The 144,179-nt window shown below is 43.0% G+C and overlaps 2 protein-coding genes across 6 annotated transcripts in view; one reads left to right on the plus strand and one right to left on the minus strand.

The window, feature by feature from the left end:
• Positions 1-8,155: 8,155 nt before the first annotated feature.
• SLC7A1 (solute carrier family 7 member 1) lies at positions 8,156-59,073 on the plus strand. 3 transcript variants are annotated; one of them, XM_044441353.1, is made up of 12 exons: positions 8,156-8,657; positions 26,387-26,772; positions 33,118-33,276; positions 34,631-34,781; positions 38,439-38,557; positions 40,716-40,938; positions 42,209-42,348; positions 44,526-44,628; positions 46,427-46,638; positions 48,722-48,888; positions 51,373-51,481; positions 51,959-59,073. In XM_044441353.1, the coding sequence occupies exons 2-12, from the start codon at positions 26,403-26,405 to the stop codon at positions 52,066-52,068; spliced, it is 1,863 nt and encodes a 620-aa protein (XP_044297288.1). In that variant the 5' UTR covers positions 8,156-8,657; positions 26,387-26,402; the 3' UTR covers positions 52,069-59,073. The 3 variants fall into 3 exon arrangements, with proteins under 3 accessions (XP_044297288.1, XP_044297287.1, XP_044297289.1); XM_044441352.1 differs by lacking the exon at positions 8,156-8,657 and adding an exon at positions 18,652-24,928; XM_044441354.1 differs by lacking the exon at positions 8,156-8,657 and adding an exon at positions 24,985-26,237.
• A 6,668-nt stretch (positions 59,074-65,741) lies between these two features.
• Positions 65,742-144,179, minus strand: part of MTUS2 (microtubule associated scaffold protein 2) — a 225,935-nt gene continuing 147,497 nt past the window's right edge. For 2 of the 3 annotated variants that reach the window (XM_044442748.1, XM_044442747.1), the window contains 10 exons: positions 135,223-135,321; positions 123,446-123,657; positions 91,160-91,226; positions 83,208-83,422; positions 80,722-80,827; positions 75,478-75,551; positions 73,357-73,455; positions 72,816-72,935; positions 71,848-71,945; positions 65,742-66,173 (listed from right to left, as the gene is read on the minus strand). In XM_044442748.1, the coding sequence (XP_044298683.1) occupies positions 65,957-66,173; positions 71,848-71,945; positions 72,816-72,935; positions 73,357-73,455; positions 75,478-75,551; positions 80,722-80,827; positions 83,208-83,422; positions 91,160-91,226; positions 123,446-123,657; positions 135,223-135,321 (1,307 nt within the window). In that variant the 3' untranslated portion in view covers positions 65,742-65,956. Of the gene's footprint in view, positions 66,174-71,847; positions 71,946-72,815; positions 72,936-73,356; positions 73,456-75,477; positions 75,552-80,721; positions 80,828-83,207; positions 83,423-91,159; positions 91,227-101,218; positions 101,342-123,445; positions 123,658-135,222; positions 135,322-144,179 lie in introns of those variants that run through there. The other variant, XM_044442749.1, reaches the window with a different exon arrangement.

Consider the following 144,179-nt stretch of genomic DNA (forward strand, 5'->3'; position numbering starts at 1 on the left):
TGTGAAAAGAATCTGCCAAACGAATTTCCTGCTCCCTTGCAGTGCAAGGTTGAATATGGAGCTTGGATCCTCAGGGGCTGCTGGCCCTTCCACCTTGTGGTTGCTGCTTATGGAATGGGATCTGCTTGTTCTTGGACCACACTGCTTGCCTCTGACTCCACTAGAATGACAACCAACTGCTGAGGTGGTAAGAGGTGTGCCAAATTATGCAAAGCGTGGCAAAAGGGAATACTCCCTTTCTCTCACTCTCTAGAACTGTTCAGTGGAGCTGAACAGTGGGACATTCGAGGCAGATAAAAGTGAATACTTCATGTGCTGAAGAAAAAGAAAACAAAAAGGGATAGTCAAATGGCTATGAATGGGAAAAAATAAACTAGCAATGGAAGAAAGCTGTGATAAAACATTGCTTCATCATATATTGGCACATGCAATTTTCTTTTGGTTTGACAGTGCACTGACAGTAGTTGGAGATTTGGATCAAAGATTGCAGTTGATGGCATCCCTGAAGGCCAATTCCACAAACATCTTTTAAAATTAAATTTAATTAAAATACAGATGCATTTATTGTAGCACAACAACAGACTGAAAAAATACATGGATGTAACACATGTGAAAGAAGGTATAGTCCCTAGAGCTTGTAATTTAAATTTATAATTTAAACTAGAATTAATATAATTATTATATATTAATATAAAGGGGTAAGCAACTTCTTGTGCCACACACACATTTGGCAATTTGAGAAACCACCACAAAATGGCTGCAATGGGAGGTGTGATTAATTACAAAGGACATTCAATCTATGCAAAAGGCTTAGTGGGTGAGGTGGGTTCTGATTGAGAACACTTTGCTGCTTTGCCCCACTGTTCTCTGCAGCCCCCAACTGCTGCTTACTGGCCAGAAATTCCCACCAACATCTCTTGGTGGCTGCAGATTGTGCCATGACCGCCCACCATCCCCCTTTCCTAAGAAAGCCTCAGAGCTCCACATGGACTCAGAGAAGGCAGCTGCAGGTCTTCACTCTGTTTTGGAGTGATCCTGGGAGCATGCAAGAGAATTTGTCAATTAGAAGAAAGAAGGGGGGTTAGAATACGTGAGCCCTTCCCAACTGGCTCAAAGAAACTTGATCTGGGTCATATAGGTGTCCGTGGGCACCACATATTCTGCCGCTCTTCAGGTAAGTGCATTTTCCAAAAAGGATAATGAAGAACAAATCACTGACACTCCTTTGTTGATGCAGATTTCCTAGAAACTATGTTTTAAAACAGTATTTTTGAGCCATGGCATGATGTACATGCATAATCATGTTCTTGGAAGCACATCACATCTATTATCTAGGACAATCTATGTTCCATCTGCAGAGCAGGGCCACTTGCAGCAGAGGACCTGTTTCTAGTAGCAGAGAGGCCAAAGTTCCAAAATTTCCAGAAGTTTTGCATAAAGCTTTTATTGACGTGGTAAGAGGTGGGTGGACAGCTGGCTCAGCCATCTGAGTCTAACCGCTGAGCTTAGAGAACCTTGGGGTTTGCACACCTAAGATTCCTGTGACACCAACACAGGATGGCAGAGCACCATAGGATCACAACCTTGAACACCTTGCATAGCTGCTTTTCAGAGCCTTTCCCCATAGTGATGTGCTTTCTTTATTCTTTTAGGTATGAATGCCTTTCTAGAATGAAGGCTAAGCAGTAAGTAGTCTCTGAATTTTTGCCTTGCTATTAATATATAATTAAAATGGGAATCCATTTTCCAGAAGTAAATATTTTTTTAATTACACCTCTGGATAATTTGTTTTCTGAATCAAGTTATCAGCCAATTGACCAAACCCATCAAAACCATCTGTTGAGTGTGTGTCCTGCTGTTGTTTTCCAGCTCTTTGCAATTTCCATCTTGGTAGCTCCTAGCAATAGTCTGATAAGGCCTTTGTGATGAATACTGTCTAATCTAGATGGAAAGAATGGACAGTAATGCCAACCGGAGATTCCCTACTGGTTGATCACTCCAAACATTCTGCACAGTGGCAACCTGGCTCTCCTGCTTTTTACAGGCCAGGGTCAAGATCACATGTAGGAAGGATGTTGGAAAAGGGAAAATACATAGAACATTACAGGCTGTAATTGATTACTTTCTTTGTTGAGGCGCAGGTGTAGTAATTAGAAAAAGGCATTGTGTACCGCAAAGAGGCATACAAGTGAAGGGAAATAGCATTTGATTCACTATTTGGATCTGATTTTGTTTAGCATAGATCTAAAAGTGAGGAAATCCAAATGCAATCAGTTACAAAGGAACCATTAAAGTGACCTTTAAAGCAACAACAAAGACAGCATTAAAACTGTGGACCACCTGAACGACATGATCATGAGTTGTACAAATTCAACTTTAGTGGATAGAGAGACCAAAAAAGGCAAAAAGAATCAAATATGAAAGTTATACTTGGCAGCTTTCAATCTTGTGCCATCATTTGACACTTCATCTCTAAAAGATAATAACTGTGATGGAGGAATGGTTCTATTTTTGTGGAGTGGGAAGATGTGGTGGTGTAGGTGTTGCTTTATTTCTCCATCTTGCTACACTGAAATTTTGCTGTATGCCTGATTCAATAATATAGTCCCTCAGACGAAAGCCATGGCTTCCAAAATGTTAAAGGCACAATCCTATCCAAGGATAGACAGTGCTTATGTAGGAAAAAAGGCCCATGTCTGCTGGAAGTTGTGCCCTTTTCACTGCCTGAACAGGCGTAGGATTGCACCTTTAAGCTCCGTCTAGTTCCTGATTTGGACTGTACCAGCCACATTGATTTCAGATTGTACAGTCCCCAATGCAGCTTGAGTGTCAGGTGCTCCAATTCCCATTGCCCACCACTAGGTGTGCCCTTTATGTCAGGGATAGGAAACCTCCACAGAAAGAGTCAAACGGGGCCTCCCGGGCCATCTAGTCTGACCCCTGGCTCCAGCCAGTTCTGCTCAAGACATGCCTAGCGTGTGCGTGTCCAGCCTACCCCTGAACACCCTCACCAATGGGGCTCCAACCACATCCTGTGGAAGCCCATTCTTTACCCAGACAACTAGCCTGCAGACTTTCCTCCTTTCTGCCCCTTGAGTAGTCAAGAGATGGCTTTTTCCCAGGCTAATTGTGGTGCAGTGTGCAACTGAGGAAGAGGGAAGGGCTGGTGGCTAGGGAGGGAATTGCTAACTCCCCCTCCCCATGCATTTCAACTCCAAATCGCCCTCCACGCTTGCTAGTTAGACTTTTAAAAAGCCTTCCATTGGCTTGCAATTCCTTAAAGCCAAAATGCTTTGTGAGCATTGCGCTGCTTTCTCACTGCTCAGCTCACAGTTCTGCTTCTTGAGCTACATTTGCTCAGCTCACCTTTCTTTTGACCTTGCCCACTTTTTGTTCTGGCCTCACCAGTTCTGGCCAGCAACCCCAGAAAGGAATATGGCCCTTGGCCAAAAAGATTTCCCATGCCTGCTATATGGTACATTATCTATTTTGTGATGTACTTACTGAAATTATCTGCAAAGTTATATTCTACTGTAATCTATCCTTCAGCCAGCTTAGACTCTGAATAGTAAGGTGAATTTTAATATCTTATGAAAGAGAAATTCCAAGCCAACAATAGTCTAGTGGACCGGTAGTAGTTTTCCTTGCAGCCTGATCTTGTACTTGTCAAGCCTGTCTCTTCTCCTTCTCACCTCCAGAACACACCCAAAATGCCACCTTCAAGGTCGTTCTTGTGACCTTGTAACTGCAGCTGGTATGGATTTTTCCATGCAGCTGTAAGGGCAGAGGAAGGACATTCTGAGTTCTGCATGCCAGCTCCAACTGTGAAGTGAATTTTCAAGATTGGAGCTTAGCATCTGAATTCTTCTCTATCCATCCAGCCAGAGTTCAGGGGCCATAGGGTAAGTAAGTAAGTAACCTAAATAATATATATCAAAGAGGAAAATAGAACAATCCTTATTTCATTGTATTTTCTGAATTGTTTTGAACTTGCCAGAGAGTGTTGGCTATTGGGCAATATAGAAATGAAATGAATGATGATTAAAACAGCAGAATTTAGAATTCATAGAAATATGATACTTTAAAATCTTTCACTATGCTGGCTGGGCATGACGGAAGCTACAGCCTAACATTTCTGAAAGGCACCAGGATGGGGAAGGCTGTGGAACAGAGACCTAACATAAGGAATCATGGTCTTGTGTGTCCCTTGCTCATGGGGTTTACTGAACTGACTGTACAATCATCTTGAAAGATGTCCAGGCTTAGCTTTGGCAGTCTCTGCAAAACTACCTGAACAATCCTTGCATTCAGAAATCAATACTCCATAGGTGCTGCAAGTGTACAAGGCAGCCACGCTAAGTACCCTTTTCTTGGAGTAAGCCCCACAGAAAATGAGGGGGGGTGTTGGAGATAACAAGTAGGATTGCACGGCATGATCACTTGCACAGCCCAGGTGCTAATGTCTGATGGTGCTAGCTAATTCTGGTTCTATAGTTCTGCTCCAACTTGCGTAGTGGTTTTCCTTTCTCAAAAGCAATGAAAAGAACTTCCTTCTAATTTCCTGTGTCTGCATAAACCAAACACAAAAGCCCACAGCAAATGCAGGAGCACATGCAATTTAATGCATCTCCCGTCAGCTTTCTATCTGGCATTAAAATATTCCAAAGCAATGTTCTGGAAACCAGGTCTAAAACTCTGTGCATATTTGCACAGAGGAGCAATGCCCCGTGTGACTACTTTTCAGTAAACATGCATCGGATCAGACTCTATGGATAAAATTCTAAACACAGCCACTAAGAGAAAGACACAAACTTAGTAGGACTTTCAACTTAGTTTGCTCTGAAATCCCATACATCATTTCCCCTGGCACTTATGAGACAGACCCCCCCTTTTTTTAAAGAAGCAAGTTTCCCAACGAGCATCCTTCATATGTGCCAGGCTACACTCCCATTATGAGACTTGCAGCCTAACATTGCCTTTAAGCTCATTGAAAGCAAGGGTGGACCACTTCAGGGTCACTAGAGAACCAGCCTGGCATAGCAGTTGAAGAGATGAACTGGGACTCAGGAGGTCTGTGCTCTAATTCCTGCCCCCACCCCCCAAAGTTCACTGGGGTAAGTTTGGCTACCTCACAAAACAGAGATGAGGAGGAAGATTATGTAAGTTGCCTTGGATCCCTTGCAAGAAAATGTTGGTTATAAATATAATAAACATCGAACAAACAAATAAATGCAATTTCTCATGCACACCTCCAGCCTCTTGAGGGATCTAAGGCTGCTGCAAACTTGATCTGGCATTTGGCAGTGACCAAACAATCAGTGGTTTGCCACTGAAATTTGATGGTGCACTGAAATTTGATGGAAGTTTAAGAGGCAACACCTAGCAAGCCAAAAGCATGTCCCTTGTCTGAAATTTGATCTTTCTCGGCCAGCATTGTCATTTGCTACCAAAATATGGCAGCAAACTGCAGATGGTTTTGCTGCTGCCGGGACAAATCCACAATGGTGGGAACTGCAGTGGATGCCAGCCCCTCCTCATACATGGGCTATGGTCTTCATGGTGCTCACCCTGATCTAAAGGATAGATAAATGTACAAAAGGAGACAAAAGGCATGGGTCCAAAGGTCCATCTCTTTCAGCATTGTTTCCCACAGCATCTGAGAGGCTAATCAGATGCCTCCATCATCAGTGATTGAAAGCAATAACCCTCAGCCAATGCTGCTCCCCACCACCTCATATTCAACAGCATAGCTCATCATAAGAGCTTGCCACCATGTCAAAAAGCCAGTCATGTAGGAAAACCAGGGCTTGCAGGGCTGATGAAGGAGGGCTGCTAAGACTTCCCTATTTCCTTTGAATGTCACTGCAATCTTCACAGTAGCCAAAGGGAAAATTCATTTTCATAGCAAGAATTTATTGTACTTTGTTATAATGCAGAGTAGTTTGCTTAGTCCTGCTTAGGACTAAGTTCTGATTAGGCAATGAAGTCCCACTGTGTGTGTTGCTTGCTTTCATATTGTCTTGGATTTATGGCAATCCAAAATATCCTCTTTTAGCTCTCATGAACCCAAGGATGCGCCTTCCTTTATGAAATCCATCTATATTGGCTCTTCTGCTGCCTCCACCACCTTTCATTTTCTGTGGCATTACTGACTTCCCATAATGTGAGTCAGTCTCAATTTCACCATGGTTGCTTTCAGGAAAAGCCCTGGCTTGATTTGATCTTTGTCTTTTGTCTTTTTGTCAGTTCAGGGAACTGAGAGCTGTCTTTTTGTCAGTTCAGGGAACTGAGAGCTGTCTTTTTGTCAGTTCAGGGAACTGAGAGCTGAAGCTCTGTGGGTCGTCTGCCAGAGAATCTCCTGCAGCTGCTCTCTCTCCAGCCAATGTATGAGGCCAGCTTGGTTTCCCCATTGACATGGTGGCCAATAGATGAGGGCAGTCCCAAGGAACTGACAGTACCAGTCCCCTGGTGCAGAGACAGGCTACATACGTGAGAGGATTCACATATTCACACTTGAATTCTTCAGAACATCTCAAGTGGATGAGTCTGAACCTGGTAACTTGTCAATCTTTAATTTATCGATTAAAGAACATCATCTCTTGTCTATTCACCACTTTTTGATATATCAAAAATGAATGGTATTTTCTTTCTTAAATGTACTGGAAAATAGTAACATTTTTTTTGAGAGAGCATGAACTACCATACAATTTAGAAAGGAGAGGGATGCATCCGTGGATTCCTATCAAACATAGACTATGTTTTTAAGCTTCTAGAATTGTTGTTCCTTATTGTCCAATACGTGGATGGTAGAATTAAACCAGCAAAACTATCTTTAGTCCCAGTTTATTTATGCAGGTTGACATCATTTATCTCATGTCACACCATTACATCTGCCTTAAGTTCCTTTAGATTTCAGTGGGCTTACTCTAAGTATGACTAAGCTGGGTCTCATCTGTGTGTATTTTTATTATTTTATCTTGAAACAATATTTTCAGTGGTGTTTACAAACATGCAAGCAAGCAGCGTGGAGCAATAGCTATAGCATTAGTTCAGTTGGCATTAACCCAATGAATAATCTTTATGAAGCACACCATTTAGAACTGGAGATTAAGTATATATTTATATCCTATCACTTTTTCTGCAAGCAACCCAAACGTGGCTTACATAATCCTTTCCCTCTGTGAGGTAGAGTTGGGTCCAAAGTCACTGAATGAATGTTATACCAATTCAACACTCTAACCACCGAGTATAACAATTTTAAACTTTTGTTAAAAAGGGGGATTGTTCCTGCGAAGTCTCAAGTAACTTTAACACTAATTAATTTCAATCTGAATATTAAGTGTGTGTTTTGTTGGAATAATAAGTCTTCAAAAGCCCTCAGTTTTCTCATGGCTTAGTTGTAAGTTGTAAACTACTTTACAGGCGTTAGCATGTCAGGATAAAACGTGGCTATTCACACAGGCATTTAAAACTAGAGATAATGCCTTAGACATTCCTCTGGCATACTTACCTGGGAGTAAATTCACACTGGAGAATGAATTTACTGCACTGTTAACAGTTTCTGTGCTTTTTATGGTGTTTCCATTATTGCTCAATTATATTCTCATTTCCGTATGATCAACTTTATCCTGAACATTGAGGTCACAATTCTATGCCCGTTAGCCAGAAAAAAAATTCTACAGCTCCCAGCATTCCCTAGCTCTCGAATTGAGCCAAGAATTGATGTTGAATGCGGAAAGTTATAGGTGTTTTTGCTCTCTAAACATGCCCAGGATTGCTCCCTGCTGTACTTCTCCACCTCCGTTTCGGGGTACAGGGCATGCTAAGCATTCCACGTACACGGCTCCGCTTCGTCAGCGAGCGACTAAGCAGGGGCAAGGCTCGAGCAAAACTGGCGCACGCCGCGGATCCGGACTGAGCCCCGGCCCCTGCCGTCAACAGGCGACTTCCGCCCCATGGCGCGTCGGTGCCCATCTGTCGCCCGGCGCTGCAGTAGGGCGTCTCTCCACTCTGTCCCTATCAGCAGCAGTGACGCTCGAGCACAACAAAGCTACGCGCTCGCCTTCGCGCCGCAACTGCCTCTGCCCTGCGCTCCGCAGCACCTTTCGGTGGGAAGGTCGCCGGCGGGGAAGCACGAGGGAGGGAGGCCATTTATTCCGCCACTTCAAATGACACTAGCGTATTGCTTTACGCGCGCGTCAGAAGGGCGGGCTTTCTAACGAGCGAACCCAGCAGGTGCCAGAAACGGTAGGAGCACCGGGCCCCGAGCGGAGCCTCATGCAGCGACTCGCCACGCACGCCCCCCATCCTCGCCCTCGCTGCAATAAACCTAACGGAGGTGGAGCCCAGGGAAGAGGATGGGTCGCTGCTTGAGTGACTGCTCGGAGCAGCCATTCTCGCCGCTCCGCCTCCATCGTGCCCGGGGTTGATTTTCATTCACTACAGAGCGCTGAGGGAGGAGCCCCGAAACGAGGTCGTGTGTAGCCCGGGTACTTCTAGCTAGCAGCATTTGCCACATCTCCGCCGCCTCGAGCTCGCGACAGCCGGAAGGCACCCCTTTCCCTTGCTTGGACCATCGTCGCACCGCCTTTCTCTCTCAACCTTTCTGCTGCGCCGCTGTCCCCACTTTCCTCGGAACTTCTCCGGCTTCGGGCAGGGTAAGTAGCTGACTGGGAACAGGCAGGCGGAGCCGTCGCTTTCCGGCTCTGCCCTTTCTTTCTCCTCTGGCCTCCACAGAGTGTGGCGGCTATTAACCTTGCTAGGGTGCTTCGAGCCGGGAGAGCGAAAAGCTTTTTCTGCCCTGGCGAGGGGCCTGAGGAGAAGATGCGGAGGGAGCCACGCGGGCCCGCCTCGCCGGTCCCTTTCCTGGCGCTTTTTCTCCATAACCCAGAGGATGCGCGCGGATTGGGGTGCGGGGTGGGCAAGGGGGAAAGTTCGGCCCGGCCGATTTCTCGAAACGGGGACGCCGGTAGCTCAGCCACATTTCAAAGCCAGGCATCCATTTTGCAGGCGGCGTGCTACATGATGCAATATTTATAGTGGCTGGCATGATGTGGAGGAAGAGAGAGATCAGATGGGGGAACAGGGACGGGATCCGCCGCCCACCTTCCCGAAATCTCCCAAGTGCGAGCCACTGCCGCTTATCTAATTCGACCGTACGGATGGAAGACGTCACTTAAATGGTGCGTTTTCAGTCCACGCGGCGGGTTGGCTTTGTACAGTGAGTCATCACTAAACGCATCAGGCTGTGCCTCCTTTTTCCCCTGCGGTCTCGATTGCTTCACGTTGCTGTTACCCTCAGCCCGACAGTGTCCGTTTTGATAGACGGTGCTTTCGCTTTGGAGGAGGCGCTGGTTTGGGGTATCCGTCTGATGTAGTTGACCTACTACTGGTTAAATCTGAAGCCACGAGCTAGCTATTTATGGTATACTTCTCGTGGTGTCAGCGGATCAAGGGCACAGGGTTTTTTTTTAAACAGATGCTTAGCTCTTCTCTTTATAGGTGTCAGATTCTTTTAATTATTATTATTCGAATGGTGTAACCATACGGACCTTTCTTCTGGCTACTTCCTTTACAATATAAAGAACCGAGCCAGAACACAAGCAGTTGCTATGAAATCCAAGCAAAGGCAGATTTTGTTTGTTTAGTATTTAAAGTTATAAACCTGGTTTCTGTGACCTTCCCCCATCTCATACTTCTAAAGTGCGTGGAAATTTTGAGTGTGCCTGGAATATACAAATCTAATTTGATGCTTAACTTGGAAAGAGAAACTGTTCATGTTTGGACCAGGAAAGAATGGTTATTAAGATATTATTAATCACTCTTGATTGTCTGCATTTTAATTAGCTGTTGTCAATAATACGACCTGCTATTAGCAGAATGAAAAGCTTGCTTCCTTCCTTCCTTCCTTCCTTCCTTCCTTCCTTCCTTCCTAGAAGTTATATATTGTACCTTCAACAATGATGCTTCTGTAACTAAATGATAGGAAAAATAATTCCACAAAATACAACAAACATTCATCTGTTCACCTCCTCTTTTTCCCCAAAAGTGGCTGGTTTGCACTATTGTGTGCTTAGTTTGCACTGAAGTGCTATTGTGAAGTTGGTAGGTGATACACAGTGCTACTCTAGCTTGGAGCGTTGAACTGAAATTCTGAAGTCTTGCTTCTGTCCCATAGCACTCTGCTTCCTAGACCTTCTGTGTCATTAGAGCAACACTAAATCGTGTACCGTAAGTGACATTTAAGTACGTCGACCACTTTCTGTTGGATGATGTTCTTGGCTTCTGAGAAATGGGTTATAAGAGTATCAACTGTGGCTTTACACTAACTCTATAGTGGTCTGTAATGGTCCACCTGACTCATGATTGTGCACATGGAGTAGTCATGGCTCTTTGGGCAAAGGCCTTGGCTAGTCTTGCTGTTCTCTCTCAGTTCTGGCCAGGTCCATTATGCAGCCTATGGTGACCCCATAGTGGCAGCACAAGTTGGGGACTGAGAGGAGCAGCAACTCTTTCTATTGCTGCCAAGTGCATTTCTGTGTCTCTGGACTTTTGTGCCTCTCTTTGCACAGGGAAATGCAAAATGGGAGGGGAGGGGATGAGGTGACAACGACAACACACCCACCAATGGCATCTGCCCCTTGCAGTGCTTGGTGGGAGCAATCCCTCCTCACAGTTGTTTCACCTCTGACTTAAGTGTTCTTGTGCCAGTTCTTAGCACATCAAATTAGAGAGGTGACAAAACTCAGCCAGTGTCTTTCAGAGACAATAACCCAGTTCAGGTGCAAAAAGAAACTATAGTTGGCTGTCACATAAATTACCAAGCTTGACTTTTGGCCTGCTTCCTGTCAAGTGCAGGTGATAAATTTTAAAGCATTGTTCCTGTTCCTGATTAGCAATGAACTTGTGGTTTTGTTTGTCCTCTGTATCCCAACTCTGCAAATGGTGATTTGCTCAAAACATGGTGCAGTTTGCTATCCTGGTGTGTTAGCAGCCAGCCAGACATGGCCAAGGCTGAGGCATGTAGCAACAAACCATAGTGCCAACAATATGAGATGGCATCAGAATTTTGCAATGCCTTGGGTGGTGTCTGTTGAGACAGGAAGAAAGAAGAAACAGACGATGCTGAGGAAGTAGATAAAAGCAGTAAAATTATGATGAATGCGTGAACCAGATCAAATTAATGGAGGCGTTAACTCTGCTTTATTACTTTTGCAATTATATTATTTTTATGATTTATAATTATGGTGTAATTATCTGAAGAGAAGCTCCCTGTTTTATTTGCACTTTTCTTTTGAAGCCTTTTGCCTATTGTCACAGTCTTAGGGTTAATTGCATAGGGCATATAGCAGATGAACCTGTAGGCTATTGAGATTACAGCAGCATCTACATGAGTGGACTCACTTGTGAATAAGCCATGCTGGTTTACTGAACAGCCTATGGTACACTCTATCAGATGATTGGGCTACTGTGGGTTGTTGTCCCTCTTTTTCCTTAGTTCTACAGTCAGCTCTGCTTAGTATCCCAGTGTCCTTTACAGCTCCAGTTGTTACCCCTTTTTGTTTGCCAGCATTTTAAATTTTATTTTTCAGAGCCTTAAAAAAGTGCAAGGGAGGTGATTTTTCGTGAGCCCTGAAAATTTTGTAATTTATTTTTTGTAAGTCCTTTGAATGTGCCCACGTGTGCACTTATGACTCTTTGATAAGTCTAGTTTTGTCTCATGAATTTCCTTGCCTATGTCAGCTGTTGAAGGGAGTGGCGGCATAATCAAGCCACAGTGCATGTAGGTTAATTTATGCGCTGTTGCCTAACTGTAAGTTGAAAAGCACTGGAAATCCGGTATACCAAAAGTAGAGGGAAACACTAGCACACTCCTGGTAAAAACCCTTTCCTTTTTATGCACTGTATTCCTTGAACGTGGTCTAATATATTGCAAGTGGTAATAATGCTCTGGTATTTTGTACTTCTGTGCTGATGAGTAGAAAACTGCCTCTATCATGTGCTGACCTGGCTACCCCTATTGCTGTGCTACTGCATATGGTGGAAGCATATACATTAATTAATGTATACCAGATAACCTAAAATTAATATAGTACAAAATAAAAATACCTTAGCAAGAAAATCAACCAAGCAACAAAACCAACAGCATTTAAAGCATTTATTTTGACTTTGAATTTAGCATAGAATTGGGTCAAGGCTACAGAGGCTATGGGGACATAATTCTCTTTTGGTAATAATAGGACAACAGCCCTTCTGATACTAGAAGACAGGGAACAGCACCTTATCTCTTTTGTGGAGATGGCAGCTGGTTCGCCGTTAACAACGATGCTTTTTGTGTTGAAAGTGATCAAGACAGTAAATGTAGCATATATAGTATGGTTCTGAGCAAAACAGCACTAAGCCATAGCGAGTGTGCATATGTTCTATATTGTAGGAGGAAGAGCAATTGGTCACTGATTTGATGCATATGCTACATTTCTGGATCTCTTGGTCATTTTGGAGAGATGGTACTGCTCTCTTTTTCAACCTGTGGCTTACAAATTCTTTCACAGCAGATGTTTAACTAACTACTTTTGCCAACATCAACAGTTCAATTCAATCTCCACTGACAATTTCAGTAGGTTGTGAGCTTGCCCAAGCTCCATTTCCTTGACCACACTATAAAACTTACATGGGCTAAAATGCTAAAGCATACAATTTCCTGGAAAGGAATAAATATGGAAACCAGTCATATAACTTTATATACAGGTGAGGGCAAAACATATGCTTTGCATGCAAAAGATCCAGGGTTAATCCTGACACTTCTAGCAAGGGTTGGGAAAGACTTCTGTCCGAAATGCTTTCTTATATGCAATCAGGAGCACCCTTCAGCTTGCTCTCTTTTCTTCTGGCTCACTCAGATCTCAGCACAAACTATGGCTTCTGAACTGAACACTAACTAGACGTTAAAACAGTTTAAAAGCCATTTGTATCCATGGTCTTAAACTCTAGATAAGATTAGAATCGGTCTTTTTCAACTAAGTGTAGACAGGGCACTAACTGAGGCTGTTGCTGGAAAGCTAAGTGGGATAAAATTTAGAGTTGGCATTAATGAGTCAAAAATAGCCTATTTCATTAGTGGGGTTTTTTTTTTTGAGCAACCAGGCATGTGATATACTTGTTAAGAGAATTGTACATATAGCAGAAACTCTGTAAGAATCCAGAATAACGCTACCTTTTTGGCATTTTGTGGTTTATATCCTGCCAGTGTGGAAAGGCAGAAACTGTACCAGTTCTTCACTGTTCTGAGAGTTGATCTGGGGTGAGATGATGGGAAGAGGTTTGGGTCCTGCTTTGAGAATTGCTGGATTATTCGGAACATAGGAAGCTGTCTTGTGCCGAGTCAGACCACTGGGTCCACACCTGGCTTGCTACTGTTGACACAATTGGCAATGGCTCTCCATTTTGCTCTGGGAACACAAACCAACCCTAAATGGCGCCAGCCACCTCTATGGTTTAAGATGGACAGATATAACATTTTTATGCCGCCCCATTTGCCGAAGCCTCGGGGCGGCTTACAACAATAAATTAAATAATAATCATCATAAATTAAAAATATAAACATTAGGATAAAATACAAACATACAATATAAAATAAGCCGCCCTGGCCAGATAAAATTCAATAATATTAACATTTAAAATGCCGCTTAAATAAAAAGGTCTTCGCCTGGCGCCGAAAAACAAATAACTTGGGGTGGGGATGGGGAGATGGCTGAGATCTTGGTTGCCACCCAACGTGGAGTTCACGATCCAAGTCAAAATTTTAATGAAATGTTTGTTCATGACCCAATTTGTAATTGAACCAAGGCATTTGTGAGCCGAGATACCACAAATGCCTTGGTTCACAAACAAATCGGGTCATGAACAAAAATTGGATTACAGTGTCATCTCCCACCGGCTTGCACAAAACCCTGTTTCATACAATTGCTTTCTGGCTTGGTATCTTCTGGCTCTAGGTAGCTTTCAATCCTGTGTCTCTCTGAAGTTGGTGAAGGTGTGGTTGCTTCATACTTCCTTCCTGAGCCCTGTCCAGAGTTTTATTTATAATTCTTAAAATCTTGTAATTCAAGAAAGGCAGAATCTCTTGAGTACCACAGGCTGCAATAAAAAAAGAGAAGCTGCCATTTACATAGGAGCCTTTTTGACTTGCGGAGGGGAAGGAGTTTAATAGTACAGCATCTGCTGCACCTGCAGGAGGTTCTGGGGTCAATCTTTGACATTTCCGAGTAGGGCTGAGGAAGATACTTATCTGAGAACTTGGAGAGCAATTGTGAGTCCTACTGGGCCAATGATCCATCTAACTCGTTACAAAAATTATTGGCATGTATGAAAAGAATGTTCACAGCACATTTTGTAGCACGTTTTGCAAGCTTTAACAAGTTGGTCACTTTGTAGGCCAGGGTGACTGAACCTCTTTCAGCCTGAGGGCCAGAGTCAGTTTTAGAGAAACTTAGCGGGATGCATTCCAGTGGTGGATGTAACTGAAGCCAAAAACACCAGGAACACATATTTTAGCATAACCATCTTAATTCTAGAAACTTAATCTTAGGAAAGGCAGTCTGAAAAACTCCCAAAGATCAGCAGTTGCAGTAGAGGGCATGGGGCAAGGAAAGGAGGTGTGGCAGTCCTGGGCAGCTTAAATCTGCTTTGTTGATAACAAATTTCCCATTAGCTAGTAAAGCCAGCCAGACTTAGCATACACCCATATTAAAGAACCTGTTCCTAAATCCACATGGTAATAGCAGGCATCCATCCATAGGATGATCATCATATCCAGCTTAACACACATCAGACAGAAGAAACCGTCCCCTGTTTCTTCCCCTTTTCAGCTCAGGGCTGAAAGAGCACAGTATAAAGGCACAGTGCTGTCTCTGCCTGGATTCCTGAAGGCGGCATCAAACGACTCCTCTTTGGCATTGAGGCAATCCATAGACCTTTGCCTCCAGTGCCAAACTGGAGTTAGGAGGCAGTGGCTTATCACAGCTGTGCACATGCACCCAGCCTGTGCAGAGTCAAAACCTTCCTGGGCTTCAGCCAGGTGCTGGGGTTGGGTGTGGTATGGTTCATCCCCCTCTTTTGTTCTGTGTTTGGAGAAAACCTCAGGCTCATCTTGCATACCAGAGCTGGTTCCCAGCATGCCATGGCAGGAGCAGTGTGCTAGAATGTTGACCCTGTTCTAATATTATAGCATGTATATAGCACTTCTGGGGGTTTGGTCTTTGGTTTTGGAATAAAGGTCCTTCCGTTGGCTTTGTCAGAGTGTTTGTGTGACCAGCCCATTTGACTACATTTCAAAGAGTTTTGTAACCTGCTTTTTAAAACAGTTCCCTGGTATTTATCCTCTTTTTTTAAAAAAAGATTGTTATGCAGACTGTCGTCCATCTATGAAGTGTGGTATACTCCTTTCTTTTGTAATCATATTGCCTGGTTGATTCTGCCAGTTAAGTCACATTGCAAGAGATGCTTGTGGAACTGGCATTCTTGTTTCCATGGTGATCAGCATGGCCCAATTTTTCAGGCTGCCTACCCCTCTGCTAGAACTTCAGACCGTGACATAATCTTCATTGAGGTGGCAAAACTTTTCAGACGTCAGGCAGGGTTCATGATTGAATATTACCCTATACGAAGCCCTTCCACATAGAAAATTATGCTGGGGAGCCATTTTAGCTTCCTTAGCATTTTTCTTGCCATACTGTTTTTCTATGTTTGGGAAACTTTCGGGAAACATTCATTCAATCTTTCTAGCACTGCCTGCAGTGTGAAATGGTACAAGTTGGACTTAGGTTTACCTGCACTGCAAGAACTGGGCCTCAGTCACAGTGTCTTTGGATATTGCTGTATTGGAACAGGTAAGTGTTGATTATTGCCCCAATTTTACAGAACTGGGGTTATAGTCTATAGAATTTTCTTCAGGGTTCTTCCATTTGGATCACCATGACTTGTGTGTGGTTGCCCTCAGCAAGTGCAGTGAGCCCCATTCTCCCTCTTGACGCCAAAACTCTATGTAAGTTTGTGTATCTGAATCTGAATGCAACGTTCACACAATTACGTGCTACTCCAGAAGGCCTTGAAAAAGCCCAGAGGAACTCTGCAGACAATCCTCACCCCATTCCCAGATCCAGGATAGGGAGAAATGCTGAGGGTTCGGTCATGGTTTCTGAGGGGTGTGGAGCACCTTGGAGGTGAAAAGTTAAACCAGCGTGCTCACTCTAGTGATGTGAATTTTCGAGAAATTTTTGAAGCTAGGGCATTTTTTCCCTAAATCCCTCTCCCAATGTTTTGTCAAAAATTAACTATATACAATACATGTTTTTTCATCAACCTTACACTTGTGTTACTGCTTTAATAACATAAAATGTATCATTCATAAATTAGTTTTATTTACTGTTAAGTGTACTTACCTTGTTTTTTGTCATCTGAGAAGCAGGAAAAAATAACCATTGAAAACTGAAATCGTAAACAAAAGAAAGGGTATTATTTGAGCAGAATAAGTCACATGGAGTTAATTAAGGATTCACAGCCTATTTGGATATCAAATTTGAACTTTATAGCAACATTGTGCTTTTTAATGTGTTGGCATGATATATTCATTATAGCATAATAAATGGATAAAATTAGTTACTTTCAAACAATAAACATATCCTTAAATCCTAGCATCACATGTTTCTAATCAGAGAAAGTTTCTAAAATATTATTTTGGATTTATGCATAAAAATCTTTATGTGAATTATTTTAAGTAAACAAAACCTTTATTTAAAAAGCAATATACTCAATCTGGGAAATAATGTGTTTCATACGAATTTCTCCCAAATTTTCAGTTTTTCTATTGATAAAATGGGGGGTGAATGTTATCAGTGGTGGGGGGAATGAACCTTCCCTTTAAGCGTTCCTGCTCATTCTCCTCCAGTCTTTATTTCAACCTGAAGTGGGGAAAAGGGTTGTTTCTGACCTTGCATTGCACTGTAGGAGCATGCGTTGTAGGTTTGGGGGCAAAACCCTGCCCTTTGGCAGTGTTGGGGTATCAGAGTTCTAGTGACCATAAATCTGCTTATACTAGCCACCTAGCCCCCCCCCCCCCCCCCCTCTCAAACAGTACAGTTGAAAATGAACCATATTCATTTGAATATTTTCCCCCACTTTACAAAAGTTCTTCCTCACCTCTTTTTGGACAGGAACTGAAGCATGCCTATGACACACATGTGCATATGCCCTTTGCCAGCATTATTTATTTTCCCTCTTTTGAATGTACAATGTAAGTTCTTTGTAGGTCTCTGGTCTTTTTGTGGGGAGTTGTTATGAAATTGCCAAATTCCATATATGTTTGATAGTTCTGTATAAATACAAGAGAAGATGGTGAAAAAAGAAAGAGTGGGATAGGTGGGGGAGAGAGAAGTCTTGCTGTGCCAGAGTTCTAAGAAAGAATTTGAAAATTGGTGGGGTGTGGGATCTTTGTTTTGAATCCCTTTCTCTGTCAAGTGTGCGGATATATATTCTTACTATATCAAGGAAACAGGCTGTACAGGAGCTCCTGTTGCTAGAAAATCTGAACATTTTATTTTGCCTGAAAATTCTTTCCATTTCGACCAAGCTCTTTGAATCAATTGCGCAGATTGTGCCTTTCCTTTTTTTGTTTTTAAATGGCACTTAAGTAAAGTGAAACCACCTCTGAAGCTTTACAGACAACAGCCTTATTCAACTGCACAATTTTGGCTAAGCATCATCTGTTCTGTGTACTGAATGTGGCAGGGACCTTATTGAGATTCTACTCTCCTGCGATGGTGTAAAGAACATATTCTGAAAAAGGGTTACACCAGAGCTGCTCAGCCAATCTTACCTGTGGGCTCTTGTTTGGGCTGTCCACCAGAATGGTTTTCCACAGAAATGTTACAAATTAGTGGCCTCAGATTATATCTCCTCCAGGATAAAATCTAGTCAAGAGTGTGGAAAATAACAGGCAAACATTAAGGTAGTTGCAAAAGAATTTATATTCTGAGACAACATCAGTTGGACAAGAATAAGAAGCATCGAGTTGTCATATGACATGATAGTACATGGTGGAACTCTGCAGGGACATGATGACTGTGATGGTGAAGATCAACAGATCAAAATACTAATATAGCAAAGGAAATACACAGAATTATCTTGGGAATGGTAAAAGTGTTGTGACTTGTGTTGATGGCAAAGGAAGGCTAAGTTGCAAAAGTAAAATTAAAAAGTGCACCCATAGAAGCAGAGATACTGTGTGTCAAGAGGCTTATTTTTCTGCCATCTCCTATACAAATTGAGGATCTACGCATACATTGAGCTGGTGACTACAAATTTTAGTGTTTTTATACTGTTCTGATTGTTATCTCAACTGAAATTTACTTTTCCAATTTTTAAAAGTTCAACCTCAACCTTATTTTTACTGCACTAGTGGTCGCAACATCAATTGAACTAGAATAAGAAGCACTGGATTGTTCACATGACATGATAGTACATGGTAGTAAATAGCCGTCTTTATTTTCCTTTTGGCGTCAGGCAAAGACATACCTTTTTAGGATTTTTTAAACACTTAGCCCTGAATACTGTGGCCCTTTTTATATTGCTTTTATAGATGTTTTAATAAGTTTTTAAAGGTGTTTTATTTTGTTTTAATATGTTTGTGTACTGTGAGCCGCATAGGAAGGCCTTGGCAGTTATAGACAGCCTATAAATACACATATAAATAAATATTTCAGAATAGGTAGTGTGAAAATAATACCCTCTGTTGCTTATGAATCAGTTTATTTTGTATCTGCTTTCCTGATAGTTACCAGTACATTTTCTGCCTATGTGAGAATTAAAACTTGTTTTGCCTTGCCATGCCTTCCCTTTAATTATTTGATAGCAGATAATATTCTTTCCAAGTATAGCATTTGAAAAACTTTTGATCCTTTTGTATAGGAAGTGGAAATGCCATTTTTTGCAGGAGTATATGCAATCCTCTGCAAGAGCCTTTGAAACCAGGGTATGTAGCATCTTCAAGAGATTCATGCTTGTTTTTGTTATTTTACTGCATAAATATTGCATATGTAGTTGCAACTGACAGGTGCGATTCTTTGCAGAAAAGAATGATAAATGAGCTATTGCCATGAAAATTTGTGAAACTGTTATTATTTTTCACTTGGTTATTGTAGGATTCCCCCCCCCACCTGTTTAATTATTTTGCTGGGAAAATAGCTGTTAGGCTAGTGGTATTAAGTATATCGCATTTTCATTAGTGGCAGGTGCTGGCGCATTGCACAGGTCAGAGTTCTTATTAAAATACATGGTAACTGGAGGAGCTCAGTATGTACCTTGAAAGAAAACTGCTGATATTTCTTAGTGATGTGCAGGTGGTTAAGTGTGTGGGTGCTGCTACCATGGCAATGCTTTCTATTGCCAAAGTGTTGATATTCTTGCTTACTGGAAACTGTTAAAAGGCGAGGTACTCAAGACATGCAATCTCTTCTTGTCTGGCAGCACTGAAGGAAATAAACCTTCTGTTTAAGTGATGATGCAATTGGAGTGGTTTGTTGCAAGTTCTGCGGAGCTGGGAGGTATTTGGAGAAGAATGCGGTTAGAAACTGTAGGCTTAACTCCACAGTGGGAAAAATGAATGCTGGGCCTTCTGGCTGGGCAGAGTAGCAGAGGCAAACATACCCATTGGCTTAGAACACAATAGCATCACTTGTAGTGTCTTTGAACATGGTGAAAGTATTTCAAGGAATGTCAAAAGGTATGTTGCGTGTGTGTAGCCTGCAAGGATCAAATCTGCAAGTGCTGTTAAATAAGCAGCACACTGCAGAGAGATCTCACATCGGTTGGCTTCTAGGTTTCTTAAAATCACTTTTCTGACTCACAAGTTTTAGGAAGGCTAAATTGATGTAAATTAAACAAGAAAAAGACCTATAGAAACAGCAGTGGAACAGCTAGGAGAATAGAAAGAACTTTTTAAAAGAACAGAGTAGTGCATAAGGTTTAATCCTGGTCTATAAATGGTGGTTTAATCCTGGTCTATAAATGGCAGTTAAGACTATACATATAGGTTAATCCTATACATACTTACCTGGGAGTAGGTCTGATTAAACTCAGTGGTGCTTATTTCTGAGTAAAAATGTATGGTATTTTCAATGTGAATGTTTAGTATGCCAGTATTAGAGATGTGAAAGCCTGGGAAAAAACTGAAAAATTGGGAAAAAACATTTTAACTTAATTTTTATGAAAAACAAAACAACTTATTTTGGGGAGAGGGAATGGAAACAGTTTCTCAGTTCTTGTTCCCATCTTCCTGAGCCTTCACATCTCTAGCCAGAATTGAAGTGCTGAAGCTCATATGCAAGGGAAGAAGGGAATGGGAAGGATAAAGTGTGTGTGGGAGGATTCTCAGCTTGTCTTCAGACCAATGGAAGTTATTATTTGTTTATTATTTGAAATATTTATATACCACCATTAACTAAATTAAGTCCAGAACAGTTTACAAGATTGTATGATAAACAAAATAAAAGTGAAAGAAAATGCAGTCAGCAGATACAAGTAAATCAGTTAGTGAGATTTTAAAATGCATACATATCGGTTTATTGGCCATGGTCACTGAACTGCTCTGCCACCCTGACCATGTCTCCTCAGAAGAAAGCCCTATTGAGTTCAATGGGGCTTGCTCTCAGGGAAGCTGGTGCAGGATTACACCTTTAAGCAACATGTATTTGCTTTTTTGCTGCATCCATTGCCTGCAATCTAATTCTATGACCTCTTTTCTCTAGCATTCTTATTCAGGCCTGGGCAACATAAGGCTGGAGGACAGATTTTGGCTCTCTCTCTGATTATTCACACTCCCTGCTGAAATACCAGATACCTTTTGTTTGCAAACATTCTTAAAATACGAAGCAGAACTTCCTGTTGGCAGAAGACATGCTGATTCTTACTTGAAAGGGCTGTTCATCTGTGTCCAATGAAGCTTTGAATCATGCTTTCCACCAATTTACCTGAAGCAGAAGTTATTTCCTCTGTCTCCTTTTTAAAAAGAATGGAGATACAGTGGCCATGTTGCAATCCTCCAGAAGATAAGCACTACCATTCTCTTACTACTGATTTAGGGGTGGATCTGCAACTGACATTGAGCAATTTGCTGACACCCATCTAGACTTTTAAATCCAAACTAGGAATGTGGCAACTCACAGAGGCTGCATTTGGTGGTGTCATGTGAATGAGCATGGTTGAGGTTCCAGCTTTCATGATCCTCTTTCCTTCTGCATGGCTGAGAGGAACTTGGAAGTTTCTGCTTTGTTTTCACTTATACCATCTGGTTTGTATTATACCAACTTGAAAGCATGGTTTCAAGTTGGCTTGTTTCAAAGTTGGTTGGTTCAGATAATGACAAACGGCAGTTAATCAAAGCAGAACTGTCCAAGCTCCTCTCAGTCACATGGAAAGGGGAGAGAGTGAATGGACCTGCATGAATTTAGCATGATATCCAAACATGTCCATGCTTATCCACTGCCCAACATCGGCATCTATATCTGGCTTACAGGGACCAGTTGAGGTTGTTCAGTTCACATGGGCAGCCTCCTGGGAGGAATGCATTTATTTATCTAAATTATTGTTTATTGTATTTTCTTAAGATATTTGAAGGTTTACTTTTTTAGGGAGTAACATTCACAAGACAGCATACACAATCGAACTAGGAAACACTGAGAAACATTCATTATAAAGTCCCAAAAATACTGAGCAGCTGATTAGAAAGTCTTCAGGACACATTTGAAGACAGCTGCAGTTCCAGGTGATGTGCTTGGGAATGAAAGTGTTTGTAAAAGGATGCGTTAACTGCGCCTTCCGAAGACCAGCCAGGTCAGGGCAGGAGGGGTATGTGTGTATGTTTTTGTACATTTTTCTTTTCCAGTTTTTCCCTGGATTTCCGGGAGGGGGGTATTTATGCCATATTCAGGTTGTGTGTGTATGTAGGTGACCCTGAGGCAAACAAAGGAGCCATTTCCAGGGCTAAGGCAATCTTTGCCTGTCAGTGGCATATTTCCACCTGCTGCTCATTCTGCAGACATATAAAGGGTTTCCCCCTCCCTCCTACAGAGTTCTTCCCCATTGAGGGGGGTACCACGTGTCCTAACCCCTCGAAACCAGGGGCTCTTGGCGTTAGGTAATCTGTCCGTCTCTGTCTCTCCCCACCCCACCCCATTCCATTTTTAAACCTCAAATTGCAAACAGTACCAAAACACTAATTAGGGAAAAGGAGCCTGGAATAGGTAAGTCTGAACAGTAGGGGCCATGGATAATTTAGTTGTTAGGGTGAGTGGAGATTTCATAAGTGGGGAGTTGCCACCAAGAAGTCCTCGTTCGTAGATCCTGCCTGTCTAATTAACCTTCCCCTATGAACAATCAAGCAGGTGCCCTGTGGCTGGTCTTAACATGGGGGCAAGTTCTTGTGGGTCAAGGCAACCCTTTAGATAGTCTGGCTTCATTAAATATGATAGAACAGGTTGAGCTTATACTCATCTTCTTGGGAACATGTGAAACAGTCAAGCCATTATGCCTTCAGGATTCAACTAAGAGGCATGCTTACAAAGAAAAGATATCAAACATGTGTGAGGGAAATAGCTGATCCCCCTTTATGCAGAAACAATTTGTTTACAACAAGCACTTTTCAAAGAAACCAAGTTTTTGTTCTAGATTCATGTGATCATCAGGGAAAGAAGCCACAGTGGTTTTCTCCTCACCCCCATAGCAGTCATATGATTTGCCTATTACTTCCACAGTGCATGGGTTGCCACGTTCCCAAACCTAGCAAGATGTGCAGCAGGAGCGGCTTGCTGTTGCAGGAGTGGCTTCCAAGCCACCACGGAATGCTTGGTTGGAAGCCACCCCAGTGCATACCTTGCCAGGTTTAGATGACAAGGGAAGCTGTATCCCACTAGGGTCACTAGGCAGATGGTGCAGTGCTGTGGGGGAAGCAGTGAGACGCCACCATGACTTCTTTTCCACTGTGATCATGGGAACCTGTCAATTTTTTGCCCTCACTCGCTCCCTTCTGACAATTGAAAATGGAGGAAGCTAATGTGGAGGAAGGTTAGCAACCAGTGCTTTCATCCTATTTGAGAAATCTACATCCAGCAAAAGGATTTATTTTTAGTGAAGGTCAGATTCCTTCCCCATCTCATCTGCTGTTGCTGGAATAGAAGCTGAAAAAATAGGAGTTTGTGTTCATTGATTTGGATTTAGCAGTACTGTGCAGTTTTAATCCACAAGCTTAAACTGTGTTACCTAAGAAAGAATTCAGGCTAGGAACTGAAAGTTTCCGGTGGCCTTTCCTGATATTTCTATTTGATATCTGTAAAGAAGAAGTGCAAATGTAATTTAGATCTTGCAAGATGAAAAATGGAATTATGAATTAAATTTTTGCATACTTATATATTTAATATCTTTTGACTATGCATGGGGAGGGTAGAAAGGCTATGTCAGACACTGTATCATCACCTTGCCCTCTATAAATCCTTTTCAGCATCTCCTCCTCCTTTGCCCTCACTTCTGAGATTTTGCATAGGTTGGAAAGGCAATTTAGAAATTTTTGAATAGTATTATAATTTTCTCATAAATTCAGTTAGAGTTTTGGATTCGGATTCAGGAAATCCAGGTTCTAGTCCACACTCAGCTGTGAAGTTCACTGGGTGACTTTGGATCAGTCACTGCCTCTTAGCCCAACTTATTTTATAAGATTGTCAGAATAAAATGGAGAGGAGGAGAGAAAAAAAATTAGAAACATAGATTTGACTGTATCTATTATACATAAACTTCATCAAAAACAGGCCAAATATCCATATATGTGTCCATTTGAGAGTGGTGTCTGTATACCACCTTTTCGAAAGTTAAAAGTGCTTTTGGGTCCTCAATCCATTGCATTGTAGGAGCTTGCAGTGTTGTAATATTAATTTTTTAGCTTTCAAAAGTGCACGGGAAATCCATTGATGTTGATCATGCATTAACTTCCAAGAAGCTGGTAGATTTTATCTTTTCCCTTTTTATGGTTTTGTCTTGCAGACATGTTTAATAAAAATAAATTAAAAATGGAGAGGAGGAGGGTGATGTATAACACCTTGGGATCCTTACAAGAGGCAGGCAGGACATAAAATAGGAGTTGCTGTTAAGAAAGCAAGCTGAGCTTCTGATGAATCTGAATCGTGTGCCAAAAATGAAACATTAAAGCATGTGCAGCACAGTCTGATTGCTGCAAGCACACAGTGTACTTTTAATTGGCTTAGGGGTGCTGTGTGCACTCCTCTGCTCCAGGTTGTAGCTTCTTGCAGGACGTATGTTTGTTACTGAACATCACAAGTTGTTTGACCCCGACGTAGATCACTTACTGAAAGACAAGGATCTCCGTTCTTTATGGATTTAGGTGCCACGTTGTAGGCAAGCTGCCCAGGACTTTCCAGAAGTATGGCTGGTAATTACTTGGCCAAAAGCATGTTTCTCCATGTAATGGAAACTAAAAGATCAGTGCTGTTTTGTTGATAGTTATAAATACTCATAATTTCTCGTTATAGTAGTTGCATGGCTTATTGTTCTGTATTTATAATTCTTGAGAAGTAAGAAGTACATTTTCCCTGTTTCCAAACACCCTTACACAGAAAAATAAGCTTAGACTGGAATGATAAGCACATTTATCTGGGAGAAAGTCCTGCTGAATTTGATGGGGCTGGCTGCTGAATATAAATACATAGGGGTTTGCACTGCATTTGTAAGCATATCATGAATCCTGTTTTGGTGTAAAGAGTCTGCAATTGGTGCAAAGAGTCTGCCCCAGCTTGATGCACTCCAGAGGTGTTGAAGAGCAATTTCCAGCATCCTCTAGCCGGGCTGCAACATGTGTGGAAGGTTCCAGGTAGGGGAAGACTGAAGCATAATTTAAATTAATCTGTATTACATTCAAATTTCACTTTTAACCAGATTATTTTTTAGCAATGCTTAAATCTAACTGTTTAAAAAAAACAGTGGGCAGAGCAATACTGTTGTCTCTAGGCAGGGGCGTTTGGGGTGCTGCTGTCACCAATTCCAGGGCTCAGCTGGGCTTGTGCCATCCAGGACAGATGGTGTACGGGATGGGGTGGGTGAGGGAGGGAACTGCTTCTCATCTCTTCTGCTGTTTCTTTTGGCCTTGGTTGTCCTTTTCAAAATGTCAGTAAGTTTCAGTGAGAGGGAAAATCAGACTCCCAGCTCTAAGGCTTCATTCCGTCTTCTCTGCCCCACCTTACCACTGTTGGAGCACCAGTGGTGGAAGAGGTACGACAGTAACATTGCTGCTGCTGCAATGCACAGTCTTCTGAGAGTGGTCGTTCTCCACCCTCTCCAACCCTCGCTCTTCCTTTCTTTATGGGGAGTGGCCTATAGCTCATACCAGCACCTTTTGTACCTGCTGTTCATGCAAAGGGGCCCAGGTTCTTTCCACAGTTTTTCCAGATGGGGCTAAGAATGAATCTTGCCTGGAGCATCACTGCTGAATCAGTGTCAACATTAGTGGGCTAGGTGGACCAGGAGTCTAACTATGCAAGGCAATTTCTATGATGCAGCATGTTTCAGTGATAGAGAGGGAAGCCTGTGCCATCCTAAGATTCCTGAGACATCCTCCCAGGAAATCGAGCCCTTATGCATACATTTAAAAAAATAATCCTGTTGTTAAAATTAAATTTACTTCCATTTCTTCTAGTCACTTTACCTTGGATGGCTTCATGCTATTTCTATGAGCAGACAGAGCTGGAAGCTTGGGAAGTTGACCTGTTACTGGGGGAATATAGGTCATTTATTTCTGTAGAGTTCTCTGGAGGTCTTCAGGTTTGGAATATAGAAATGGCATTGATTCTCTACTCTTCCTTTAAAGTACAAATTACACTGCACTGATTTGAATTAAACTAGATTGTCACCAACCAGTTGTTCAGCTGTGTATGTGTGTTATTTACATATAAGGAAGTGCAAATCTTTTGAATTATGAAGCTTCTTTATTGGCTTTCAGGAACCTGTACTTGAAATGAACTGTAGTGTACTTAAATATTATAATCAATCAGAAATATTGCTACATATAGTACTTGAGATTTTATAGAAACATTAGAAGTGCCATTATGGATCAGACAAGAGTCTGTCTGGGCCAGCATTCTGTTCACACGATGACCAACCATCTGTCCATGGCAACAGCACAGGTAGGATCCAAGTGCAACTGCACCATTCCACCAAGTTCCCCAGCAACTGGTGTGCAAAGGCATACTGATACCCAGGCTGGAGGTTGCTTATAGCCCTCAGAACTAATAGCCATTGCTAGCCTACTGATTCACTCCCTTTATCTTTTCAGAGGTTTCATTGAGAAGATGGCTTGCAAGGGACTTGCCAGTTTTGGACAGCAATTGTTACGTCGGAAAGTGGTAGACTGTACAAGAGAAGACAGCCGGCTTTCACGGTGCCTCAACACATTTGACTTGGTTGCTCTTGGTGTAGGCAGCACACTTGGGGCAGGAGTTTATGTTCTTGCTGGGGCTGTGGCCCGAGACAACGCAGGACCAGCCATTGTGATCTCCTTCCTGATAGCTGCTCTTGCCTCTGTGCTAGCTGGACTTTGCTATGGAGAATTTGGTGCTAGAGTTCCAAAGACTGGGTCTGCTTATCTCTACAGTTATGTGACTGTCGGTGAACTTTGGGCCTTCATCACTGGCTGGAATCTAATTCTTTCCTATGTCATCGGTGGGTATTTTTTGTGCCTTTGTGCCATTTAGTCCAAAATGCACATGTGGATGTGTGGAACATCTGTATTATGCCAGGTTTTTTAGCAGCAGTTTCCTTTTGATAGTTCAAAGCCCATTGTTATTATGTTGTAATAGACATAGGAAATGTGCAATATATTTGGATAAGGAAGACTGGTTAACAGACTCAGACTTGGCTAGCGAATGATGGAGTGCTTCTACTAGAAAATGAACAAGGCTTCACTTCAAAATTGTGCTTAGAGCCTCTGAGAACGAGAGATTCGAGGGTCCCAGGTTCTGTGCTGAATTTGTGGCCTAGGTTTCATTCTTGGTTTTGGGACTAGTCTGTACATGGGTTGCTTTTGCTTTATTTTGAATTCCTTGAGAGTGTCAGTAAGCACATAGCTAGGACTGATCCAGTAGACATTGCTTTCTTGAATTTCCAGAAGACCTTTGATGAAATCCTTCAAAGATTCCTGAGAAAACGTATCCTATCTATCTATCTATCTATCTATGTATGTTATGACACATGTATGCTGCCCCATAGCCCAAGGGCTCTCTGGGCAGCTCACAAAAAACAATGGCATAGAGAATAAAATCAGTAAATTTAAAACTAATAATCCAAACATTATAAAAACAAATAAATACAGTGGGAGCAGGAGGCAAATGCACATACAAATTAAAGCAACCAGTGAAAAAGTCATAATAAGAAACCATGTACAAAATAAAAAATGTTTTCACCTTAGCAGATACGGAGTAAGAAGGAGTCATCCTCTTATGGATTAGTAACTGGCTAAGAAATAGAAAACAGAGAGATGAAATTAAATGGTAATTTCTGCCAATGGAGGGATGTAAACAATGTGGTTCTGTATTAGGACTGATGATTTTCAACCTGCCCTTGAATGATCTGGAATTTGGAGCAAGAAATTGCCATTGGAATGACCAAATTCACTGATGATACCAAACAATTCAGAGTGGTTAAAACTAAAAGGGATTGTGAGGAACTCCAATGGGATCTCTCCAGGCTGGGAGAATGGGCATCAACTGGCAAATGCTGTTCAGTGTAAGCAAGTGTAACGTAATGCATGTAGGGGCAACAAATTCTAATTTCAAGTATAGGCTGGTGGGATCTGAGCTTGCAGTGATTGATCAAGAGAGGGATCTTGAGAAGGTGGTAGACAGCTCCATGAAAATGTTGATCATTGCGCAGCTGCTGTGAAAAAGGCAAACTCCATGTTAGGCATAATTAGGAAAGGGATTGAAAATAAAACTACTGTGTACTTCCCATATACAAATCTTTGGTGCAGCCACGCTTAGAATGTTGTGTACAGTTCTGATCAGTGTGGCTGAAAAAGGACATTGAGTTGTAAAATGTGCAGAGAAGGGCAACTAAAACAATGAAGGGGTTGGAGCAGTTTCCCTCTGAGGAACAGTTACAAGAACTGGGATTGTTTAGCTTAGAAAAAAGGAAAGTAAAGAGAGAGATGCAAAAAATAGAGAGGGAGACCTTTTTTCTATTTCTCTCATAATACCAGAACCTGGGGTCATTCCATGAAGCTGATTGGTGGAAGATTTGGGACAGATAAAAAGGAAGTTCACACAGTGCATAGTTGAACTATGGAATTCATTGCCGCAGGAAGTAGTGATGGTCACCCATTTGGGTGACTTTAAAGGGGAGTGGACAAATCCATGATGGAGTGGCTATCAGTGGCTACTAGCCTCAATGGCTATTCACTGCTTCCATTATCAGAAGCAGTATGGTTGCATACAGTAGTTGCTGAGTTGCTCGAGGAGGCAGAACTCTTGCACCCATCCTGTTTGAGCAATCCCGTGGCCTGCTGGTTTCTCAAGATGTGAACTGAGTACTGAACTGGATGGACCACAGGTTTCATCCAGCATGGCTTTTCCTACGCTTCTTGTGCTCTAATGTTCTTATTTGTCATTGTGCACCCAAGTGCGGCTGTGCATTTGCAGTCCTTTGTTGGATTGGCTCTGTAGCCAAGGTCCCTTTTTGTCTTCAAATCCTGTTTGAAAGGAGGCAAGGAGACCAAATCCGACCCCCCTCCTTTTCCCCCACTTAGCTAGGTAGTCAGCGTGGGCAGAATTATCATAATATCCTTCTGTTTGAGGGATAGAGCATGTGTAAGCCAGTGCACATGTTTCTGTATCACTTATTTATTTTAAATATATATGTTTGCTTTTTTGAAATTCACCCCACCCCCAGTGTAATTCTAATTTAAAGTAATAAATACAAACAAAAAATAAACCAAGCAACAGTATCTAACTGTCTGCAGTGGTGCCCCAGAAGGACATGGAGAAAATGTAACCTTCCTAAAAGCAAGTAAAGAAATGGAGTTTTAAATTTCAAGGGGGAAAGGGTTCTGTTATTATGCAGAAGTACAATGTTTACTTCATATATTCTTGGAATGCAAAACAGAGTCTGATAAGATCTATGCATCAGGGTGTGGCATGTTGTGGGTGTGGGTGTGTTTCTTTTTTTTAATCAAAGATGTAACATGCAAAAGAGAACATAACATGATGCAGTTGCAGAGTTTAGACTCATAAGTTATACAGTATCTTTAGATGATCATATCCTACCTAATTAAGTTGAGATATCTGTGCAGCCCCTTCACTTCTCCCCTTTTCACATGCTGTGATTTAACTAGGAGCCCTGAACTTAATCATAGTCCCATTTTGTCCAAGTAGAATTATAAATGTTGGAATAACCCAGGATATTGAACAAAGGTTTAGTTTAAATTTAGTTTAAGGTCCTGGTTTCTGGTAACCATGGTTTCCTGGCTCAGATGAAACAGGAGACTGTAATACATTAGGCTAATTATTATAGGCTTCCTGGATTAATCACAGCTTGAGCAAAGGGGTTCTTTATATGAGGAAAAAGCTCGTGCTTATCTTCACTTAATGAGATTAGAAATGATTGATTGTCTAAAGTAGCTCATACTTAAATATTAATATTATTAGGAGGGTTAAAGGCAACTTTCTGTAGAAAGTTAATAGGACATAGAATTAGTAAAATGAATAAAATATTTGGGAAATGGTATGCTTGAGTGTGTTCATTTTCTTTAAGTGGAAAATGAACATGGTCAATTGAGAACTGTGGTAAGGTAGAGCCTTTTCCTTGATGGGCTTGGTTTGTTTGTTTGTTTTATAATGCAAAATGCTTTTACTTGGGTGGAGGGGGCATGTAAAGTATGAGTTTCTGCATTATGAAATGCCATAGTCTCTACTAGACAATATCACATAATGATGCATAGTCTTGATCTAATACATGCATGAAACTTGTTTGATTTTATTAAACCAAATATCTGTGTGGTGCATGCATTTTGCTACATTTTATGTTGTTGAATATTGAGAAATTGGTTTCCCTTCTAGTAAATTAATGTCCCTCTAAGGAAATACATATTAGCTTGTGTTAATGTAATTTTTTTTCTATTTGAATGTCCAGACAGGAAGCCTAATTTAGTATGTTGACATTGCATCACCTAACCAGGAACACCCTTAGGGAATTCTGCATCATTATAGCAACTATGGTTTAAAATCTAGGTGAGGCAGGTTTTTCCCTGGCAGTTACTGGAATGCAGCTGAACAATGTTGCTCAGTCATGACATCTGAACTATTCAGAATGTCTTCTGTGGGAGGTTCTTGTCCAAAGGCAGGTCATTTAGCTCATGTTAATTTTATAAATTGGAGTAGAGAGGAATGTTCTTGCTTTAAAAAAAAAAAACTTACAGAAGCACAGCATGAACCCATTTATGAAGAGGATTTGTTCACAAAAAGAAATAGGAGTGGTGATGTAGGAAGGGCGTGGAGGTAACATACATCAGACTTCAAAAGCTTCTTATTTATTTACGTATGCTGGGTGTTCAGACACATTATTTTTGGAATTTCCTCGCTTTGTAGGCTTTTAGAGATGTTGGAAAACACAACCCCAATTGATCAGAGAATGGCCCCCTGCAAGTCATTTTATGTTGTTTTCCTGCAGAGCCCCCCCCCCCCCAACATTAGGCTGGGGCTCAAAGTACAAAGTTGAAAAACTGGCTTTGTAGTAGCGAAGTTCTGCAAGTGCTTGGAGCATATTCACATAGGCTGAAGAGTACAGTATGTGAATTTATGAATTGCACTAAACAGTATCATAATCTTAGTTCAGAACACTCAACTGTTCATAACTGGTCTTGACAAATGAAACTGTTTTGACTCCAAACCAGGAAATAGGTTGCTTTCTTCTGAGCCCAACAATGCGTTGTAACACTATTACATGGCTGGCATGGGTAGCATTGGGGATTGACATCGTGGGGCACCTGCTGGGGCCCTGTGCTGAACCCCACAGTCCCTTAGAACTGTTCCCTGTGTGCCTGCATTTGGTGAGTATGCATATGGTACACTATATGAGAACCAGTGTGGTAAAGTGTTTAAGAGCGTGGGTCCAGGACTGGGTTCTAGTCCCTGCTCAGCCATGGAGCCAACTGGGTGACTTCGGGCCAGTCACAGATTCTCAGCCCAGTCTATTTCACAAGTTTTTTTGTTGTGGGGTTAGGTTGAGAGTGATAGGAGGAGAATGATGTAACCCATTTTGAGCTTGTTGTAAGAATAAAGTGGGATATAAATCAAATAAATATAGTAACAAAATTAAGGTGGTGGAACAAGCATCCATCACTTGCTTAGCCTTCTGCCTGGGCCATTGTCTGGAATGGGGCTACAGTAGTTTTCTGGGGCTGCTATGGAAGTGAAAGGTGCTTCTCTTTTTCTATCTTATAGCCATGTGTGTGAAAGGGCACTGAGGGATTTTTTTCCCCTCTGGTTTTAATTAAAAATGGAGTTTGAGAAGAACTTGGGGTCGTACTGTCTTAATCTGTATTTACAGCATGCAATCTGAGCTAAGTTTCTGGTTGCAACATTTACATCTTTCAAAATAATTGGCATTTTAAAAGTTTAGGATAACAAGCCTCCTGAGTTCTTGTTTCTGCACTCCTGATGCAAACGGCTTCTCTGGCTGAGCCAGTTCATCCACAGTCCTGTTCATTTATGAGAGTAAATGTGGCACTCACATGACTATCAGTGGCCTGAAGCCAGTAATGTAGGCAGCAGTAAGGACAGGGTGATACACATTTCAGAAGAGAAGGGTCACCCTTGCTTTGTATCCACTTGCAACCTGTTTTTCTTGCTTTTCCTTTCTCCTGTAATGAAACAGTGACTTCCAGGACCTGAGGCCATTTTCTGTTGTACCAGCCTGAAGCTAAAGCTGTTCTATAATCAGCAGCATAATGGTGCTGGGGTCGCAGTTTCCACACTTCTTGATGAGCAGGAACACTGATGCCATTGTCCACCCCTTCCGAATTCCTTGTTATTTCTGAAACCCTCACAGTGAATGATTTCTTCAGCAGCTCTGTATAGTTTGTTTATTTATTAGATTCATATCCTGCCTTTTTTCTTACAAAGAACTCAAAATGGCTTACACCATTCTTTTCTTCCTGTTCTCAATCTTATCTCCACAACATCAACCCTGCGAGGTAGATTGGGCTGAGAATCTGGCCCAAAGTCTCCCATTTGGCTCCATGGCTAAGCAGGGACTAGAACCCAGATCACCTGGGTCCCAGTCCCATGCTCTTAATGGCTACACCACACCGGAATTGCTGCTCTTATTCCTTTTCCAATGTAACTGCTGTTCTTTTTCTAATGCAAAATATTTAGCCTTGACTTGAATGAGCAATTAAGATATATTATGTTTAGGAAAGACCTGTTCCCAGAGGAGATGGAAACAGGTAGAACTGTTTTGCTTTGCTTTAAATCTGTATCTACGGAGCCTTCTCCCTTTTGGGCCTTCCCTTGAGGGCACTGCTATAGGGACAGTTATGATGAGCACCTGGACTTCTAAGTCTATGATTACACCACTGACCACAGCAAAAGATGGACTTTTCCCATTGCAAGTTCCCCCTGTTTGAAGTGGATGCTTCCCTGGGCCAGCTCCCACTATGCTCCTGCAACTTTCTAATAGGGGAGACTGCACTGGGGGATGTGTGGTGATGGAACCTCCTCAGTGAAGGACTTAAGCTGCCCTTTGATGCAAGGACTTGCATTTCTTATTTCAGCGCTTCTCTGGGCTACACATCTAGGTGTCATCAGGCTCTGTATACTGTCCAGCTCCTGGTGGCGGCTACCTGAGAAGACTATTTCTTGGGCAAGGTCTTTGCCCACAGTGTCTTACTTTATGTGGTACTATGAATCATCTGGAAATATGGTACTATGAATGGTATGGTAGTACCACCTGACAAAGGGTGGTAGACAATAAAATAAACAAACAAACAGTTTTCAATGCCTGTTCTCTTGACAGGAACATCAAGTGTGGCCAGAGCATGGAGTGCGACATTTGACGAGCTCATAGGCAAGCACATTGAGATGTTCTTTCGACAGTATATGTCCATGAATGCTCCTGGTGTGCTAGGAGAATACCCGGATGTCTTTTCTGTTTTCATTATTGTCATCTTAACAGGTAAGAGAAAGCAGCAGAGAAAAAGCTGCTTTGGAAAGATTTTCTGGGCTATGAGTTTGTTGCCCTACTGTAGTTTCGTTGTTGAGTTTTGCAGGAAGGGCAAACAGTGTCATTTATTTTGGGCTTGTTTTTCAAGCTTTCTTGTTTGCCGCAAACATATGTGAAATATCAATTTTTGAAGGGGTGGAGGTGCAAGCTGGAAATATTTGCGAACTGGAGGATTTGGATTAGCTTCTCCAAACTCTTGCCTTTGTAACCCACCAATTTATAGAGTGTTTCAGCCAGGAAGATGTTAGGGACAAGGATAGAACTGCCATCATATGCGTCAATGGCTGTTTAGAAGACTCCGAACATGACAAAAATTGACTTCTGTAAGGGTAGAATTTATAAAAGAAAAGAACACCCAACCTTGAAGTTGCATGTCAAATGTGCTGAAGAGTCAATTGAAAAAAAATATGAAGTTAACATAAACTAATATTTTACTGATGTATTTTGGTACTGGTTGGACTGATCTTGTGAATGGTCCCAGGGCATGTCAAAATGACAGCTCTGCTGAAGGCAGATTTTACAGGTCACGGCTAGAAAGTCCTTTTTACATCTTACTTCTGCACCGATTGCAACAGATCCTCCATCTTCATTGGGAATTGCTTTTGAAAATGCCCTCAAGTTTCAAAATTAGTCTGTCAAGCCTGTGGATAGGTACTATTTTCAAATTTATTAAAATTAATTAAAATGTGTTTGTGAGTTTAAAGCTTCCAGTCACATCGCTAGTCACTAAAAGTGGAAAAATTTTCTGTCCATTGCTTAAATTTGTAGTTGATACTGTTTGATGCCAGGGGGGATTAATTGGAGGGACAGAGCTCTATGGATGCCTTTTACTGCTGCTGTAGGAAAATCTTCCCCTCAGTGGAATGGAGTGGATAGACCACTCCTTTGTGGGGTCCATATATGGGGCCATGCCTAGGTGTGCCAGAAGATGTGGCTTCATGCAGACGAAGTATGTCCAAGTCTGACAGCTGCTTAACTTTGAACATTTTGTTATATCAAACCCATGTCAAACCAGATCTTTTTGCTTTTGCTTGAGTCAGATACAAGATACATGCAATGGTTGGTGAAAACCCCTATTCACACAAGCAGTTAGTGATGCTTGAAACATGAAACAGAAACTGGGCTGGAGGCAGGGGCTTACTTGCTTAGTGAATTCTTGGTGTGAAACTGCAGGTTTATCTAGCAGCATTGAAAATTACACCAATGGAAATGTGTTGATGCAACTCTTTCTAGAAGTAAAATACTTTTCTAGTTGTTCTCACTGATAGTGTTATATATATTTAATTATGCACTGTATATTTTCTAGGACTTCTAACTTTTGGTGTGAAAGAATCAGCAATGGTTAACAAAGTCTTCACCTGCATCAATGTTCTCGTCTTGGGCTTTGTGATGGTGTCAGGTTTTGTGAAGGGATCGATAAAAAACTGGCAGATCCCAGAAAACTTCACAGTTGTCAAGTATGTGCCTGGTTTATTTTACCTAAAAAATGTGTGGGTGGATGTGTACAGGTGCACCTAATATGCTGTACTGGGTATGGAGCAGTTCAAATATGACTCTCCTCTCCTCAATTTCCAGGCTGTGCATGGTTTGTGTGTACCAGTGCCCCTGCTTGCACGGTTTTCTGTGATAGTGACAATGTTATTTGAGCATCCCCCACTGTAGGGCTCAGGGCAGCAAAGACTGCATCCCACACATAGAGATGTCATTTTCCATGGCTACCACCTCTGGTTCAGTCCAGTGCAGTGGGGAACCCAGCAGCAGACCCTGGGGTGATCATGCAGAGGCATGGCACACAAGTTGGCACACAAGCTCCACTGCAGTTTTGTAGGCTTCATTTGGTCCATGTCCGGTCCAAGGTTGCACTTTCAGAAGAGAAGATTATGCAAACCTTGCAGATCTGAGGAACAGTGGAATAGGAGACTTGGTCAAAGCCGGCAAACACCACTGCTTTCCTTCAGGGAAGTTAAGAAAAAAAATCCTTCAGAAATGTCATTGCTGAGTCTGTCCCAATGTTTCCAGTAAGAGAGGGCTCTGTCCTTACCTCTTGCCAAGCAGGGTTCCTTGCAGCCCTGCTAGGCCACACAGAGAGCCTTTTGTCTGTCCTGACTCAGGACATTGGCGGCTGCTAGGATCACAGCTTCTCTGGAATTTGATTGACTGGGATAGGGCCTGATTGCAAGAGATAGACGATATAACTTCTCCCTTTCTTTGTCTGCTGCCTTCATTTATCTCTGCCCTTCTCCTGGAAGAGTACAGACTTGGTTAATGTCACCTTTGCTTTAAGGAATAGTGTTGGCAGTAGCATTTTGCGATTTATTTGCAGCTGACTCAGTAGCTCCTTCCAAGTATACCTCTCAGCCACCATGGGCCAACTATTTGTAAATGGATATAGGAGCTACTACTAGATTTATGTAATAATGCCTCTTAGTTGTTCTTTAGCATATCATATGACACTGGAATAAAATCATGCCTCTGTTAATTGGATGAATTATGAGTCTTAGAAAAGAAATTGATCCATATAGGAATATAATGTTTCTCAGTGTGGGTCTAGGAAGTAAGAGAGAGCCCCTCTGAAGTACTCATTGAGGGTGGGCAACTTTTTGTTGTTGAGGGCTGCCTTCTCTTGGGGCTTCATGTTGGCAGGGGGTGAGGCTGAAGCCAGTGGGGGGCATGGCCACTCCTTCACTCTTTTTTTACTTTTCTATTTTGCCTTTCCTTCAGGGAGCTGAAGGCTACCGGCACGATCCTTCTCCAGTTTATTGTTACAACAGCCCTCTGAGGTCGCTAAGGCTGAGCGTCAGTGAGCTTCTTGGCCAGCTGGGGAGTAGAATCTGGGGCTGCTGAGTCCCAGCCCAGAACTTTTAACTGTTCTGCCACACTGGCATTTGTTTCTCTCCCTCCATTTCACCGCTCAGCAGTCTCCTGAGGAAGAAACAAATTGCTTTTCACAGAATCAAAGAATGATAGACTAGTAGAGTTGGAAGGGGCCACGAAGGCCATCAGGACCAACCGCCTTGCTAGAGTTCTAAACTGACAGCTTTCAGAGGGCTTTTGAAATTAGTCTGAGGTCTACTGGTTGCCCAGGCTGGGCTTAATTGGTGCTCTTACTGTGGCTGTAGTGAGGCCACTTTAAACTACGTGAAGTGCGGGGTATTCCTGTGGGACAGGTTGTTGTGGTTGGGTCATGCTGCTGGTCTTGTGTCTCTAGTGATGGCACGACTGAAGTGGGCTAATTGCTTGGGGTGAACTTTTGCTATAGGAATGGTTAATTAATGGTTAGGTTATGTAAGAATTATTGAACATACATTTAACCTATAGAGTCTGAGGAACATCGAATCATGCACTGTGGCAAATCAAGTGTTAATTCTGTTGACCATTGTTATGTGCAAATAACTCCTGTATTTGCTAAAAAGGATAGGGGGAATCCATAGGGCAAATGTTCTATTTTAGTCTGCGGTAGTGAAAGCAACAGCTGTGTAACATTTCAGTCATCCTGTTAGTCTTTTAGGTGTCACAAACTATTTGGTCTTTTTTGTAGTACAGAATGGTTAAAATGAACGAAGTGTCTCTAGCGTCTTTTATGCAGCATCGAGTCAAGGTGCTTTATTCTGACCTTGTTATTTGCTGTCAAGTTGCCTCTGACCTGTGGCAACCCAATGAATGAGACCCCCTCCAAAACACACTGTCCGTGGCAGCCCAGTTGAATACAACTGTAAACTCAGAGCTGTGGTTTCCTTTATGGAATCCATTTGTCCTGGTTCTGCTTCATCAATAGGGTTTGCAAGATAAGAAATATTCACAAGTAATTTCCCATTGCCCTCTTCTGGGCAGTACTAACAAGACTTAGCTTGAGTGTCACCACCATTGACTGTGCAAGATCCCTTGCCAGGTGTGTGCTGCAACTACCACTGCTGCCCAATAGTGCAACAGCTGCAGTTCAGGACTTTCTCTGTCCTCATCAGCATTAGAGAGAGCCATTTGCTTCTGCTGATGTGACTCCTCCTCCTGAAGAGGGTGGATGCTTCTTAGTCTGGTGTCTCAGCTTTGTCCATTTTGCTTTGGGTGACTCTGCTAGGAGACCAGCCTAGTGAGAAAGGTGGCGTTGCTTTTGGTTTCTCTGACTCTCAGAACCTCTTGCCACAGTAGGACCTGCATTTAAGAGAGGTGGACACACTGAATGCACAAAGAAAAATGATAAAACCTTGAGCCTACTTGAAACAAAATGTACTGCCAACACATTTTACAGTGGGTGAAGTGGGTACAGTGATCTACTAAGCTAAAACTTCCTAAAACATAATGTTGTCCTTTTGTTTTCACATTCTCCTAGGTACAAATTTTAAGTTGGGTTGTAAGAACTTGGCAAATCTTGGCTGATACCTCTTTTGAAGAAGTGGGAAGTAGTTAAGAGGCTTAGGATTTTCTTACTGATTTAAAAAGCCATGCTTCATCTAATAATGGAGGAGCAATAAAAATCTTCCAACCCTTTCCTAAATAAAGCTGTAAGATTTTTGAAGGAAATACAGCCCTCTTTGGAAATGAATAAAATGTGTTGCCCAACCAGTCCCATGTCTACTCAGAAGTACATTGCACTGAGCTCAGTAAGATTTCCTATGTAAGCTTGGGATGTTTTGTGGTTTGTAATCTGAAACATGTTGTATAGAGTACAGTGGTAGAACTCCAAATGTTTGGACATGCCTAAATGATTTGGGGTGCAATCCTGTGCATGTTTAGGCTGAAAAAATGCTGTATGCCTTAGAGCTTCCAAAAAGGCTGGCTAGAGCTTTTGTTTTTTGTTTTTGTTTTGCCTAAACATGCATATAGGCATTGTATCCTTAGACTTGTTTAACAGACCAACCCTCACCCCAGGCAGTTCTGGGAACTGTAATTTGGTACAGTTATCAGCAATTCCAAGATCTTCACCAAACCGCAGTTCTCAGGATTTTTCGAGGGCTGCCATGATGGATAAACTGGCCTAAAACCATTGTACATTTCTAACACAGATAGGTCTGGCCTGTATCAGCCATGTGTTTAGGTGGATTGAATTCCCTGTGTTACAAGATATCCTTGGAATTGGCTAGATTGGTTAAGCTCTGCTTTCTTTTTGCTGTTTTTAGTGTCACGGATGTTAAACTTGGCAGTGGTGGATTTACACCCTTTGGTTTCTCGGGTGTCCTCTCAGGGGCAGCAACCTGCTTTTATGCATTTGTAGGATTCGACTGCATTGCCACCACAGGTAAGGTTCCAGTGAGCAGGCACTGCTCTTCCATTATGAGATTGGGGGATGGGGTTTACAGGAAATCATGCTTCTTAACACTGCAACGTCTGAACACCTGTCAGTGAGGGCAGACCTGCATAAAGGTAACCAGAGGACGTTCGGTTAATCATTTGGCTTCTGACCAGTTGCTCTCCTTCACTAAATGTGTATAAATTTACGTGCTACAGCAAGTTATTAAATGAGCCCTTTAAGGATTCTGAACAAAGGTGACAGCATCTTTTAATGAAACTATTTAAAGGAATAACCACTTCTTCAACCACTTCTTGTTTTGGGAAAGAAAAACCACCTCTATTTTTGTTAAATTTTTGGAGTAGGCAGAGGTTTCACAAAAGCAAACTTGTTTTGATTCTCTTTTCTGAACTGACTGGCTTTCTCTAGTCATAGTTTCAGATAGTTGCAGTGGGTTGTTTGTAGTGGCAAAACAAGAGCATATCTTGTTCATGATACACGCAGAGCTGAAACCATTTCTCAAAGCATGGATCTGGCCAAGTTGCATGCTCGTTTTGATCAAGAGAAGGTACTATGTGGTAGGTACAAGGAATCCCTTTCCACAAAGCCGACGAATTGACTGATTATAATTGACATACTTTTCAAATCTCTTGAGAACATTTTCAAGTTAATGTAATTGTACTGATTACATTATGCAGCTCTAATAATAGCCCATGTAATCCATGGTAAGGTAGCTCAGTGGCAGAGCACCTGCTCTGCATGCAGATGGGCCCCCAGTCCTGGTCATCTCCTGGTCAGGCTGGGAAAGAATCTTGCCTGGAACCTTGGAGAACTGCTTCCAGTTGGTGTAGTCCATACTGTGCTAGATGGAAACAGTCTTGCTTGGTATAAAGCAATTTTGTGTTCCTAAATGTTTATTATCTATATATTTCTACGCTGCTGTTCAAGACCCAGCATCTCACAGTAGAACAAATTACTAAAATACAACTTTAAAATGATAAAAACAAAAACAATAACTATCATATCAGCAAAGTAAAAAAGGATCAAAAGAATTCAGAACTGCAAGTGGCTCATGAGCCCGTTTGGCCACCCCGGCATGTACAGTAGCTATTAACATGATATGCAAATGTTATTGCAAAATGGTTATGCAAATGGCTTGTCTGTGGCTCACTGCTTATCTGAATATTGTTTATAATTACCTTACTGGCTCAAACGAGCTTTTAGTTAATTTAATTTGTTTAACTTATATTTTGTTATTGAGTATTTATTTACTTCTTGGCTGTTAACTTATTGGTTGTGTTTACCATGCTGTGTGTGGTTTTATAATTTCTTTTGTGAGATGGTTGTAACCCATTAATTTTACTGGTTTTATTTGTTTATATTCTGTTTTCAGCATTGCAAGCCTTTCAGAGAACCTTTGGGTTATGGGGTGGCATAGAAGTGGAATGAAATAAATAAATATTTATAGGGCATTTTTCTTGGCTTTTCTAAAAATAATGGTGTTTAGGGCACAATCCTATGCATGTTTTGACAGAAGACAAGTCCTACAACTCCCAGAAATCCCAGTACTTCTATCTATCTATAGAAACATAGAAACAGAGCAAGCAATGGTCTCCCAGGTCATCTAGTCTGACCCCCAGCTCCAGCCAGCTCCGCTCATGACATGCCTACCATGTGCATGTCCTATATATAGGGTTGCATTCTAAGGGATCTGAATTTCCTTTGCTGGGAATATATGTTCCACTTACCAGTTGGATTCTATTTCCATGATAAATTTTGCAGGTTTTAGTTTTTAAATAAGTCTAAATAAAAGGCATGATCTGTGAGGCCAAGAGCACCTTGGCTGTTCCTTCTGCTCTGCATTGGAAGGTTGTCAGCCCCTGAGTTCAGAGGCTGGTGATTGCCTTGATGAGATTGTACCATAGTGAAATAATGGAAAACATTTGGGAAATTTGAAAGAGAACTTTTAGCAAATGCCCACATTTAAATTCAGTATATTTGGATGTTCTTGACAGCTATTGAGTCAATAAAGGAGAAACATTCCTATTTTACAGAGAAGTGGAGGGAATAATTTCCAATTAGCATTTTTTTGTTAAAGGGAAAGAATGAATCCATTCAGTGCTTGAATTGTGTAATAACTTTTTCTGTGTTTGTGGCTTTTTTGTAGGTGAGGAAGTAAAAAAACCCCAGAAAGCAATTCCAATAGGGATTGTAGCATCGCTTCTAATATGCTTTGTCGCATACTTCGGCGTGTCAGCTGCTCTCACCTTAATGATGCCTTACTACCTGTTAGATAAAAATAGCCCACTACCAGTTGCTTTTAAGTATGTGGGATGGGAAGGCGCAAACTATGCCGTGGCTGTTGGTTCACTCTGCGCCCTTTCTACAAGGTAAGGAGCTCTGGCTTCCTTTCTACTGGCACAGTGAGCGCTTATGCTTCACCTGTCCCGTTTTAAAGTATGGATGCTCAAAATGCAAGGAGTACCTCACAAGGTTGTTTCTGTCTGCCTTGTTAGGTTTCATGCTGCTGTCATTCAGATGTAGAATTGGAGGACATAGATGGTGGCTTTAAAAATATTTCTACAATAAGGGAAGCAGTGTGGCTTAGTAATAGAGTCCAAGCTTTGTGTGGAAGAGGGCCTGGGTTTAAAGCCTGCTATTTTGCAGCAGCGTTGGGAAAGGCCCCTGCCTCAAAATCCTGGAGACCTGCTGCCAGCCAGCATTGACCTGTGACTTGGGACCCCCAGGTACCTCAGTCCATCTCAGAGACAGCCTAGGATCCCGTGAGTGGAGCTTAACCTCCAAGAGGCATCTGGATACTGTGTGAAACCCAGCATTCTGCCCATGTGGAAAAGGGTGGCTTACACTTCAAGACATTGACGGAGCCCAAGCACATGGGTCCTACATGGGAACATTGGTTCTGTGCAAAGCCTTGGACCCATGCAAAGAAGAGCAGCTGCTGTTCTCCATGTCAGCAGAATTTCTTTCTCCTTGCCTCTTTCAGCATGGAAAAAAACTAAAATAAGTACAGCCAGTTGATTGTAGCTGAAAGTACACCCATTAGTCATTCAGTCTGGGAAAGATTTGGTGGGGACAGTCCGGAAGAAAGTCCTTCATCCTTGGCTCAGTCAAGACCAAGTTAGGTAGCGTGTCAGCAGGCCTGCTGGAAGAAGCAGCTGCCTGTGTTCTATGGCAGACAAAGCCTGGCCCTCCACACCAGGTATCAACTTCTCTGTTGTAAAAAGAAATGATCTGTTTGTATTCTGAAGTTTAAATGCCGAGTTCAGTTAGTTGATCACACATGGTTGGTTATCTTAATGAGACAGGATACCAGAGGGCTTCTAAAACTGTTTTTTTGCAGCCCATGGAGTTCTCAATTCCAGCTCTAATTGAAGAGAAGAAAAACCCTCTAGGCCTTACAGCTGTAAGATGGCAGAGCATCTCTGTTTTCTCCCCATTTAATTACTCTTCTTTTAGGTGCTGTAATTGGCAAGTATCTTCATTCCCCCAAGCAGCTTTCCCTAACTTGGTTCCCTGCTTTCCTTAAGCTAAGCTTAAGATGGTACTTCTGGAAGCTTCAGAATGGCTTTTGTCTTATGCAAGAGTTTTGGCTTACAAGTTGCGTGTTTAACAGGAGGTTATGCTCTTGTCCATTTTTAGTCTGCTTGGATCCATGTTCCCAATGCCTCGAGTTATTTATGCTATGGCAGAAGATGGGCTACTGTTCAAGTGTTTGGCTCGTGTTAATGAAAGAACAAAGACTCCAGTGATTGCTACATTAGTATCAGGAGCTGTTGCAGGTAGGATTCTGTGATCCTTTAGGACTGAACTGAGTGGATGTTACGCATTAAAAATGAGTGGACTCAGCGACTGTTGACAACTGAGCTGCTGGTGATAGCATGAGATGACGGTGTTATCACCAGTTATTGCAGCTGTGAGTGAGCCCTGTTTCCTTTGGGAACATTTACTTTTAGCTTTTCATTAACATTCAACCTGCATTTATATTTCCCCCCTCCCCCCTCTGTGTGCGTGTGTGTATATGTGTGTGCGTCTGTGCCTCTGTTTGCTAACTGAGGATAAGAACCATCCAGTGAATGCATCTCTTCATTAAGCATCTGACAAACCTGGATGGGTTGGAGAGGGAGCTAGAATTGCTGTTAGTCCTGATGAACATATTTTACTGCTAGCATGAGAGTCAGCATGCCCCTGAATGCCAGTTCCTAGGGAATGTAAGCAGGAGGGCGCTATTTATTTATTTGATTTATATCCCACCTTTGCTTGGATGTTTGGAATGACTAGTTAATATAATGATTCGGAATAACATGTATAATGTACCACTTGTATATAATTGCAAAATCATCACATACGTACTTAATTAAGGAGTTTTGTGATTTTATATAATTTTGCATTATTTAATGCAAGTCTTGTCTAGTACATATACTAAGAGATTGGGCCAGGATTAAAACAAAGATACGTGCACATAGCCAGATGCTGTTCTTGCTGGTTTTTTTCATTGCTTCTGTTGCAAAAAAGAAGAGCTATAGCTCAGTTTACAAAAGTCTTCTGTAGGCTGCTGCAATGTACACCGCAAGACAAGCTCTCCCGGTGTAGGCAGTGTGGACCAAGTGTACACCTTTTTTAAGATACTGCATTAGTCTTTTTATTCATTTTTCTTGGGCTTCTCCCTTCTCTCACAAGAGACCAGACTGTTCTAGGGCTGACTGGAACAGAGGGTGAACAAAGACTGAACTGTCAGGGTTAAATAGGCTTGTATATGCAGTGATATATTTATTTATTTATTTATTTAAAACATTTCTATGCCGCCCCATCGCAACAAAGCCTCAGGGCGGCTCCATCTTGGCTATATATATATTAAAATCTATAAATACAATAATAATAAATTAATAACTTTTAAATAAAAAGGTCTTTGCCTGGCGTCAAAAAGCAAATAATGATGGCGCCAGGCGGACCTCTCTGGGGAGCGCATTCCATAGGTAGGGCGCCACCGCAGAGAAGGCCCTTCTCCGGATACTCACCCTCCTAATATCATTCACGGAGGGTTCCCAGAGAAGAGCATCCGCTGCCAATCGTAGGGGGAGGGAGGGCATATATGGATGCAGACGTTCCTTTAGGTAACCAGGACCCAAGCCGTTTAGGGCTTTATAAGTCATAACCAACACCTTGAATTGGACCCGGACTTCAGTAGGGAGCCAGTGAAGCTGACGGAGAACTGGGGTTATACGAGAACAACGCCCAGTCCCTGTCAGCAACCTGGCAGCTCTATTTTGCACCAGTTGAACTGTCTGGATCGTCTTCAAGGGTAGCCCCACGTAGAGCGTGTTACAGAAGTCTAGTCGGGAAGTTACCAATGTGTGTGTCACTGTCACTAGGCAGTTGTTCTCCAGGAAGGGACGCAGCTGATGGATCAGCCGAAGCTGAAGGAAGGTGCTCCTTGCCACCGCCATACCTGAGCTTCCAGTGACAGCTCAGGGTCGAGGAGCACTCCCAAGCTGCGAACCCTGTCCCTCAGAGGGAGTGCAACCTCATTTAGGACAAGGCCCAAGTTCCCCACCCCGAAGCCCAAGCCACCCACCAACAGGACCTCCGTCTTGTCTGGATTGAGCTTCATTTTATTGGCCCTCATCCAGCGCATTACCTTGGCCAGGCACCGGTTCAGCACAGCCACTGCCTCACCTGGATTGGTGGAAAACGAGAGCGTACTGATGATTCCTCAGCCCACACCTCCTGATGACCTCTCCCAGTGGTTTCATGTAGATGTTAAACAGCAAAGGGGACAAAATGGACCCCTGCGGTACTCCATGGCATAGCTGCCATGGCGCAGAGCCATAGTCCCCCAGCACCACCTTCTGGAATCGGCCATTGAGATAGGAGCAGAACCTCCGCAAAGCGGTGCCTCCAACTCCCAATTCCGCTCGCCATATATCCTACCACTCTGTCTGTGTCTCCCTCCCACCAGCTGTGATGGCCTTTCTCTTGGACCTGAAGGATCTCGTCGACCTTATGTCCATTGGGACACTCCTGGCCTACTCCTTGGTGGCTGCCTGTGTATTGGTACTAAGGTATGGAAAAATCTCTCTGTATTATACTTCAGAAGGAAGCAAGAGTCCAGCATCCATAGTTGGGCAATATATATGGCTGTTAGGATCAACTGAAAGTGTGCAAGTTTCCAGTTTTTCACAACTCTTCCTCCAACTATGTAGTACAAAAAGCAGGGGTTGTAGAAAGAAATGAATTCTGAAAATTTGGCCATGCATTGTGGCTCTGAAGGCTACAGTTTAGGTATATTCAGCCTCAAAATGGAGATTTTTGGTCTTAATGAATGAGGTCTGCACCCTGGTAGTGTTGCAGTTACCAGATGATACCTAGCAGTGCATTTGGTTGATCTCTGTTCCTGAAAACAGCTTTTGAATCCTGCAGAAGTTCTTGTGAATTGTATTAAAGGCATGAGGGATACTGGTAGGAACTCAGCTTCCAAATGAAGGCAGATGTTCATCTAAAGAGAAAAGCTGTCTGGGGAGCAGGTTTCACTGTCTTCAACCACTGCAACTATGTCTTCTAAGGTGCTGGGCTTAGGGGTCTCTTCTGCCCAGATGCCTCTGGTGTGTCCCCATCAGCCTGACAACTGGAGTACAGCTGGTTGGACAAGTGTACTTATCTTTATTTGCTTTGGCATGTTGCATCACATAATATCTTCCATGCATTGCCTCCAGTCACAAGGCTGTGCAGCCTCATCCCACCTGCTTCCATCTTTTTCTGAGCTAATCGTGTTTGTTGATTTATTTGGTAAATCAGAGGAACTTGCGGTCAGTTTCCCTATAAGGCAGGTCCTTATTTTTTTTTTTTTAATAGAGATTAAGATTAGAAAGGGAAAAGAACAGCCGTAGAACCTGCCTCTGGAAATACCACTAAGATAATATAGCTTGCCTTTTTTTTTCTTTTAGAAGAAGCCGCTTTTGCATTTTTAGCTGACTGTTGATGGATTTTGAGTTTCCTGGTGGTGCATGATTGACAGGGTTCCCTAATTCTTTTTCTCCTCTGCAAGCAATTTCTTTTCTCCATGGTTTTTGTCTTTATTTTAATAATGTATATTCTGCTTTCTCTATCAGTGGTAGCCCAAAGCAGCTTACACACTTTGAAAAAATGGGCACATCACAAACATAATACAAACCCTTAATAACCATAGTTTTATGTGCTGTAACAGCATGCGACACCAGTGGTCACAAAACAAAATCAATTTAGATCTTAGCAGTATTTATGCAGTCTGACATTACCATATCAGGCTGCGCCAAATATTGACAGAGATCTCCATTGATTCTTTGTGTTTTTTAATGTCAGACTGGGTGGACTAGAGTCAGGTTTTGGTCTGACTCCTGTAAGAATCCAGTGTTGGCGCCTGGCTGACCTGTCTGGGAGGCGTATTCCGCAGAGCTGATGCCACTATGGCGAAGAACCAACTTCATGCATCGGCACACACAAAACAGCCTTAGATCTTGAACTGAGTGCATGTGGGGGGTATACCAAAAGGGGCAATGCTATAGAGAAGAGCAGAGTGCTTTTAATGCAAATTTTGGCCTGCTTTTTTTAGTTGTGTTATGATTTTTATCTCATTGTGGGGACTTTAGTAGGAACACCTGAAGTAAAATTTGTGCAGCTTGAATGGACATGAATGGAATTGCAGCATTTCACATTCTGCGTAGCCATTGGCCCAAATATTTAGATAATGCTTAGCCATCCCTCTTCTTGGGCTTCATTGCTGCTGCTGCCTGGGTGAGGGATGGGGGAAATTAGGCCAGTCCTCCACAAAAGGTTACAGGTGTTAAGAAGGCATTGAACATACCCAATTTCCTTTTCTCTTAGGTACCAACCCAAGCAGCCTAACCTGGCATACCAGATGGCTAGTACAACTGATGAACTGGACAACAATGAATCTGTGAGCACCAGTGACTCGCAGACTGGGTTTCTACCCAAGGAGGAGGACAAATGCTCCCTAAAAGAGATTTTCTTCCCCTCAAATACTGATCCATCCAAACGTTCTGGATTTGTAGTGAATGTCACCTCCTGCATCATAGGTAAGAGTTTCAGCCTGGCTGGCTGATTCCAGGGTGCTAGAGACTGTTCCGATGAGCTTTCCTGGTACATATAATAACAGAGATGTGTGCAGTATTCATTTTTGTAACCGGGTTATCTTAGGACAGCTAACAGTTATGTCCTGTCAGTGTATTCTTGGCATGAAGCAGATGTGGGCAACTTGTTGCCCCTCCAGAAGTTTCATCTAAGCTGATAGGAGTCTCAGTCCAGCAGTATTTCTAGTTGTATGCAGCTTGTCTGGTGCAGCAGCTAGTTGTCCCTGAAAGGCACACAGCCCAATCTGCTTTGAAGAACATAACAATACAAAAATGAATGAGCACCTGGTAGAAATTGACCAGTGCCTTGGTGGACTAAAAGGGCTGAGCCGAAGCTGGTCTAACTGTTAACCAATTCGTAAATGAAACGCACTAGAAATGGAGTACAGATGTCTCAGAGTACGTAGATTCTGAGCACAGAAGACTGTGCTAAAAGCATAGGCAAAACAGGGAGCATGGTGACAGAAATCCTGCGGTAACTCTGTGTCTGCCTTTATGACTAGAGTATATTGATCTTCCTCATCCCTTTTGTTCCCACGTCTCCATCCTCTTTTGCTTGATGCAGAATGTGCCTGCCTGCTTAACCAGCCTTTTCTCCATTTCGTTCCCCAAAGACCTTTTTGGAGGTCTTTTTTAAAGTTGCACAATAGTCTCTGTATGTGGGGTATAAGATCTTTGCCCATTAATAGATTTTCATGCATAGAAGGCCTACAGCTCAATATACAGGACTCCTTCCCTCCTACCCCATGGGTCAGCTTCAAAGAGTCTTGGATGCATTAACAGTGGATAAGTTAACCCAGCAAATGACCACTTAGCAGCAAGACAGGAACCTACTGGTTTTATACAACACTGGACTAGATGGACCTTGGATAGGTGTAGCACAACTAACTTCTTACATTCTCACAGAAGACTGTAGCCAGTACTTTGCTGGAAACTGAGCCTGTGATATGTGACAAGCCAAAAAAAGTACAAAACTCTTATGTGTTTGAACTGCCTCGGAATATTTTGCATTCTGTGTTTATGCAAATTCAGCCCTAGTAGGTTGGATCCAGGCATAGTCATGCCCAGAGTAGACCACCCTTCTCCATGTTGGCTGGGGATGATGGGGATTGTACTCTCAACACACCTGGAGGGTGCCAAATTGGGGAAGTCTGGACTGATGAAAATAATACAACCCCACCTTTTTGTACAGTGTTCAACACTCAAAACATTCCACATTTTTTAATATTAGCAGTCATTCAAAAAACAGAACAAGATCCTGTGAACAAGATGGAGCTTCTGTTTGCATGACAGGATTTCTGGATCCTGTGATGTGCTCCAGAGGAACTATTCTTCCAGCAGTTCCTCTCCACTGTCAGAAGGCCACAATTGGGTACTGTTCCAATGTTTTTTTTCCCTCCCATCACAGAAGAGATTCTGAGGCTTGGTTATCTTGGCTCAGCCCAAGTGGGCCCAGAGGACTTTTTTGCAACAGTGGCCAGCCATGTGCTTTTGGTAAGCTCACATCAGGTTATGAAGGCAACAGTACCCTTCCCTCTGCTGTTTGCTTCTTCAGACAGCTGACTTAGGAATGCTGCTTCTGAAGGAGATTCCTTAGGTACCTGATGAATTCATGGCTGAGACTGCAGTTGAACCAAAGGTTGGTGATAAGTTAAACCAGCTCATCTTTCCTTGCACTTTGGACTATTGCTTCTAAAACCAGCATGGAGATCAAATGAGAATTGAGAAGAAAACCATCATGTGCGGAATGTTTGCCCATTCCGTGTGGTTAGTTGTTGATGGCAGGGGCATGGGAACTCTAATAGAGGGCTTTCTGCTCAGCAGTTTCCAGGCGTCAGTGACCAAACAGCTGCTTGCTGTTACCAATGCACAAAGAAGCCTTAAAATGTGTGGGATCCAGAGTTACACAGCTGCATCTGCCACGGACATCTGCTGACTTGGCTTTAAAATGGCAGCTGTTTGCCTTGTGGATCTATATTCCTCCCACATGGTATCAGTGCAACAAACATTTTATGTATGTTGTTCTCAGGTGTTCTTATCGTCGCCTTCTGTGGCCTGACCGTCCTTGGCAAAGACGGTCGGATAAATGGGTCCCCGTTGGTTATCACCCTGCTTGTTGTGGTCAGCGTGCTGTGCTTCATTTGCACCGTGATTATTTGGAGACAACCCGAAAGCAACACCAAGCTCTCGTTTAAGGCAAGTAGTCCACTGGGGCATAGTTTGGGGGTGGGTTCAGCCTGCGGGGAGGAAGCAGTTTGTAGCTTTGCAGCCTCTACACGCAAGAGAGATTAGTGAAGAGTTAGCCTGCTTTTTTTGCCAGAAAGGCAGGATTTAGTTGGTAGGGAGAGGGAGCGAGGGATATGGAACAAATTGTCCCACACAGGCTGGCAAAATGCACCTCAGGTCTAGCCTTCAGTAATCCTGATACTACTAATTCTTTGCCTCTTATCTGGCAATCTCTCTATCTCTACGTAATACGAGTCAGTGAGAGCGTATGCGAGGCTGACTTTCCCTTTTGGCACTCCCAACAAAAGTCTCCAAAAACACACCAACACATCATGTTGTGATGCCACTCCCAGAAAGGAATTTTTATTATTTCCTCTAATGGAGCAGTTGAAAAAAAGCCACATCAAATCTACGTTAGCCGTTTAACACTTAAGGGAATCTCATATCCTGTGCTTTTAAAAATAATTATAAAGATGCAAAGAATAACCAGAAAATCCAAACCCTGCATCTGTTATTAAAATTCACTTTTCTGTTGTGGTTTTTTAAATGCACACAGCAGCATACAATAAAATTATAAAATGATGAAATGAAAATAATAACTTTGTCTGCGGTTCTGCACTCATTTATCTGGATCTACTTCTGTGCAAATATGCATAGAATTCCACTATAAGTATCCTCTAAACAAAAGCTTCTCATGAACTGCAGCACAAAGCATGGCTAGAATAATCGTAGTGCATAGTACAAATGTCCTGTGCAAAGCCTGTTCAGCTAGGGAAAGAATTTTGCAACTTTGGAACGGCAGCTGAGAAGCCCTTGTTTGGGGCACCGGAGAAACAATCTTTCCATGAGGAAGGCATAGTCAGATCTGACCAGGTTGGCAAACCCCTCTACTATTAAATCATTGAACTTCATATATGTCTCACTTTTCCTTCCCTTATATGGCTCTACAACTGTTTTTTGCAGCGGTCTTGTAAGGCAGTTTAATGTGAGAAATGCTGACTGTGGCTCAAAATGAACTTTATGACTGGGTGGGGATTGGAACCAGGGTTTTCCCAGTCTTAATAAAACATTCTAATCAATGTTTAATTTTGCATTGAAAAACCCATTTGAAGAGTTAGGAAGCATTGACTATGTATCTGTTATGTCCTGGACTGAAAGGGGCATTGTAAGTTTGCCAGCCCTTTCTTATGTCCTTCCCAAAGCCATATCTTCCGTCCCTGCCAACAAAAGGCAGTGTGTCATCACAGAAGTCCTTCCTTTCATCCAGTGCCAAACTCTCTCTGCAGCTCTCTCTTATGCCCACACGGAGAGTACATGCAACAGAACTTAAATGAAAATATGCATAAGGGGCAGTGTGTCAGATGGTTAGACTGGAACTCCGGAGATCTGGTTTCCAGCTCACTGTGTGCCTTTGGGCTGATCACTGTCTCCTAGCCTAACCTCCCTTGCAGGTTTGCTGTAAAGACAAAATGGAGAGGAGTAAGACCATGTAAGCTGCCTTGGGTTTCTAGGAAGAGGGAAAAAGGTGGGATATAAAACTAACAAAATATCTGAGCTAATGGTCAATACTGTAACAAAGCAGTTGCATATACTTTACTTGGCCTGCAGCTGTACTGTTTAAATAGCAGGCTCCCATGCTGAAATTCAGGTTCTGCTTATATGGACATCAGGAAGGGTTCACCAGCTAAATTGCTCTGTGTTGTGTCTGCTGTTGTTGGGGACATAGCTATAAGGATGATGAAAAGAATAACAACTTCGTACAAGATACAAGGAGAAAAAGCACATGGTCAGCCTTCATGTCCATTCACAAATGGATTTCATATTTCTGAATTTGGAGTGGCTTGTTGGCACTTGTGGGCTATTTTTAGAAAGGTTAGAGAGACAGGACAGTGTATGCAAAGACATGTGGAGGTCAGAAAGTTACAATTGGATGCTTGGAAGCTTACCAGCTACTACCAGAAAATGTCTCTCTCTTCTATTTTTTCTTGTGAAGGAGGCTTTTCATAGCAACAGAGCAAAGCCAGAAATGCCTCTCTCAGCTTTCAGGCACTCAGCAGGCAGCAGCATGGGAAAGCCCCAAGGGAGGAAATCCTGACAAAGTCCTGCAGGTGGCTTTCCAAAATGACAGCAAGGACAGAATGGTGGGTGGTTGGGGAGGGTGGGTAGGAAAAGGAAGCGTGTGCACAGACCCTGTAGCCTAAGCACAGGGGAATTTCCACAAAATTCTCAACATCCCGAAAAAACGACAGCAAAGCAACTCCTCTTTTGCAGAGAAATGAAGAGGTTGTGAAGAGGCTGGTGGGGTTTTGGTTCCACACTAGTCATCACAGGCAGAACTGCTCTCCTTTGATGTGTGTGTGTTCACATGAGGATGCAGCTGGTGGGAATGAGTTCTATGCCTGCTGCTCCTAAGCTTGATTCACAGGAACAACTTATTTTTGTGCATGTTTTCAGGTCCCTTTTCTTCCCATCCTTCCAATCCTGAGCATCTTTGTGAATGTTTATCTCATGATGCAGCTGGATGGTGGCACCTGGATACGGTTTGCAATCTGGATGTTTATAGGTGAGTTGGCAACTGGGTTTTTGACCTTGCAAAACGATGCATTGGTGGTGAGGCAAAATAGAGCTCTGGAAATACTGAGGCACCCATTCCTGCCTTTATGTATGGCCCTCGATTGTGGTGCTGCTAGACGCTCCTGTTCATCCTCCTGCTGGTAAGGCAGGTCCTCCTTCTTGAACCATTCGTAGCAATCCTCCCTAGCCTCAGCCCTCCACACTCCTCATAATTCCCAGTCAGCACTGCTTTTGGCCACTGGGTCCAGGAGTATTCCAAAAGTTCCCCTCAGTCACAGACACGTTCATCCTTGCCAAATGATGGTCATTCCCTGCTAGGCTCACCTCCGTATCATTTGACTTCTTAGAGTTTTCATGTGAGCTGTGCATTCCCTGCAGCTACTGGTTCTTATGTTTGAGGTACCCGAGTATGGTCTGCATGCTGTCACTTACCTCATGCTCCCTCCATTTTTCCCCATTTCATCAGGTTTAGTCATTTATTTTGCCTACGGGATGTGGCACAGCGTGGAGGCATCTTACTCAGCACCAACAGACGCAGAAAGAAGTATGGACAACAACGTGGATAGCTGCAAATGATTGATAGCCTTGTTTACACTGAAGGACAGCTGAGCTTTCCACTGCAGAGAAGGATGCTTTTCTCTCTGGGACCCTGAAGTATTTTATTTTGTGGAACATTAAGAGGACCCCCATGTCTCGCCACTGCCCCTTGCAGCTTGCTTTTACCTCTGTGGTGCAGCCATTAAGAATCACAAGGAGCAAGGCCGGCTTCTGGAGCATCCTCAACTATATCATTCCTCACTGCTGGAAGCCCTTTCCCCCCCAGCCGTCTTATCATAAGTATATGGAAAGAAAATGGCTTCTCTGCTTCCAATGCTGCTATAAGACCAGATTTTTCAGAGGGTCTGCAAATTAACTCATTAGGTACTGTACTTGGATTTAAATGGAACGAACTCAGCTTTGTCCATCTCCAAGTCACCCATGTGGCATGACCAAGAATAATGCCTTGCCTACAATACAAACAAGTCTTCTTGGGTGGCATTAAAAAGTGCTAGGACCAATTTGTTTTAAGAAAAGAACTGGTCAGCATTGTTGATTTGTACTATTTAAAGTTTCTGTGCATCAGAATTTCTGTGCTTTGAAATGAAACATTGCAGTGGTCTTCTTTAGGGTGCTTTAGCTTGCTGGCTGAATTCTTGCTCTTCTTTAAGAAAACAGCAGATCCTGCTGCTCATGAGAGAAGCTTTTGTATAACACTGTGTAGAAAACATGATTCCTTGTTCAACTCCTAGTAGGTCAGCTCTGCAAAGTTGAGAAAAGCTCTTTTTGACTGCATGGTTCGAAGTGTTGGTTACATCTGAGCTGGGGTACTACTGGTCACAGTTAGTGCTTTACAATCCTTGTATTGCTCATTTTCACCGTAACCTTATGAGATAACTCACTGATTTTCCTTGAAACAGTTGTAGTCAAACATCCAATGAATTCTTTGTATGGATGTTAACCTAAATCTGCTGCATCCACCTCCCAGTACCAGTTATGTTTTAAAAGTAATTTATTTAAAGTTCATAATTATCAGGGTAAGAAGCTGCATCAGGCTTAGCTTTTTTTAGTCCATTCCTTTATCTATCTACCTGGGAGTAAGTTTCATTTCATTGATTTCACAGAACTCACTTCTGAGTAAACATGCATAGAATTTGACCATTCACGTTCAGCTAGAATTGGGTGAAGTGCATGATAAGTGAACTACATTTGTTGCAGCTTGTTACATATCCTGCAGTGGCTCACTTTGTGAAGTTAAGAGCAGGAGGTGTGCAAATACTAGAAGCAAAAAGAGTGAGAACTTGCTATGCACAGTAGACAAGTTCCTGCAAATGCATTGATATAGCAGTTTTCCATCGTTTAGTAAAGTGCTATTCTTACCTGGTAAACACTTGAGAGTCCAGCTTAGCTGTGCTGAACTCCAAATAGGATGTTGCGCTCTTGGTTCACACACATATTTGAGTGAAAGCAATACATCCTAATAAACAGCGGAGGCTGGCATATCTACTGGTGAATTCCAAAGCCTTCTCTTAATTTCCTGTGGGGTGTGGGGCAGGAATCATAGATTTTATATGTATCTAAAGTGGACAGAGGTTCACTTCTTTGTAAAAATCTGAGGTAACAAAGGAAAACACTAATCCATAGAGATATTTGCTGTAAAAACAAAACTTCTGATAAATATTGTAACTTTTAATTCCTATTATTATTTTTCTCTTCCATTGCCAGTTTTCTTGCAAAACAGGTTTTATTATTATTATTATTATTATTATTATTGATGTTGTTGTTGTTACTATTGTTCAGTATTTATGTCCAGCTGCTTTATATATTGCATTTGAGACAAATTATGTGGAAAACAGTGGCACTTAAAGGGAAATCTTTATTTTGTAAGCAGGTTATTTTTATGTGAGAGCAATGTTTTTGTGTGGCAACCTCAACTGGTGTTGGGGAAGGGCTGCCTGCTCAATGACAGACCACCTGTTTTGGGTGTAGAAGCTCATCCCAGCTTGTGTCTCTGGCCAGGTAGGCCTGGCAAAGGCTTTTGCCTGAGAGCCAGGAGAGTCCCTGGCAGTGTAAGCACTGCAAGTAATGGCTGTGACTCAGTACAAGGCAGCTTCCCATGTTCCCATCCTTATCTGGCACTATCCTAAAGCATTGCTTTTGCAGCAGTCATCTCATAACAGCAATTGGAGAGCAACCGGAAAAAGGCATTAAAAGAACAGTTTTTTTGTTCTTTAAAGAATGAGTTAGGCTTTGGTTTATTGACCAGCTTCCTCTTGTGCCACAGCAAACCCTTCATTGAAGGAACACAGAGATCAAGTCAGGGTGTCATACCTGACAGGAAGGGATAGGTCTGGCTTGCAGTGCGTTGGCTGCATTTGTGGTTTGATCAGTTCTTTCCTGTGCCATTTTATGAGACCTTCTTATACCAAACATCCATTTCATCTCAGTAGGACCAATGTGGTCTCATCGGACAGACTCCATTGATGACTTTGGAGTTAGAGCCAATGTCTCCCCTATTCTGGGGCCATACGGGCTCTGAAGGTTGTTTCACACATGAACAAATTCCTCTACTGAAATGACACCCATTTAGAAATGTGTCATTCCTTTGTGTAGAATTGCAGGCGACCCATCCTCTTGCTCTCTGAACTTTGAATTTAAAGTTCGTGGAATGTGTGCTAATATAAAACTGTCACAGAAACAGCTCAAACTGTCACTTTCACAAAATGCTGTGTGAACGAAGCAGTTTGAAGACTGGGTTACTATGGGCTACAGCTCAGTTAGCTGGACTTGCTGCCTGTTATATTTCCAAGTCAAATTAAGGAACTGGTCAATATTTCGAGACACTGAGACTTTGTGGGCCAAGTTTGCCTTTGGAAGTGTCTTCACCCTCATGAATGCCCAGTCTCATTAAGCAGGCCAGGCATTGCTTCACATTCCACTTGCGCAAGCAGTGGAACCGAAAATTGGCCGAGTAGGTCCCTAACTCTGTCACTTTGTTCACAAAAGAGAACAGCTCAGGGTAACACACTCATGCTAATTCTGTTCTAGCAAGCATTTAAGACTGAACTCTCCAGATCCTGTGTGGTCATAGTGGTAAAATAAGAAACTATTGCAAATTTCACAACCTTTTTCATGTATTTTTTCAACTAGGAGGGAAAACCAGTGTACAAATCTTATAAATAGAGCAGAATGTTTAGGTTCTGTGTCCTTGCTGTTTGCAAACTTACAATTGGCGTTCTCTAAGAAACGTCTGTTTCTTTTCAAATGTGGCATTTATGCAGTGTTCTCCTTGGAAATGCCTCTTGGTAAGCATGTTGTCATGTGCAAAGGAGCCCTGTTTGCATCCTTTCTACTGTGGAAGGTCGCATTCTATTAAAAATAGTCTAAGATAGCATCTCTCTGGCCTCATCTTCAGCTGACCTCATCACAGGTGCAGGGCCTCCTTCTCAACCAGCAGTCTCCAACCTGGTGCCCTCCTGAGATAGCTCCAATCATCTCCACCTAGCATGGCCACTGTCCATTAAATTTTAGTCCAACATATTTGGAGGGCATCAAGCTGGGAAAGATTTTTTAAGCAGTGCAGATACTCGAGTCAGATATGCAGGAGCACATCGATTCCGGTGTTCAGGGAAGGTGATCTGACTACCCTCTGCAATCATAGGTGTCCTGCAAAGCTAAGAGGAGAGGTAGCACCTGGGCAGGGCCTCAGGGAGAATAACCTCACCAAGCCCTACTTTTGGAGAGAGCGAGAGATTTTACTGGTACCAGCAGCTACTGCCTCTCTGCTGCAGTGACCTGTACTGGCGGGTGGCAATCTCCTTGCACTGGTGAAACCTCTGTTCCCCCTTCCTTAGCAGTGAAACCCTGGAACAAAGATCAGGTAGCCTCTGCCTCTCTATGTACAAACAGGTGTCCTTTGAGGTTATGGGTGAAACCTCAAAGGTGCTGCTGCAGGCTTGCTGTCGTGAGGAACTGACCAACATTTATTGGAGCTTGTATTTGTAAATAGCTGGGTGACTTATTATGCTGTTTTAACAAGATTGTTTTGTATAGCTGCTGGGGGACTGCAGTATAGAAGGCTGTCTTCTGAAGTGTGGCTTCCTTTGTAATGCTTGTGGTAAAAACAAAAGAGGTCTCCTCCACCAGAATTGGAGGGTTTTGTAGAAGCTGTGACTTCTTCCAGGAACTGCAGTCCTTTTCATTCTTATGAGGGTTTCCCCCCTTGCTTAGGTACATGTCATCAAAGTGTGCACATCCAGTAGGGAGAGTGTATGGGGGGTGTGCACACACAAACCTCATGATCACTGTGTGCTGCATTTGTGGTTCTTTATCTAAGAAGGGGAAATGTGCACCGCAAAGCACGCGAGGGGGACTAACTTGTTTTTGTTCAAAACCTCATCCCAGTTTTGCATCTTTAGTAATTAAGGTTCCTGTGTAACTTGACACATGACCCCTTCAGCCTGTGGCAGTTAGCGAATCCATAATTATGGCTAGGATGGGTCTGGAAGCCAAAGCTTATAGGACGATTTTCATAAATGTGTAATAAATGGTTGCCCAGAAGTTTATGAGCAGGCAGCTACTAACCAGTTAGGCAATTGATGCTAACTCAGAATTTGATTATCACTTCAGTAAGAATAGATTCCGTTTCAAAACCTTTCTGTATCACAGGATGTGTTACTGTACCGTCAGAGTGGAGGAAACCATGTCTGAATGTAGCTCTGTTAAACAGCAGTCATGTTTGCAGTTTTAATAGGAGGCAATGGTGGTGGGAGGAGCAGTGGAATTCTACCTTAATTTCACTGCCAAACAGTGGATCATCATTATCGACAATTTCAGTTTTCTAACTTGTAGATTTTGAAAGTGTTGGTGCTCCCCATGTCCATCCCTGTGGGCACATACTCAGCAGGAGGGGTCCAAAATTGCTGGTGGTTGTGCTGATCTATATCAACAAACTAATTTTTGCAGTTCTGAAAGACTCTGAACTGCCCATTCAAGCCCAAGCCACCCCAAAACACATTGCATTGGAACAGGGAAATTCTGTTGCTGGGAAGTATTCCTAGGAAGGCCATACAAAAGGAGATCCCATATTGTTCTTTCTGTATTAACCCATGCTCAAAGGACTTCTGTACAGCTGCTCTCTCTGCATTAAAACATCTTTCAGAGTTTTTTCCCATGTGACTCTGACTTCTGTAGAGCTAAATATGGATGTCATGCAGGGTTTCCCTGGAAGGAAGGTAATGTGATATTCTATTATTTCATCTCCCTTGAAATTGAAGATAATGAGACAAGGTTATTTAAGTTGATACAACAGCTGCTGCTTGAACAATTAAGGGCACAGTCCTATATATGCTAAGACAGCCAAAAGGACTAAAATTCCCAACATGCTGGGTATTATAGGTCTTTTTGTTGTCTCAACATGTGTAGGATTATTGTTTAAGGCTGCAATCCTAAATACACTTTCTAGAGGGTAACCTCTGTTGAAGACAGTGGGCTATGCTTAAGAGTAAACATTTGTAGGTTTGCACTGTAAATTTAAATAAATTTGCACACTACCAAAACTTGAACACGGGTGCCTTTTTGAGACAGTTCAATAAAAACCTTTTTACTTACTAAATTGAAAATTGTTCTCCCACATCTCTTATTGCCTGCCATATTAGCTCCAAAATAGCCTAAAATGAACTCTGTCAAACTCCATCACTTGAAATGCACACGCATTGATTAGAAGGAGCTTTTATGTGGCCCTAACTGTAATGAATTTTTCCTGACAGGGATGGGAAATCCCAGTATCGATTTATCTGGAGGTAAATCCTATTGAATATAATAGGACTTGCTTTTGAGTATCTAGAAACAGGATTGTTCTGTACATAATTCTGATTTTTATCAGGCTGCGGTTTGTTAACATGTGTTCAGTGGGGCAAATCTGGAATCCTGTCCCCCTTTCATGTACCTAAGCGCTGATTTAACATCTTGAGTGTGTGGCAGTGCGAGGCAGAGCAACATCGTGCCCCATCTCTGTTAGAATGCATTTGTTCATGAGTCGAGTGTGAGTATGTGATGTAGACAGATACTGGCACTTCCCCCCCTTCATTGAGATTTCAGCACCATCCTTTAGGTGTCTGTAAAAATCTCTGATTTTTTCCATTGTAAAAAGGCCAGGGACTTATTACATAGAGTCAACATAATAACCATCCTGTGATACTCCCTTTACTGTCTTGTTACTTAGGACTTGGTGCTGTTAGAGCGGAGCCAGAGCGTTATGGGAAGAGTGTCTGCTTTTGCTTTATATCCAAAGCCAGATTGTCTCAGGGTTTATTTCCTCCGTGATGTTAAACAGCAAAGGGTCTTGTAGTTCCTTGATGACTAACAGTTGGCTGTTGGAATAAGCTTTCTTGGATGTGGTCTGCTTCCTGTCCCAAGAAAAAAAAATGCTTTGCTAAGATAATGAAGAGCGTAGGCAGTGAAATTGAAAACGGCACTGTCTTTCCCCCCAATTATGGAAGGGTCATAATGTGTGTGTTTGATGAAATGGAGAATTTCCTGTTATTACGTTGTGCCTTTTGATATATGTTTGTCTGGTCTCAGGAGCACAAAGAATGCGTTTCCCACCATTTGGGATTGTATGTTACAATTCTATAGGAATGTGTGAGGTTTCTTCAGGAATACATCTCTAACTAACCAAGAAGCCATGAAAGAACTTGTGCATATTTTTATTGAGTAAAATGTATATACTTCGTTGACTGTTCTATTTTTCTAATGATTTCTTCAGAATTTCTTAATGTTATAGAATTATTCTCCTTCTCCTGCTGACAGCAGTTCTCATTTCAGTGGAATTTCTTATTCTTTGGATCCTCCTTGCTTTAAATAAAAGCCTTGTTTTCACTTTTTTAATGTGAAATTTACCTGGAACCTCTACTTCATAAAGATATTTCTGTCAAATGACACTGTAAATATGTGCCCTTCATAAACAGTATGTTTTTCTTGACTTCAAAAAGATCAATGTGTAAATATGTGATATGACATTAAAATGATTCTCTGAAATTTAAATTATGCTAGTTTCACCATTCTTTCTTCATTTTAATTCGTTTCACCATAGCTTACTGATGGACATAATTGTGCTTTGTATGGAAGAATCCAGCTTCTGAGAACGTTTGCTTTTAATGCAGTACTGTCTCTCATTTGCACAATCTAAGCAGCTGCATGACTCAAGTTGCTGTGGTGCACAGCTTCTTGTGCTCTTAATGGGATTTTTAAATTGTAAATTAATTCATCAAGGCTGCAGTCCTATGGCCTCCTCACAGCTGGTGTGGAAAGAACCATGCTGAGCCCCACAGGGAGAGGGGAAAGGGGTGTGGTGGGGATGTCTACCTGTGTCTTTTCTATCAGTCCTCAAGCATCCTTCCTTCCTCCTTCCTGAAGTTTATCTAGATGGCTGAAAACAGCCAACCAGATGAAAAGCAGGGTGTGAAGTGCAGCAGCAGCAGAGAGCACAGCACTGTGCTTTACAAGTATTGCACAGCTGGCGTGAGCCTCTGAGGTCAAAGACCAATGTGCACCTGCCATGGGGGCTATTGCCTTGCAGCTAATTCATGGTATCATTCTATTTCTCCCCCATCTAATAGCACATGCTCTGTGTGGACAGTCAAATGGGAGTTCTAGGATGGAAACTGATGCTATTATCAGCATGGTTAGAAAAGGCCAGCCCTGTCTTCAGTTTCTCAACTCTTGCCTAGTGCTTGGGCACCCAGGACCACAGGAACTGGCGGGAAGAGGTGGTTTTTGCAGTGTGCCAAAGTGCAGTGAATCAGGCAGTTGGTATGTAGTGCTCTCGCCCTGCAGCACTATTCTTCTAGGAGCCAAATGAATACCAGGGGCTTTCAGGAGTCCTTTCCTTCCTGGATGGGGAAGTTAGGTGCACAAATGTGCACCTACATGTACAATTTCTCTGCACAGTCAGTTTTCATTATGCCAAACTAGAATGGGAGCTCAATGGTGTGATTCCAACTCGTGTATGAGGGTTGCACATCTGCACACCTGGATTGCAACCACTGTCTTTAAATGGATGATACTGAATAAAATTCAACATTTTAAAGAAATTTAAAGAAAGTGATTTAGTATTCATAAGTGTTCAGTTTTAAGTTTATTTGTGAAAATCCAATCTCTCTCTCTCTCTCTCTCGTTTGCATGCACATGCGCACGTGCACACACCCACACCCACACACACCCATGTTAGAATCAAACCTGTACATTTATAAAAAGAATAATGATACCAGCTAGAGACTAATGCTGGAGCATGTATTTATTATCATGAATATATATTACACACAACTGTACACTGTAACTGAAATAATACAAACTTTTTTCTGTAATTTAAATAGCCATGTATTAAGTCAGGACACAAACTGCTACTGCATTGGGTTGGGGTTTGGGTTGGGGGGACTTATATAAGGATCCAACATGTGTCCACAGGACACAAATGCAATCAGTGCAGAGACATAAAATACCTGATTTGGGTTATTCATATTTAATCCAAAAGAGATCTTTGCCATCAAATACCTGCTGATTCATTAGTGAGAAATGTGACTTATGCAAACATCTCTTCAGAGTTCTGCATAATGCTTCAAACGTTATCAAAGCAAGCACGATTTTTTCTGTTAGAGAATGGATTTGCAGGTCCCCTGGGATTCTTACAGGAGCAGAAACCTGCTGATGGATGTCTCAGGAAGACATTTTGAAGACTTCTGGGAAAGACAAAATACTGGGTGACTCCTGGAGGTCTTAGAGTGGAAGTCCAATCTGTACATTATTTCATGTAAGTTTCTCAGCCTGTCTGAAACCAGAGATGCATGGTGCATCTTCCGTGCAAACTTCCACACTGGGATCCACTACGAAGTGAATAAGCATTCTTCATGTCTGGTTTTGACCAAGACATGAAAGCATGGTGAGATGAACTGCAGGTGACGCATGTGTCCAACTCTATGTCACATCCCAAGCCATCCTCATTTTATTGTAAGGGTTTTTCTCGATCAACATCTCTTTTGGACCAGGAGTGCAACTCTGGGCAGTTTTTAAACTGAATGTCTTATTACTCTAACGTGTGAGAATGCAGCAGGGGTGCCCATGAGCATGGACCTGACCCATTTGACTCTTCAATTAATTGGTGTTACCCTTCATTTACTTTTCAAGGTAAGTGCTGATTTTGTTGTTCGGAAATGCCAGAGAAGTAGAGAAAGGAATACGCACCCCTTTCCCATAGGGAGGGAGTTGTGGGTTGCATGTTCACCTAGAGCATGTACACCTATTACGTTGAACAATTTATAGGAAATGTGAAGAGGAACAGCATAAGTTGCTCTCAGTTTCTTTCCAGTTTTTTTGTGTAACATCTGAAGCTCTTGGATGTATTTAAGCAATTCATGGAAGGAATGAAAAGCCGGGGTTTTCCTGGGCTGGAAAGTTCTGGACTTGGCAGCTTCTGAAATTCTCCCTTCCCTTTTCTTAATCCTATCCCCGAATCCTTATGATTCTTCCTCTAAAACCCAACACACAAAGCAGTGGATCTTACTGAATGGATTCCTATAGAAAGTATTTTTCTCTTACCTATCACTGCAATTTCAACAGAGGATAAGAGGCCAAAAGAATGTCTTGCAGCCTCAATTGCTACTTAAGTGAAAATGTTGGGGCAGAATAATACACCTTCCCTGAGCTGGCTTTCTTCCTGCTCTTTGTGCCCAGGGTGCAGGAAATCTTAAGTTATTATAGTCAAAACAGGATGCACACCTGAAATTTGGATATTCAGTATCCAATCCAGCCTACCAGAAGAGAGGGCTTGAATAGCTGCATTTAAAGGAATAGTTTGCTTGTGGGTTACTAGTACGGTGAGATTTTAATAACGTGGTTCAAGCTGCATGAAATTGCTCAAAAGATTTTCAGATTGCTTTCCCCTTGTCTCTTTAAGCCAGATCTGCCCAGTTGATTGTTTTGTATTATCACATCGTAAAATTAGTGTGAATGTCATTTCCCAGAATTCCAGTCATACAATCCTCTTTGGAGAATAAACTTTATGGCTTCCTATACAAAAGTATTTTAAATAAACCAAACCTATTTTGGAACAAAAATGTCCCAGTCTAGGAAGAAACTATGCCAGCTGTCAAAGTGAGTAGCTACATATTTCTTACTCCATCAGGGTGATGGTGTTCAGTACTGGTACTTATGATGGTGTTCAGTACTGGTACCTTGGAAGTGGGCTTCACCTGACCCTAGAATTTAGATAGGATGGCCCCTGAAGAAGACATTCCATTTATTACTTCACTGGCATCCTTGAGAATGTATTCTCTATTTTGCATTGTCTCTTTCTGGTGCCTCCTCTTCCTCCAGTTTCCATCTACAAGTGACAGGATGCCGCAGGAAGATGGCAATGGCTACTTCACAATGGATGGACACATATTACAGTGGCCTTGGCACCTGCAAAGTCTTTTCCTACTGCCTGTTTCTGCAAACAGAAAAGGGAAGGCATTCTAGCTCTGCACAAAATCTCATGTTTGCTTACAACACTAGAACTCTTGGTTGGTTGTGCTCTCCCCAAATGTTGTGGGTTCCGTCACTATTTTGCTGTGATTAAAGGAAAACTGATTAGATGGACAAGATCCCAAGTGCTACTTTAGGTGAACCAAAGGGCTCTGGAATGTTAATTTAGGTAGTTGCTTCCCCCACCCACTTGAACTGCAGAACTTCACAACAGGATGGGCTTTAAAAAGTTAAAGGAAGAGCTTTAAAAGCCACTTGGTTTCAGAAGTGGCTTGTCATGGGATGTGCTGCTGAGAAATACAGGACCAAACATTAGACGTAATTGTTTGGGGGAATATTGGCTGAGTCAGTCTAACTGGCTCACAAAGGGATTTTCTCCAGTATAAATTACCTGGGCTGAATAAGTGGCCAGTTTCCATTCTGTGCTGTTCAGAACAATGGGAAGTTTTATAAAAGGGAAAGTGACTCTAGGCTGTCTTTTTGGGAGCAAGGAAGAACAACTGGTGCTAAATTAAGGGCATGGGGTCTCCATTGTCTGCTCACACCACAGTAGATCAGCCTATCCTAACCTGATGGCCTCTAAAGGTGTCAGACTGGCACTCCCATAACTCTCCACCAAACTTGGTAGGACTAATGGGAATCACAGTCCCCCCCATCTGGAAGCCACCACAATGGGGAAAGCTGCAGTCGGGGACAGAGATCTGCATGCCATTTCCTGCTCCCAAAGCCCCATTCTCAGCTTGGACGCATTCATTGCATAGAGGAACAGATGAGGGATGTACATTAACACAGAAGCTGATGGTCGCCCAGTCCCACCCACTCACCACTCGGTTCCGCTTGCCTGTGATTGGCGAGTGATACAGGGCTTGCAGAGCAGTGATGTGGTTGTATCAAACTTGTGGGAATATTGCTGACATGAGCCAAGCTTGTACGAGGTCGTAACACAACAATGAACAATGCTTATTGCAGTGTCGTCTGTGCCTTTTGCGATTGCACTGTGGAAAGTGGCTAAAAGTATGCCAGTGAGTGTCACAGCTACCCTACTCTTGGGCCGTACTCACCCTTATGCAAAATCTAGTGCCACAGTCTGTGAGGATTATGAACGTGGCATGAGCTAATCTAACAGGATGTACTCAGTAGCACAGTTTCATGCAAGGCAGCTACAAAAATAAATTTCCCTAAAAAACAACCTCCCCCCCAAACTTTGTTACTTTGTACATCATAGATTTTGGAGCACAAACCTGCGGTGATCAAGCAATGCTGGCTCTCTCTTCAGTCTCAGTGGGAGTCTTAGGGCTTGCATCACAGCCAAACCTCATGCACAAATCCTAAGACTCCCTGGGCTAAGTGCTTGTGTGGACTCCAGATATGTGTTTGCACAGCTTACTGAGGCCTACCCCGAGTCCCACTCTGCTCCCCAGCGTGCTTATGGCACTTTGGAAACCTGTGATTTTACTTCCCAGATGGCTCAAGCCCAGCCCAGTGACTGAGAACCAAATTATCCAGTGGACATCTAAAAGCAGTTTTCTTTTTCTTAGAACCACCTTCCCCAACCTGATGCACTCCAAATGCTCCCCCAATGGCCATGCTGGCCAGGGCTAATGGCCGTTGTGGTCCAAAACATCTGAACGTCCCTGGGATGGGGAAAGCTCATTTAGATGATTCATGCTCCACAACTGCCCAATGCTACATTCAATGCTTTCACAGTCTAACCCTATTCTATCTCACACACATGCTGGATCCCACCATCTATCACACTGAAGACCATAAGGGATATTTCCTCTATCCCTTTTGTCTGTCTAGTTCATGTTGAAGAATCTCTCGAGGTCTAACACTATACTGACTGCTATGCTACTGTCTAGGGAACCAGACTACATCCTAGCAGCCCTGACCTAGGTGCTGCTGTTACTAAATAGAAACTGGATAGCAGTACTGAGTTCATTGCAAAGAAGGCAGTGCTATGTCCATTGGTACCAAATGGGATCAAAAACGATGCATTAGTGCTGACTAAATGGAAGGATGTAACATCGATGGCTATTCTATGAGCATAGACAGCCCAACTTAATTTTGCTTCTTGATCTGAGAGCAGCAGCCCGGGCAGTGTTGCACAAGGGCCCAGCCAGGTGTGCAACCTCAACCCTTTTGTCAACGCCGCAGTGCCTTCAGAGCACGCCTTTCAGACGGCAACAGTGGCACTGGTGCCTCTAGAAATACTGCTTCCTTGGGTTGGTTGTACAGTTGGGTTATCCCTGCCTTTCACAAAGAATCCTGTTATCGATAGACCTAGGCTTTGTTATATGTGTAGGAAGACAGAATATGGGTGAAGAACATCCGAGATACCTTATATTTTGAGGCCAATAAAGGAATATGGCAAGTAGAGTTTCACCCTTTTAGCCTGTGTTTCATGATCACTGCATTAAAAATTGTCATGTGGTGTGGGGACTTTGTCTTATAAGTTTACATCTACATACATATTGCCTTGCTATTAATCCCGAGAACGTCAAACATGTGACTTAAACAAAACTACAGGTGGACTTAAAAGGAGTCATCTTGAAAACTAAAACATGAGGCGATCACCTTTCTATGCCTCCTTGACTAGTTTCTCCTTACAAGGGTAATAAGGGTTCTATTTTTGAATTGGGTGATGTGTGACCATGTTTGACATTGATTAAAAAAGCAAATTTCTGAAGGCAGTAACAATTGAAGAATTTTAAAGTCGCTGGTGTTTTGCTTTAGAAAAATACCACTTGGTGGTCATTTGGAAGGTGCTTCTACTTTTGTGTAACTTCTTTCTAGTTTCAGTAGAAATTTTCCTGGGAAGCTTTGACCAAAACAAAAGTGGAATTTCATTTCAGTTTAACTCTTAGGCACATGTTACAAAACTGCTGTTCTGAAAATATATCAGCACTTTTTGTAGAATCAATTCATATAAAAATGTAGTTCAGAAGAGCTTCAGCTACATATACAGAAGTGTGTGTGTGTGTGTGTTCCCTACATGTGCCCCACACTACGTGCATGGATTCCAGTACCATCCATACCTTATTAGAGCTACGCACACACGTTATTCAGAACTCGAACTTGCAACAAATGTGAAATACTGCAGCAATTAAAGTTCATTTGGATTGAATGTTAAGTCGTAATGAGAGTCTTCCCTTGCCTTATCAAGCCAGAATTGTTTCCACACATCAGACTACACTAGATTACGTTATTTTATGGTGCTGCTAGAGCTTCTGATGCTGAAACCACAAGAGCAGACTGCCTAGTCATATGCAGTAGAGAACATGTTGGTCTATTATCAGTTCCCAGGTACCTACTTTTACTGTGATTAATACTTTCTTGCATGAAAACATTCAGTTGATTGGGATATTGTCAGGGACAATTCCTCTGAAACTGCTGGATTTGGTTGTCATCTTGGCACGATGCTGACTTTTGCAGGGGTTGGAGGTCCTGAGGAAGAGCGGTAGATGTGTGTAGGAGAAGTTGGAGACAATTTAACGGGGCTCATGGGTTCTGATGTCTGAAGTTTCCACAGCAGCTCTTCATTAGTCCTGCTCAGCCTCTTTTTCTCCTTGCTTTCCTTCTCAACATATTCTTGGAGATTGGCATTTTCTTCGGACAACTGCCTAGAGAGGCAAAAAAGGCAAGATCAGCTCATAACTGTGCCTGCCTTTCATCGTTACTGCATGCCTCATCTGGAGCACGGGATCATTGCATCTGTTTTGTAAACAGTTCTCAGGATTCCCTCAAAACCTGTTTTACCTTCAGGTTTTGGATTCGGCCCGGTCTGTTCCCTTCCCCAGTGGCAGCTCCAGGTCCCCGCAAACCCCTGAGACAAGGCATCACCGTGGGCCTCTCCTGCAGCGAGCCGACCTTCTCACTGTGCCATCATCACCAGCTGTGATTGCACCCCATCCTCTTTCTCTCCATTGCTACCACTCACTGACAGGCAGAGAGCCAGTGAGCAGGCTGGCCATGGCAACTGCCGTTCCTCCTCCTCACCGCCTGTTCCTCCTCCTTACCTTCTGCTCACAATAGATGGCTTTCATGGCCTAATGTAAACTAGGTGGGGGATTCAGGAGCTCTCTTCTCAAGATGGAAGGCCCCTGGTCAAGGAAGGTATCCTCACCCAATTTGGAGGGATCCCTCCTTCCCCCACCACACCAGCTCAATCTATCCAGCTGGATCTTCCGATTCTCTGTGTAGCATTTTCAAGGACTGGAGGGGCTGCCGCTCGGAAGAGGGGGCAGGAAGACCACCTCTGCCTACCCAGCTGCAAGTGCCTCAACCTGGCCCCAGCCCCAGACTTCCTGTAATGAAACCGTCCTCATTCGTTCTTGCGCATGGGGCTGGTTCCCCGGTGCATGCTCACCACTGGAGTGCTCCAGCACAGAGCAGTGGCTTGCATGTATAAACAAGTCGCTCTAACTATACAACTACGACCAACAGGGTCATCACACCAACATTATCTCAAGCACAAGGTTGTTCTTTTTGCAGAAGCATCACGTCACACATTCCGCTTCCAGTCGTCAGCTGCGCGTGCAGAGGAACTGAGCCACAGGCATGCATGGGTGAACCAGCCCTGAGCCACTGTAGAAAGCGTCAGAAGCAAATGTGCTTGGCAGCAGGATCGTTTGAGGGTTCTTAACGGGGTGCCATAGCCCAGTGGGAAAGCACATGCTTTGCATGCAAAAGGTCCCGGGTTCAACCCCTTGCGCCTCTGCTGAAAGGTTCCCTGGGAGGAAGACTGGGAAAGTGCTTGGAAAGTGCAGTCAGAGTAGACTTGCTAAGCCCATGAATGGTCCTAGGTTTGGTAATTAATGGTCCTACTTCTAGGCCAGGTCAATTAGGGGCTGACTCTGCAAAAAGCATCATCATATGCATATAACCATTAGAAGAAAAAAAAATCAGGGACACAGAACTGTTTACAGGTGGAGGCCAGAGAGCCCCCTCTATCAAGACCCCCATGAGCTGAATGAGTCAGGAGCCGTGGCTCCAAACCCCATCGCTTTCCCCCCTTCCTGTTTCTCTTCATGCTGGAAGGTTGTAGAGAATTGTGCCTCCTCCCAGCAGGCTGCCCCCCATTCCTATTGCCCACATCAGAGACAGCGGAAGGCATGAGGGGCATGGGGAGTCACCTTTGCCAGGCAAAGTGGCTCCACTGTGGGCAGGTCTCGATGCAGACCGCCCTTCCTCCCCGGAGACAGATGCAGAGGGATGCCCTCTGGTGGCGGGGCAGGAAGCCCCAGAGGCAGTGCAGGGTGGATGGGAAGCATTGTTTGAGTTGGATTAGTCTCACAGCTAGTTGTTCTGCACTCCCTTAGAAATAAGGGATTTTAAGCGCAGGACTTTATCTTCAGTACCAGGAATGAACACATCCTCTTCTGGTTGCCTCAAATGTTCTTCATTTCACAGTATAATGGAGGCTTGGTCATTTTGTTCCTGCTGTTATGAATTAAGAGGAGTCAGAAATCACCCAGAGATTACCGTTAGATTCTAGTTTGCCACCCTAATATAGGATCTAAGATTTTTTACATCCAATACTCTTTTTTTTTTTACATTTTTGAGGGGGGCACTTCATGTTTCATGGCTAGATTGTCCCTTAGACTAAGCCTGGTGGGCTGGATACAATGAAGGGGGCAGGCCCACCCCAAGCCCCACCCCAAGCCCCACCCCTTTCTGTGATGTCATTGGCACCAGGATGACCACTTTTCTTTTTTCTGCAAGCGAGCTGAGCAGGGCCCCAGGCTTTTCTCTTCATAGAAAGCGACCTGGCTGGCTGTTAAGGGCACTGGCCAAGCTCAGCTGCTCTGTCCACAGTCATCACATGCTGACGGGGGCAGGATGGCAGGTGCACTTAGGGGCTTGGATGGGGCTGGCAGGCTTCCTACAAGTTCTGGCCAACTGGGCTCAGAGAATTCCCAGCTTCTCTCTGATGCTCGGTCTGGGGTAATACAGGGGCGTGTGGTTGTACAGCAGGGGGTAGAACCTCTAGAGGTGCTCCAATGCCTGCTGGCCAGCTTGGGCCCCAGAATGGGCTAGAAGGAAGACTGAAGGGAGCCTTCACCTGCAATACAGTACATAAGCAACGCAAAGGGAAGCTGCACAGTACAGAAGCCAGCCGTGACTGGCGGCCCCTGCTCTGCTGTGACAATAAATCAACGATCTCTTTGCTGGAGGATGAAGTGAAGCTGCAGACTATCCCCAAGCGGCTCTCCAGGCAGGATGTATCTTTGTGGACAAGAGTGTGTGCATGAGGATTTTGCTTGTCTTGTTTTCCCACACTACCAGCATGTGCCCAAAGATAATTTCTTCTGGTGAGCAGGAAGAAAATAAGAGCCCTCCCGTTGTGGCTCTGCCTCTCTCCTGCATAGTTTTTGCCTCGCTCATCTAATGCTGACAGCAGCAAAAGACGTGAAGGGTCAGGTAAAGACGGGAAAGGATGGGCATGGAGTGCTGTGCACACGTTGGAAGGAAGCCAGGAGATCTCCGTCAGCTCAGCCACAGGCCTGGCTCTTTGGAGAAGAGTTCCTGCTGAGACAGACAGAACATCAGTTGGAGGCAGGCACTAAGGATCCTCAGATATCACTGAGTTCAGCGGCTGTGGCACGATGGGGGAAAGCAGAACGCGAGACCGTAGTGCAGCAAAGTGCTGCTTTCTGTCGGAGGGCTTGCGTCTCTGAGGCATGTGCTCAGCTTTGCCTGATATGCACAAGGCATGCGACAGTCACATTACAGGCACCTGCGTCCCCGCTGGGTTAGTATGTCCGCTAATTAGAGCATCTGATAAAGTGGGCATTAGGTTATAAAATCTCATACCTCAATCAAGGTGTGACTCTTTATTTTTGTCTTTGTAGCCACAGACCACCCTTCTGCATTTGTGTCTCGCTAAAATCATGTGTAAAGCTCTCCGGGGATGCCTGGGAGAGCATCTCGGGGACTGTGGGAGCATGGCAGATTCCCTCCCGCAATCCCGGGGCTGCAGAATCTGCAACGACTTTGGGAAGGGGAACCTGAGATTGGACGGTTCCCCCACCCGACCCCTGCCATAGAAAGCAGCACACGGGCTGCTCTTTCAGGGCTGTAATGGCAGCCTCAGCCTTGTTGGGTGAGCAAAGGAGGCAGGATGGGAAAGGAGGAAGGGGCCACTGGAGCACAAAGCCTCCCCCACACCAGTAGGGATGCATCAGGAATTCGTTTCAATTTGTAGGCCACTCAAGAGTGTCTTGTCTGCAACCCCTAACATTCCCCTGCAGGAGCACATTCCCCAGAAATCCCTGCAAATCCCCACTCTCAGGTTTGTGCTCACCAGGCATGCACTTGGAAATGGGCTACCTGTGAATGATGCAGAACTTTCCCTATTCCAATGAACAGAAAAAGAGATTGCAAATGAGAACAGGAGCCAGGCTGAGCTTTGCAGAACGTTAGGAGAATTTCAGGGAGCTTGGGTGTCTCCCCTCCATAGTCCCCAGTACACACAGTACACGGCAAGGCAGCTAGGCAAGCTGAGAAGCTAAAGGTATAAATGGGGGAAGGATGGAGAGGGGGTTTCACCAGTGTTGTCCTCCCGGTCCCACAGGGCACTGCACGGACAGAGGGTTCTGACCTTAGGATGGCGCTCTAACCACAAAGAGTGATGCAAGTTCACATGCTGTATGCCACAATGAAACAACAATTCTGCATTAACATGCTGCAGGTTTGCACAAGGAAAAAGCAAAATTGGCAAAAGTACCCATAAAACTGATGCAGCAGGGCTATAGATAAGCAAGAAGACCGAGAACACAAGGAGAGCCCTGCTGGATCGGATTAAAGGGCCACCGAGTCCAGCATTCTGTTCATTCAGTGGCCAACCAGCCGCCTGTGGAAGCCCCCAAGAGAAGCCAAGAGAAGCCCCCATACTCATAATGGCCTTACATGTGGCATTCTTGTGCCCATACATGGTGTATTGTGATCATGTTTTGCAGGGAAAACCATCTCTCTGCAAAGTGGATTAATTTGAAACATACAGAGATTCAGGTAGTGTCTACCCCAATACCCAGGTGTTTTCAGCATAGACGTTGAAGATCAACTGCTTGCAGAATAAACTTCAAGTCAGCACTGATCCACAGTATAAGCGAACTGTTGGCAATTCCTGAGGAGGAAAGCTTTGTTTATGGAGTCTCTGCGTTAATGGAGCAGATGGTTAATGATAACACACGACAGCACTATGTATGTTTACTCAGAAGCAAGTCCCACTGAGTTCAGTGGACTTCACTCCCAGGAAAATGCGCACAGGGTTGCATCTGTGGTCTATCTGGTGAACTTCATGTATATTTCCTTAGGAATTCTAACAACTCTGTAGAGGAAACCACTCCTCTTACCAATGGGGCTCCAGTCTGAGAAACTGACAGCTCTAAGAGAAGCCAGTATATTCTGATATAAGCTGTTGTGACACTGCCCATATGCACCCGATGAACTGGACCATGTGTATGAGAGCGTATATCTTTCAGGAAAAGTTCCTGCAACTTGCAGTGTTCCCCATTCAGCATGGATGTGGGAGACGGGAAGTTGCAAGACCTTTTTCTGTGTAAACGTGCATAGGATTGTTTTTAACCACCCTGCGGAAAATGAGAAATCCAGGTTTAGCTGAAGCCAAGGAAGAACTCAACCAGTGCAAGGCCACTGTGATTTCAACGAGACCCTCCCTGGCTCAGAGCTCATGTTCTACTAGAACATTTCATTTCAGCAACTTTACACTTTATGGATTAACACACTGATAAGAGCAGAGCATCCCCTTTGATTGCACACTTCTTCACATTTTGTGATGTAGTGCTCAGCTCAAAAATGAGTGCAAAAATGCGCACCCATTTTTTAGGGGGAAATACATACAAAATGCTTATTGTAGGGGAAATTCTATAGAATTTAAGTTGGAATGTTCAGACCTTTTAAAAAGGAGCAACACAGAAAATGGGGCAGGACAAGTAATATAGAATGATCTATCCATTCATTCTTGAAAAGAAGCTCAGTTGAGGATGGATCACTTTCTCCCACATCTGGAATTTTAAAATGTCATTCCTTTCATTCCCAATTTGAAGCAAAATGCAAATGCTGGTAAATTCTTACTAAAAATAAAAGCACTGAACTGAAATTCTTGACCATTTCCTCCTCCCAAGTGTAGGGCTGCACCTGTAGCTGCTCTGAGACTTGAATTTTCAATAAGCTAAAGGAACATTATGTGCTGCTAATGTGATCATGACACTCTATAGGGCAATGGTATTTCTATTTGCCATTTTAAACTGCAGAGCAAATGCTTAGACAGACCTGGTCACCACAGTGTTCTGATCAATCCTGACTCTGAGGTCTTCATTTTGCTGTTGAAGCACCTGGATTTTTTCTTCCAGTATTAAGTTCTTTTCGGCCTGCAGTGACAGAAGAGACAGCCACAGTGTGAGCATTCAGGGCAGGCGAGCTCCCCAAAAGGACTACGCCACCAATTCTTTCCAGCAGAAGCGTCCACCCAGATCCGATGGTGTTGGCTCAGTGTAAACATACGAGAGCTCACATACACCATCCTTGGTTTAACAGATGAAGATGTTAGGTTTGCTTTGTCTCAACGCAAGCAGTATCCTCTATGCCACAGGGGAGAGGAGAACAATTTTTGTGGGAGGAGTGGTGCCAGCTGCTCACCTTCCTCAGTTAGTTCCAGATCAGATTTTGTCACTTGAAGGAACTGGATATGTTCAGCCAGGAGAAGAGCAGATGAGACAGAACGCGAGAGCTCTCTTCAGATGCTTGAAGGGCTCTCAGAGTTGGGCAAAGGCTTGCCTGGTGCTGCCTCAGAGGGATTAACTTAGTGGGTGCAGGTTGCAGGAGAGTAGATCTTGCCTGAGCATTGGCAGAGACTTCTTGGGTGGGGAACATGTGGCCCTCCAAATGTTGCTGGATTACAGCCCCCACCAGCTCTAGCCACTACAATCAATGGTCAGAGATGATGGGAGCTGCAATTCAACAATATCCAGAGGGCTGCATGTTTCCCTTGCCTGCCTTAAATGACAGGAGAAGTTTGGCAAGAGAACCGATTATTTGGGGCTGACTCCGGCTCTTCCTCAAGTTTGTTGGCTGAGGATGATGGGACCTCTAGTTTAACACACATGGAGAGCACCATCTTGTGGAAGGCTGCTGTGTGTCATAGCTTGTGCCACAAATACACAAAAGCTCTTGTGCCTTTCCTTCATCTTCCCTGTCCCCAGATGGGAATAAGACAAAAAAGCACACACGAGGGAGCTCACCAGTCTTTCTAGCTCCATGATCCTCTTTTCCTGCTGATGGATGAGCTGATTCTTCATCTCCAAAACCTGCTTCAGGCTTCTCATGTCTTCCTCTAAATGCTGGTACGGAGCCAGTGCGACCTAGAAGGAAGAAGGAGAGCAATGGAAAACAGAAATCATAGTCCAACACATTTTATTTTTGTTTTCACAAGTTTAATTAAATTATTTATATGCAGAGATGTATGAGGATTTTAGTTCACTTTGCAAATCCTTTGAAAATGACTCATTTGCAGCTCCAGACACAAAGGCAAATCAGTGCTTCCATTCTCCAGAAATGTTCACAAATTTGTTCTCCTTCACAAAATGCATAACTTTGAAAAATGCACAATTATGAAAAATGTGCAATATTCAGTCAAATGAACCCAAAACTGTTGCAATTGAGAATGGGAATGAGCTGAACTATGAAGTAAATTTTGGAGATTTTAGGGAGCTCAAACAACCCTGGTTCTCCCAACCAAGCAAGTGTGTGAGTGTGCATGTGTACACACTCCCTTTCAGTTACCTCCAGTTGTTCTTCAGTGTTTTTCTTTAATGCCTCTTCAAATCGTTTTGCCTTGTCCTTCAGAGACTGGCTTTGGAAAGTGAGGGTATCTACCTGGTCCTGTAGCAACATCAAACACAAACACACGTTGCCTTGGATGCTTTCACTTGCCACGAGCGAAATGAGCTGGGCAGTAGCCCTGATGCAGAGAAAGCCAGGCAGCCTTAACTCCTGCTGAGTCCACGAAAGAAAATGAAGAGTCAAACAGATGTGATTGAGAGATGTGGGGTTACTTGCACTTTTACTGAATAACACTGAAAAGGACTTAAGCTTGGTTAACATTCATTTGATGCAATCTGTAGCTAACAATTATTAGCCCCCCCCCACCCTTTTTTTTTTTTACTCTAGCAATACAGTCCTGTTGATCTGGACTGGGACTCTAGCATGGAGGAGAGCTTTCACTTTCTCCACCACTGTGGCCCAGTCAAGATTGTCCTGCTTCTTTCATCTGCAAAATTGTGCTCCACTTATGGAATGCGCTCCCCAGAGAGGTCCACCTGGCACCATCGTTATTTGTTTTTCGGCGCCAGGCCAAGACCTTTTTATTTAAACAATATTTTAATAACTGTTAATATTATTTATTGGTTTTAATTTCTACAGCCAGGGTGAATCTGGATTTTAATATGTATTATCTTTTATGCTTGTTTATTTATTGTGTTGGAAGCTGTCCCGAGGCTCATGCGAATGGGACGGCATACAAAACCTCCAAATAAATAAATAAATAAATAAATAAATAAATAAATAAATAAATCTGCTAGCTAGCTACTAAAGGACTCCCCATTTTGGCCTTCAGGACAGGAACCAGCAGTTCTTTCTAGAACAGAATAGAGTGTGTGTGATGCGAGGCGTCATTTCCTATGACGCTTATTTCTTTTCCTCCAGTTTCTGAAGTGCTTCGGCTGTACCATGAATAGAGAGGAAAGTGGGATGAGCGCACACAAGAAAGGGAATGATACCTCTAATGTGGCACCTTTACCTCCTTGAGGCACGTTATCACCTGGGAGTTCAGGGGCTACCCAATACCCTGTGGAATTCAAGGAGATGTCACTTTTATTCTTCAGTACTTGTGTTTAGTTAAATAATTTTGACCTGCTACTTGCTCATGTATTGTTGAATATGCAAACATGCAACAAACAACCCGTTGTTTGTTAACTTCCATGGGTTGTTTGGGGGCATGTGGGCATGAGTGTTCATGCTGCCTCCTGGCTGCCCACCCATTTCCAGTTCGCTAAACAATCCTGGGATGACGTCTCTGCCATGTGAACCTGGAACTCTGAGTTGTTGAGGGAGACATAACCCAGCATTTTCACTCAAGAACAAGCCAACGTAACCTATGTTTGTTTCTCTCTCAACATAACCCAAAGCTAAGGGTTCACAAGTCATAGAGAACAACCCAGGGGGCATTGTTATGTTGTTTAGCGCACCAGAAGCAGGCAAAGGGGTTGGAAAAAAGCCTTCTTGCCCATCCTTTCCACCCCAAACCACGGGTTCTTTTGTTGTGTATTAACTGGAAAACAATGGAAAGAGGAGGCACTTGTATATCACAGAAATAAAGGAGAGAAAAAATTCTCAGGTGCCTGGTAGTAAAATTTCAATATAGAAGAGATATTGGAGGGGTTCTTTTCTCAATATATCTGGCAAAAGACAAGGGGTCTCTGATAAAGGAAAAAAGATTGTTTCCAAAAGGCATGGGCAAAATAATTGCTCTTTCCAGGCACATGAGCAATTTTCTCTTGTTTTTGAGCATGTGAATTGAGTCAATGCTGCAACATAATAGCTAAAAGACTGAGCTGAGACTCAGGAAGTTGCTGATTCAAACCTTGCTTCTGCGAAGAATGCACTAGTGAGAGCAGAGCAGATTTCAGGCATCTGGGCTGCACTGCGCTTTTTCAGCTGACTTGTGGAGTCCACAGACTGGAGCTGGGAGCACAGTGGGGCGCAGGTGGGGATGGGTGGGGAGCTGATATACACTTTGAAATATGAAACAGGGACCCTCTGAGCGCACAGGGACCCTTGATGTGTGTTGCAACAAGCAGAGCTTTGTGAAAAACACGGAGGTTTACATGTCGTGAAAGTACTAACCTGGAGTGACAAACGCAACTTCTCAAAGCTCTCTTCAAGTTCTCTCTTTTCCAACTCATGCATAGTCTTCAGTTCTAGAGAGAAAAAAATAATAAGAACAGCAACAGAACAGGGTGGTGTGAAAATGCTATGTTGCGTATCCATCACTCACCACCCCTGGGCCTTAGCTCTTAGGGCTCGATACTGCTGGATCTTGGCTGTCACACATCTCACACTGCCATTTATGATGTCCAGCTAAGTGGTGCCCAACCACAAGTCTTATGGTGGGTCAGTCTAGACTGAACACTAATGCTTCAGCATGGCTTTGCTTCTACTGTACTAAGTCCAGGGGTAGAAAGACACACCTGGCAGGAAAATCAGTGGCACTTGGAACAAATGATTATACTAAGCTTCCCTGGGCAGTGGATATCTTTACTCAGATGAATTTCAGCAAGATTCCACACACAGGGAAAGTTCCTTGTCCAACGGGAGGAGAGAATACTTTGCTTAGTGACCAAGAAGCTACCTCATCTATTTGGTTCTGCATATGATGCTGAAATCTTCTGTAGGTCACATTGCAGAGTGACTAAAAGTGTCATTCCGCCTTCCTCCACCCTATATCCTCCACAAGTGCTAGGCTAGAACTCCTGATAGTCCATGTTGGACGGTACAGACTGGCACAGCTGAAGAGCAGCTGGTTGCTTGGCTGTGATGTGTAAAATCCCTGTTTGAAATCTGAATGTAATAAACCCAATTAGGCAAGCCAGCATTCTTTCAGCCTCGATTCCCCTTGTCTCAATTTGCAGTATGAGGATAATCCTATGTCTGGCCTACCTTGCCAAGTTGTTGTAAGAATGTCTGAGAACCTGAATGTGAAACACAGTGAACCTTCTAAAGAGCCATCAACCAGGAATATAAGAAGTCACCTTTCGGCATGCCAGACTATTTGTCAGACTAACCCAGCACTATCTACTGTAACGATGCCTCTCCAAGGATTCAGGAAAAGGCCCTTCCCTGGTCCCAGCTATCTCTGAAGCTCTTCAGGGACTGAAGATGGCATCTTCTGTATGCAAAGCAGGTGTCCCAACACTGAGGGCTGGTTCAGTCCCTGTCACAGCTTCACGATCCACACTGTGCTCTGTACACAGAGTCCTTTGTAAACAAATCTCTCCTCCGCAGGCAGCTGTCAACACAGCTTGTTGATGTGACCAGTGCTACTGACCCAAAGTTTATTTTGTAAGCCGTCGATCTTCAGCTGTGATGTAGTCAACATCTGGGTACTGGGCTGGATACGACAGACACTTGTCTCATTAGCCAGGGCCTGCCTGTGCAAGTGATGCTGGTCGCTAAATATCAATTCCTCTGCGCACCCACCTGCCATTCCCTAGGGATTTAGTTTGACAGAGGAACCCTTGGCTGCAGAGGCCTGAGGATTAGTCAGTCCTTCTGCAAATTAGGGGCAAAGTCCTAATTCTTTGTATGAGCTCAAACTTAATTAATGCTAAGGGTACAAAAGAGCATATGGCAGCTTTCCTTAATCGGATGCCTTCCAGATGTGTTGGGACTGTGCCTCCAATAATTCCCACCAGCACTGCCAGTGGCGTCAGGTTGAGGAAAGGAAGTTAGGGGTTTAAATGCTCTGGGAAAAGAACATTTTTGAGGCTAGGCATATATACCAAAGAAACAAGTACACAAAGAAACACACTCACATAAAACAGACACTCCTCACCTCATCTTTCAGCCCTGCTATGAGGCCACAAGGTTATCAATAGTCTGGGGGCAGGGAGCTATGGGTGTGCAGGCCCAATTTGGCTGCCAGGCAGGCCCAGCTGGAAGAGGGAGTGGCGCACTAAGCGGAATGGAATTCCCAATCTTATCTCCAATTGCTGATCAGAGATAAGAGCAGGGATTCCTCCACCCACCAGTTTTACCCTCCCTGCATCTTCCCGGCAGAGGGAATTGGATGCACAGCAAGCCGGGCTCCCTGGCCAAACCAGCAGCTGCAGGAATTCCACCTAGGGCTTGAAGTGGCAACCAAATGACGCCAGGAACCATGGCCTTGTGTTCATCCTTCGACCTGTGAAGGGCTGGGTAGGGTTGATGGCCATCCCCTTGTCCAAAATTAGTTCTCCACCTTTAGAGTAACAGATGGAATGCCAGAGCAATGAAGTCATAGGTTAATACCTTATTCAGGAGGTGTGCTGGGTACCAAAAAGATTCAGGCTTGAGGTCCATAGGAAATAAAAACCACGTATTTGCAAATGACAATTTACATAATTTATATTTTTAAAGTCTCTTTGCACTTTTAAAGTCTCTCTCCCTCCTCTCTCTTAGGAGGGCCCTGCCTCCTAAGAATACCCTGACTGTAAAAAGGGATATATGGATGGGTAAGAAGGGAGTATTAAATTTCAGGGTGAGACAGAAGCAGAAGATGATGCCCATGCGGGCAAAAAGCAGCTAATGCAACAGAGATAATCTTGTATTTCAGCAAGTGTGCATGAACAGCAAGGTGATGAGGCAGAGCGCCACCCAGAGATGCAAATGATCCAGCCCTGTAACTTCATCTCGGATCCTACTGTGCCTATGCACAAGTAAGGACAACCATTCAAGCAATGGGGCTTTTCCATGTCTAGAAATAACCCCCAAAGAAATGGAAATGCTTGTTTCAGGAACAGGTCAGATCTATCAAAAAAGATCTATCATTCATGCAAAAAAGAAGCACGACTGAACTGTTCTGACCTGGAAGCAAGCATTTGTGCTTGTTTCCAGGGTAAATTTTAGGGCTGCACAAGTCACTACCATGAATGCAGCAGAGGTAAAGCAACCCCCTTGGATGCTATTCAATCAAAATTCAATGTTTTCAGTCAAAAATACAATATTTTTGCCCTCTCTTCAGTGCTGCAACTTTAGAGAACACTCTTACCACTGGGGGTGAGGAGACTCAAAACTGGAGGAACCACCCTACCCACAGTCCAGCAGGATGCGTGCCAGCAGAGCTCCAGTGCTGGAGAAGCACCAGCTGCAGCCCATTCTGCTGGGTTATGGAACAGAACTGTGGGGTCAGGCTTGCCTCTTTACTCTCAGAGGCATTCCATTCCCTCTGCCCCCAAGTACCTGGGCATCCTCCCAAGAGCCATCAAGTTGCAACCTTAATGCATTTTTAATGAAAATTGTAATAGCTAAGTTACCTATTACCTATAGCTATTGACTGAATATCTATTGATAACTATGAATTTAGGAGTCATTCCAGCTTTTTTCTTGTTTTAAAGGCTATACGATGTACACTAAATGTGGATGTTTTTCATAATTTGAAATTTGACCTTGAATAAGTCTGTGTTTTAATAACCCACATAATGTTTAAGGTGAGTTTGTTTAAAATTATTGACCTGCCTAATGACGACAAGCAGGAACTCCATAAACTTATTCCCAGAACAGTGCCCAATTCAACCACAAGGGGGCACCCAAAGCCTGCACAGAACACTCAGTCTGAGAGGGTGAGGAGAGGTTTGCGCATTGAAACGCCAACATGAAACTATCTTAGAAAAAACATGTGTGCATAAAGATAATAGCATTTATCCAAAATAAGAAAGATTGACAGTAAGATTCATATAGATTAAAGTGGGCGACTCCGGACATCATGACTTTGATGCCAGATTACTGGGAATTTTAACCGCTATTTAATCAAGGGGAATCAGTTTCCAGCACAGATATGTGTATTGTGAATGTCAGTAGAGCTTCCAGTATTAATTCCCACCTTAAAAGTATTTCTGCAAAGTTATCTCTGGTGCACCATTTGTGATAGATTAATCTTCCCTGTCCTTTCTTTGGTTTTCCTTTAGTGGGTCAGTTTTGTTGCCTTTAACTCTGTCATGCCCCTAACGCTTTCCTGCCTGATATGGATGGGCCACCCTGTTGAATGGATGGGGCAGCCCTGCAGTTTCAGTCCTTTCATCACTCTTTTAAAAGGATCTCAGCAGAAAACCTCACCTGAACCCCTAGAACCAGACTAAGACAGACCAGTGGTCAGACTGAGTATAAGGCATTCATGCATTTATTTAATTTAATAACCTGCATCCAGCATTCTCCTATGTATCTAATATGTATTCCACTTGGGTGGCCACTTAACGAGTCATCCTAAGTAGGAATAGAAAAGGACAGTTTTTTGCATAAAGTTTGCATATGCTAACTTATATAAAGAAATTGAAATTTATAAATAATAATTAGAATTAAGATGGGAATTCAAGAGGCATCACCATAGTGTGGGAGACAGAGACCTTGCTAATGCCTGCTCCCTGGTGATGGAACTGTCTTACAGTTCTTTATCTTTCAGCTGGAATTGGAGTATCTTTCAGCTGCCCTCTGGATTACAGAGGCTTCAAATAAAGGGCACTTTTCTGGCAGCCCTTCAAGCAGTGGACTGCCCTTTGCAAAAGAGGACATTTCCACCCTGGTATCAAGCATTTCACATATGCTACCTGACAAGCACCTTGCTCTAACGCAGTGGCCCAACTATCTAACTGAAAGGCTTGTCAAAACAGGGTTCTTTTTACCTGGTGCCCAGGGCAATGCTGCTGCTAGTTTAACTTCAAGGGGGAGCAGCATTCCCCAGTTGGGACTGAAGAAGTCCCTCTTACAGGTTGCAGGAATCTGAAATGAGTCAGAGGAAGGTTTAAACAAAAGGCCTTCCCAGAGGCTCTTGATTCATGGGCAGAGTGGAACCGAGAGCTATCAAAGATAACCCAAAGCAATGTGCAAAGATAGGATTTAAACACAGAAATAAGGCACTGACTTTAAGTGCTCTTGACCTGTTGTTTTATTTATTGGCATCCTTTGGTATCACTTAGTTATGTGATGCTAATGTGGTGTCTCCTGTGTCCGATGCAGTCCTTATTTCTAAGTAGACATGCATCAGATAGGGTTTTGTACCATGCTGTGCCTCATTGTTGCTGATAAATAGACATGCAGAGGGATGTTTTGTGATAGATATGTAAGGCAGCAGATGTGAATGTCCTTAGAGCTTGCTGCCAAGATCTTAAGACTACTCTTCCCTGTGACTCTGGCAATACCACCACCACCACCATCACCAGGGTCATTGTTCTCTGTTCCTGCTTTGCAGTCATGATCTTAGAGTGCATGTGCTTCAGTTTCACTTACTGTGGCATGGCCTGCTCAAAATTTAAAAGATGCTCTGTCTTTACTGACCCTGCCCTCTAGATGTCCACCATGCCACCAGTGACTCCATATTTTCCAATGCTATGAAATTACCTTGGACTTTGCACTCATATTCATCCTGAAGCACCGAGAGAGCAATGGTGTGATTATTTTCCATCTCTAACACTGTCGCTTCCTGAGTTGCTGCAATGTCGTCTACCTGTTCAAATAAAGCAGTACAGGAAAGAGAAAACTGATTTAGATGGCTTGATAAGGGGATCAGGCAAATTGATGGAGGATAAGGCTACTGATGATGACACGTCATACTGGCTTCATGCTACCCATAGTTTCAGAAACACATGCCGGTGAATTCCATCTGCAGGACAGCAGCAGCAGGAGAGAGCTGCTGCCTTCATGCAAAGGTGAGGTTCTTCTCAGGGACATCTGGTTGGCCATTGTGGCGATCACCATGCTGGACAACACAAGCCTGACCCAGCAGGAGCAGCCTTACTTTCTTGAATCCCAATTTTCAGTGAGTTCTCATAATTGACAAGAAGTGAATCTGTGGCTCCAGACAGCATGCTAATCCACACTCAACCCTTGTTTGTTGTGCTGTCTGAACCCCAATGAGATAACAAACCCCAGTGAACAAACTACAGTATGCAAGCCAACAACAAATCATGGTTTACTAGTGGTGAAGAAGCCATGCCTTGTTAGCACAGCTGGGTTCATGCAATGTAATCGTCCACATTTAATAATAACGTATCACAGTTCAACAGCAACCCACACCCAACAATTAAGTGTGGGTTATTGTATTGTCTAAAACCAATCAATGGCTCAAGGAGCAAGAAAATCTCACAAACCCAATTTGGTACTTTTTATGTATAAATGCCAAAATGCAAGGGGGGCATCTTCACCTGAACTGTTTCAAGGGCATCTGTGGTGCTTCCTCTGTGGAGTCTACCTCCTGGCACTTTAGATCACTGGTCCTTCCAGGGCCAGACAACCTCCACCAATCCAGGGCCAATTCCCAACCCCTTCCAGCCTGGGCACTGCTGATTTTGCTGAGAGGCAGTTTTTGGAGGCATGATCTTGCTTCTCTCCCAAGGCACCACACTTTAAAGGAAAATCACTTCTTTGCACCACCGAAAATTCATGGAGTGGGGTGGGCACCAGAAAACAGTTTGGAGCTGCATGTGGACCATGTGTTTCCCTTCCCTGCTTTCAGGGTCCTTTCCAGCCCCCGGCAGGAGATGTCAGGGCTTGACCACGGGCCTCTTAGCATGCAATACTCGGGCCCAACCACTGAGCTACAGCCAATTTTCCAAGGCCTGCCTGGTCTAATTTATGGGCCACTTCTCCACAGCCAACCCTGCCCAAAGCAGCTCTCTGTAAACACCGATTAGAAAAAGGCAGCCTCCCAAATGCCATTCTGCTGCCCTCTCCCCACACTCCAGCCTGTGCTCCCGCTCTGTTTTCCCCAGAGTGGAGGGAATTGAAACACTCCTCAGACTGACTTAGGGCTGGTGTCTATCAGGGGTGGTGCTAGGTGCCAAAAGGCCCAGCACTCAGGCTCGCAGCACAAACGCAGAGCACAAATCTGAGATGCAGCTTCATGCACACTCCAATTTCTTGTGTTGTTAAAGGATTCTTTCTTTGTAAGGACACCCCTGTTTGTAAAAAGAGTTGCATGGATGGGAGAGGAGGGTGTTTGCAGAAAGATGCGAGGTGATGCAGGGGCAGCAGGAGGGGAGGCACATCTGGGGAAAATCCGCTACCCTGGGGATCACCAAGACCCCCAGTCCTTTCCTTCTGCAAGTGTCCTCAGACAGCAAGGTGGTGGGGTAGGTGGCCTCCCTGAGATTCAGGGCACCAAAGGCATGCCAGACCTCGCAAGCTGTTCCCTAGTAGCACTCATGGAGAGACAGCAAATGACTGAATGTATGAATATTTATTTATTACACTGCAAAATGTAAAACAGTTTTATGCTGCTCCTCAGTATAACTCCTGGAATAGCTCAAAAAGAGAGACAATCCCCCCCGCCCCCCGTCTCCCGGTGCCAGCATCATCCCCCAAACAATTAAATGGATCAATTAGCAGAAAGTAGAAGTTTAAAAGAGACCCTAACATTTGGTGGAGTGGCGCTTTAAACGCCTATAGACTGTTTATAGATTTAAGAAGCCCAGGCAAAACAAAAGATATGAGGGTTGGCACCAGTTGAGTCTCCTTTGGGAAGGCATTCCAGACAAAGGATGCCTTGGCCAAGGCCCACTTTCAGCCCCCTGTGAGTTTAGGGGACACACAGAGGAGAGCCTCCGTGCAAAGAAAAGGCTCGGGCAGGTTGTGCTGCAGCTGGACACAGAGGTCATGATGTATGAGTCTCCCTCTCCATGTCACTGGTGGATCTTGTTCCAAATCTTTCATGTTGTTGTTGTGATGACGATGACACGGGGGGGAGGGTGTTAAATCGTGTGTATTGGACGGTGGGGAATGAGAACCTACTCAAAAGGAAATTTCAGGGATACATACCATAACTTGACTGTGTGTACCTTCAGTTGTGATGGGGCTACTAGACTAACAGTTGAGATGACTTGACTGACCTGCTCTTGGTGTTGACTCTTCATGCTGGTGAGCTGGGTGCTGTGGTCCTCTTGCAGCTGCTCCATTTCGGCAGCATACTGTGTCCGCAGCCGCTCTTCGAGCGCTTGGAGCTCCTCCTTCTGTTCCCAGCCAAGCTTCCTCAGCTTCCCCTCAAACTTTTTCTCCAGCTCCTCCTTCTCTTTTTGTAATTTCTCATATCTCGCTGCATTGAGAACTGCAAATTAAAATAACTACTCATTAAGGTTCCATAGCCAAGTCAGAAGTGAAAGAGTTTCCTTCCTCTATATCCTCCACCACCTGTACCTCCACTAGATATAAGCAGAGCTGAATGGTGGGAATGTGTGACTCACTGTGTGGAGCACTGGCCACCTGCCAGGTAGGGTGGTCCACTAGCCATGGTTCGTGGGCTTTGTGTGCTGCTTGCCAACTCCACGGGAGCAGCACATGAACAGCCTTGCAGTGCTAGCCGAGCCCCTCGTGTGTGCACAGTGCGCTGGACTAGACGGACTAATGCTGTTCTTATGGAAAAGGTCAGGTTGGGCCTGCTTTTCATACAGCTATTAAAGATGAGGAGCATGTCAGAAAGAGAAGAGATGGCAGCCTTCATCATGTACTAACATGACTGAATGGCCAGAGATTCAGCCCAGGTATTTGGGAACACAGAGCTCCGGACTGTGATGGATAAATGCGCCAGCTTCCCTTTCTCCTATTTTCTTAAGGATTAAAAACAAAAATCACAAATTCTTCTGGTCTCAAATACGAAGCGTGCAAATTATGGGAAATTCTGCAATAACATTCTCACGCATCCCTATAAAACAGGATATATTCACAAAGGCCGAATATATTGCAATGTTCTCAAATATCTGTCTTTTCCACACAAGGGAATCCCTGCTCATGAACTTGGGTGAACAGTTGAAGGACCCAGACACCCACTGGCACATTTAGCCCTTGGGTGGTGGGGGAGAGAGAGTTTAGATACTTAGATAACTCAAAATTCCATTTTTGCCTTAGCACTGATGCATTCCAGTCCATTAACCTGAATAAGAATTGCTGTTTGCCTACATCTTAGAGGTGTGCAAGCAGGCAGGGAAGACTGCTATCCAGACATCCCATCTGGGGTGCCAGCTTCCCGCCTGAGGCAGAATTCAGGAGAATACTCCCTAGACTAGGGGCAGGCAACTTCCAGGCATTTGCGGGGTGGGCATGCCTCTCTCTACCACCGCTATTGCTGTCATGGATGTTTCCATTGAAATGTCTGGTGGCAACCAACTGCCACCTTCCTGGACCCTGCCTAATATTAGCTGCTGCTATCAAAGAGGTTCTGTCTCATCTCATACGTGAAGACACATCTGGAAAAAGGTAGAAGAAAAATGGTACAAGCCAGACAGAAAATGAAAGCTTCCTCCTCCTCTTCCTCCTCCCTACTTGCCATAATAATAAAAGAGAAATTTTAAGAATCTCAGACTGAAAATGCCTCAAGTCAACAGGAAATTGCAAGTGTGGTGTAATACACAGAGAGGAAACAGGTGCGTTTCAGCAATACTGTGAGTGCTACCCCTCTTTATCTTTTAAAGGGAAAGAGGTCTTTGACACACCGAACAGTGAAACAGTGGCGAATATTATCTGGATGTATGGAAATTTGCACAGAAGCATTTCTTCCATCCACTGACTGGGGGACTAGTGGCAACCCCAAATAAAAAGCAGGGTGTTGTACCACAGGCTGTGTTGGATGATGGTTTACAGTAATCCAACACATCTGGAGGCACCAGACTGGGGAAGGCTGGCAGAGGGCAGAAGAAGAGGGCAGAGCAGAGTCCCCCGAGGCTCTCTGTGCTGGGAAGGAAGGTGTGATGAAAATCCCCCAACCCACTGGGATGGGGGCTTAAAGGCCAGCACGTGGATGGACTTCAGTGCCCAGCATATTCTTGCCTGGCCCAAATATAACAGTGGCATGACCACAATGTGGAATTGACTTTAAGGGACTGTTGTCTTTGCTGCAGAACTGTGGCTGCAGGGTGTGCTGAGCACAAGGGGGGGCGGGTCTCGTTGGCAGGCTGTGCCCCCTTCGCTCCCTGTCCAATCAGACCAAAGGTCGCTGGATCAAATTGGAAGCCACCACTAGATACTGTGGTAGAAGATTCCAGAGTTAAACTATGCAAAGGTAGGAAGGGACAGAGGCAGAGACCGGCTGTGGGAACAGTGAGGATGTAGAGGACGCAGGAGGGGCTGCTGAGACTGGGGAATCTTCAAATGGATTCGGCAGAAGGAGGCGGCACCAAGAAGTGCAGTCGGTTGAGAAGCGAGTGGAGGAAAGGCGCAGCGCACCTCCCGGAGGGTTAGGCCACAAGCGGGTTCACAAGGGGAGTGTTGGGAAGTAATTGCCCAGCTGGGGTCAACTAGTCGCGTTGTGCATGCTCAGAGATGCGTACGGAAACACTAAAGAGAGTTTTGCTGAGAATAGCTCAAGGCTGGCGAGTGCTGGCGGGAGGAAATGCCCTCGTGAGAGCGTGCACTCACTCTATAGGCTGCCAGTACCTGCATGCTGAATTCGTCGTCTGGCACATCCTAGTTATGTGATCATTACTGAAAGCAGCCTTTCAACAATGGCATACGACTTGATTGCAAATCTTCTGTTTATTTATAGCGTACATAACTTGTCTTTCCACTAGGTTGCTCAAGGCAGCATACATGTCCCCCCTTCATCCTCACAACAACCCTGTGAAGTAGGTCAGGCTGAAAGTTAGGGAGCCAGTGACAATGAAACACTAAGCATGGTTTAGCATTATGTTTCCAAGCCTTCACTCTTCCTCTTGCCTCCTCTGCCATGTGCTTTTGATTTTCAGCTGACCGGAGCTCCCTGTTCCATACAAATTTAGGTTAGGGGGATTTAGGTTAGTTTAAACAAATCAGGATCGAACCACGGTTTGTCACCCTGGCATGGTCCTAAAGCACAGTGAATACACCAGGCTAAGTAAAGGGCTGCATAGGCCCAACAGTGGCTTGAGCACATAGTCCTAACTCATTTTAAGTAGACCTGGAACTGGCCTCACAAGCGAGTAGCGATTTGAATCTGGGTCTCCCTAGCCTTGGCTTGACACTCCAGCCCAGCCTTTATCAACGAGTGCCGTCCACATGTGCTGCACTACAACTCTCATTATCCCCAGCCATCAGAGCCATGGGGGTTGTAGTCCAACTCATTCAGAGGACACCCGATAGGGGAAAACTGCTCTGTCCACTACACTACACACATTTTGCCCCTCAGTGAATTTGCTTCTTCTAACTGGTCGATTTGGTATTCCTTAATAATTCAGAATAAGTCGGTAGTTTGCCTGGATGATCACTTTGGTTCCTTTCTGTATCAGCTTCCATTATGGAGTAGAATTCTCAGAATCCTGGCAAAAATTAAGTGGAACTGGGGCTGGGGAATCATTCTAATTGAAACCTACTCAGGCTTTAAATTGATCCTGTAATGAAAGCTGTCTTTCATCCATCTTTCTAATGAGAATGACCCAGCATAATTTGAAATTATGTGAAGATGGTTTTGGAGGCACAGGCGTGTTCATGCCAAAGCCCCAACACAAACGAAGCATGTGGACAGAATACTTGCCAATTTTCGATGAGCGCTGCTAAAATAGAAGTCACTACCTTTGCAGTAAGGATGAGGCTTTACCAGATGTGCATACATGACACACACAAGGCTTACTGCACATACAACAGAGGTTTTATGGTTGGTTTTTAAGCAGCATTTTCCATGCCCGCTCTCAAGCGATCTTATACAATGAGTACAAACTCCATCTCTGAGTGTGGATCTTTATGTAGCCAAAGCAGCACCAACCACATAGAAGAAGGAGGCACCGCCAGTTTCAGTGAATCATCACAAAAGAGAACATGCATTCTCAGAAAGGACACTGAGCTCACAATAGTGTGGAAAATTCTGACCAGATGGGCTGCAGTCTTGCTCTATTGCTATTGAGGTGCTATTGATGGGCACCATCAAGCCCTCTTTGTTCTCTCTTCTGATGGCTCTTTATCTTCACAGTGGATGCAAAGATAGTTCTTCAGACATACCCCACCTTTAAACTGAGGACAATCCTCTGGCAGCTTTTCAAATAGAGGATTGTCCTCTGTAAAATATGACACACGGCCACCTTAAGCTTACAAGAAATTGTAAAAATTCTTCAGGAACCTCTCTATCCAGGGTGGAACACTCAGTTAAGACCAAGCATGCTGCGTGGCCAAAGAATATTGACTCACTAGTGGCAGGGGACGTAATGGGGTTTCCTGGAAGAGGGCAGGACTGGTTGACTGGAATATTGACCCTGCACTGTTTTGTGTGGACCTTACCTGTTTCTCTGTTTGTAAGTGCAGGGGAAACTTTGAACTGAAAACTGACCAAGAATTCTGGCAAGCCTATGGATTGGATATGCATTCATTTCTTGGTCAATGAATAGATCTTGATAAATGAACAGATAGCCTCTTGATCCAGCATATAGAAAAGCAGCTATCCTACAGTTTCTTGACAGGCTGAGAACTGAATATATAGAACGCTGATAGACTTCTGCAATACAGACAATGTGCTTAACATGCTTGGTCTGCTGCTATGTCCTTGCAAGGAATGGACATCGCAAGGACTGGACTTGCATGGTAATTCTGAGGCACTTCTGGGTAGCCCAGATCATATGTGAAAATTCCCAGAACCCTGCATTTTATTGAAAAGACAAAATATGTTGCTAGTCCTCATGAAAGCAGAGACTCATTTAGATATGTGATGGTCCAAATAGTTAAGAAAGAGATAGAAGCAAAGGCACAAGTAAAAAACAAAAACGAAGCAGCCTTTTTAGCACCTGCTATTTAAAATCTGTGCATCATAATTACCCTAGAGCAGACACATATTTTTCGCATTTAAGGTCAGTGGTTTGAAAGTAAATGCAGCATGCCTGCCATCTGCAGTTTGACATCTGCCACATTCAAGAAAATAATATGCAAATGGCTCTACACATGAAATTAAATATGCAAACAGTCCCTTGGATCATGATGCACGTTCAGTGCAGCCTTTATTGCTGGACAAGATGCCCTCCCCTTATCGTATAGATCTGAGAGATAAGTGCGGCCACCAGCACAGCACCTAATTTTACAGTTTACACATTTGCTAGCTGTCCATGCCAGGCCGTTATGAGGCAACTCCACCCAAGAGCTTCATGAAGTATAGAGAATTAAAACTCTCATCCCGGAACAAGTCTATGACTCCTGAAGCTCTGAGCCAAATTTCATCAGCTGCAGGAAACCCCACCAGTGACTAGTACAGCTATCATGGTACGAAAACAGTCTATGTCCTCTCAAGAGAGTGCCAATGCATTATTTTATTTCCTTGAATGTTCTGCTTCTAGCTTACAGGCTGGGTGTGACTTCCACACAAAATAACATCGACTGGAAGGACGGGCGGCTCCAGGTTAAATCACAGCACTTGCCGTCACAATATTTTCCTAGCACCAGGCTGATGCCGTTTCCCTTTGTGCCTGACCTGCCAGTAAAGGCCAATCCGAGTGCAGTTCTGTTTATAACAGAAATGTGAAATGTCAGAAGCGGTCTGTCACTTCTGTCACGATCAACTGGAACACAGCAGCAGTCAAGCCCAAGTGGCACGTGGCTTTCTGCATTTCCAGACCTTTACTTGCCAAAAGAAGACCAGCTCAACCGCAATGCCGCAAGCTTCTCTTGCATAGCCCTTGATTTGGCTGAAACAAAGCTGTAGGTTAAACATGCTCCATTGGCATTCCTTTTGCAAAGTGGCTTGGAGGGACAGTGAGATATCAGAACAAAAATATGTATACACTAAGGACACAATTGCATGTTTGAATATTATTTTGCACATATTGCACCTGCATAAAAGAGCAGGGGAATGCACATGCAGAACACCTGGCTTACATGCTAACTTCCTTTCCCTGAACGGAACAGAGTTAATGGAATGGGGTGTACTCCACCTCCCCCTTCTCTCTAAAACTCCAGCTGGCTGCTGAAAACTGTCTTCAGTGGGATCCATGCTTGGATCTCTTATACGTGCCAGGTGCTTATGCTGGATTTCAGATGTGCATATGTGACATATTAGATCAGACATGCTAAAGCCTTCAGCTCATGCTGATGTTCCCCCTTTTGTTTACTGATGGGTGACCTGTGTGACTGCAGGACTACAATTCCATTTGAAAGAGGCAAAGTATTAGCAGAAGTGATTGAATAAAGTCAACTGAATGCAGCAAGCAAAGGGTATGGCAAACTTTCCTGAGTCATAAACAGATAGGCAGAACAAAACTGCAGCAAGAAGACTGCTGTTAAGAACAGTTTGCAAAGTCCTGGGGCAAAGCTGCAGAGCAAAACAGGCCAGGGTCTAGGTTGAAAGAAACCACTACAAAATGCTAGAGAAAACTGATGTGGCTGCCACTGGCTTCTAGGCAATGTTCTCCCGCACAGCGTGGGCACCTGAGACCTCTGCCTGGAGCCAGGGTTCTGTGATGCATCCACAGCTGTGAATTGGCCTTCATCTCAAGTGACCCTTGACCCACTTTACAAACTCCACAAACGGGTTCAGTCTGCACCGTTCTGCAAACTAAAACAGTGACCTCCTGCCATCACTGTCCTAACAGGTACCTGTCATTTCAGGAAGTCTTTCCGCACATCTGACGGTGCACAAGAGCACCAAGTCAGGGCATGTGGGCAGCTGTCACTATGCAGAGTGCTCCTCCACCCAAGGCATCGTCCTTAAGCATGAATGGGGATGTCTGCCTAAACCTCTTACTTCACTAGCCACCATAAATTACTCAGTCCAGGGCCAGGCTTGACTGAGTCCCGGGCAAGTTGCCTTTGTTCCAACCCTGAGCACCACTGCTCTTCCCTCCCCTGGGAAATGAAGACCACGCACTCCTGCGCTTCTCTGTGGTCTGCCATTGCCTGTCTCCAGTGGCCCAGCCTGTAGCCTGCCCCATCCATGCAAGCTCACAAGCTTTGCACCACCAGGCACATACAGCCCACTCCTATTCAGTCCACTCCTCTGGAAAGCAGAGAAATACTGGCCAGAAAAGCAGAAGAGTGGCAACCAGTTGGAACAGCTACCATTTTAAGTATTTATTTGTTCATTTTTAAAAAACATATGCCATCCCAATACTAAAATTCTCTGGACAGCTTACAAAAAACAGAAAAACCAAAAACAAAGCAATCAAAAAAATGACAACACACTGCATCCAATAGATAAAGATAAAAACAAGGATAAAACCAATTAGCTGTTAAAATATTGGGAGAATAAAAAGGTCTTTGCCTGATGCCGAAAAGAATGAAGCGATGGCGCCAGGCGAACCTCCCTGGGGAGCGTGTTCCACAGTCAGGGCGCCACTGCTGAAAACTACAGCATGCCATTTCCCAGGGGGCAGTAGCTGCTGCAGTTGCTTTCCATCAGAACACAAGGTGACATCTAATTATTGTTTAAAGGGGTCAGCTTTGGTGGGTCTCACATTTTGCCCTGCCATGCTGGATGCTGCATCATGCCTCAGCCTGGCTTCAGACATCTCACCAATTCCTACCTAACTGTGCCTTACAAGATTTGGGAATGCAGCATCCTCTCACACTAAGGGTGACCTGAGCTTCATACCCAGCCTTTGTGACAGGTATGTGATGCTATTCAAAAGCATCCAGTATAGATTTACAGGTCTCCATCTGCACGCAGCGAAGATAATACATGATTAGTTCCACTGTGCAGGGTTATGAACCTGTCTTTGTTGTTGCAAAGAGGTAAAATTATTGTTCTCCAACAGGCCATAAAAACCTGCCACAGGGCTTAAAACCATGCCGTTTTAGATCTATGCAGATTGCCTAACGTCACAGTACATGAAATAATACCCTTTTTAACAAACATCTGTAAGTGGAAAAGGAATTCTTAACACTGCTTATTTACTGCCCTACTTACCAACTTCATCTTTGATGTTTGCAAGCTCTGTCGAGAGCTCCTTTTCCTTCACAAGGGCACTTTCGTTCTGTTAAGACAAAGAACACAACAGTCACTGGGCTTTTTCCTTCTAAGAACTTGCACATGTTTGCTCATTACATCCGATTAAGCAAACTGTTTAGTTCTGTTCTCAAGAACTGCCAGCAGGTACCATGCTTCACATTCACAGAGATGTCCTTCATATAATGTGCTTGGAGCCACATCTATCACAGCTGCAGCAACTTCTGGGCAAAACAATCCTATGCATGCCTACTCAGAAGTAAGGTAATTGCATTCAGTGGGGCTTATTCCCTAGCAATTATTGCTGCCTTATTCTGGAATGCATTGAATTATAGGAAACATAGAAATGTGTTGGGGATAACATGGAAAAGCGCTGTGTCCACCCTACTGAACACTCCTCAAGGCTAAAAAAGAACATACATATGAGCACTCCAGTTACTACTCTTTTAATGTGCAATATTGAGAGACTAACACTCTAAGGATGGGATCCTATATAAGTGGGAAAAGTGATGGTGTGAATTTCCCCTCCCTTGCCCTACAGGCCTCTGAGGCCATCTAGTTGGGTTCCACTGATGGAGATCAGATCCAGTGGATCTATGGGAGGTCTACAGGCCATAAATGGCTTAGGACCTGGTTACCTAAAGGAACATCTTCCTTATGCACCCTCCTGCCCCTTAAGATCTGGGGCAGAGGCCCTTCTCTGGGAACCCTCCTGGAAGGAGATTAAGAGGGTGGTTACCCAGAGAAGGGTCTTCTCTGCAGTGGTGCACCGATTGTGGAATATAGTCCCTGGAGAGGTTCACTTGGTGCCGTCACTTTATTCTTTTTGCCAGGCTAAAACCTTTTTATTTTCCCAATATTTTAAGGCTTGACTGTTATTTAATATGGGTTTTATTGTTAGAAATTGATTAGGATGCTGTGTTTTATTTTATTTTTTGTCTTATTGTTAAACTGTCCCAAGACTATGGTAAGGGAAGGTCTAAATTTTTTTTAAATAAATATAGTTACAAATAAATATGAATAAAAACTCTATTTTTTGCCCCTGGTCCAACCCCTTCTCTATTCCAATTTCTGCTTTCCCTGATGGTGAGTAATATCACCCAGGATAAGGCAGTGTCCTGGGACCTTCCATGCTAATGGCAGTATGTGTGTTTCTGTGGAATCCATGCTCCAATTCCCCCTGCCCCCATAGGCCATAGCTATGTCTGTGGCTTTTGGGGCTGGATCCACACCATTGTATGGTCCTTCAGACATTCTCTCAGGAGTCAAAGGATTGTACTCTTTGTGTATTAGTTTATATCGTTCATTGCTAAATGTTCTTTGTGTGTGTTTTAAGACCTTCAAGAAAGAATAGATAATATCATATTATTAAAGTTGCCCATAGATATTTCAAAGTGCCAATAACATGCTGGATAAATTCATGGTGGGCTTCCTTGCCTGTCTTTCATGAAATTCCTTTTTAATTTGCCTGATTTCTGATGAGGTGCAGGCTTAGAGTGTGATCAGCCATGTAAGAGAGGAGATATCAGTGGGTTTCATGGAACCCACACATTTGCAGCAATTCAAAAACATCATTAGTAAAAGCCGTTAGGTCTTGGTAAAAACCCAGAAAGAGTCTAGTGAGGATTGAGTATAGTCAGGGACTCTGCTGACTAACTGTTGAGTGGAAATCTGGGAACTAGGAAAATAGAACAGAGTGGCTAGAATTCTAAACATTACACCATACTGCAACATTTTGTTGGTAAAAATAGCCCATTTGCTCTCACTAGGATACTTCCACTAGCACGAGCAGCTACACATTGTTTACTCAGTGTAAACAAACTGGAAACAATGGTTGGCTGCTCATAAACAAGCCAAGATTCACAAATTAAGAACAGGTTTATAAACCAGGTTTATGAAGGGAACAATGAACCAGGATCACCAGCCTGAAAAACTAAGCAAACCATTTCTGGTTTTCTTACTTCCTGGCAAGCAATTGGGCTTCATTCATGGTAAGCTATGATTTGTCAGAATCCTGGGTGAAAACATGGTTATAGTGAGAATCCCAATTCACCCTTCCCTTTTACACCTTTTCCTATGGTCTGAGAATTAGAGGAAACTTGAATAATGCATATATTTTGAACAAGTAGTATTTTTTAAACAAACAAATATGAAATAGAAATGTTATAATAATAATAATAATAATAATAAAAAAATGTAATAAGAACATAGAAAGAAAGGGTTAAATGTCCTCACTATTTTGGCTGTATTTTTGTATCTATGTATTTTCTAGCAATCCCTTGCATTTTGATTACAAAAAGGCAAGCTTGCAAATCAACAAACAATACTGCTGTTTAACCATTTCCCACCAAACAAATGAATGAACAAACAATACTGTTGTTGAACCGTTTTTCTACCAAATTTCATAGCCCTGCTAAAAACAAATATGAAACAAAAGTGTTTCGACTGTCTTGAAGCAAAATTCTCTCTAAAGGAGAGATGCAAGATTGCTAGCATTCTGCCTCTGGTTTTGCACACTATTGATTATAACATGTTGACCCACAACTACTAAACTGAGAATTTATGGCACAGTTTTATTAAGCCTGTGGGGAAGGGGTGGGCATGGGGAAAGAAGAGAATAATACTTCTCAGAACAGAGGATTTCAAATGATTGGACACAGAAGACATAAAATATATGTATCCCGACAATACTGAAACATCCTTGTTAGATCATAAAAAGAATTTAGTGGGAGGTATTCACAAAAGATGTACAAATCATCAGAAGAGGCGGATGGAAAACCCACCAGAGTGCGATTTAGCATAATAGATACCAGAAACAGCAGCACAAAAGAACGTTAAGCTACTTTCTTGTCATAACGGCATCCCTCATCTTGTGAAGAGGGAGACAGGGAATCATATCAGGCTGGCAGGACGTGTCCCCTTTCACAAAGTATAGTTCTCTATTCTAAGGGATGCCAAAGGATGGTGCCTATTTTGAAGGCACCCTCTGTCTGAAGGGCTGCCCAGTCGTATGTCAATCAACATAAAGAACCATCCGAAGGAAAAGCTGATCCTGGAGTGGCCCATTAACAACAAGCAGCAGGTTGAGCAAGTGCATAGGTCACCCAGGCTTCCATGCTATGGTGAGCTCTCCTGCATTTCTGTTGGACCTGGAATGCTGCACATTGCTAAATTTGCATCTATACATGTTGATCAGCATTTTCAAATATTATGCAAACCAGTGTCCTCTTTTGTGGTGATGCACATCCTTTTCCATGATTTTGTAAGTAATGGTGTTACTAGAGCTACTAATAATTAGAGAAACTAGATCAGGAAGCTATAACATGTGCAGGCAGTGGTAATCCTTGGCTGGCTGCATTGCCCTCCCTTTGGAATTCCCGCTCCACAGTGACGTGACATTCACAATCCTTGATAGTGTTTTGCTGCCTCTTAAAACTGACCAGTCATTACTACTGGGATTATAATGTTGCCTTTGGCTCTGAAAAGGAACTTAAAATAGAATGCAAGCGTGAAGTGGACATCCAGGAAATGAAGACCGCCAGGGATGGTACTGCATCCATTAGCTGCGTTTTGCAACCATGATTCAACAATGAATAACACAATGGCTAGGTTCTGATGGAGGGATAACAGCACCCCACCACAGTGGATCTGAAAGTTTTATAATGTGCAGAACAATCATTTGCACGTTTACACACTGGGTTCAATGGGCTTAGTTCCTAATAAGTGTATTTAGGATTGCAGAATTTGTCTCTTAGAGAATAGAGTGAATAAACTTGGGGTCTCTAAGCCTGCTAGGCTTCCTGCCTCTACTGATTAATTGACTGGAAGGCTGGGATGCTGCAAATCAAAATGCTGACAAGCAGCACCAGCTTCACATCAATTCCAAGGAGTAGCTGTTACTGTTGTGGAGCTGAAGCAGCACCTCTGCCACCTAGCAAGGTTTCTGGGCCTGTTTCTTTCTTTTAGTCTCACCTGTTTGCCTTCAAGGAAAGGGACATTGTGCAGACTGATCATGCCCACTCTGGCAGCCGTTTGACTGCAGGTAAGACCTGCATGGCAGCACTGGCCTCTCTCAAAATTCTAAAGGTGCTGACCGACCAAACCAGGCAGTTGTTAACTGAATTCCGAAGCAACTTGGAGAGGAGAGAAATTTGGAAGGCTGATGGAGAAGAAAGATTTATGATATTCCTTTTCCTTACCTCTGTCTTCCATTGGGACTTAGAAGTTCCTTTCAGAAAGACAGAAATAGAGGCTGGAGAAGCCATATGAAATGAGTTCCATGTGCAACTACAGGCTCATTAAATTGTATACACCCAAAATTTACAAAGCGGCTTTTGCCCATATGGATGATTGGCTATCAGAATGTTCAAACAGTATCACTTAGCCAAGAAAGTCAAGGTTATTTTCAGTCCATCCTTCTGAATCATGTGTTCCAGCACTACTTTACCTGAGATTGCCAGTTCAGTGCTACTCAGTACAGCCACAGTTTTGCTTGCAGTGAGAGCCTGCTGTAGCCTTGTTCTCCATATCCACTTCCCCTATAAGTCACTGCATACAGTGGATTACATGCCATTTTGGTTTTATATCCAAGGCAAAACCACAACACTGTATTGTCTATACAGTTATGAAAACACTCATATTTACATAAAAACTCCCTAATTATACTGGACTCCTTCCTCCATTTCAATTTCTGCTTGTTAAACCCCACTGTTAAAATCTGGCTAGCAACCAGAGAGGGAACGTGGCAAAGGGATGATCAGAGAAAAGGAATGTGGCGAGGAGACACTCATCCTTGGATAACTGCATAAACAAGTCTTCACATGAGTCTCTCTCACTTTGGTTCTACTTCTTTTAAGTAGAAAGTAACTTGTGAATTCTAGTTAACTAATTAAGTAATTAGAATTCTAGTTACTTAAGTAACTTGTGAATTCTTGAGTTCCTTGTAAACATGGTTGGACAAATGTTTCTGAATGCTGGTTAATTGCGCCATTCCAGATTTCAGGAATGCCTTCAGAGGTTGGTTCTTGGAATAATTTAATGACCCTGGCAAAACACTACAAAACAACCTGGATATTTTAACACTGAGCTATGGTATTGACATATCCATATCTCCTCTTCTCTTCTCTTCTCTTCTCTTCTCTTCTCTTCTCGCCTCGCCTCGCCTCGCCTCGCCTCGCCTCGCCTCGCCTCTCTCCCTCCTTCCCCCACTCCCTCCATTATTAACTGAGAGAATCAGGCTGGTAGAAGTGGTGGGCAAAGGCTCTGATGCAATCAGCTGCCCGTCCTGGTCTGCCACCTGAGCAGAAGTTTCACAGAGTGAGGCTGTAACCCTACAAAATGTGAAGTTGAATGTTTAGCATCCTGGCTTTTCATCTGGGAAAAGTATGATTGTGATACTTCCTGATTGCTCCCCCTTGGCAAGTGGGAGTGTTTCAACTAGCTGGGCACTTACTAGGCTGGAAAAGCTTAGCATTACTTCTGAATGATTCCTGAGAAGGAATGTGTAAATCAAAGATACCAAACCTCAAGCTTGGGATTCAAATCTGGCCTTTCAGGATTCCACAGAAGGTCCCTCCCCTTTCCTCTCAACCAGCAATGATTAGGTTATTTCTTGGCTTTTCTCTGTTCTAAAAGATTGAAAGGTATCTCCTAAAGTGCATTTATAGGCAAGGACCTGAAGCCAAAAGAGGCTGGTGTGTTTGCCTTTGCCTCCATCTTCTGTGCCTTTGGCCCTGCTTGCCACAAGAAAACAGTTGCCACAAGCTTTTCTGGCAGGGCATTTAGCCTTTTAGCGAAAAGAGTTGCTGCATGCCTGTGGAAATGGCAAGGCAAGAGTCTGAAAATTCTGGTCAAGTGCTTTGTGCAAAGGCAGCCTAAAGAAAACTAGACAGATTGTTTGCTTTTGGCATCACACAAGTAGTGCAAGCTGACCACCCAGTACAATTAAAAACAAAACACCTCTGGAGGGATTATGTGATATTTGACTCCATTAACTGTGAATTTCTATGTCTGTCTGCTCAAACTACATCCCACTGTATTTATTACGGCTTATGCTACATAGGATTGTAGTGTTAGTGCTTGCAAAGTGTGGATCAAGCCCAATGAAACAGATATTTATACACATTTTCTCCTAAAAACACACCTGAGGTAATGGTGATCTGTGCTTACCCTTTCCAAAGCAGGGGCTGCACAATCACCTTACATTGCCACTAGCTACGCTGCTTCTGATGCATCCCGTACAACAGTCATTTTCAAATTGTGCTCTACTTGTGAAACTCCATAGATTCCCCAAAGCTTACTGGATGCTCTTTTCTGGGAAGATCGGTAGTGGTGGCCAACGTTCCCAGTGCCTCTTACTGTTTGTAATGTTCAACCATTGACGAGTATTGGATGTGGTCTAGGTGAGGAGTAGGCAGAAGGTAGATCTCCAGATGTTTTGGATGTCAACTCCTAGACATGGCAAATGGTCAGAAAAACGAGGAGTGAAGTCCAAGACGGCCGGAGATGTACTTTGTGCCAACTCTTGGTCTAGCTTGTATGCTTAGCTCATGTGTGTTGGTGTTGAAGCCAAAAGGCATGCAGGTATCTGATGTGTGGATATGCACCCCAAATGTGCAGCAGAATGTTCTGAAATGTTCAAAATCTGATGTTTACCGGATAAAATATGTGAGTGGAACAGTTAATGAAAACTGGGAGTCTGAGGATCACTGTGTTAAGGTTAACGATGTCCCAGAGAGCAGCCATAGAAGGAGGGCAACACAGGTTCTCTCTGCCTTGCATGATAGCTGCATTGGTCAACATATGTCCTTCTAATATGCAGTGCTTGTGGTAGATTTGGATCTTGAGTCAAGCCGGGATATCTGAATGTCTTGAACTAATCATAAACAATCCACCCCTGGATGTATTCTAGGATGGCAAGACAATGGCTGGGCTGTGGCTGTCCGCAAAGGGAAACAATAGACCAAATTCTACCTCTTCGAAGGTGGATATGAATCTAGGTACTTATTCCCATGAGTCCCAGGCATCATATTCATGGTACAGTTCGTATTTAACGTTCTGTAATTTTAAGAAAACATCCTAACTTTCCTAACAGTGGTTCTCCATGGTAATGATGAATTCAGGACCACTGCATTGCTCAACTGGGAGCGAGACAAACACAGAAAGGAAGAAGGCAAAGGGGTGGATACAGGAGCGAATATTTGTGAGAGCAGGGCAGCCACACGTCCTGCTTTACAAGTGACTATTCTCTGTGTTGGAGAACTAGCTGGGGGCAGTTCTTTATTTGAGGGTAACTTCCATTTGATGGTTCATTCAGTCCTGATCTGGTTTAAAGTCAAAGAACTAGAAGGTGAGAGAGCAGAAGGGTATATGAAGTTGCTCATCAGCACTTCATACCTAGACATCAGCAGCCTGAGCAAGCACATAGCGCACCTGACCTGCCTTCCCCACTATGATGAGATGTCCTAGAGTCTATCTCAATTATAGTAATTATTTCTAAATTGGTACCTATATGTACACATTTGCAAATACAAATGTTCTCAGGGGTGTATATAGGGCCTCAACACTGCTGATTTTCAAAATGAAGAAGCACCTATTCCAGTCCGCATTTAGCTGAGCTGTTCTGTACTTGGGGGGGGGGGGGGGGGGATATATATTTAGCTACTTAAAAAAAACCCAAATCAAAACAAAAAAATCAAAACCAAACCAAACCAAAAACCAAACAACTGCAATTGTATTCTTATTTCCATGTGAAGACAGGACACCCTAAAAAGTAGGTTTGAAAATTTATAAATAAATAAGTGTGATGCTATAATTGCAGGAAGTGGACTCTGTAGCCTAAATCCAATGAACCACCAGCAGAGGAAAGTTCTGTAACAGTGGTGCTCCAAAGGTTTTTCTTCTGTACAAGTGCTAGCCGATGACTGCAAACCTAAAACATGTAAGTGATTTCAATTGGTTGCATGTGCAAAACTTTAGTTTGATTCTCCCTGTGTGAGACATGCTTCTAGTCATCTGAAACCATGTGAAATGACCAGAAGATTGAAGAGTACTCTGGCTCAGTGTACCAACAGAAGCCACGGATGGGCACCTGCCAAGGGCCCAGACTCCAACAGGAGCCCACTGACAATCGCTTGCTGGATTTGCTCCTCCTCTTCACCACTGCAACCTTCTTGTTCACTTGCCTCTGTTTCCAGGTGATGGTGGTGGTGGAACAGTAGATGCCACCATTTACAAGGGCCTGTTAGGAAAGCAAGTGGCAGCAGTGAGAAAGAGGATGAGGAACTGGTGAGTATGGGGGTGGGATGGTCAACTCACTAAGAGGTCCATGGAAGAGATTGCATCCAAAAGGAATCCAAACCTGGAGCCAGCCCTGGGTATGCGCCAAGTGAATGCACATGGATCACGCACTCAAGACGACTGTGCTCTACACATTTACTTCTGAGTAAGTCCACATGAACTCAACCAAGCTTACCTCTGTATAGACAAGCACAGGACTGCACTGTAAATGCTTCTTTCCTCAGATTCCAAACCCTGCATTTAGTACAATTAACTAAACTACAACTATTGTGCAGCTCCTCCCAGTAATTATAGCTTTCATCCCCAAACAACGCCTCTATGGCAGAAAATATGCACATGCTACAGATGATGAGGTTGCCCTGAAAGCCCACTGCTGAATCGGATAGAACAGTTTCTGTTTTGGCTCTCACGAGAGCTTCTTCCTCTGCCACTTGGACAAAATCTAATCCATTTTGGCTGAATGTGGACCTGATGCTTAGTCACTGCTGCACTATTGTGAAGCAAGGGCTTGGCCAGCTGGTGGGAGGTATACACCTTTCCTTCAATAAATATTTAATCTGATTCTTCCAGAAGGCAATAGCCAAGTGTTATTGCAACTGAGATTCAAAATTATTTGCCATCTGTCTTTCCCAAATGATTTCTTAAAAGGTGCCACATCAGGAGATAGCAGGCAGGCATCCTCTCCCCTCCACAGTTCCTTTTAGATTAAAGTTTACAAGCCCAACTTATCACCACAGTGCTCCCAAGAGTGCCCCTTTTGATGAGTTCTGTATTAAGTCATACGTTTTCCTTAACTTGGAAGGGGCAACATACCTCAAGCTATACTTGATCTAATAATAAGATCAACAAAGAGAAGCTTCAATTTGTTTTTCAGCAGATTGCCAAGATCATTCTGGTCTGTAATAAAATCTACTGAATACTTCTGCAAGGCATTAAGGACATTAAAAACTGAGACACATTCCCCACTCGGCTCCATCAGTGAACTCACAATGCTAAACTAAGATCTAGAGGCAATGGGGATGTGTTAGAAATAACACGGAATTCTTCAGCAAGCTTTTCTGCAGTGAGCTGTAGATACAGGTATAAACTCAGTACTGACATCAAGAAGACATTTCTGTTCAACAAACAAGGATTCAGGTACACCCCAGATTCCTCAGACACAGGAAAAGAGAAAAAAAGCCTTTACAGATGCCTGTAATTATAACAATAAGCCCATAAAAAGGAGGTTATCTGAGAGAAAGCAGATTTTTCTCATGCAAGCAAAATATAAAGGAGAGGGAAAGAAGACCTCCTCAGTTTAGGGCTGCATGCTAGGATCATCCTCAATTTGCATTCCACAGGTAACAGGAAGAAAATGTGAAAATGCGAACAGCAAATCAAGTCAGCTCAGAGTCCAATAGACCACTTGTCTGTTGCTGTTTCACAAAAACACGAGCACTGCATCCTTAGACCGCAGGATACAACTGATGCAAGCCACTGCAGTGTACAGATGAATCTGAAGGTTTTGTTTGGTACCAGTGAATGAGAAGTCAGCACATTATAAAGAAGCTGAACATCATGTCTCCCTCCCCCTCCCGCTCCCTCCTCGTCCACTGCAGCTTGCAATGCAACATTACCTACATTAGCTAAAGAGGAAGAATCAGGGATAACAAGCTAGCGGTCCAAGCTTTGAATTAAGCATGGAGTAAAAAAGACATGGAAAAAATAAAAGAGGCAAAGTACCGTCTTGTCCAGACACTGGAGGCAGTAATGAAGCTTGCAGCAGCACTGGCCCATTCTGGCAGGCTTGCTGGAAAAGCAGCTGGCTTCATTCAGAATGTCAGAGGGTTTAATTCCCAAGCAGCAGGGATGTCTTTCAAAATAAAACAAAGAGATGGACTGCTGACAACTGACACAACTTGTGTGTGCCTGTGTGTGTGTGTATCCTTCCCCAGCTACCTGGTTTTTCCTTTTATTAACTTCAGGAATGCAGGAGGAGGAGGAAAAGGAGGTGGAGCAAAGCGGAGAACAGCAGCAAATCCAAATCCTGTCAGAGGAAAGGGAGGGAGGGGAGGGACATTTTGCCACTGGACATCCTCAGAATAAGGCAGATCGATAGAGAGAAGCCAGTGGAATCTGCGATCAGCTTCACCGTCCTCCGAGGACACCCAGATGATGCTCCTCCCTGGAAAACTCAGGGGTTGCTGCAGTCTCTGCTGCTCAGCAGAATCCAGAATGCTCCTCCAATGCACTGTCTCCACTGCTGAGTCCACCAGTCCAATCCAGCTGGCTGCATGGGTGGAAGGAGGAGAATGCAGCAGGAAACGTAACAGGAGGATACAGGAGGGAAAAGGGAAAGTGTACACACAGCAGCACAGGTGAGGCACCCAGCAGAAAGGCCCCGCTTCCGGATGCACCGGATGGATTTCCTACATGCAAGCCCTGGCGCTGATGTTTCCAGGTAGCTCTGAAGCGCTGGTGTAGGAAGAGAGAATGCAATGGCTCTGCAGGCCAAGGCAGCTTCTCACAGGTTCTACTTTTTTAAGGAAATTGAAATGGGTGCTGCTTTTAAAACTTTAAAAACCTTATTTTGATTTAAGTATTTTGATTTATCATTAGTTTTTGTTGCATTTGTTATTTATGTCATCCTGAGAGATTCAGCTATAGGGCAACACAAATTTAGTAGTAGTAGTAGTAGTAATAGTAGTAGTAGTAGTAGTAATTTTATAATAGTAGAAGTTTTTCTTGTTACAGCCCATCAATTCCTGTATGACTTACGGAGACTCTGTGGATGGATGCCCTCCAAAGTGTCCAGTCCTTGACAGTGTTTCTTTATGGAACTGTTCCATCTCATACTTGGTCTTCCTCTTCTTCTTTTGCCTTTCGTTTCCTAGCATGGGGGGTTTCTTCAAGCAAGTCTTGCCCTCTCATGATACAGCCAAAATACGATAGCTTTCAGTTTCGTCGTTTTTGCTTCCAGTAATAGTGGTACTGCTACTAGTAATTCATGGATTAAGTCACTGATATATTCACATACTTCAATGAAGTATCTCACTTGCATAATCTCACTTGCACCACTAATTCTCACTCACATAATGGGACAAGTACCACGCACTCTTCCAAAACTCTTTAGGGTATAACCCTATGTATGTTTAGATAGAAGAAAGTCCTGCAATGTACCAGCATGACAACCATGCTGGCTGGGAATGCTGGGAGTTGCGTGACTTTTTTCTCTCCAAACATAGATAAGATTGTGCCCTTAGAAACATTTGACATTAATCCCAACCCTTTGCATTCATTTGTTATTAATTTTATTTATATCTGACTTTTTTCCTTTCAAGGAATCCGAGGCATCTTAGACAGTTCTCTTCCTCTCAATCTTTTTCTCACAACAACCCGCTTAGGTGGGTTAGACTGAGAGTCAGTGACTGACCCAAAGTCACACAGTGAGCTTTACGGTCAAGTGCGGACTAGAACCCAGATCTCCTGGATCCCAGTCCAACACTCTAACCATTATACTACAGATGCTTGCTCTTGCATTCTCTACTGTGACATGGAAAGGCAGGGGTCGCTGTCCTATCACTAGGATGTCAAAAGCAGTGATTGTGGTGGGGGATAAATGGGCCCATGAAGGACAGGGATGGACATCTGATCTAGCAGTGGTCTACATGGTCCAGTTCTGCATTTCATCCCAGAAACATGAATTACTGGATGGACCAGGAAAAAGAGACTGTCTGAGAGCACAAGTGAAGCTAAGAAGCACTGCAGTAGTAACAAGTATGAAGATGTCCCGGTTGGAGTGAGGGGCAAGGAGCCTAAAAAGAAACAGATAAGCTAACTTTAAGCCCCTCCAGATATTCTGGATTTCAATTTCTATCAGGCCCAGCCAGTATGGCCAATGGTCAGGGATCCTGGGAGTTTAATTTAATTTTTAATTTAAACAAACATTTATATCCCATCCTTTCCAATGAACAGCTCAGGATGGCTTACAATGATTTAAAATATTACAATAATACAATGATAAAACAGTATATATTAAATCAATATAAAACAACACTTCATAAAACAAGGGAAAGAAGGAAGGAGAAAAAGAGTAGAAAAGAATAGAGTTGTAGTTTAAAAAACCCAAACAAACCTAGAGGGCACCAAGTTGGGGTAAACTGACTGAGGGCACAGCCCTAGGCAGGCTTGGGCAGCCCCCTTCTCACCACCACAACTCTTAGCAACTCTCTAGCCAGAAGTGCTGAACTTAATTATTGGGTTTGCACAACATGACAACCTGTTGTGGATGATGAACCACATTCTGTTGCTGAGTCATATGAACCCAGACTATCTTTTAGAGAGTGGCTTGTCTGAGGGCAGCAAGCCACCCTGGCAACCCACAGCTTATTTTAGGGGTGGTTGTACCCCTGATGGGTTGCCATGTCAATTGAAATTGGATGATACTCCCCATCTCGGGTCCCTGGAACTAGGGATGCGCAAAGAATCCAGCCCGGATGGAAAGTCTTCCTGATTCCTTGGTTTTCAGCTTCCCCAAGTCCCTGATGAATGCAGCCAGCAATCAAGCCCATGTTTGGCTGCTGGGAGTGGCAACTGGATGCCTGCTCACGGCACCCCCTTTTGCCACCCACCACTCTGCTAAACAATCTTTGCTTTCAGCTCACCATTATCAAACCAACCCAGGGGGGGGGGGGGAAAGGCTACTTGGAACCTCCTAGTTAATGCTTAGGGTTGATACCTCCCCAAACATTGCCTATGGCAGGTGGACTCTTTTTGGATCTCTATTTGCATGCAGGAGCACAGCAGTGAGAGACTTTTTTCCCCCAAAATTAAACATGCACAGAAAGTGGTGCACACTGGGGAACTGAAGGGAAGCTGGTCAGAAAAATAATTTAAAAATAGGTCTGCAACCATGGACAGCTCCTCTGCGTGCTGCCTGGGCACTCTGAAGGCTCTTAGTGGCTGTCAGTATGGGGAGCCTTAAGGACAGATGTCAAGCTGAAGATGGCAATCTCAGTGAAAAAAGGGTTAAAGCGACCAAAATGCCATGGTGAACCAGAAATGGCTTGTGATTGCAGCAAGTTGGCCCTGCTGGTGTGTCACCTGTGAGGACTGGGGGGAAGATATGGGGGCGAACAAGCTACAGCGAGTCCAGTCGACTGCTGCATGCATCATGGGTTGCTTAAAGAACAGCCATTCTACCATGGTTTATGATTGGCATGGCAATGCAAAAGAGCACAATAGTTCAATTGTCAGGAATACACCAACACTTTGAAGCAACTCAGAGTCTACCTAGAAGGTTTCATCAGGTGGCTTCAGAGGAAGAGCCTAGAACTGTGTTAATAAAAAAAATATTATGAATTCTGACAAAGGCTCTGTTTCCAAGCCATCTGAGGGGGTTGTACAGGACCTCTTCCCTTCCCTTCCAAAATATGCTCAGCAATTTTTCTTTCAAATTTCATCTAATTAGACCGTCTGCTTTAAAATGGTATACAACAAGGCATAGTTTATTTTTATAGCCATGTGAAATACATAATTGAATCTATAAGAGCTTATGACCAGGTTGTGAAACCATTAGCATGGAGTCATAATTAAAGCTGTGGTTAAAAGGCTTGGCTTTGCAGTGATATCATACGGAATTACAATGCAGGTGATTAGGATTACATTTTAATTGCATCATTTCCCTACAAACTCCATGGGGCTTTGAACAAGCCTACTGCAGTATCCCTATCCTTTTAGTCTGTTATGTTTGTTTCCTCTCTTAAGACAAGACACACAATTTGGGTCCACCCCTTCTCATCAACAGGACCGGTATACATTCATTGAGATTCAATTCCCTTCCACTGTCATCCTGCCATCGAAGCGGTCACCCTTCATCTCTGTCTTTCTCTTATCTGCCTCAACGCCATCTTTTTACCCTGTCTTTTTTTCTGTAGCACCTGCTTTGCATGCAGAATGCCCCAAAACCAATCTCTGGGCAGGAGTAGGAGAGAACTCTGCCAGAAAGTCTGCAGAGAAGCTGCCACTCAGTGCTGACAATGCTGGGCTAGATGGACCAAGAGTCTGTATCCTATAAGGCAGCTTCCTATGCTCCCATGTGTTCTGTTCTGCATCCTGGAGTAGTCACTCCTTGTAGCAGTTTGCAAATTGTGGGAACCCACAATAGGAAAACACACTCTTTCCCTGATGCTCTTCTTTTCTCCATTGTGATTTCTCCTTCCTTTTCCCAATCAGATTTAGCCATCATTTAATGTTGGGGTATTGAACGTATTTCACCCTGAGGGCTGAATTAAATTTCACTCATGGGCTGCATGCCAGTGATGGGCAGGGCCAAAGGCAAAAGGGGTGGAACCAAAGCACCACAAAATACCAGCATACTTTAGCTTGCTGCAAGGCACTGGAAGGAAGCGTTAGGAGAGGTATCTCCCCCTTTTAAATGGACAAAGAAAACATGCACAAGTCAGGAAACCTCAAAACCTTTGGCAGGCAGGGGAAAGAGTATGTGGCCAACTGTGGAACCCTGGGGGGCCTAATTAGATTCCAGAAGGGCCAGACCTGAGCTTTGACACCCTTGATACAACAATATATTTGTACGAGCCATAACTATGGTTGACACTGAAAGAGGCTTCCACTGTAACCAGAATTTACAGCTAGGCTTACCAGACTGCAATTTGAGAATCATTTAGCTATGAATTCTCCTGCAAATAGAGAAATGCTTGTGGTCAATGAAGAGTGATGCGAGATGCTACCTGGCTGATCACTGACTCAGGAGAAGAGGGTCACACTCTTACCTTACCAGAGATCGTCAAGCAGCAGTGCTGGAGCTAAAGGAAGCCAGGTCAGCACCGTGCAGGCGTGGGGCTACTAATGCCCTGTATGGTCTACTGTGTCAAATGTCCATATCCTCTTTTCTGCAAATTCATGAGGAACCACCCTGAAAGAGGAAGAGGGGCTCCTCTGCAGGGGAAGCTATAAAGGCAGTGGCATGTATCTTCCTGCCTCAGGTGGTAGAATCTCTTGACTTAGCTTTGCACTTTGGAATGATTTAAACCTCCAGATGGAACACACCAGCCCTAACTAACATGGTCAATGGTCAGAAATGCTGAAAGTTGCATTCCAAAATTGCTGGAGGATCCAGATTGAGGAAAGATGGGTTAGAACTACCCTTTCCATACTGGTCTTAGTGAACCTTTCACAGAATCACAGACTAGTATAGTTGGAAGGGGCCATGAAGGCCTTCAGGTCCAACCCCCTGCTAGTGCAGGACACCAAGTTACACGGTCCCACTCAGATGTCTGTCCTGTTCTATGTATGTGATGCACTTCCAGTAACATTATTTGTTTCATATCAACTGGGTTGAAATCTTTATCTTTCCATCCCCTTTTGCAATACACTGAGACTTCATTCAATTTGCTCAATTTCTGGAAATGGATGACTAACATTATTCCCTGATGCAACAACAGCTTTTACTGTTACAACAGCAAAGACAGCAGGAGTTCCATACATTGTTTTCATACTGTATCTTGTCACCTCTACAACTCCTTCACCTAGCTGTGTTAAATATATATCTACATCTATATTTGAGAATGAAAAACAGTGGTATGAAAATCCTGACCATCTGAACACACACAGGCATTCCTATAGGATCTTAGGAAGTTAAAAGTCATAACTGACACTATGGAAAGGACCATCTTCTCAGCTGTGCAATAAGATCTCAAATTCTAATTTAGATTTATGAAAGGGTTATGGTTGCAGGACAGGCAATATCATTTTTAACAATAAGACAAATATGAAGATGGGTTATTAAAATAACATTGTTGAGTTTGGCTCCCTTGATGACCATGATGGGCAAGAAATACATGTCACTGGGCTTTAACAGTGTAATTCCAGGCATGCTTATTTAGAAGTAACTCTCCTTGAGCTTAGTGGGAACAACTTCCAGGTGAGAAGGTTCATTGAACAGGGTTGCACCTTGAATGTTCTTTAGTGACTGAGAAGACTTTCCTGACATCCTGAATTCCCTCTCCAGCCTTTGGAAGATGGCACCCTCCATCCAGAGGGAAGGGCAGAGAAATAGAAATGGACCAGCTTTACACTTTGAATTTAGGAAGAAGCAGGCAGACAGGCCAGCATCAGTGACCTGCATGGGTGGGCAGCTGCTGAGGGCCCCCAAGATCAGTAGGGCTCATCTGCCCCTGTACCTCTCAAAGCTTTGCTGGGCCTATTGGCAGCCCTATCCCGAGCAACCAGAGGAGCCTTGCATCAACCCTGCAGGTGGGGGATGGTTCTGGTGGATTCGGCTGTAGCCTTGGGGGTATTCTGCAGGGAGAATCTGATGCAGAATTGGTGGAGTTGATTCCTGCGTGGGGGTGTCTGCTCACTACTCACAGATTTGTGTATTTTCAAAAATAGAATAGTGCAAAGACACCCTATTCTTCTTGTGTACTTCAGTCTCCCTGTCCTCTCTTAAAGCAAAGAAACAAAACTCTTTAAGACTGACCTGAGACTTCTTACTACTCTGGGAAGTAAGGACCATGCAACAATATGTTTTTCTTCAACCAGAGAATACTGTATATCTCTTAAGATCTGCCAGGTGACACCATTTGATTAATGATGTCTTTGTATGAAAAGAATGGGGGCATTCACACTGAGAAAGGAAATACTATTTTTGCAGTTCTGCCATTCTCTTTATTATAAAATCAATTTCTTTCTTTTTTGCCATTGGCCTGTCAATTCTCAGGATAAAAAGCACAGGGAAATGGTGTTTATTAGTGTATTATTCTGCTCTATGCACAGCAAGTATTGCATCAGGGTACAAATATCAAGGGAATTAGATTGCTTGGGATACACTTGTGTGTTGCTTGGTTATACACTATTTGACATGCTACGTACTGTAATGAACTAAGTTAATATATACTGCTGTTCTGTACTCTTTACCTGCCCTCTGTCCATTACTCTCACTCCCCCAGGCTCCACTGACAGGCTAAAGCACTGATATATTCAAAACAAATGTCAGATTGTGAAAATTAACTGTCTAAAGTAACGTCACGCGTTTCACCCTGCAAAACTGGATTCAGGACACTGGCAGAAATAATTTTCTAAAAGGTCATGTAGAGCTTTACCGGGTGACTTGTACGCAGGTCAAGCCAACATATGGTGCCTCGAGCAAACAGAGTTCCTCGGAAACTGAGGCACCATTGGTCGCTAGAGTAAAGATTCACTTGCTGAATTGGATTAGGATCATGGGAATTTTCACAAGGGATTCTGAGCGTGACTTTTGGATTTTAATGCATTTAAAATGATGTGCATACCTTATTTGCATGACGTACAACATATGCAATTTTTGTTTGAATGACACATGGACATGTGCGTAATCTAGCCCAGAGGGGCAGAATTTAAGACCTGTGGACTAAATTCAGCACTCTGAGGAAGGCCACACCCATTTTTCATGGCCTTGTTGCTCTTCCTTCACTGCTGGCCATTTGGTGGTTTCCTGACTTTTATTATTTATTCCCATTTCTATGCTGCCCCATAACCTGAAGGTTCTCTGGGTGGTTTACAGTGCTAGACAAGCATAGAAACATACATAAATTACAATAAATCAGTTATTAATCAAATAAAATGGTAAAATAAATAATAGATAACACTTCATAATAAAATATACTCACATATACCAATGAATGCAACCAATAGATTAATCAAAATTAAATTAAGATAAAGTATCCATAACAAAATATAAAAGCATTAAATTAAAATAAATTAACCAAAATCTTGTTTAAATAAAAAAAGTTTTTTTTCCCATTCTAAATGGTTTCAATGGCTCTCTTAAGGCTTAGTAACTGGATCTTGAAGATGGATCCATTGAATCTTCAAAGAATTGGAATGAATTCAGATTTCTTTGACTTCTGCCTATGGATTCCATAGTGGCCTTGCTTATCCTAAGATGTGTAATCTTGCAATTTCTTTTTAATACTTGGTAGAGATTTTCAGAAACGTGCATTAGTGCAAATGCTTACTAGGTTGATGTGTATTGCGTGTCCAAGTGGAATGAAATTCTTGCATATCCTAAAAATACCTTATTCTGGCAATGAGCAGACAATGGAAAGAAAGACACTTGACAATCAATGAAACACAGACAGAATATATTGAGCAAAATCTATTGGTCCCTAATTGGCTAGAGCTTTAAGTTAAAATATGCTGGTTCTTTCGGTATTTTGTTCCTTCCCCTTTTGCTCCACCTACCACTGACATGCAGTCTCCAAGAGCTTCTCTGACATGAATTCTGACCTTGGGCAAAAGGTGTTCTTCACCTTGGATCAAGCAGATATATTATCTTCTGTTTCTGAGAAGAGGTGTTGTCTAAGGTCTACATTAACAGTTGGCAACTGCTGAATTTGCCACCTTTTTTTTTTTGTTTTGCACTGCATGGGAATAGAAAATGAGGGTCAGGGAAGAACTAAGGATCACTGTTCCATTTGCATAAGAATGCAAGAACCATGCTAGATCCAACCAACGCCTTCTCTCATTTATCATTCTTTTCAGATAGTGGCCAACCAGCTGCCTATAGGAGGCCCACAAGCACAACATGGACCCAAAGGCATATTGCTTCTCATCCTAGAAGAATTAATCACAAGCAGTGGCCACCAATAGCCTTATCCTCCATGAATTGGTTTAATTCCCTTTGAATAACTTAAGCCTACGGAATTTACACTAAGCCTGATTAGGTCTGAATTCACCCCACAAAGTTTAAAAATATTTTTGTTTGGCTTACATTCTCTGGATTGGATCCCAGATTTGCCTCTGGTGAATGGAAGGGCTCTATTCATGGAAGGTGGTGTTGGCCGGCAGTCTGGATCCTCCACACTGCAGCTTGCGCCATTCAGAAATATTCCCTGACCTTCTGAAGAGCATTTACAGGGACTGTGGGGGCTACCATAGAGAAGATGTGGAGAAAAACACTTCAGCCAGCCCAGTTCCACACATTTAAATTCATATTCAATGCTCTGTACTCAGCAGGCATATCCCTTATTTTTAAAAACATGCACACTAGAAAAACAATCCTATACACACCTATTCAGATGTTAGTCCCACTGAATTCATTTGGGACTATGCCCAGTTAAGTAGGTGATAAGATGGCCATGTGTTCTTTTTTGCAGGGGACAGTTCTCTGTTTTGCAAGTGCCTTCTATTTGAAGGGCTGGTTGGCCCCAGTCCAATTCAAAGAGAAAGAACCAGAAGGAAAAACTGGGTCATGAAGTACCTGTGGAGCAGCCTGAGGAAGATACCCAGGCCACCTGTCCTCTGTGTTCTAGTGAGCTGTATTGTATTTCTCTTTAAATTATAATTATGTCTAAAATTGCATCCTTTTTTGCCCTCTTATTTGATGATTTGAAAGTATGAGTGTAGAATTCTCCACTGAAGTATAAAAAATGAAATACTCCATTTTTTAGTGAAAGCTCACTTTAGCAGAGGGACTTGCAGCAGTTTAAAAATATTGGAGCGGCTTTTGTAAAGATCTGTTCAGAAGGAACCTAGTGGAACAGTCAAAGAGAGAGGGGTTGGAGAAGGATAAATGAAGGCTGGTAGCTGCCTGAGCTGTCGCTCAGTGTCAGTCAGCAACTCCAACTTTTCCTACCGGAGTTCCCTTCTCCTATGGGGATGACCAGAGGATTTTACTGCAAGGCTTCCAAGTGTGAGAGAGAATGGAGGGCTGCAAACTTGATATTTATTTCTGGTCTTAAGGATAGTAGCGCAACAATCAGGAGAGCCCTCCTGGCTAATGCGGTGGGATATAAATCCAACAAACAAACAAAAACAACAACCAGACACAATTCAGAAGGAAAGGAGAAAAGGTGCCAACAAGGCATCAAAGTTGTAATTGCTGTGGTGATGGTTGAATTTCACACTGCTTGCTATTTTTATTATTTTACCCTTCCCTGGAAAGAATCCTGCAATCCTGAGGGGGTGGCAGAGGGGGAATCCCCTAACCAGGCACTACTGCCCCCGTGATTCTCACCCTTCCCAGTCTTGTGGGAGAGACTTCCCCCAGGGGGACCCAAGACAGGCAGTGGGGGAATTGGCTAAGCAGTACTCTGCTTTCCCCATGCTGAACAGCTGATTCCCCATTCCTGCCACCAAGAAGATCTTCAGGGCAGGAGATGGGCTGAGCACGGATAGCTCCGGCAGTGGCACTCTCTGACCGCTACCTAGGAAGTGGCCCAATGAACCAGCCTTGCCACGTGGCTCTCTGGTGCTGGCCTCGGTACCACAATGAGTGGTGTTTTCTGGGTTCGAATGACACAACAAGCCACCATGGGACCAGGAAATGACAGAACAGAGCAAGGTTGCTGTTAGTGGTTTCTAAAAACCAAGCCTACCATGCTGAAAGACCACAGCGAGAGTTGGATGTCATGACAGACCAACAATGGTATAAAACCAACATGCCTTGTTGTGTTGTGCCCCCTACTCATCTCTCCCTCTCCTCTCTCACACCCAGGTAAATTTTTATTTCTTTCTGAAGATTAGATCATTTTTTATTTTGTACATTATGCAGTTTATATGGTATTCCATTCCTTTGAATTCTTTAAAGTTTCTCTCTCTCATTTGGTCTTTCTATCATGTGGTGTGGTTCTCATTCAGCCTTTATGTCACATTCTCTTCTTTCAGTTTCAGGTACAATTTCCAGCTTATTATTGGAAAGAACAAAGAGTTGTGGCACCATAAAGACTAATACAGTTATTAGCCCTTATTGGATACTGTCCTCTACATCAGATATATGAAGTCATGAAGGGGTGTTAATCTCAAATTGGCAGTTTTATATACATGTGCTGGGAGGTTGGAGGAGAGAGCAGCTGTGCTGTCAGAGGGAACCAACATGCAAAAGAACAGACAAAGGTGATTGCTTTAATAATCGCCATTCAAAAACATTGTTAGGTGACCACACAGATATCATTGCAAATCTGAGTTGATTAATACATTTGATTAAAAAAAAGAAGGAAACCTTTGCCCTTATTCAAACCACAGGAAATAGAATTGCATCTCTTGAAGAATTGTGCTTTGGCAATATCACCTTGATACCTCTTTTTGAAATTCCTTTGTTCAAGATTGGCCAGTACATTATCAAGCACTCTGGCCTGCAACTTTTCATTAGCAGGATAATATATTTTCAAAGTCCTGCTTCCCATTTGGGGTTTTCTCTGAGCTCTGGGTGGCTGGCTCACCACTTCTCTCTCACCTAGAGCTCCCAGTGTAGCTGTAGAATTATTCGACACTCTTTTGAGGTAACTCCCAATCATTACAACAATTTTTCAGAACCTTTGTTTCCCCTTTGGACTTCTCTGTCATGGCAGATGGAATTTTTAAATAAAGGTTGATTCTTCATCAATAGCTTTCCTGCTCTACTGCCACCATGGCTGTGGAAAATTATCACTCCACAAACAAAGGGTTGGATCCAGATATACAATAGATCAATGGATCCAGATATACAGTGGATCAAGTGCACTGCCAGAAGTGACTTCCTTGACCCATCTCCCCATGGCAGTCCTTCCAGCTCTCTGAAAATAGCACAAATAGTTAGGAGACCCTGCTGAATGTGGTAAATTGTAGTGCAGGAGGGAAGTCGCAGCCCTAAAAACTGGGATGATCTAAGGACCTAGCTAGAACACCACAACCAGACTTGGAATATTGTGTACAGTTCTGATCACTTCACATAAAAAGGATGCGGTAGACTTGAGAAAAGTGCAGCAGACATTTTCCTTGCTCTCATGTAACACTAGAACTCGGGATCTTCCCATGCAACTGATTGGTGGTAGATTCCGAACATGTTAATGGAAGCTCTTCTTCACACATGGCATAGTTTAACTATGGAATTCACTTCCACAAGGTGCCATGCTTCATTGAACGAGCTGTGTGTACTTTGGGAACAATGTTTGGTGGATTGTATCTCAAAACATGTATTTAATCCAAAATTTTTGAAATCCAAAATCTTACAAATCAAACATTTTTTTCAAAAGACTCTTTTTATGCAGTAACCAACTCCACCAGTGACCTGGAGAGTTAAACCTAAAGCTATATGTCAACGAACAATAAAGTTATTGCAGGAAAGATGGGTATCTCATGGCAGAATGATGTGGGGAAAATCATCCACTTCACATGCTGCTACTATTATATATAAAAGCACTATAATTTAGAGTGCCGGACAAAAATGTCTAGCCAACTGCAGGAACATTTATAAAAGGCCATTCTGAAAGTGTCATCTAATTTGAATAATGCAGGTGACCTCAATTTCCTTTCCAAGAACAATGGTATCATCTGTGACACCAGCTGTAGGGGGCTTCGGCATATCAAATTATAAATCTGGCTTAATTCCACATGCCTATCACAACCACTCCTGTACAATGAAAATACCCAGCATGATGTTTCAGCAACTTTTGCAATATCATGTAGATGGATTCCTGACTTTTAGGTCAGGTCCTTATCCTTCAGCAATCTTTGACATACTTTGACAATGTTGACCTGAGAATGAAATGCTAATAAAGAACGAGAAGCAGAAAGAAACAAATCTGAAAAAATGGCAGTGCCTCCCAGTGGTGTCGCTGTGGCTGGACGTAGGCAACCAAGTCCAGGTCTGTACAGGCCGCGGCATATGCGTAAAGGATCACCCAAGAAGGTACAGACGCTTGGTGTCAGCATCTGGGCTGACATGGCCATGACAAGCCTAACAGGGTCCAGTTCTGGTTGCCACATTATACTTGTTTATTTTTAAAGCATTTTATAATCTGGAGACAGCTGGCTGGGTTAGTACATGCCCCCCTGCCCTGATAAGGCCAGGGCTCTTATCAAGTCCCACGTCTAACATTGTCTAGCTGCTCCACTAGTGTCTTCCAACAGGATGGCCTCTATGGAGTAACGGAGAGAAAGCTAGACTTGGACCAGAGAGAACAGGATGGAAGGCCTCGGCAATTATAGATGGCCCATAAATACATGCAAATAAATAAATAACTGCCAAGCAATGAAGCTGAAAATCACTTCCTATGACAAATGCAACTCTCCCCTGTTATTTCACATAGCAAACATCCCATCTGCAACCTTGTTAGTAGCATGAGTGGGCCACTGGCCTTGAATGTGGGGAAGTGGTGTTTAAGGACATCTTCTTGTTACAGCACTGGTCCTTGGTGGCTGCCAGGCCAGGCATGGCACAGCTGGTGCTGCGCCCTCCCCACTGCCACCTCTCCCTTCTGCAATCTGTGCAGTCAGGAGGGGTGGGACAGGGAGGCGCTGCCAACACCTGTGCTGAGCTGAGCTGTGGTCCTTTTTGTGTGCTCCCCCTGAACTGTGGTCCTTTTTGTTTCAGTGTGGTTCCTCGAGCTGTCTATTACAAGCTAAGCTGTTCAGAATACCTGCTTTGTCATGCCTAACATGACTAGATCTCCAATACCAGACCATAATCACATTGCAAGGCAGGCAACCTCTAATTTCATTTCTCTGTAATTGAATTAAACATGGTAATGTTATTTCAGCTCAGTAAACTGCAGCAGGAAATAGAATGCTAAGTAGTAACATTTCAAATACCAAATAGCTTAATCTATAGTGAAGAAAGAAACCAATCAAGTGGTTTGTGTGGATATAGGTTTTCATTTTCCTCCAGTGAAGAGATTACTTGAAGATCATATAGGAACTGTGCAATAGGGGTCCAGAGCTGTGTTTCTAAATGTTCTTTAATGTATTGGAGTGTGACTCATGCATAGGAGTTAAATATAAGAGTGGGGTAGTTTGATTTATTTACACAGACATGAGTTGGATCTCGAATGGAAGGGCTCCACTCCTAGAAGGTGATTTTAGGGTTATCCTTGCATTACTGCTCCCCCATTCAACAGCATGCTATCAATCTCTGTATAGCATTTTCAGGGGCCGCAAAGGGCTGCTATGGGGAAGAGGGTGCAAGGAAGTTAGTTTTCACCATCTAAGCATCATCATATCCATGGATCACTATAACTTTATTGCTGAAAGAACGGAACTCCCCCTGAAGTCAATGAGAAATTTAGCATGCTATGTCAATTGGGTTTTGGTCCCAAATGCAAACAAAGGGCATAATCCACCTTCTCCCCCACACATAGAACTGGAAGTAGGCCTGCGTGGGGGGCAGGAGAGGGACAACCCCCACTGGCATTCTGCAGCACTTCCTCCTCCATTCTCATTTGGTGTTGCTGCTGCTTTAGACAAACTACAATGTGCTCAGTCATGACTGACGATGCAGAGGCCCTTCTGCATTTCACATTTATTTACTTGCAACATCCCTGCCCAAATTTTGATCAGTATCGAATTCCCTTAACAGTTTCCCACACAAAAAGCAAAGATGCCACAGAGAGTGAGGGAGAGAGAGAAAGGAAGAGAGAGAGAACAAGCAGTTCTCAAAAGTTGGAGCTTGAGTTGCAGTGAGCTTGCAAACATCTGGAGAAGAAAAGGCAAATTGTGATGAGGAAATAGCCAGGAATAATCTAAATCTCATCCATTCATTAGGTCCACACTGTGATGTACTTACACTGGGTACCTACTCCTATGGTATTCAAATACGTTTAATTATCGTTAGAGTATTCTCTACTTTATCAGTGTATTCTGAAATCAGAAAGCTGCTTATTATGTCTTAAAAGCTGCAGACATAAAAACTGAGTGAGTCAGAAGGGACCCCTGGCGCATCTAGTCTGACCCCCGGCTCCAGCCGGCTCCGCTCACAACATGCCCACCATGTGCATGTCCAGCCTATCTTTGAACACCTGCACCAATGGGGCCTCAACGACCTCCCGTGGAAGCCCATTCAATACCCTCGGGGTCCTGACTGTCAGGAAGTACTTCCTGGCATCCAAATTGAACCTTGGGCAATCTGAACAGCAGCAACATTTTTAACTGAAGAGCAGTACTACATTTTGAATCAGTATATTGCACACCCAAACCAAAGAGAAAAACAAATTTCCAGCTTTAATAACCTCAGGACCCACTATGCATACCACCTGGAGTGCAATATTTCTTAAATGGTTGCAAGCTGAAGTTTGGGGGTGTCAGACAGTTGCTTATGTAATTATTTCTCACTCCCTCCAAAAATCCTTCCTTAAAAAGAGTGATATTTGTTTAGCAACATCATTTTTCAAAATTCCAATCTCAAAAACCAAACTAGGGCAAGCAAAGTCCCTGGATGTTATATGTGTAGTAATCAATATGCACAACAAATATAATTGCCACAGGCTAGATGAGGGGTTTAACGTCTCTTTTAGTCCAAGTGAATTCAATTTCAGGGCAGCCTTCACAAGCTGCATGGCAGTGGTAGGCTGGGCCAAAGGCAAAATCCCCCAAATCCCAGCATGCTTAAGGTTAAATCTCTTACTGCCAGAAAAAGTAATGAAACCTTTGTAACCAGTGGCAACTGGGGAAAGGGAATGGGACCAGGAGGCGGGAGCGTGGCCTTTTGCTGAACCCCAGAAGGGTGGCTTTGCCTGACAGACCAGCAGTTCCACACCTGTGGATTAGTCTGATACTTGCTCAGACTATGAAATCATGTCCCTGACTTTGAAGCACTGTATTTTCCATTTGTTCCCCACCAACCCAGAAATCACATGTCGTGTTCACAAGCCTGGAACCATCACTTCCTTCCTACAGTTTTGTCCTCAGTTTCCCTAGATTCTATACTCCTCTTTCATCTTCCATGGTTCCTATTCATCTCCAGCCTAGAGCAATAGAATTACCTAACAGAAACTCTCACCTCCACCCTTCCCTTTAGCTAATCCAGTGGGCTGACAACCCATTGCTGGGGAAATTATAGCAGACTTGGCTGCTATAGATCTGATCTTTCCAGTAAGAAATGTCAAATTGTTCCCATGATTGTTCCATTTTGGAAACTCTGGGTTGGACAATAAACAGCCCCTTTGGGCACCACAGGATTTACTTCCCAGTAGACAAGCTCTTAGGAAATCAACCCCAACTGCTCTTTAGAAGGCCAGATACTGAAGATGAAACTCAAATACTTTGGCCACCTAATGAGAAGGAAGGAGTCCCTGGAGAAGAGTCTAATGCTGGGAACAATAGATGGCAAAAGAAGAAGGGGACAGCAAAGGATGAGGTGGCTGGATGGAGTCACTGAAGCAGTTGGTGTGAGGTTGGGTGGACTCCGGGAGATGGTGGAGGACAGGAAGGCCTGGAGGAATGTTGTCTGTGGGGTCGTGATGGGTCGGGCATGACTTTGCAACTAAACATTCAACATTCGGACAAGCCCTGTCAGTGATTTAACCCATGAAATAACATTTTTTTTTTCAGACTACGAAGCAGCCGTTTAGCTTTCCTCAATGCCTAGATTATATAAGACCCAATGAGAAATAAAGAGAAGGACCAGTCTACCCCTCAGTTCAGATACAGGAAGTCTCTCCCTAGAAGAAATGTCTTTCTCTCTTTTTCTTCACTGGCCAGTAGAGGAATGCCTGAATTCAGTCCAATGGCCAAACATATTAGCCTTTCCTAAGTTTGCATGTGAAAAAGGTAAAAACAGGGAGATGTAATAAGTGCTAATTGAAGGCTAATTATCTCCAATTTGAAATTGACCAGCAGGTATTCAGATGTGAAGAGCAAAGGGACATATATAAGGAAATATAGGAGTAATATGTCTTACTCCTTATAGTCACCTTCATCTCACACCCATCTCCTTACTCCCTCTGCATTGTTAAAGGGTACAAGGTTTTAGGTCTCGCTGTATCTCTAAGCCTCTGGCTTACATATGTACAGAAACCTCTGCACTGTAGGATTTTGACATTGCTTTGAACGGGAGCCATGTCACTTATTTAATGCCTGCCATGCCAGCAACAACAACTGTCCGTACACAGCAGGGGGGGCCTGCAGGCCCAATCTATACATGCCAGCTTCAGAAAATCCAACGGAGAGACATTTGCAGCCTGATCGTTTGTATGTTTTCTGAGATGTAAAAGCCCAAGGATACTTTCAGAAAGTGGGTTCCTAACACTACCAATGAGAAAACATGGGGTAGTTATTCTACCTTTTTCTTTTTAACAGACTTTTTGCAGTAGGAGAGAAGAAGCAACGTGAAAACGTGGGAAAGTTACAAATGGAAGACCATGACATCTGGACCAAGGATGAATGACTTGGTGCATTGCAAGTTCTCTCAGCTTATCTCTTTCTGTTCTAAGCTCAATTGCTCTCTAACTTTGAGGATTTTTCTTTTAAGTTTGCATGAAAATTCATACACATTTTTATGTGCATATATCCCCTCTGTGCACATATTTTTGCCAGCAATTTTCCTAATATACTGCATTTATAATGTTTGCACTAATACATCCATTTTTATGTGTGTGTTTTCCTAATATATATACTTATCTATGTAATTTTTGGCCATAAAGAGCAAAGGAGAAATGATTTTCAGTTCATGTATTGGTTTGTAAGTGCACATTTATTTATTTATTTATTTATTAACAATATTTATATCCTGTCCTTTATGAAACATCCCAGGACAGCTTACAACAATAAATAAATCAGAACAAAGTACAATAATGAGCATGACAATGTTAAAACCTAATTAAAATAATTAAAATTTAAAATAATGGGCAAATAAAATGGTTTTTGCCTGGCACCAAGAAGAATATAACATTGGTGCCAGGCAAACCTCTCTGGGGAGTGTATTCCACAGTCAGGGTGCCACCACAGAGAAGGCCCTCCTCTGGGTATTCACCCTCATAACCTCCTTCAAGGAGGGTTCCTGGAGCAGGGCCTCTGCTGTAGATCTTAAGGGGCAGGAGGGTGTACAAGGAAGAAGACGGTCCTTCAGGTATCCTGGTTCCAAGTCATTTAGGGCTTTATAGGTCAACACCAATACCTTAATTTGGGCCCGGACTTCAATTGGCAGCCAGCGTAGTTGATAGGGGACCGGCGTTATATGAGAAATCAATTAGGTAAGTGAGAGCCAAATGAATTTCTCCCCATCCCTACAGTTCTATGAATGAGTGAGGGCCATGCTTTGTCTGGAAGCAGTGGGCATGCAAGAGAGATTCTGCACATACTCAGCTGGGACTATGTGCAGCATGACTATCTCTGGACCCTTGCACTGTTTGTTAAATTTGGACTGCTTGGCCCATAGCTAAAGTTAAAAAATGCTGGGAGTGAAATGTCAGTATTTCCATTCATTCAGATTATATACCAAAGCACCATTGCCAGCACTTGCTCAAGGTTGTGGGCAGCCACAACTGAATCTGAACTGGAAGGTGGAGAGAACGCTTTGTTCAAAGTGCAAACTTGGGGGAGAGAGGGTATTTTGGTTGGTGGAGAAGAGATTGAATGGGCCAGGATATGAGCTATCTTTTCTGTCTAGTCTAAATCAATTAAAACAAACCAACTGAACACAATCCTCTTTTCCTCTTAGACTCAACATAAGCAATGCCTTCTTTCGTTTACCTACGATGTCATTTTATATTACCCCCAGTAGATGTCACTGTTACCACTTCTAATGCACGTATTTCAACTGCATGTTTAATTTTGTTTCTTGACACAAGGCCAGAAAATTTTCTTCATTGATTATAGGTTAATTTAACTTTCCCCAGTTGGCAGTAACTGATATTAGAAATTTCCAGGTGTCTTACTACATGAAATGATCTGTGTATTTTAATGTTAGTGAGTCATTCATTTATCTCATCAAGTTTACCATCACATCAAGCCCTGCTCAGTACCAAGGACAGTTCACAAAGTGTTTCCCCACCCAGCCAATAGGCACTATATAGTCATATCCAGGATTAGAGTCTGGCCCTTGCTAATTACTCTTCTAATTAATAACACCATTAATAATTAAATAACAGACAGCTGATAATCTATGAACCTGATAATCCATCCTTTTATAAATAGCTGCCTGTGTGAAATATGGCTTTCACTTCCCCACAATCTCTAAGTTTTTATGAATAATAGTAAAAGCCTCTTGTTATTTGACTAGACAATCACCTATAAATAGAGATCACTCAAAATGTTAGCAGTCATTAATGTTACAAACGTTTCACTGGTTTTCCCTTTCTTGAAGTATTTATACCACAACCAAAGATCAAATGCAAACAGAAAGTTGGCATGCTACTTATTAGTGGCTGCCACAGGAAGTGACAAACGAAGGTTGTATGTGTAATCTGAATCCTGCCTCTTTGTGTGATTGTGCTACTGTGGAACATTAATTTACATGACTGATTTTATTCTTTTTTAGCTCAATACATCATTGGCTGAACGATTGTATACGTTGATATGATGACTATGCATTGACAGAATCAGCATTAATCATTTGGATGTGTTTAGTTAAGCTATTTAAACACCCACTTAAGACTGATAAATGGATCTTGGGGTACCCAAATGTGGTGGCTGCTTCTTTCTAGTCCTACCTGATCTTGAATATCTTGCTGAAGTGTCCCCCTTCACCTGTTCTCAATTACTTTAATTGGGATCTGGAGTTCTAGCATTTTCCCCAGTGATTTGATGTTACCTGTGCCTGTGTGGAACAGGCTAGGAACTATTCTTGGCTGAGCTCATTGGACCTGGCTGATATTCCTTGACAGTTGTCTGGCACTTTCTTGCCTGCCTCAATTAACAATGCATTCACAATTGTTTTCCTGTTCTCAGTTCTTGCACATCAGTAAAGCATAACCAAGGAGTACCGGGATAGGAAAACTCTTTCCATCAACTGTTGAATCAGCAGTGTTGCCCTAGGTTTGTCAAATAAGAAGGCCATACCTGAGAAATGTTTGACAAGTGACACAATTTGAATTCTACTCATATATGCTCATTTTCACTGGGCAATATCCTACTGGACAGTAGTGCTAACAGAAAATACATTACACTAGCATAAGGAATTTCTAATGTGATTTCAATAGTATTAGCTGGTCAATGGGTTTTCTGGTGGATCCTATCATGCCAACTAGTACTACTCACAACACCGGGAAGCAATGAGCAAGGTGGCTTTGCAGCATAGATTTTGCAGCAAAATCACAGACCACCACAAAGCACTGAAAAACAATTGCCATTCACCACTGTCTATATGTTGGCATTGCCATGGAAGCGTATCCTGTGTAGGAATAGTGAAAGATAGTCAATAGCTTAAATGTGCAAATTATCAAAGGCAGCAGCAGATGCTAAGTGTGACAAGATCATGGACACACTTGCAGTCTTCAAGAGAAGGATCTTTAGGTGGTATCATCCTGAGAGAAGAAACAGTCTGAGCATCAGTACTGATTGCCTTAGAAGATTATTTACTTCAAAGTATATCTGGCTTTTGGATCAATCCTTATGCTGATTGAACTGAAACAATTTTTCACTACCATTTTGTATGCTGGTTCTTTCCCTTTCTCTCCCTCTATTGGTGGGGTGGTGGTGGTGGAGGGGGGACAGAGAGAGAGAATGAGAGAATGGACAGGCATTGTGGCTAATATTAAATGACTGGAAGTGTGCACAAAAGCTGCCCAACGTGCACTTTCACTTCACAGTGTGGTGAACATACACAACTTAACAGGGAATATGCAAAATGATTGCAGGGAATATGCAAAATGTTTAGCTATCAACAGAATATGCTACATTTTGATACTATTCTCACACAGACAAAGTGCACAGTACCTTGTTCATTTGCCTATTATCTCTACACTGTGGTGTACATTTTAGGGCCATAAAACCTTATGCTTATAGCAAGTGATGAAAACAGAGTGCAGACACAGGTTTTAAGACACTGCTGTAATCTCTCAATTTTGGCTGCTTTAAGTAAGGCAACCATTAACACATTTCCACACAAATTCTAGCAAGATTTCTGTAGGACGGGCATGCACCCAGTGTGTCCCAATTCACACTGAAAGTGCATTCTTCAGACTCTTCTATTCACCCACTTTGTACTGGAGACAGGGTTGGAAGATGAAACATTGGAGCTAGAGAGGTGCAGTTTCCCATATCATTCTTCTCAAAATCGTTCCATTCTAGACCATAAAGTATAGGACTTATGCAGCCCAGTCTTTAAATCCATATCAACATATCTTTCCTCTCCCCTCTGCAACAGCCCAAAGGCTGTGATTTTTCAGAGACCACTGACCAAAGTGAGGATAATGCTGTGCAGCTTTACATGCCAGCATATTACTCCTGCACGGTTTCAGCAAATACATTAAACATTTTTAATGTTAATTGTATAATTGATATATTTATATGTTTTATTTATGTTGTGAGCCACCCCGAGGCTTTGTTGCAAGGGGGGTGGCATAGAAGTGTTTTAAACAAACAAACAAACAAACAAACATATAGAGAATATTGTTGAAAGGTATATCGTCAGATTGGTTTATACTTTATCTTTGGTGGGAATAGTTGCTGATTTCCATCAGGAGTTTTCTCATGTAAGATCACTGCTAATTCCTAAAGCTATGCTTCTTCATCCTTTTCAACCTCATGGACCCTGATTTCTGCACAAACAGCTTCTTAAGCAATTGTATGCAGCTGCAAAATCATGAATAGCATAATACATTGGAAATCTCCAAAGCAACCAACTAAAGAGCATTGGGTTGATAAAATATGTGAGAATATGCTTAAGTATAAACTTATTATGTACAGCAAGCAAAGATCCAGCCTTCAGAAAAATACCATGGCACTGTGAATTCTATTCATTTCCTGTTTTTTTTCTAATTGTGATCAAATTCCATACAAGTACAACTGTATTTATTTCTTCTGACTAATACACACTCTCACACTCTCTTTTTTCATACATTTATAAATTATATTTTCACTCTTTCATTAGGTAATGAGGTCCTCCTAAGGTCTTTTTACTGCAGACATTGAATAAGCATGTCAATTGTAGACAAACTATTACACTGAGTGAATTCTTTTGTTTCTTTAGTGATCTTTATTCTATTAATAAAATTTCATGATTCAATAAGAAAATTACCACTAAGAACACTGGGAGCATGGAATGCAATGAGACCTTACCTTCTGAAAGAAATACTGGGTTGTTATAACAAAGACATCAAAGCCGTAGCTTGTCCTCTTAAGTTCCTCTTGCATACAGCTGAGTTTCCTGGCCTGTTCGTTACACTTTTCCTTCATTTGCTGGATAAACTGCCGCTCAGCTTCTCGAGTCTGCAGATCTGGCTTTGGAGAAAATCCATTCCTTGGAACAGATGACCTTTGTTTTGGGTATCCTGCAAGAAGCAATAAAGAATACCCAAGGCTGTAATCAGTTACTGTATATGTACAGACACAGCTTTTTGATGCCATAGGGCACCTGGGACTTGCTTTTTCCTACCAAGAAATTCAGTGCAAGTCCTTTCTTTCATTTGCTTTCCTTTAAAGAGACAATTGTCTACTGAAACAAAGTGTAATTTCATGGGGGAGACAGGAGGAGAAAGTGGCGTAGTGGTGAAGAGCCTGGGCCTGGGACTCAGAGGATCTGGGTTCGAGTCCCCGCTCGGCCATGGAGCCAACTGGGTGGCTTTGGGCCCGTCACAGACTCTCAGCCCAACCTACCTCACAGGGTGGTTGTTGTGGGGATAAGATGGAGGAGGAGAATGACGTAAGCTGCCTTGAGCCCTTTGTAGGAAAAAGGCAGGATAGAAACCGAAAAATAAATAAATTAAATAAATCAATCCTGCATGCAGTGGTGCAGTGGCAAATTTTGATGTGCACGTCTTCCTCGTCATCACCTCCATAAACACACCTCCAAGGAGAGTCCCAAAATACAGGCAGATCATCAGATCAGGTCGCAGCTGTTTTGTGAACATAATACCCTTAACGGCTTATTCAAAAGATCTGCATAAATTGTGCACATGCTAATAGAGATATATAAATGCATGTTTAGAAATCCTTACTACAGTTTAAGTAGAAATGCAGTGCCTCTCACCATAGCGCAGAAGACTTTGACCAAGTGACCTCCTTGCCGCTCTATTTGCTACTCAGGCACTAACCGTTGAGTGTGCATTTCAAGGCCCCTCCTGCTCTGTTCTTCAGGCAGCACTGGCTCATGGCCATAGAAACAGAGATAAGGGCCGCCCCCTATTGCCGTTCGGCTAGTGGAGTAAAATCTACAGTAAAAAGGACTCCTTTCCTTTTCCTGCTCTATTCTTATGGCCTTTCATTCTGAAACCAGACTAGGACTGGAGAGCACTTCATGGAGAGGATGTCTTCAGAGTGACAAGTCTTCTATGACAGCCCTTCCAACAGATGTTTGTCCTTTGTGAAATAGTGCACATAACCACCCTAGTCCAGAAGAAAGAAGTCCCAACCCTCCATTCACAAACCGCACAAGGAACTACAGTACAGTGAGCAGCAGAGATAAAACTTCCCTGCTCCCTGGCCAAAGGAGTCCCAAACTTCCTTTCATCAAGAGATCTTCCTTCATATCAAAGCTGCTGCCCAGTGATAGTGATTTGCAAGCTGTCCTTTGAGATGAAGAATGAAGCTGATGCATCTCCGAATGTAAAAAGAACAAAAGGATTTCCCAGGCTGTCAATGCTGCAGGTAATTTCACAGAGATAGCATCTGGAAAGAATTGCTTCAGAAACCCAACTCTGGGATTTCTAAGAGATGCTTTTTAAGACACTTATTTCTTAGCTTATTATCCTAGAGTAGAACTTAAACCATCAATGCATTCGTATTTTAAGATCAGCTCTGCCACAGATCCATCCTGCAATCCTTTCCGTAACAAGTGACAGCTCCATCAACTCACAAAAATTGTCTTCAAAGACTTTCTCATTCCCTCATGAAAGATATCACTATGACAATGTAACATCTCTGTTTTTAGGTGACATACTTTTCCCTTTCTTAAGGAAGCACTTGTTACCCAGGCAAGGGTGGCAGCTTCTGATACTGTCAGTATAAAAACTGACAAAAGAAAAAGAGAAAGGGAGCTCGGCAATGACAACACCTCTGAGCAAAAGTAGCAGCCTACAAGCAAGCAGATGGGTTGTTGCCACTGGCTTGCCTACCTTGGAATGGAATCAGGTACAATTTTCACTGTTTTCTGTAAGGGAACCCACGCTCAGTGAACGGGTTAGTTTGAAGCCCATATGGTGGATAGTTTGTCATTTTCTTACTACAACAACAATCACCCATGTTCTCCTCAGGGCTGTTTCAGATTTTCCTCTAGAATATTTAACCCAGCACAGCCATGTCAAGAGCCAGTGCTTTGCCTATCCCGCCCCCCACCAAGTTCTCCATTCTACCCCAAGTGTCATACAACATTCTGGGGCCATGAAATAGTTCAGTTTTCATAGCACCCTGTTAGCATTTGCATTCTGCAAAACCTGGTGTTCCTCAGACCTGCCAATACCTCCCTCTTGCTCATGGATGGTGCTACTTTGGCTGCATATACAACAGCACTCACCTTTGAATACTGCGGTTAGGGTGCTCAACATAGAAAGGAATGGAGAGGCTGCTACGGGCAGGATGGTCACTTGTGGTTGGTGGGAAAAGCAGATGTGCACCAGGTCAAAAGAATACAACGATTTGCCTCACAGGGAACATGCAGAAGCTTTCAGCATGCCTCCCATCCCTGGCACATCCACTTAATAAGCTCAGACAGCTTTGTGTCAGAATGACCACAGCTGGAGGACTTGCAAAGTCAGAGGCCTCAATAGTTAAGTTAGGGCTGGAATTTATCAGGAAACTCTGTCTGCTGATAACATTCCTGAGATGACTCTTTTCTTTTATGACCGCTCTAGAAAAAGAGGGCATCTTTGTAAAATTTTCTTCAAGAACTTTCAACATTTGTAGTGGGGGAAGCTGTGTCTTCCCATAGCTTCCGAACATGGGGGAGAATTCCCCCCATATCTTCATGTCACAATCTCTGAAACTCTGATGGGGGAGACTAGGTTGGCCTCCACACTCTTGATTTTCTACCAGTATTCAGTGGGGAACATATGTGGGGGAACAACCAAGCAGTGGCATTGTCTTTGCATAATCTGATTAGTGGTTCCTGCAATGGAAATTACACAGACATGCAGTGACATTTACACCAAAAACAGAAACAACGCTATTCCAACTGGAAGGACTTAATCCTTCAAGCACAGTGATGTAGAAGTTTCAACTGAGGCTGCAAATCTATGAGTTTGCATTTCACACAGCTGAGAAGAAATAGATTTTTATCACAAAGCTTCAAATCTCAAGGAATTCACTGACCTCATTTCTCCCAACACAGCAAGATAAACCCATCTCAGCTCTGTTTAGTTTTGGAGCCATCTAATGCGTACAAGTCACCCCATGCGACCAGTTAGAAACCCGAAAGAGTTATTGCAAAAATGGTAGCCAAGCTTGCGTGGGTGTCTCTCTCCCCACCACTAACACATAAAACAATTTGTGGCACACAAAGATTTTTTACATAGCTGAGCTCAGTGTTCAAACAGAGTCTCACAGGACCAAATGACTTGTCACAGGCCTCTAACAAGCTGCAGGTGCCAAACAACACTTGTGACAAATTTATCTAGAAAGTGAGAGTGGGAAAACAGTGTAAGAAGGGGTGGAAAAACCTTCCCAGTGACAGTTTAAAACACTAGTATTTATGTTTCAAACATGTGCGGGTTCCACAGGGAGGGAAGCAGAGCTGCCTCTTTCCAGCACTGTAAATCATCACACTCTTCACTTAGGGCTGATTTAAATGTTAGAGCAGTGGTTTTAATAATGCTCAGCTAATTATTCTCCAGGGAGAACTTGTGGCACTAGGAGAATACAAGTGAAAAGGAATGTGTAGTTGGACCAACCCTGCAAAATTCAGGGTAAGGAGAGGTCTACTCCTCACCTTCTGTCAGAGTTCTTCCCAGTAGCCAACAATTCTCCCTGTCCCAAAGTTCCCAGTGCGGTCCTTGTTTTGAAGAAGCCCTCCATCACAGATATATTATAGCACTGCTTCCAGCAGATGAGAGAGGGTTTCTGGCAGAGGGTCAGAAAGTCCCCTCCCCTCGGAGTGGCTGAAGGGCTCTCTCCATTTCATCAACTACAAATAGGGCAGCAAAATTATGTATCAGGCCTAGCATTCCACCTCAGGGTTAAGTCTGAAGGTGTTCAGATCAGGACCAGAAGACTCTACACGTGTGGCAGTAGAAACAGTCATGGTAGGTATGGTCATGGTCCAGGACTTGTGTTCAGAGACTAAAGCCTCCGATGACAATGACCTTGCAGAAGAACCAGAACCATTCCCTGGTTCTTCTGAACACAGGCCCACTGTCTGAGATGTCATATCCTATCCATACAATGCCCAGGAGGTGCTACTGATCCACCTCCAAGAACAGGCTTCTTCAAGGCAGGAAGGGCAGTCAGAATGGTTGTGTAACTGATATCCCATTCAAAAACTAGGAAAAGGAGATGCAATGAATGTGTAAGTGATTTCTCTTTTGAAAGGAAGGAAGGACAAATAGAATGGCAGTGCAACTGAAGTCCCTTGGCAAATGCAGAAGGGATAGGACGGCTGTAAAAATGACAACTGTTTGCAGAAGACTTAACGTGTGACCCAAGTGCCCTTCAGATTGTCCAAAGTTGTCTCTATGGATCAGGGCATTCCAGAATGTTTTGTTAGAGAGGCTTATTTATACACCACTTTCCCACTCTCTTCAAAGTGGCTCACAAAAAGTACTGACTGATCCCCAGACAGCATCACATTTGAAAATGGCAACAGCAAGTTTGTTAAAAAAGATAGCAAATTCAGGAAAGAGTCACACCCAACAATTCAATCAGCACAGCATAACTTCAATACAGCAATAAAATAATTGAAACAATAGGTCACAAGTATTGATTCAGATTAATAGGGTCTAACAAGAAGAAGAAGAAGCTAACCCATCCCTCAGTGCCGGTGCTACTCTTCTTAGCAGCTTGCCAAAGAGAATCAGCCTTCCTACTGGCTAGAGCAACTTTCCCCAACCTGGTGCTCTGGAGATATGTTGGACTACAACTCCATCCTTCCCATCAGCATGGCTGATGACTGGAGATGATGGAAGGTACTGCTCAAAAGATCTGGAGGGCACAAGTTGTGGGAGGCTGAGCTAAATCATTCTCAACTGGACCTCACATCTCTCCTCCAAGGAGTCAAACAGCAACCACAGGAAAATATTGGGGATTAGCAAAGAAGGCAAGTCCTCTTCTGCAGACTCAGCCGTTCTGCCTGCTAGTGCTAGTCTTCAAATAGCACTGTCTTCTGTACCAGGTTACCCACACTCTGAAGTCATCTGTGGAGATCCTTCTCACCTGTCCATCACTCAGAGGGCATGGCTGGTGAATCCAAGGGAGAGAGCCTTGGGAGACTCCACTGGAGTCAGCTTCATGGGTGTATTAGGGAACTTTATCAGCGGCTTTGGCTTCCCATTGAAGTCCGGGCTCAATTCAAGGTACTGGTTATTACCAATAAAGCCCTAAACGGCTTGGGACCAGGATGCCTAAAGGAACACCTTTTTCCCTATATGGTCTCCCACCCCCTAAGATCAGCAGAGGCCCTCCTCCGGGATCCCTCTTTGAAAGAGGTCAGGAGATGGAGTACCCGGAGGAGAGCCTTCTCTGTGGTGGCACCCCAACTATGGAATGCGCTCCCTAGAGGGTCCGCCTGGTGCCGTCATTATATGTTTTTCGGTGCCAGGTCAAGACCTTTTTATTTGGCCAATATTTTAACACATAGTAATTTTAATTGTGTAATGACTTATTTATTTTAAATAATGCTCAGTGTGGGATAGTTAACTTATCTTATTTTAGTGAAGAATGAAATAATGTTGTAAGCCATCCAGAGATGACAGTAATGGATGGCCTACAATTTTTTTAAATAAATAAATAAATAAACAAATAACTTTTTTGCAGGTCTTCAGGAAGGCTTTGACAACTCACCTGTTTTTGCTGAATTTTCCATAGTCTATGGCAGTGATGACGAACCTGAAGGGGCACGCAGAACCCTCTCTGCTGGCATGTGATCACCATAGCAGCCATGTGCATATCCAGAAGGATTAAGGGCACCAGGCAACGACTTCACTCAGTAGCCGTGACTTGCCCAGCTTTCACATGGCCAGTCAGTGAGGGATTTGCTTGGACTGGCTGTGATTTTAGCAAAAGGTAGGAAATACACTCAGATGCCTTTTTCAGGGCTGGCCAAAAGCTGGTGGTCAGTGGAACGTTGCCCCCTTGTGCTGGTGGTCAGCAAATTCAGGTTTTATTGCAGTGTTGGCACTTTGAGAAAAATAAGTGGGTTCTGAGTCACAGTTTGGGCACTCGGTCTCCAAAAGGTTCACCATCACTGGTCTATGGGCTACAGGTTTCAGTAATATAATCTATTCCTTTGACATTTTCATTAAATAGTTATATAATTATTTTCTACTGCACTTGTTTTCCATAGTTATATTGTTTTCATCTTGTGCACCACCTAGAAAGGGTATTATCCTTAAAGGCAACCTAGAAATAATTTTGAATAAATTTATAGTTGTACATTCAGAGAGCTTTGTGCCAGGTCTGGGTCAGTTGCCCTGGCAAATGTCTAGCTAGCCATACATTGGGCCGTTTCAGGTTTCTGCAATAAATGGAGCAGGATTCCACTGGAATCAAAGTACCCATCCCTCCTATAATTCATGCTAAAAGAAACCACAATTTAGAGAATATGGGTTTTTTTTAAAGGAAACTTAAAAAAACCTCAAAATGCTTTGAATCCAATTGACTTCTAGGTGGTGCAATGGTGAGGTCACTGAGACTGCTTCAGAAAGCTTTCCCTCAGGACTCCACAGCTCAATTGGCTGGGATTTAATTAAGGAAAATTCTCTGAAACATTGTCCCAAACCTTCACCAATTCCCTGCCGCCTTATAGCATTTGAAGTGTGAGTCTCTCGGTTGTCCTTCTGAAATGCTCTGAAATGTCCTTGTAATTTAAACTGTGATTTTTATCCTTAGGGATAAATCTGAACTCCTCTGTTCATCTGGAGCTAAAAGAACAATTTGATATGCATTTTCTTTTCCCATTTGGTGGCTTTCACACGCAGAGAATTGGACATGGAATGTACTAATGATGCTGGGAGTGCCTCTGAATTTCTTTTGCTGTGATCCTTTAACCGCTGTGAAATTCTGGGGAGTGGAAGGTACATGAATAGGTACAGACGTGATGACTGTTTAAAAATGTTTTAAACTTCGTAGAAAGATATTTTTTTCTGTAGACGATGCAGTTCAGCCTGAGCCTGATTTCCCTAGCTACCACCTCTAGGGACATGGCAATGCCGAATACAATGAGGCCATGTTGCACTTTTCATTTACCACAATTTTACTGGGGAGACCATCTAGGGGACAGATAAGCAGCAACCCCACATCCTCCACAGTTGGACACTATAAATTCAGAAGCAGGTTAGCTGGTGATGTTTAAACAGCCCCATCTCTAAACGCTGCACTCTTTCAGCCAATAGAAACCTGCTTGTTGCAATACACAAGATATATTTTCTCATTATATGAACATATTTTTTCAAATATACACATTTTCACAAGGCATTTTCCCTATTGTATCATGTGTTTTGGTGCCCATTTCCATGCACTGTTCCAAATTTACATACTTTTTGAGCTCAAATTTGCACATGTGTGTATGTGTGATGAACCACAAACTACAGAAAAGTAACAATTGCTACATCTAACTGTGTTTTGGTTCATGCATAAGTTCAGGAGATGCAGACTGGGTAAATGTGCATTGAAATGCAAATTGATTGCAGTACTCACAAATTCATTTTAAAAACTGGAAACCATTCTATAAACAAAGGGCCTGATCCTACAAAGTGTTAGAATTCCATTACAATGTATTTTGGAAGTCCATAAAAATGTGGTGTCTTTGCTGTTGTTCTCTAAATCCTATTGAAATTTAGTAACCTGCAACCATCTAGGGCAAGGTGATGGACACTTAATTCATAGTAAAATAGATGGTACTGAAGCATTTGAAACTGAGTATTGGATTGTGGTCACTAAATGCTAAGGCTAAGATTTGATTTTTTTTTAGAATTAAACGTTGACAGGGTCCTTTGTGGAATTGAATTTTAAACCCCTACAATTCATAGAAGAAATAACTAGGTCTGTCCAAAGAAATTGTAACCCATTCATTGTATGAATTTTAATTGATTAAATAGGAATATCAACTGTCCTGAATAAAAATAGACTGTTTTTAGACTGTTATATTGCTCTGACAGTGAGGAAGCTTTTTCTGATGTCCAGCCTGAATCTGGGTTGTCGCAACTTGAATTGATTATTCTGTGTCCTACACTCTGGCATCAGCAAGAAGAGATCTTGACCTTCCTCTTTGTAACAGCCTTTGAGGAACTTCTAGAAGGATATCATGTCCCCCTTGGTCTACTCTTCTCAAGGCTGAACATGCCCAGTTCTCTCAGTCTCTCCTCATATGAGGGTAGGGCAGTCTTTCCAAACCCTGGACCATTTTTATTGCTTTCCTCTGGATCCTTTCTAATTTTTCTTCATCTTTCTTGAATCTTGGTGCCCAGATTTGGACACAGTGTATTCTTTGGAGTCCACCCTGCAGGGCTGCTCTGACCTTGGGAGTCCAGGATCCAGAATCCTTCTCCCTGCTGTCTTGCAGCTGAAAATCCCCATCAACTGCTTCCTAGGGTCACAAAAGCTGCCTCAAAGAGGTCAGAGGGGAGCATGCCAGTGGACAGAGAGGGGAGAGGCCAGGATCCAAAGAATCCTATGGCCTTTTCAATTCCAGTTAGTGCACTCTACATAAACATGCTCAGAGTCCTGGCTAAGGAAAAGAAAAGAAAATATGGAGGATAGAGAGGCAAAAACCATCTACTAGGAGGAGCTTAGCAAATTCCAATTCTGTAATGTAACTTTCAAAGGTTATTGAATTAGATTCCAATTCAGAAAAGGAAGGGTCAAAATCCAGAGCTGTCTTTCCAAGTCCAGTGGACCCAGAGATAAGCCAGGCAATCACTGAAAATCAGAGAGGTTCAAGTTCTGTGGGAAAGTGAGCTGGCTGATATGGGAGGAGATGGCCCCAACAGCATTAGTCTGACCATACAGCAGCAGGTTAAGAGGCTGACCATTGACAAGCACCAGACACTCCAACTGATTGGCCCTGTAACTGACCTCTGGCCTGGCCTGATTTCTCTCTTTGACATTCATGAATATTTCTCAGCCTTCACTGGGGTACCTGCTAGCCTAAGATCAGGATACCAGCCCAGCTGGTCAAATCCAGCATAACTTTTAGAAAACCTTTGTCCTGGCCTGCTTGGAAGTAGCGGGAGGAAACCAGCCATGACAGTCACTGAATCTGGAGGGTGCAACCCATAGGATTAAGCCCTAAATAGTTACCATGGGTAGCTGTGGCACAGGACTGTAGTACACAGGTAAAAATTCTTCAACCCATTTTTTTTTTCAGTTTTGGAATGATCTCAGCAAATATAACTTTTCTCTGCTATACGTGATGAAAATGAAGCTCCCATGGGCAGAAAAATTTCCTTCCCAGGGCTATCATTAGTTTGGGGGAGATTATTTTAACTGGGATCGTGTTGGTGGGGGAAATCCTAATCGCCTCCCCATGCACTGTACTCCTCTTGATGCTGTTTGTGGGGTCCTGAGGAAGCTTCTTTAATGTGCATATTTACATTGATCCTGAATAAACACATTTCCTCCTGTATGTGAGAGAGGAGGGATGACTTTTCAATGATGGTGCCCACCTTCCCTCACTCCCACTTGGTTTTGGTTAATTATTTAGATAAAAGTAAAACTTCTTGTTTAAAAAAAGAAATCTACCTATTGATTAATTAGTGGCACTTTAAAAAACTGATCAACAAGGTTCAACCTAATTTATGTAACTGATTAATCAGTGAAACATTGCAGACTTAAGGAGTCACAAACCATTTAGGGACAAATGGATTAGTCTGTTTCCAATCTGCATCAGTTTTGCAGCCTTGCATTCTTAAGTCTGCTTCATCCCATTTTCTGTGATTTCTTTAAAAAGAACTGCACAAAGATTGACATTTAAATTGCATGCTTTTCTCCCTGAAACATACATTTCTGTAGGCATTTTCAAACTGAGAAATGTACCACAAAATACAGAAAAATATGATATATGTACAGTAATCTATGCAATAGATTACAAAGTAAAAATTAGTTCAGTTTCCTTAAAAATGCAGACTGAATGTAATTTTCCATTACCCCTAGTAGAACAGTAACCTATATTTTTCTTCCAGGGTTCCCTGATGCAGCCCACCCCATCATGTTAAGTGCCTTTTAAACTATGTTAAAGTGAGGCTTCTGAAGTGGATCTAAAGGACAAAGCTGGAGTGAGTCCAGTATCTGATGCATGTGTGTCGGCATATTAGAATTAACATTTTCCTCGCATATTAACTGTCAAAATAGGTTAAACTTCATAGAAGAGGTAATGGGGTTTGTGAGTGTTTGCATTAAACATAGCTTATGTATACTGGGGTTTTTGCCTATGCTTGCAATTAGCAAGTCTTTTTAAATTTTTTTTACAACAAGGGTGTTTATGTCTCTATATGGCAACCAACCAAATCAGTACTTTCCACTCCTGTCTGCTAACTCTTCTTGCTCACTCCCCTCAGATCAGCAGAGGAAGCTGGCAACTGTAATATGTGTCCCTTTATGAGATGGGAAACCAGGTCTGGGGAAATTCAGAACCAACGGGTAACCATTTTAAGTTTCCTTAATGCTCTACCAGAAAATGAACCAACAACCTCATTCCTTCCTAGAAATAAGAGAAAAAGTAGGGGGGACCCCTGGGAAGTTGGATAAAGAAGAGAAAGAAGCTGTCATCAGTTGGGGTGGGGGATACGGCCTGAGAGGGAACCATTGCTGGAAATGTTGTCCACTGGAGATGCCTCTTTCCTTTGCTGTGTGCTCATCAAATGCACACAGGCTGTGAGTAGCAGACATTGTCCTTTAAATGAAAAGTGCCCAAACAGTCTCAAGGAGAGACACATTCCTATCTATGTGCTTCTCAAACTGCAAGGTTATTCTGGTTCTTGGTCCACTCAGTGGACATTCTTTGGAAGTATCTTACCAATGCTGAGATGTATTTGATCTTTGCTAGCCAGAACATTTTAAGCACCAATAAGGCACTAATAATCCAAAGATTTAGGCACGTCACACAATAAAATGTACACAAAGGATATGTGAGGTAAGTATTGGCAAATTTCTCCTGTTTTCAATATTAATTTCAGTTTGTGCCAAACTTTGAGAAAAGGGTTAGCAAAACCATTTGTATGCATATTGGTGCACCTTTCGCCGAGTACATTCATTTGGATATATTATTTCACCAAGTTATTTCTCACTTGGTGAAATAATGCAACCAAATGTATCTTTGAATGATATATTAGCTAACATAAGCATTTTGTGTGCATTTCCCCCTAACACCTAAATTGTTGGATGCATTTATGGACTACAGAGTTCCATCGCAAATTTGGAAAAGTGCAAATTTTGATGGGTAACTCAGCATGCAAGTTGCTTTGAAAGTGCAACTTGTATTAAAATGTGAACTGAACAATTCCACACACCTCTGCCTCCATGTAAGGAACAATTACAAGAAGCCATCCAGAATGAAATTAATTTAGCTATTATATCTTAATACCGTACAGCCTACTTCTGGTACTTGGAAGTCACCTGGATTATTGCAGCTTAATGAAGCTTGAACACAAACCCTGTATTGGTGCAAGCTTCAGGTTTTACATTTTTTAACAAAATCTGAAAACTTGACAAGCTTAAAATGACCTCAAAACAAATGTGCTCAGTTTTATAAATACCTGGCGAATGTAGCTTAGTTGCTGATACAACCAGTCTCTTAGGGGATGAAATTGTGGGTCTGCTAGTATCTTGATCTTTCTGTACTTCTTTCTTCGAGCCTGCAAAACGATATTAAAGCAGTGGATTCTTAATTTGCAACTGTACATGACTGAATATGAAACTTAGCTGTATGGAAGGGCACATATTATCTGCATGACTTGGATTGATTGTTCAATCAATCAATCAAGGCCATGACAAATACATCAAATGAATGAGCATAACAGAAAATAAAGAATTTCAGCAATATAAATATAAACACATCAAAATATACTATGAAAAGAAAATCATCTTTAAATTCACTCTGAATCTCCAGAGCAGTTTATCGCAATTTTGTTTGATTCGTTCTTCCTGATATTTTTTAGCTGACAAAGCAACTTTATGTGTCATAAAGCTATTTCTATCACCTAAAAGAAAAAGAACTATTTCTGTCATGGCATCTCTGCATTCATATGATAGCAAGGGTTTCTGGAATCTCTCTCTGGGGTCAGTATATAGAGGGCAGATTAACATGTAATAAATGATGTCTTCAACTTGATAGAAGCCACAAATACATAATCTGTGTTTAAGAGGAGCCTTGTTATATCGCCCATCCAAAACTGTGGTTGGCCTCCCAACTCAATGAAGCCAAGAGGATGGTTTCAATCCGGACAGATATCTAGTACTACAATGTTCTGTTTTCAAAAGAGGAAAGCACTGAGAGAATTTAGAGGTTTTTAATTAATTACATATACTTTCTAGAGTCTATCAAAAATAAGCAGTCCCTTAATTGCCTCTTATCCAGGATAAAGGTGGTATTCAAATCAGAAATATAATAGCTATAATAGCCAAATTATGAAGCCTTGCTTTCCAGGTATGGTTTTCATTCATTCCAAATGGCACAAAGCTGGAAAACGTTCATTAGGGCACAAGCACTGGTGCAGCAGTAGCAGCCACCATCAAGAATGAAACAAATCCTGCCTTTTCCAAGTGCTCTTCAGTCCTTTGGAAACTGGCCAAGGATCTTGCTAGGCTCTTGGGTTGGGCTTCTTTGCAGTCCTCTTGTGGCTTTACAAGAGCACTGCTTGGGGTACAGGCTTAGCGCAATGTTGTGTGCAACGACGGGTGTTGAAACAGTGCAGCATGACCCAGACTGTGGCATGTCTCCTTGTAAGCCTTCCCCTTCACCCCCAAACCACACATTTTGTTGAAAAGGGTAAAAAGATTGATTAGGAATTAAGGAAAATCCTTAATGCAGACAGGGAAAAGGGCTGGTCAGCTTCAGAGCGCAAAGTACTAAGTGGCTTAAAGTGGCAATTGATTGCCCAATGGAAAATCTAATAGAAAAACACTGTCTAATTATCCACAACACTGTGTTAAGTGGCCCACCTGGTTTCTCTGAAAACCTGTGCTCTCTATGGGGCAATTCCTCTGCTGTCTGTGCCAGGTCTTCCTCTCTTTCTGGGAAAAGCTATACTTCTACCTGTACTGACGAAAAGACTATGAACTTCCTTTTCCAGTAGAATCTATCTTTTTGGGTCCCTCCCCTCCCCACATGCCTGGGTGAGGATTGCTCAAAACAATAATATGCTTTCATCTGACTGACAGTCTACACAAGGCTCATCTTTGGCCCAAAGAGGAGTTTGCAGATATTGCCCCTTGTTTGGCACCTGGGCAGATGAGCAATCAATAGGTTTGCTACGTTGCCTTGGCTTAAGCTCCGCCAGGGCATTTGCATCACCTCAGGCATGTCGCAACTAGTCTCTCTTCTGGTTTTAGTGGGGAAGCTGCAATCCACTGGAAGCTGCAGGTTTCTTCCTGAGTGAGATGGACCGGCAGTCTGGCTGAGCAGACCACTCTAGGTCACTCCAGGCTGACCACAATTCCTGCCGTGTGGCAGGCCTTGCTCCTCCACGTATTCACTATGGAGAGAAGCCACCAACAGGACAGTGATTTCTCTGCATTAGTTCTAATACAAGCTGGATTTTAGTCCTTGTGGCTCCATGAAAACAATTTAAATCACTAAAAGAAATGTAGATGCTGCTGTTGACGGCTGAGGAGAGGGACTTCTTCAGTTTTCACAGTGCCCTCTTTTCTCCAGAACCACTGCTCTAATCCTTTCCTAACCTGGTGCCCTCTAGATGTTCTGGATTACAGTTCTTAGTACAGTGGTACCTCGGCTCACAAATGCCTCAGTTCACGACCAAATTGGGTCGCAAACAGAAATTTCAGAAAAAAAATTCCTCAGGTTGCAAACTCTGCATTGGGTGATGATCGCGAGTGCGCCCGCCTTCCCTGCATGCGTGTGACTGCAATCACGGTCGTGCTTGCAGGACGAGGGGGGGAGAGATGGCCACGATTGCAGTCGCACTCATGCAAGGAAGACGGGTGCAATCACAATTGTCCTCGGAAGGTGGGGGAGATGGCTGTGACTGTGCCCATCTCCCCCACCCCCGAGTGCGCCCACGATTGTGCCCGTCTTCCCTGTGATTAAACAAAATATTTACAGAATGGATTAACCCAATTTGCATTGAACCTTATAGGGAAATTTGACTTGGCTCATGACCAATTTGGGTCACGACCAGAGTCCTGGAACAGATTAAGTTCATGAGCCAAGGTACCACTGTATTTCTGACCATTGGCTATGCTAGTTGTGGCTGATGAGATATGAAATTCAAAACATCTGGAGCACACCAGGTTGGGAAGGCTATTTACTGTGCCCATTACTGTCCATAAAATTCCTTCAGTGCTTCTCTTGCTTTGCCAATGAAGAATTACATTTTAAGCTCATTGAAGTCCTGTGTTTTGCCTATGAAATTCTGCAAAACAGCTGTTTGTGCTGCATATGATAGTACTTTAGTCTCATTTAAAATTAAATGTAACCACTTCTGATGAAATAGAATAGAGATTCTGATGATAATCTTTAAAAATGAAATAAAAATGATTTCATCAAAAGGACAGGGTGCTTTCAGATGAAAGGCTTCTGGTACTGCCCATTAGAAAGTATTGTTCAGTTCTTTCATCTTTTTCTCCTTAATGGATTTGTTTGCAGTAAGAAAAAAGGCAGAGATGGCAGGAAAGTTCAAGAGGGCTGCAAGTAAGTCATCGTTGTTTTAATCTCTTCAGCCCATACAGTCTGGGAAGGAAACATGGCAAAAGTGCAATAAAAGCATTATTTGGAAACAGCCCCTATGGTTGTGAATGAGCTCTGCTTAAGATTTTGGAAATCAACTGCCATTGTTGATACTGGACTAATCTGGACTGCCAGGTTGGCCCATTTGGCTCATATAATCTGAGGCAAGGCCTTTCGCCACAGCACTGCTCCCTGACGGTGAGTGGAGAGACAGATCCTCATCATTATCTCCAGTCCAGCTGGAACTTTCCTGCATGCTGCTCAGAGCCTCAACTCAGAATGGAACGAATACATGGGAATTCCCACTACAATCTCTGAGATAACAGGAGGTTTCCTCTCCCTGCTTCCTCCCCAGCAGGGAAAGGTGTGATGCAGGCAACCTATGTCAACCAAGTTGCTAGCTGGAGGAGTGTTCGTGTAGTTGGCACCTCTTTTCTGAGGCTTTCTCCATTTGAAGAAAGCCTGAAATTAGAGAAGTCACAGTCATAGCTCCAGCTGGTGAGCTCAGCCCTTCCCCTTTTGCCCTTAGGCTCCAAATAGTCTCTTTGCAATGCAGATTGTTACTGGCACTTCAGCAGCTACAAGACAAAGTAACTCTATAAGCCCTCTATTAAGCTGGGAGATAAGCTTCTGCTCATGATAAGAATGTTGAACCCAAACTGGGAACTTCTCCCCTAAATCCTTCGTTTCAGTAACTCTGTGGTCTCCACCCTCAAGGTGGTTCCTGCTGGTGAAGGGCCAGCCAGCGAGACCTATGCAAACTCTCTAACTGGGCAGCGTGTCTCTTCCGACACCTAGTCATGGGGCCAGAGACCAGGCAATGCAAAGGCTCTCCCTCCTCCCCTTCTTGGATCCCTCCTGTCTTTCCCAAAACATGTCTGCTCTCCTGGGAACCTGAGGGCAGTGACCTTGAGGGTGTTTCAAAGGCCTCTGCCTCTCCTTGAGTTTCCCAACACCCACTGCAGAGCCTTCAAGGTCTTCTCTGGAAGGTAGGACCTGCTGGCTCCGAGATGCCTGCCAAGAGTGGCAATTGGGTTCACATACTACAGATATACTGGTTGAGGACCAAATGGTGGTCTGTGGACTTCAGAGGTATGGCTCCTCCCACTGACACTATGCAACCTATGGAGAGCTAGAAATGCAGGGGGGTACTCAAAATACAGTTGTGCCATCTAAACTTTCCACTGTCCTTTGAACCAAAGTCAGTTAGTTATGTTGTATTATTTTCTGATGTATAACAGAGAGATAATCTTATTAAAACAAAATATTAAGATTACCTGCACCTATACTTATGCCTACATCTATAACTATCTTGCCTAGCTAGAAATATGTCACAACATCTCCAGATGTTCCGTGTCAATTATGGGTTAACCTCAAGTTTGATCTAAGATTGCAGTTAAACAGACCGTGTTTGCTAGGATAATTGGGCCCAATTTTGCATTTTTTCCCTAGAAAGAATGTCCCACTTGGATGTGTAAGACTTACTTTCCAAAGAAGAGGTTTGCTGCACAGCCCTACTACTAAGATGCAAGGCCTATTAAACTCAGTGGGGCTTAATTCCAGGTAAACATGCATAGGTATGTGCAGGCTAAGCAGAGAAAGTTTCAAGCTCAAACTTTTTTTGCTATTACTATTTTTGCTATTTACCTTTAACATTTAAAACTCATTATTTCCAGGCTACATAACATCTGGCAGTAATGAGATAAAAACCAAGGACAAAGTGGGCAACACTTTCAAATGGAGGATAAGTGATGCTCAAATAATGCACTTTTACATCTGTCTTGTGCACATACTAATATGCCTCATAGGGGAAATGACAAATAGATCAGTCAAATTGCACCGCAGGGTAGTTCAACCTGGAAAACTAAGCTACTGTCACAATCACTTAAAAACCAGCTATCTTTGTAACATGGAGTTTCACTGACTTCAAATAATTATGACAATAATAGCAGCTGCAGTTCCAGTGCTTTGCACTTCAAACCTCAGGAGGAAAACAACCACCTGAACTGTTTGGAGGAAATCAAGTATATTCTTGCAATTCTGTATTAAGAAGATTAGGATTAGAATACTTTTGTTGGTGCCTCAACTTGTTCAGCATGCTTGAAAGAGTAGACTTAAATAAAAAAGCTAGCAAACAAAAAGCCACACTAAGGCACTGCCCACTGAATGTGAGCTCCGGGTACGTTCAATGTGAGGGACTGGCTGCAAACCTGAGCACAGTAGAAAGCCCCGAGATAGTGGCTGAAAGGCTATAAAGGGAATTTGCTCCTCCAGAGCCATAGACAGAACTATGACCTGGGGACTGAGTGGAAATCTCTGTTCAGCTTCTTCCCTTCCCAGCCACCACATAAAGCTCCACAATAGCTCCCTTTCCCAAGGTTACTGTTGCAACCACAAAAGGAGAGGAAATGGCCATTTTTGAGGAGAGAGGATGTCAATTCAGGTTGGTGAAAGTTTTGCACTAGACAAAATTGTATTTAAAAGGACAAATTTACAGACACATCTGTACGGATTTTCCTTTGCACTTAAAAAGGAATAAATCACAAATTGATGCTGAAATGGACAAATCAAACGTAAAGCTAGAAAAATGAGAACTAAAAACAGACTGATTCAACTTTCCTTACTTTCAAACTATGTTCATCAAAGAACACGTGCAGCCAAACTGGTTTAAAGACACTCAAGTCAAATGAATAAAATTAATTGTCAAGGTGCTTTTAAACTAAATGGGTTGTACCCAGAAGTTGGCACACTTATGGTAGTCCCATTGCAATTAGTGAGACTTCAGTTATATATGAGTCTCGCATTGAGTTCAACAGATCTACTCCAAGTATGGCAAAACTTAAATCAAACCCAATGGGTGGTTTGTAATCGCATCCAAACCCTATGGCAACCCTATGAATGAATGCCCTCCAAAATCCTCCATTCTTGGCAGCCCTGATCAGCTTTTGTAAATTCAAGGCTGCAGCTGCTTCTATGGAATCCATTTATCTCATAGATGGTCTTCTCTTTCTTCTTCTGCATTGTTCTTTAGCAATGCAGCCTCCCAGTTCTTAGAGTTTTATGATGGATTCCAACAGATTGATGCTTGATCTTCCTGCATCAGGGTAGGCATCCTAGAAACTTTGTTCTAGCTAATCTTTGTTCTTTCTTTAAAAATACCAATTATGAAATAAAGAAAGAAATTAATTCTCACAATGTTTCCTCAACTGGTTTTTGTAAAGTGCAACCCTACCACATCTACACAAAATTAAGTTTCACAGAGTGCAAAGAGACTTACTCCCTGTTATGTGACTATCACAGCCTTAGTGCAATTTATTTCAATAAAATTAAAGGACAAATTCCATTCTCCCTTCCCTCCCCCTCCCCATTCTCTCTAATCTGTTTATGTTTAATCTTTGACACACTCACAAAGTATGCAAAATTGAGAAAGTTCTAAATATGCATAAGAGGATGCTGTAATACAGTGAAATCTAATTAAATTTACTCATTTCATAGAGTGAAAGAAAAGCAATCAGCTCATGTAATCAAAACAATTTGCATGGCAATTATTTTCTAATGCTGTTGTCCCATGGCAGGCACTTCTTCTGTTTTTGGAGTGGGGGGGTTGTCATTTTTTGACAGCTTGAATTGCCATGCTACAGAAAAATAGTTAGACAGTTGTGTTAATTAAAGATGATCTGTATCCCCATTGCCTAATCTAGAGGACAAGCAGATTTCATGAGACCATCAGGTATTATTACTGGCCTTAACATTTATTTTCTTTTAAGCGAGAATTGATAAATATTCTTCTGCCAGGAAGTCTAACACATGAAACATTTCCAGTGTTATTCCATGGACCATAGACTTCTCAATGATATATTTGAAAAAAAATCCTTTACCTATGAATTCACTATCTACACCTGGTTGTAAGGATGTGCTTTCCTCCAGTATCAATACACTGCAAAATCTATCATGAAACCCTTGTCTGCAGATGCTTTTCACTTGATGCTAAGTGGCAGAGGCTGGGACAAGGGCTCATGAGAGGCAGTGCAGCCTCTGAATCCTCTCCTGCCATCAACCTCTACCTCTGCAAGAGAAAACTGAGGCCGGCAGCATGCAAGGGGTGGGAATCCCCCACCCACCCAGAAGTACACATTTGGACCCACGCTCTTCTGTTCTAGCGATAACTCCCATTCCACAGAGCATCATGAGACTCTAAGATGATCAGCAGGAGGGACAAATCCAGACTGCCCTAATAACACTGATAATGATAATAATTAAAGTTACATATGATCTTTTCAGACTCAAAGAAAAGCAGTCTTTGGAATACAGGAACAAATTCTGAAAGCACATCCAAATCCATGCCTTTATATACCCATCACGAAGAAGCCAACAAAGCATGTCTACTCAGGAGAAGCACAGTATCTTATAAGAAGCAAGGGCTGGATTGCTCAAGAGAATATATCTAATACATGTAGTCTTTTCATGTAATAATAATGACGAATATATCCCTTGGCAAGTCATCAGAAATACACACACAAGGAAGGACAGGGGCTCCCCTCTCCTCACACAGACCAAATTGGATAGAAATTGGCTTCAGCAGGTAAAAGAATATTGGGTGGGGAAGGCTGGGAAAACTTAAGCCAGAGGCCTGGAACACAGCAGCCCAGCAGAGTAGGCTGTTCTGACTGAGAAAACCAAAGATCTTCACTATGAGGCTGCTTCACATCTTCTAGTCTGGTCCCCTTCATTGCTTATGGGGCCAGATAATTCAAAGCAATCCAGGGAAGATGTGCCAAGATCCTAAGTTAGGAAGCTGATCAAATGGAGGTATATGATGCCATCCTCAGGTACTTTGGATATGACTTGAGGGAGCAGCCAATTTCAATTCCCTATTTCCAGTGTGTTCATCTGCTTCTTTGTGTCAGTGTATGAAGCAGTCAGATTTCTATCTGAAAAACAGCAAGTTCCTTCTTAGCTTGTTTGGATTTAAGAAAAATGAAGCTGACACCCTCACTTACCAGCTCCCCAAAAACTGATATTTATCCTTCTATTCGTCATGACAGGACTGCTGTTGGTGGCCAACAGCTGAAAGTATAAGTAGGAAGAGAATCTTAGTAACTTCTTGAAATATATTTAAGTGGTGATTTTATTTCACCTGTTCTCAGCCAGAATTTTCCCCATTATTGCCTTCTGAAAGCTCTTGATGAAGGCAATGGAGCTAAAGTAGTGATGCCCAAAGCCTAATTTCAAGATTCATCAGCCCTTTCCCCCCAATGAGCTTTGGCTCTTGGGTGGCAGAGAAATTAAATAATTAAAATACATATATAAAGTAACACAACACCTCCCCATAAGAATTCCAAGCTTTCATATTATTCCCCAGAGCAACATTTTGGTGTTGTTGCTGCAGATTTGGCTTTTTAACGAGAGGTTAGATAACAGTCAAAACCAAGTATTATTCACCTGACACAAAAATGCATTTTCAACATTTGTTATCTGAGACTGGCAAGGTCCACTGTGAAACAAGAAGCCCTGTGCTGCCTTTCTTCTCCCTCTGCCCCATCTTCTGCTCCTTTCTTCCCAGCTTAATAAAGAATTCAGTCTCAGGGCCACCAATTGGTGCTTTCTCACATTACAGAATGTGAAGAACTGCCGAAAAGATGTGTGACATGGTGTGAATTAACGAAAGAAAAATAATGCCAATAACAAAGAGAACAATAAAATAATGGGGTTGCTTTACATGTTAGGCCATTTATAGCATCAAAAGGATGTTTGGATGACAACCATACGTTAGCTGGGGACTGCAACAAGTTGGCTGACACACATACC

This window comes from Varanus komodoensis, unplaced genomic scaffold, assembly GCF_004798865.1.
Source record: "Varanus komodoensis strain SLA01 unplaced genomic scaffold, ASM479886v1 scaffold4, whole genome shotgun sequence".
NCBI lineage: Eukaryota > Metazoa > Chordata > Lepidosauria > Squamata > Varanidae > Varanus > Varanus komodoensis.

Bases quoted from the DNA above. Each gene is read 5' to 3' on its own strand.
- SLC7A1 (XM_044441352.1), top strand. From the start codon at position 24,855: ATGCACTCCAGAGGTGTTGAAGAGCAATTTCCAGCATCCTCTAGCCGG. The intron at 34,782-38,438 runs GTATGTGCCTGG...TGCTGTTTTTAG, and splicing joins GAAAACTTCACAGTTGTCAA to TGTCACGGATGTTAAACTTG. The intron at 48,889-51,372 runs GCAAGTAGTCCA...GCATGTTTTCAG, and splicing joins ACACCAAGCTCTCGTTTAAG to GTCCCTTTTCTTCCCATCCT.